At 39.0% G+C, this 118,945-nt stretch overlaps 3 protein-coding genes across 4 annotated transcripts; 2 read left to right on the top strand and 1 right to left on the bottom strand.

Moving 5' to 3' along the window:
* The first annotated feature begins 20,579 nt into the window (after positions 1–20,579).
* Positions 20,580–22,130, top strand: SMIM15 (small integral membrane protein 15). 2 transcript variants are annotated; one of them, XM_065739858.1, is made up of 3 exons: positions 20,580–20,611; positions 20,785–20,847; positions 21,292–22,130. In XM_065739858.1, exon 3 carries the CDS (start codon positions 21,318–21,320, stop codon positions 21,540–21,542), a length of 225 nt encoding a protein of 74 aa, XP_065595930.1. In that variant the 5' UTR covers positions 20,580–20,611; positions 20,785–20,847; positions 21,292–21,317; the 3' UTR covers positions 21,543–22,130. The 2 variants fall into 2 exon arrangements, with proteins under 2 accessions (XP_065595930.1, XP_065595929.1); XM_065739857.1 differs by lacking the exon at positions 20,580–20,611 and having other exon boundaries at positions 20,733–20,847.
* A 1,758-nt stretch (positions 22,131–23,888) lies between these two features.
* On the bottom strand, positions 23,889–67,024 carry NDUFAF2 (NADH:ubiquinone oxidoreductase complex assembly factor 2). Its single transcript, XM_065739856.1, has 4 exons — positions 66,885–67,024; positions 43,299–43,388; positions 36,034–36,074; positions 23,889–24,213 (listed from the first exon to the last, which is right to left on the bottom strand). The coding sequence occupies exons 1-4, from the start codon at positions 67,009–67,011 to the stop codon at positions 23,956–23,958; spliced, it is 516 nt and encodes a 171-aa protein (XP_065595928.1). The 5' UTR covers positions 67,012–67,024; the 3' UTR covers positions 23,889–23,955.
* Positions 67,025–67,173: 149 nt separating this feature from the next.
* Positions 67,174–101,504, top strand: ERCC8 (ERCC excision repair 8, CSA ubiquitin ligase complex subunit). Its single transcript, XM_065739853.1, has 12 exons — positions 67,174–67,311; positions 69,252–69,347; positions 69,478–69,579; positions 74,177–74,300; positions 76,212–76,293; positions 77,522–77,590; positions 79,580–79,646; positions 82,115–82,218; positions 82,992–83,116; positions 95,250–95,447; positions 99,604–99,690; positions 101,237–101,504. The coding sequence occupies exons 1-12, from the start codon at positions 67,235–67,237 to the stop codon at positions 101,303–101,305; spliced, it is 1,200 nt and encodes a 399-aa protein (XP_065595925.1). The 5' UTR covers positions 67,174–67,234; the 3' UTR covers positions 101,306–101,504.
* Positions 101,505–118,945: the final 17,441 nt, after the last annotated feature.

Consider the following 118,945-nt stretch of genomic DNA (forward strand, 5'->3'; position numbering starts at 1 on the left):
ACACAGACAGGAGTGTTCAGGAAGAAGAAGGCAAACAGAAAGCAGCATCACACAGACACAGATTATAGCTAGAACATTCTTATCCTCATGGTTCTTCCACAGCCTTGCCCACTGTATTCTTCCCATGTCATTCTCAACTCTGCATTACTAATATTGTAGATCACATGTATCTGTTGCAGCTCAGTTTCAGTTGAAATATGCCCTCTATACAGTACTTTCCATCAGACCTGTATGCTAAAACCAGGCCTGTCACTTTATTTGCACACCTACCATGCTGCTGCTCCTCTATTGCTGCATTTTATAAGAAAGAGCCTGATAGGACATACTGCTTCCAGCTCAACAGCCAGGAGGAAGGGATTTGCAGCAGATAGCTGCTTTCTGACAGTGCCCCTCCACAACAGTCAGCCTTTGAAAGGCATTTCAGAGACTCATCTGGTGAAATGTCGTCTGAATTGCACAAGGCAGAAGTCAGTGGTATCTCTGCCACTTGTGTGCAGTGAACCAAGATTTCAGACTTGATCTGCACAAAGTCACAGCACACTGATGCTCAGGATTTTCAGGCTCACCCATTTAACTCTGTGCCACACTGTTGCAGTTATAGAACACCCAGTATGTCCCCACAACAGCCCCCTCTGAGACTGATATGTCACGTACCTTGGGTATTAAGCCCAAAACTATATTTATTGATTCAGGTTCTGAAAGGTATGATGGGCTTGTTTTTGCTGTACATTTCAGACTGAAAGACTACCTGGGGAAGAGCAGAGGAAGGACCAAGCCACATCTATCACAGCTAATCAGAAGAAATCTGGGAGTACTTTCAACATGAGTGACAATGGCAATAGTGAGTACAGCTGCATTATTTTGCTTCCTGATATAACACTATAAATAAAGATATTGATTGAAATGCAAATTAGACAAATAATCAAAAGGAACTGTATTGTGGTTATGACTCCATAACCTTCCAATGAGTTGTTAATATGGACAAAATATGGGTCCTTCTCACAAAAATACACTGATATCCCAAAATATCTCATGTTTATTTTATATATAACTGATAACGCATGGTTTGTTATTAAAGATTAATATCTAGATATTATTCTGAAAATTGATAGCATGAAGTGCAATCACATCAGGGCATCATTAAGACAATCCAGCTGCAGTCACAGCGGTGGTCTGTGTTGAGGTGCAGTAGTACACTGAGTAAGAGTGACTTGCATCAGTCACACACGTACAGAATTGTTCCTTCTCCAAAATAAAGCTGAGAATTTAGATGTACATAGTGGCAGGACTACTGGCACAGAAAAGATCAGCTTTCTATAGGCAATGATCCTGCACAGAAAGAGGGCAGAAGTGTACTGTGAGATGTTAGCCTATGAATAGAAGTGCAGTATGTTATAAAATAAACATGTAGGAAAAAAGGAAAAAAAAAACAGGTTGTTTTCTTTGTTAGTTCACTGCTGAGTTTTCAGTTATATTTTTGTGCATGCGAAGTACTATATAAACAGGATAAACAATCTCAGTAAGACATTTTTGTGGAGCTTCTGTTAAATAAGACAAAAAAGCTATATGCAATGCTTCTCTTAAAACCAGTCTGCAACTGAATTGTTACACTTCAGCAACAAAACAGAACTTATTTAGTATGTGAAATATACACCCAGTTCTATAGAAACTGACATCATCCCTTTGGCTAAATTTTGAACAAATAATTTTATAATTTCTCAGCCATTAACTCAGCGCTCAGAAATGTCACTCTGTGGACAAAGCGGTCTGCACTCCACATCAGCTGCTCTCAGCAAACAGCCACTCAGAGCAAATGTTACCAGGACTTCATTCAATGCAGGAGAGAATGTCCACTTAAAATGCTTTCTTTAAAATTCTCAAGTATTACATGTGTAAATGCAGGATAAAAACTATGTATGTCCATTAATACACCCAAGATGACCCCAGAACGTGTCCAGAAACAGACATATACACTCAAAATCACCTTCTTTCAAAGCATGGTCCAGTACCCCCTGAAATGTACAAAATTCCTCTCATTCACCTCTAAGATCAGGTATGTAGTTTATTCTTTTAAAAACATATGCTCATATTTTTATCACTGGAGTTTTCTTTAAAAATCTTCATTAATTCCCAGCCATAAATAGGGTTGTTGTTGGGTTGTTTTTTCTTAGCAAAAAATTAGCACTGTGCATGTCCAAAAATAGGTAAAATAGGAAAGCTTTTGAATGGTAAAGAAAGACAAGAACCACGCTCTCATTTGCTTACCTCTTTTTAATGCCACATTACATGAGGCAACTCAAAGTTTAATGCACACAATGAAGATCTAATTTTATTCTGGTGTAAGACAACTGGAAAAAAAAAAAAAAGGCAGTAGTTTCCTCTTACTCCTGATGACTAAGCAGATTCATGGCAGGACAACCAAAACTGGTCATGGGCTACTGCCAGAGGTGAGAGCAGCCCCACGCAGTCCAAGAAGTGTACCCACCCCAAGAGGAGGTCCACAACATCTCTGACATTTATCCATGTAAGTACCAAAAAGAGTTAAAATGAAAACAGCTATTTTGAATGCCATAGGAAAAGTGTGGTTTTATTATATAAGGACTACACAGAGCAGAAACAAAAACTGCTTATAGCATCATGTCCCTGGGCTGCACCAAGGATATTCTGAAGTAAATCACTGGCCTCCAAGAAGACTTAAGCACTGCAGAAATACTGCACAAGCATTGCACTGTATACAGAAATACATCCTTCACATGGAGTGTAGCAGCTCCTCTACATAGGCCCTGAACCTATGTGCCTCCTTGGTTTTAGGCAAGAGACTGAGAAGGTGTAAGATACGAGACTCTGAGAGAGACTCTTAAAAACACTGCCAGCTTAGCAATTAATTTGTGTCTTTTGACTGCTGTAGCACTCACTGCTAACACAAAGAATTTCACAAATTATGCAAGCACACTTGCTGCACACTAAGTATGCTGAAAATGAGATGAAGCCAAGGCAAGGTTGTGCTGTGCATTCCAGCTGGCAGCTATGGGTCATTCAGCATGTATGCAACTCTCCTGCATAGGTCACAACAGCACAAACACACCACACTGTGCAGGTGGCCTGAGAGGGCCTGCATAATGGCAATGGGACCCATGGAGGAGCTGTGCTGCTGGAGGAAGAATAATAAGAAAAACAAATTGACAGGCACCCTGATGTTCCTTTAGCTGGTAAAGGTCTTTCTATGTGCTTTGCTTCATGAGTATGTATGAGAACACAAAATCCCACCTCCTCATCATACAGCTCCAAGGAGATTCTGTTGCCAGGATGCTGCAACATTCTCTACCTAATTTTATTGTTATGTGGGACAGCACTGACCTGAGAGACCAAGAATATTCTCTTTAAGGTTATCTGCAATAACTCAAATTCATACAGACAATTATACACGGAATGTTGTTAATAGAAGTGTTTTTATTAGAAAATAACTAAGATAATTACTTTTCTATCATAATTTTTTTCTTTCCTTATTGGTATTTTTTTTTCTGTAGGCAAACAGATTAAACAAACATTCATGTTAAAAACTACCTCCCTCCTTTCTGCCATATGATCTCAATACAAATGCTTTTAATTTACAGAGGTAATGAAAAGATCCTCTTGTGTATTTATAAATGCTGGATATTATTTTCTGGATCTCTCCTGGATATTATTTTCAGGTTTATAAATTTCTTTCAAAGCTGCTCAGGCAACACCAAGTGAATCGTGACACAACCCAGTAAGCACAGTGTCGTACTGGAAAGTGTCAGGCAAAAAAAAAAAATCAAAATCCATACTAAAACAGAAAACATAGGAACATACGATTGTGTTTATTTCCAAGGCAATGTTTTTTACTAAATATTTATGTAGTGTGAAAAGCGAGACTAGTCTGAAAATTGTAGAGAGATTTACTTTACACTGAAGGAAAAATGTGTTCTGAATGCCATGCTTTTTACTTTGAAGGTCTGCACAGCAAGAGAAGAAGGAAGGGGCATGTACACTTGGAATTAACTGATCTGTGAGTAGATGTTCATGGATGATCTGCTTAAATCCCCTTACCAATACTGCAGATACAACTAGGCATTCCAGGGTTACAGTTTATCCTGTCAGAAACTGATGGTCTGAGTGCAATCAGAGATCACACACCCTCCACTGGCACTTCTTTACAACTGCTGTAATAACGTATTAGAACCCAGCTGTAGCAGGGAAGCAAGATGAATCTTTTAACAATATATGTCAATGAGACACAGCTTCAATTAGAAGCAGAGAAAAAAAAAAAGTGTATGAAAGAGGGGGAAGAGCCTGTGTAAAGCCATCCAGGAATAGGATCTGGTTTAGGATGGGGTTGGGATGGGATGGGAGAAGGAAGGAGGCAGTGGGCTCCTTAGCTCCTTCTATTCCTTCTTAGCTGAAGGAGTACAGTGCCTGCAGCCCTGTATTCATGCACAGAATGCTTAACACTGTGCTCAGTGTAAAGGAATGGATAGAGTCAATCTCTCAGGGCAAAGCTATTTCCAAGAATAGCACCAAGATGAAAGTGAACCTTCCTCAGCTTATATGCTGTAGAAAAGAAGGAAAAATGTTGTGGTCTCCAGCTTGAGCAGTGTTCTCTGACCTCCACAACTTTGCTGATAACACTTTCTATTTACTTGGAAGCAATGAAAACGAAGTAATGAAAATGGTACCCAGCAAGGTTAGTTCAAATGAGAACTTCCAGAGACTTCACTCTGGGTTAGATGAGAGGCTTGGTCCAACTGCTGGAGTCACATCTTGAGGATGTGCCCCAACTTTGAGCAATAGCTCATGGGCCACCATTTTAAAATCTTTCCTTACGTCACAATGACTCTGTATTGCTCCTTGCCATCTATGAGGGTGGTATTTTATCTTATCTCTAAGAGGCACTGGATAGAAAATACCTGATGTAAAGTCATTGCACAGCAGACAATTATCATGACTGTGTTATTGATTATATACTTTGATAATGCAGACAAACAAAATCAGCAGTCTTTTGATGCCAAAATCAATTATTCTTTCCCCAAATCCCTCTTCCTTTACACTCAGGCAGTTGGAAAGGTGTGTGTTGAAGAAACCTCCCTGAAGTCAGGGAAAGAGATGCAGTGCTGTGTGTCTGGTAGCTCATAGGTTCTGCCGTTTCATCTGGGCTGGCATTTACCTACATAGAAGTGAAATGGGCTGAACCAAAAGAAAAAGTACAGTTCACGTAACTACCATTTTACAGGGCACTGAGTAGCTATGGCAGCTCCAAATTCCTTGGCATTCAAGGCAAAAATGAGCTTTGGTTGAAATAAATGACATAAACAGGAAAACCTCCTACACAACCTCAGTGTCCACAGATTTATTCTGTTGTGCTGATTCCACTTTATTTTACACTGACGGTCACAAGCAGACAGCTGCTTTCTTGGTGAAAAATTGGGGGCAATTTAATCTAGGAAAAAATGTATTTTCTCTTAACGATTTTACAAAGAGAAATACTTTGATATTCTGATAGTAGTGATATGTGAATTCCTATAGAAGAATGTGCACCTAAGGGCAGAAAATAAAATGTGATATACTTGCTTCAACTTGACCTAAGCAAAAACTTTCATAACCATACTCTGCTCAGAAAGTATACAGAATGATACAGAATGTATTTGCTGTGGTTCTATGTAATTGTTTGTAAAGCTTTTAAGACAAACTGGAAATTCTAGGTCATCACATTATCTGTTATGAAAAGGGGAAGCATTTCTACTAAATAACGTGGTCTCTGCACATCTGCATAGTATTGTATCAAAACATAGGGGCAAAAAGTTTACTCTTACCAATGCATTAGGTGTTCTAAAAGGAGTAAATCACAGGGATATAGTAGAAAATGCCACCACCTCCTTGGCTTTTGGGCTCTAAGCAATCTGATCTAGTTGTAGGTATCCCTGTTCATTTCAAGGGTGTTGGATTAGATGATCTTTAATAGTCCCTTCCAACTCTAAGGATTCTATGATTCCATATCATGGAGACTTCCCAATTTTACCTGCCCTCATATTCAACTTCTTTTAGGAACTTTCTCTCTAAACAAATAAACATGGAGTTTGATTCACTTACCTTGTGTGAATAAAGCAGAAAACACTGCCATACCAAATGTTCTCACCAAAGATGCAGTTAAGTTTTCCAGCTTTCACAATTACAGTTGATAATCAATACTTAGGTAAAGGAACTGCCTATTTCCAATTTTCTTCTTTGCACTTCCTGTATGTTTTGCTACATATGTGCTGTATAGCTGTGACCCAGAACCTAAATCTGACACTGAGTTTAGGAGTAAGAGAGTAGTCCCCATGAGGGACCTAGAACTCTGGAATTTGATTCCCTCTGTGGTCTACTAGTTCCTGGATTTATAAACATTCCCGGCATGCTGCACAACCCCTCTTATCTTCTGGGCATTCAAAGAGGACATGGCTGTGAGATGGAGGGTTTGGACAAATAAAGAACAATGTAGGTGGAGTTGCATAAGATGGATCCCTGGACTGTCTTTTTTTTTTTTTTTTTGTGGGAGAATATGTAAATATGATCTTTCATAGCTGTAAATTCTGATGAACCATCCTATTCTGAAGAGCTGGAGACCGTCAGCATGCTAAACGCTGAAAGGTGCTTGGTGCCATGAGTTGTCTTTTGCTTGTTCCACAACAAAAATGGTACGAAGAAACCATGTGGTATAATGGAGTCCCAAATTACCACATTTACTAAGTAATACACAAACATGTAAGATATGGCTGGGGGCATAGTACTGCTGTATATGGCTTCTGGCAGTTTCTGTAAACACTGAAGGTGCTATTAAAAGGTTCACAAGTGATTTAAAGAGACACTAACATGTCCTTGTATACTAAGAAATCAAATTGGTGCTGCAGAAATCAAATCAATAAATAAAAAGAAGTGTAGGGTGCAAAAAGAAAGCATTCCACTGTGATCTCCCTTATTTTGTTACAAGAAAAGGAAAATGCAATATCTGTAGGAATTATGGCCAATACGATAACATTCTTAAACTCTACAAATCACAACTGAGCGAGATTCATGCTAAAACTTCACTTATACTAAAATAATGCTGAAGTGGTCAGAGAACTAAATGGGCCTAAGCTTTAACTAGTTTCAGCAGCCCGTGTGCTTATTTAATGTATAATTAATATTAATTATTAAAAAACAACCAAGAAATAAATAATTATATTAATATATCCATCCAAACTGAAATAGAGAAAATAAAAATAAATCTTAACATAAATGCAACAAAGGAAAACATATCCGTATTATGTTCTCTTATATCACTTGGAATACATGGACACTACAGCAGGCATAAGTGTAGATATAATACGGCCCATTTCAAAGAAGCCTTAGTTTAACTGAGAATTGTGTTTCTGAAATAGAATCCCCTCTTGCATTACTTTCTGCACAGACACTAAATACTTCTAGTGTTTAAAAAGCATAATCCCAATTCCTTTTAAAGATACCTGTGACAGAATTACTGTTGCTTCTTTATACTGTATGACTGTGCAGTACATATCCCCAAATACAGGGTGATAGCACACTATGGTATGTGTGAGTTTATATGTATGCATGTGTACAAAAATATATGGACACATGCGTGCATGACTCGTTACATACGCACTGAGGATCAATTTTGACTGCATAGTATTATATTTTGGTATCTGCTGTTTTGGGATTGTGTAATTCAACATCCTGTCAGGGTGTAAAAGCTAAAAATTATGGAAGAAACTTCTCTGAAAATAGCTCTGAAATTTCCGATCTTGTGTATAATTAAAATCAGTGCTTTAACAATAAATAAACATGTGCTACTGTGTAAGAGCCTTTTTAAAGAGCTTTCCAGTTAGCAAAGAAGTAGACCCACAGAGATGCCCTGCTAAGTTAAAGCCAAAAAAGGCATCAGAAGTGCAACCAAGAACCAAGTGCCACCTATTTACAAGAGAATGATTCACAGGCAGTGAAAAAAGTTATGTGTTCTATCGCAGAAGGTAAATGCATAATCTCATGTTCTTTTCCATATTGACTGACCATATTAGGGACTAGGCAATGTTTCAAAGAACAGAAGGAGACAGAAGAGAAAATTATTTTTCTCTTTTTCATGAAATCACCACATCAGTAAATCGTTATATGTAAATGAATATTTATTGTGTTAAAAACCTTTTTTATGCATTCTCAAGTAACGGTTAAATATGTTAACAGCATCAGAGATAAACATGAAACACAATGGGAAACATGGTGTTTGCAGATTCTTTGTGAGGAACTTTTGCACAGGCCAAGAACTCATAGAAAGTCACAGTCACAGTAAAAGTTGCACAGAGAGAACTGACTGGAATGAGGACTGAAGATTCCTGAGAAAAAAGAGTTGTCCGGGTGTGACTTACCAGCACTTCTCATGAAGGATGTATGCAGTGTAAACGCAGAAGCTATACTTGGAGGGTATCCAAACATCACATTTCTGATTTCTCTCTGAAGGACAACCAGCCAGCAAGGCCCCAGCTTCTAACACTTGGCAGCAAAGTGAAGACATTTAATATACACAATTGTTTCCAGCCATGATTTATGTGAGGTCTGTAAATTAATATAAGCATTTCCTACAAAAGGAGTAACAAACCTACCCCTGACAGCCCAATCCTCTGCTACATAAAAACTGTTTCATACTTCCATGGCAATGCCACAGAGGATAAAGAAAGCAAAGGATAACTAAGAACATCTCCTCCCCAGTCAGCAATCATTAAGGGATCTAGCCTGAATTCCTGACTCAGGGGGCACAGATATAACTATTCTGTGCTTTTGGACAAAAAGACAGTGCAAAAGTGAAATCCTCTCACTTGCTTTATCTTCTTTTGCTAGGTACAGCTGTTTCAGCTTGTTAGCTTATTAGCCAGAGACACATAGTAAAGCAACGTGAAAGTTCAAGTGTAACTCCTGAACAAGTAAGAAAATCCATCCTCCACTACCTTCAATCTTCTCTTCTGCAGATTCTGCAGTGGAGTAAAACCTAGCAGCTGCTTCCAAACAGACAAACAATTCATCAACTGCCTTCACTGAACTGATTTAAGCAATTTATTTTGGGATACAAAGTTGGCATTCTGCAATTCACTGTTGTTTCTATGAGTTTGATTATCCTTCCAGTCACGTCAATGGTAAATTCATTACAAGCATCAACAGGACAGCAGTGGTCAAAGAGCCATGAACAGCCTTCATCTAGTAAAGGTGTCCAATCTCTGTTCTCTCCACTGCTGAAGTGGACAATCCATTTATTGGGGCAGTTTGTGTTTTGCTTTTCTCCATTCTAAAATGGAAAGAGGAGAATTTCCAATGGATGTTTGAGCAATTAAATAAACACAACAAGCACAGTCTAATTAAACTTTGGAGCTGAGTATAAACACATATGAAAGAAAATGAGAATCCCTGTCTCTCCCTGCCTAGAAAAGACCTGTGTTGAATGTGAAAAATACTTCTGAACCGGAGAAAAAAAAAAGTGTGCTCTTTGTTTCTGCAGTACTTCCTTGGTACTGTTGGTGAAGTGAGAGCTTTTCTCAGAGAAAACACATTGCTTCCCACAGCACATGCTTGGCAGGATCAGAGAAGAAAAGGGTTCCCTTTTCGAAGTAAATTGGAGGAAAAACATAAAATTCAAGGAGAGAAATAAAGCAAACCATGGAATGAAAGAAAACAGTCCTAATTATACAGGTTTTGCTTTGTTAATCCATTTTCTGGCAATTCTCAGAATCAAGAAGATTGTATCATAGTATGCTAAAAAAATCACAAAATGTAGTTCAGTGTCCAAGACAGGTTAAAGCTGAACCATGGCCTTCAGCCACATTATGAAACATTTCCACTCAAAAAGGACAGAAAGACACCTCTCCATCAGAGAGGAGGTGGATTCTCCTTCTCTGGAGATGTTCAAGAGCTGCCTGGATACCTAACTGTGCAACCAGGGCTAGGGAGCTGCTTTGGCAGGGGGCTTGGACTCTATGATCTCTAGAGGTCCCTTACAGCCCCTACAGTTCTGTGACAACAAAACCACTGGTTTTCTCCAACACAGATTGTCTACCCCATAAAATGAAAGATGGAACACGCTGGGGAAATGTGACAGAGTGTGAACACCTACTTCATCATCCAAGCTGAATGAAAGGCACTAGTAGCAGAAACATCCTGCTCCTTAACTCAGAGGTTCACTATGCAATATAAAATACTGCTGACTGTACTCTTTACATTATTTATCTACTGTTAATGCTTTATATATGTTTCACATACTGTTTTATATATTTTGATACAACCATTTTCTCTACTTGGAAATAAAACTGAAATCTGGAGGGCAAAAATCTCCTTCAGGTGCCACAGCCAACTGACATCATCGTCACTAGAATCACTGTTCTCAATTCCATATATTTATTAAATATATATTACAAGCAATCCTCTGACACCTCCTACTCCTTGTTCAGTGTTAGCCACAATATTTCTTTGAATCAATCTCTGTAAAGAATTATTCCTTCCCTGGAAAAGTACCCTTTCAAGATATGTAAGCTTGTTCTACTCTTTTATAAGTAATTGCATGGACATATTAGGCCATGAACAAGATTCTTTTCCAGATGTAGATCATAAATATTTACTGAACATTTCAACTGTTCCTGAACAAATTCCCTTCTTAGAATAGAATATAATCAAAACTGCTAGTTATCTGTAACATTGCAGGCCGTAAGTTTGTCCTTCAGCCCATTACCTCCTCACAGATTCTACCTTTTGATTTGCAAATGTGAAATAACATTTAGTCTTTCTTTTCGTTTGTTTCTGAACTAGGTGCTTTAATTTCTCTCAAATAGGCTTTAATACCATACCATCTGTTTGTGAGGTTTTTTTTGATAATGGGATTTTGGGTTTCTGGGACATCAAGTAAGATGTTGCTTGAGAGTGTACAATAATAATCCATACTTTTTCTCCTCTTTTTTGTAAGTTGTTTAGCCTTTAAGAATTTACAGCATTCCAGGAAGATATGAAGCAAGATTAAGGAAAAATATTTTTTTCCTAGCCCATCCTGTCTCATATCCTTACTGATGATCTGCATGAGGGGATTGAAGGCACCCTCAGTAAGTTAGCAGATGACACCAAGCTGGGAGGAAGTGCTGATCTGCCTGAGGGTAGGAAAGCCCTACAGAAAGATCTGGATAGGCTGGATTGATAGGCTGAGGCCAGTTGCATAAACTTCAACATGACCAAGTGCCAGATCCTGCACTTTGGACACAACAATCCCAGGTAACACTACAGGCCTGGGGCAGAGGGACTGGAAGATTCTGTAGAGAAGAAAAACTTGGGGGTGTTGGACAATACTTGGCTGAACATGAGTCAGCAGTGTGCCCAGGTAGCCAAGAAGGCCAGTGGTATCCTGGTTTGTATGAGAAATAGTGCTGACAGCAAGAGTGCAATTTAATAATTATCAGAGAGGTAACTGTCCCCCAGTGCTCAGCCCTGATGAGGTCACACCTCGAGCACTCTATTCAGTTTTGGGCCCCTCACAACAAGAAAGACATTGAGGTCCTGAGAGAAGCGCAACAAAGCTCGTGAGTGGTCTGATTAAACACAGAACAGCCTGCTTGACCATGCACAACATTACAGATGTATATCTTAATTTCTTTTCTAGAAATTAAAGCAAATCCTACTCGGACTAAATTGGCATGCTGTTGGTTTAGGAGGCTTTCTTAGGGCTCTAGATGCATCTTTTCTCTGGGGATTTCTCTGCCTATGGCTTAAGCTCAATACTAGCTTCATGTGTTATGTGTGGCCCTGAATCAGATGGCTCCACAGAAAAAGCAATATGTGAAAAAGCTGTGGGAAGTGAGTTCCTCTTTACCATCACACCAGAGCTGCTCAGGCTCTTGCTCTCCATCTCTACCTGAACTATATGTTGCAAGAATGACATGTGGTCTTCCACCTTCCTAATTCTGACTGATCTTGACTTGCTTACTTGACTTCTGACTGATCTTTGATCTGCCTCATTACTGTGAGCTTGCTTGGTGATCTGAACTGTTGGCTGAACCTCAGTACTATCACCAATCCTCCTCTGCTCTTCTTTCTCAGGTGTTGTGGTTCTGCATCCTTGCTAGTGAGAGTGTAATCCTGCCTGCCACGGTGTGACTCTTGACTTCTGGCTCACCTTCCCTCACTAAGTAGCCTTCTTCCTGACAAGGATTATGAAACTTCAGAGGTTGAAAAATAAATTCCTGAGCTAATTCTGTGGGTAGAACTCTTAAAAAAGTGTGCATACAGGAAGGAACATTTCTACCTTTAAAAATATATCTGATCTCTTCTATAAAGGCTTTCAGCTACTGAGAGAAAAGAAAGTCAGAAAGAGATTGAATCCACTGCTGCTGTATGCCTTAGAATGAAGGAACAGTTAAGGTAGCTCCTTCAAGGAATTTCCTGTAGGGATGAAACATTCTGACCAAAGTTTTCATTTGCATGAGCTCAGCTGTCTGAGCTGTACTAGCTGGACTACCAAGCTGCTCCTCAGACAAATCAGATGCATCCTACTGTATCTGGTGATAATCTAATTTACACAATCTGGTTGTTTTTACTAACTGATGCTGAGAGTTAACCAGACTGACATGCATGTCATCAACAACCTGATTTCAAAAACATACTTTCATATGTTTTGCAAAACTGACTGGTATTGCTGTGACAAAGAAAGGTCTAAAGTAAGTGAGGTAGCATATTTGTGAGTTAGAGAGACCCCTTTTTTACATGATCTCATAGTGATAGGACAAGGGGGAATGGTTTCATACTAAAAGGATAAGGATTTAGGTTAGGCATTAGGAAGCAATTCTTTACTCAGAGAGTGGTGAGGCATTGGCACCAGCAGCCCAGAGAAGCTGTGGGTGCCCCAGCCTTGGAGGTAATCAAGGACAGGTTGGATGGGGCCCTGGGGAGCCTGAGCTTTAAGGTCCCTCCCAACCCAAGCTGGCTGCTTTTTGGAGCTCCTTGTGACAGTAAGAAAATTAGAATAATTGCCTGGTAACACCTCAGTTAAGTTTTAAGGCAAAAGCCATCAAAGACCTACAATACAGTATTTCAAAGGCTTAGACCAGTCCTTCTGTTTCAAAAATGTAATGATTTGGAAAGGCCCAGTAATAAGACTTTGCAGCTGTATGATTCAATGAATCTGTAGAACTATGCATTCCATTAAGGTATCACTTCTACTGACAATAACCTCTTTCCATCAGAAAGATGCTTCCTGTCAGTGCTGGCTGTCTTTCAGATATCAGTGGCTTGTACATACACTACTCCTATAATTTAATACAGAAATGGGCAGTTATTATTTGTACTGGAGATTTATACAGCATCATTAATAAACAGAGAGCTCACAGTGTTTTATGAAGTGTTTCTAAACATAAAAACAAAACAACAACAACAACAACAACAAAAGACACTGCATTGCTCAGATAGAAAACAGAAGCTGAGTAGCACACAAGAAAATATAAATATACCATATATGGGTCTAGTTTCCCAAGGAGGAAGGAGAATATAAATTCTTATGAAAGCAACACGGACTCATTAATGTGTATCCTATAATTACATGAAATTTTACTTTTATACTGGATCAGCTGGAATCCTCATAAAAAAGGAAATCAAAATAATTGGAGCTGTGAATGGGAAATTTTATTTAGGAAAATGTGGTTCACTTGAGCCAGAATTTAACAAGGACACTAGAACAGCTGTGAGAAATTCCTGGGCTATGTGATGACCACTTCAGAGCAATTAAATATTATAGAGTACAATTACTTCTACTGCAAGCGTCAGGACCTCATTTTTATACCACACGCAGAGAAAAGTGACTGAAGTAGAAAGGTTCTTGCAGTCACTGTCTTTGGACATTTCCAGTTCCAACCAGGAACAGAGAGACACTTAGAGAAGCAGTTGCAACACTTACTGAAGATGTATCATTACTTCCTACTGTTTTTGGAATGAAACCATAAAACTAGTAACTACACTCAGCTCTTTTATGAGATCTGACAGATGTGGTGGAAATATGGCTCTGGTTCTCTAGCTCTTCTCAGTACATAAAGAGTATGCTAAATTTCTTACCTTAGTGTGTACACCCATGAAGTTCTAAAAAGAACTTCATTTAAGGCTTACAGGTCAATCAGTTTCCTCATCATTTTCTCTAGCGTGTAAGCCACAAAATGGACATTCTGGAGTGACAATTTCTTATCTACAAGAAACACCAATTTATAGAAAGTTTTTATAATATAATACAGGCTTGCACCACAAATAAAAGAAAAAATATTTAGAACCACATCCATGCTCCATGAATTTGAAGAAGCTGTGTTTGGATCCACTATTTTCATATGGTTTTAGAAGACGCATAACTGAATATTAAACTCCAGCTTCCACAAAACAAACAAACAAACAAACACAAGGAAAATCAGAATTTGAATAGTATAAGTGAAACTAAAAGTTGTAGTGATATCGTTTCTCTTCTTCGAAAACCTCAAAATATTTTAAGAATGTGAATAAATACTATCATCAATTTAAACATAAGGACATGGATTTGATTCTCTGAAAGCCATGTTGTGTAATCTGTATTCCTTGCACTTCACTTCGGCATTTAACTGAGGTACTTAAATCAGGGCCGTTATGCTCAATACTTAGTGCCCTCTACAGTCTGTGAAAGGAAACAAAACCACAGAATCAGAATTTAGGCACTGCAAGCAACCTCTGGTGATCATCTAGACCAACCCCCTGCTGAAGCAGGTTCCCTATAGTAGGTTGCAGAGGAAATTGTCTAGATGGGTTTTGAATATCTCTAGAGGAGACTCCATAACCTCTCTGGGCAGCTCCTCCCAGTGCTCGGTCACCCTCAAAGTGAAGATGTTCCACCATCTGTTCATATGGAACTTATGTTCCAGCTTGTGACTCCTTGTCCTGCTATTGGGCACCACTGAAAAGAGCTTTGTCCCATCCATTTGACTCTTGTACTTTAGAAATCCATAAGCATTGATAAGATCCCCCCTCAGTCTTCTCTTCTCCAGGCTGAACAGTTCCAGGTCTTTCAGCCTTTCCTTAAAAGAGAGATGCTCAGGCCCTCATCATCTTTGCAGCCCTCTGTTGGACTCTTTCTAGGAGATCTTCATCTTTCTTGAACTGTGGACACAGTACTCCAGATGTGGCCTCACCAGGGCAGAGTAGAGAGGGAGGATCACCTCCCTTGACCTGCTGGCCACGCTCTTTTTAATGCACCCCAGGATCCCATTGGCCCTCTTGGCCACCAGCGCACACTGATGGCTTATGGCCAACCTGTCGTCCACCAGGACACCCAAGTCCTACTCTGCACAGCTCCTTTCCAGCAGCTCATCCCCTAACCTGTACTGATGTAGGGTGATATTCCTCTGATGAAGATGTTGAACAAGAGCAGACCCTATACTGATCTCCAGGGAGCTCTGCCAGCTACAGGCCTTCAGCTAGATTCTATGCCACTGACCACAGCCCTCTGAGCTCTGCCAGTCAGCCAATTCTCAATCCATCTCACTGTCCACTCATCTACTCCATGCTTCCTAAGCTTACCTATGAGAATGTTATGAGAGACAGCCAAAAAAGCCCTGATGAATTCAAGGTTCACAACATTCACTGCTCTCCCCCTCATCTACTAGCCAGTCATTCCACCATGGAAGGCTACCAGATCAGACAAGCATGATTTCCCCTTGGTTCACTACTCCTGGTAACCTTCCAATTGCTTGAATATGACATCCAGAATAAGTAGATAAGCAGAATAAGAATAATCCATCACCTTGCTCCATTACCTTCCCAGGACAGAGGTAAGTCTGACCAGCCTGTAGTCTCCCAGTCACTCCTTGCCATTTTTGAGGACTGAAGTAGATGGCTTTCTTCTAGTCTTCAGGCACCTCTCTTGTTCTCCATGACTTTTCAAAGATGACAGAGAGCTGTTCTGGCAATCACTTATGCCAGCTCCCTTAGTGCTCCTGGGTGCATTCTGCTGAGGCCCACAGGCACCCGTGCATCGATCTGCCTAGATGACCTCTGACCAGATCCTCCTTGACCAAGGTTAAGTCTTCCTCAGGCTCTCTCTTTTATCTCTAGGGTCCTATCTCTAGGGTCAAGGAGCAGCCTCAGCAATAAAGACTAAAGCAAAGGGAGCATCTATAATTCTGCCTTTTCAGCAGCCTCCATTACCAGGGCATGCACCACACTCAGCAGCAGGCCCACATTTTCCCTAGTCTTCATTTTGGACCTCACCCTCAAGTGCTTCAGTTTAAAGCCCACCTCCCTAGGTTGAGCAACCTGCTGCCAAAGATTGCCTTTCTTCTCCTAGATGGGTGTATCCCATTCCTCCCTAACAGGTTATAACCAGTGTTATGCACCTGAACTCACAGGGCTTTATTAGCTTCTTTGATTCTGCCCATGTTCCTGCTTCCAGTGCATTGATGCTCACATGAAAGAGCAATAGTGGATTGCAGTCCCTCCCCTTTACAAGCTGTGGAACTCTCTTGGCAGTGTCCCAGATCTTGCCTCCCAGGAAGTTGTAAATCTCTCCAGATTTCCTCCCAGGCTGGCAGATGGTAAAGCCTCAGTGCCTTTTAGCAGGGAATCACTCACTACAAGCGCTTGCTTGTTATTACAATATCCACTGCAGGCTGTTGGAACCATTCCTTCTTGTAGATGCTGATCACGGGCATCATGGGCATCTATAGCTGTAAGAACTTCATACTATTTTTTATAGTGAAGTTGGAAGATGGGGACTGAAGTACAACCCTACTGTTGTGGGTCACTAGAGACTGAGGCGCCTTCTTCACAGGCACTCCACAGGCATCCTGTCTTGGGCGCACATGTCAGCTGGTCAGGCTGTGACCCCCCTAGGCTGGGTTTCTGCCTCGGCCCGGCTGTTGCGGCAGTGCTGACCATGTTAGTTTCAACAGAGTGCGGCCCTCTGTTGCTCCCAGACAGAAGGAAGCCGTCCGCCTCGCATCCTCCGGGCGCAATCTGCCAGTCGTTTGCTGTCGTGCAGCGGCTGCAGCGCCTGTCCTGGTCGCTTGCGCTCCCTAGGGGCTGCCTTCGTATGTGCGCTACGTGCCACCGCTGCTGCTGGCCCAGCCCGGCCGCACTGCCGGCTCGCACCGGGACTGCCTGCTGCGGGCGACCCCACGCGGCTCTCCCCGCGACCCGGCGTCTTCTCGGCTCTTGGAAGCCCCTCTCACGGGGCGACCCCGCGCATCACTGCAGAACGCGCTGCAGAGGTACCGACTGCCTCGTAGAAAATAACACTAGAAAACCCACCATCCAATGACCTACTGAAATCAGCCACGGCAGTAGAAAAAGGCATCATCCACAAGATGCGTATTATTTGTATAACTTCAGTTTGCTTCTCCCTTTTTTAACTATAGGAAGAGTTGAAATAGGAACAAAGAAAGGCTGGAGTAAAGCTTGATGCCCTCTGGATTTTCAATTGTAAAATTCATTGTAAGGATTATAAAAATAAAGCTGTTACCAAAATGAGGCCTCTGAGAGCACAGAAACATCTGATCAATCTTGAATTTAATATTACGTATATTTCTATTTTTTTCTTTTCATGCTTATATTTATTTAAATGCCTCTCTATAGATACAGATATGCTTCAGCACTTTCTTAATATTGAAGTGTGCGCACACTACTTGGCCCATGTGTCATGCACTGCCCTGCACATTTCCTATCCTCAGAAGCATATGTTACCAGAACAGCTCATGATGATGACTGGCAGAGAATTAAGCAGAGCAGTGTTACTCATGGCTTTATCCCTGGGCACTCCGGCCTTGCTGCATTCAATGGAAACCAAACTACAAACATAGTACAATTTACAGAATGAATCTGCACTGCAAGTCCAGTTAAACATAAAAAAAAAACCTGATGTTTTTAGATACTGATTTGTAGCAGAGAAAGAATCCTTAATCCCCAGTGGCACAAAGGATTTTTGTTGGCTCAAGTAAAGCTATGAAAACCAGGCTGCATTTGGATGGCTCATACTGTGGATGTATCATGCATGGTCAAAAAAGTCCCAATAAAGCTTTCACAGATCTGAGATTTTACAAGGTGAGTGGAAAAAAATGTAGCAGGTTTAGTTTTCAAAACACTTCCAAAAACACCATTGTGTCACAGCACAAGTTTTCCACCTGGCTCTTCCAGTAACAGAAACATCCAGCAAGTTGGATACAGCATATCCAGGAAATTAGTAAGTGCACATAAAGTTTACTGGAGAATTCATGCTGTATGTAGGGAAAAAAACAAAAAACAAACAAACAAACAAAAAAAAACAGATTAATTAGCTGTTCATTAGCACAGCAGAAACATTATAAACCCAGAATTTACAAATGATAAAAGGATAGTTAGAAGTTACATTGCGTGAATCACTCAGCACCTTCCTTATATAGAAGGATTCTAGATCACTGATGCATCCAGTGCCAACAAATACTTTACTGAACCCTTGTCTTCACCAAACACACTCAGCATACACAGGCTGCTGGCAGGGAAAATGCTTTGCTTTCATGCAAGTAACTCTCTCATTTCCCATGCCAGTATTACATTCTCAGCACATTTCTCTGCACTGTATCTAACTTTATTATTCTGGAATTTGGGGCAGGATCTTTGGAGCAACAACATTCCCATTCCTCTCCTCACTCCTCCTTTGAATGTGTGACAAAGGACAGTGAAGCTCATCTACTCCAACACTCTGACATGAAATTCCATTTAGACTAACTTCAATGCTGTACAGATATGTATATAAACTTTAACATTTAACTAGTGATTTAACGTTAGCAAAGTTGATGGTTCAGATGTCCTTACTATATTTTGATGCTACATCTGCAGCTACTGGCACTGAGGTCGTGTAGACACTGATGAGATTAATTCCCTCCTGAGGTTCCTCCCTGTTATGGATATCTGGAATGAACCCAAGTGAAACATTGGATTCTTCACTACAAACCACCAAACCATGACAGGCAAAACAGAATGATGTGATCTTACACTGGCATATCCTTTCCTGTTCCTTCCAAGGTTCTCCAGTTTCTCACTTATCTCCTTATAACTATGAGATACAGAATTAAATAGTGCCTGGCTCAATTAGCACACCAGCACACAGACAGAAATTAACAGAAACAGTCATTTAAAGGTAACCTCAAAGAGGTGTTAAAGAAAGTGTAGATTTACAAAGCAAGCAATTAGGTGCTAAAATTACACCAAGCATAAACACACATAATGAGTCTTGTAAAGCATTCCAGTTGTGTGATGGCAGTCATGCTGCTGTACTAGGAATTCTGGTCTCTGTTTGGCTGAAAGGAGCACACACACAGCACAGGAGGAGCACAGGGACGTGCCATGCTCAGCACTGCCCAGCCTAGATTCAGCCCGTGGTGTGTGTTCCCTGCTCTCTGCTCCGGACCTGCATGGCTGCAGCTCTTGGTCAGGGATGCAGTAGGGCTGCCCTCCCTGCCAACCCTTTTGCGTTCACTGATCTTTTAATTAATTAATATCTGCGATATCTCCGCTGATGTGAGTAGCCAGCAGCTCCAGCAGCTGTTGGGGACAGCAGGGTGCACAGAAAATGTAATCATAGAATCACATAATTGTAAAGGCTGGAAGGGACCTCTAGAGATCATCTAGTCCAACACCCAGTGTTATGAGGTCTGTTTTTTTCAAGAAAGCACATTAAAAAAATCCCTCCTTTACCTTTCTCCCCTGACAAATTGAGTCAAAACTTTCCTCTAAGCTTAGTAAAGATAGAAATGGATAAGTGGGAACGTCACTGATACTGCAAATGGAACTATAAGCAAACTGTGCAGGGGTTTTAAGGATGATGATATTAGGAGGCTGTATATAGCTGTTGACTGAATCAGGGCTTATTTTGATTTATGCAACTGAACTGGGCACCAGAAAATCAAAAATATGACCTCTAGTAAGATGTGAATTTACCAGAAATAGGCCGTACTGAAGCCTTCTCTTCTAATTTGGTTACACAGCGCATAAAAGCATCCACTAATCACAGAGACAAGGAATCACGTAACGTTTTGTGTTGGAAGGGACCCCAGTGCTGTGGGCAGGGCTGCCCCCACCTGCTCAGGCTGCCCAGGGACCCAATCAACCTGACCTCGACCACTTCCAGAGATGGGCACCCACAGCTCCTCGGGATGCCAGTGCTTCATCACCCTTTGAGTAAAGCCACTCCCCTTGTCCTCTTGTAATCAGACCATACAAAAAGCTGACTGCACTCACAAGTTCCCTCTAAGTACTGGAAGGATAGCGATACTAACAAATACAGCTCCTCAGCTCCAATAAATTCAGGTGGTCCCACTGCGCCGACACTGTCCAACCCCAGATCAAGCAGGGATAGTTCACTCAGCGACCTACCCGCCTGAGGGACTCTTCACAGGGATCAACTTCTACAGGGCGGGGACTCGGGAGGGGGGGGGGCGGGGACTCGGGGGGGGGGAGGGGACTCCGCCAGCGGCTCTCTGGGCAGTCGTGGCGTTCCTCCTCGCTTCCGGCTTCCGGTTTCCTGCTTCCGCTCGGTAGCGCGGCACGCCACGGTGTAGCGGTACCGCGGGGCGGGGGGAGGAAAGCGAGGGGCGGCGTGGCTCCCCCGCCCGCGATGCCGTCCCGCTGCCACCTGCCGGTCCCCGGGCAGTGCTCCCCGTGCCGGGCGGCACGGGGCCGGGACCGGGCGGCTCCGGGCGCCTCTGTCTCACTGGCTGTATCTTCTCTCCGCAGGGATCTCGGTGCTGCCCGTCGGTCGCTTGCCGCGCCCGCGGCGCCCCCCTCCCGCTGGTGCTGGTGCGTTGTGGTCTTGAGGGCGGGTGGGCGTGCGGGTGGAGGCCGGGGGTGCGTTCTGGTCGGGTCGTGTACCCTGCGAGGTGTCGAGGCGAGGGTCGGCCTCTTCTCCCATGATGGTCATCAGTCGCACCAGGGGAGATTCAGGTTGGATATCAAGAAAAGTTTCTTCTCAGAGTGGTGAGTTATTGAAACAGGCTGCACTGGGAGGTGTGGAGTCACCCGCTGGAGGTGATCAAAAGCCGTGTAAGTTGTGGCAGTGAGGGAGTGCTCAATAGGCATGGTGATGATGGTTTGACTATATAATCTCACTGTTTTTTCCAGCCCTTACAATCTTTCATTTATATTATTAACTCCTAGCAAAAACAAACAAGTAATAAAAAGTGCGTGTGTCTACATGTGCACATCAGTTTTTCTGAATACTCAAACTTCTTTTTTTGTCAATAGTGTTTCCTCCATAAAAAGTGGCTGAGATGATTGACGTGAAGGCCTGGGCTGTGTACATTGTGGAATGGGCTGCCAAGGACCCCTATGGCTTCCTCACTACGGTGATCCTGGTCCTCACTCCCCTGTTCATCATCAGCGCAGCACTGTCGTGGAAGCTTGCAAAAATGATTGAGACCAGGGAGCGAGAGCAGAAGAAGAAACGGAAACGCCAAGAGAACATTGTAAAAGCCAAACGAGCAAAGAAGGATTAAGTGGGCTAGAAAGGCCTTCCTTGGGCAGAGAATTTACTTTATTAATGAAGCACTGCTGTACATTTTGTGTTGTAACCATCCTTTGATACTTGATGCTGTTATTTCTTGAATTATGAAATTTAACTTCTTGAGAATATTTTTTTCTGAAATAACGTGTGTTAGAAGTTGCCCCAATGACACAGTCAGTTCATCTCCTACTTATGATTCTGTGCAGACTGCTTCTCTAAATTTGCATGTTATATATAAAAACAAAATAGTCGGGGGAGCATTAGGGGCATATCTTTTTCCTTAGCTGAGCTATGACTCAACAAGAGTCAAATTATGGGGATAATGTAAATGACTCCTTAATGCTATGAACTTTGGTTTCTTAGAGTAGCACAGCCTTCTTCATTGGAGCAGTAGTTCACATTGTGCTTACATGTATTTGCAGTTCCTGGTTTAACTGGACTACAGGAAGGGAGGTTCTAGTACACCCGCAGCAGAGCTGTGGAGCATTTGGCTTCTGAGTTTCTTGTTTGCTGTTGTGTTTTATTGGCACACTTGAAGGCATGCGGCGTGTATGGCTCTGGTTCATTCACTGCATGCCCATCAGGTTAATGCCCCTTGTCTACACCAAGAACCAAACTGACTTCTCCTGTTTCCCATACCATTCCAACTTACCTTGTCAGCAGTTTTCAAATTCAGCCCAAACTCTGGGAAACTGATTGTCTTCAGTACCTTCATTTGTATGAGGCTACTCATGTTCTACAGAGTACACTACAGTGTTGTGTCATTTTCTTTAATTATCACCTGAACAGTCCACTTCTAACTCGTTTGCCTGCAGAAGCTTTTCTGCTTCAAAGAATAGCCATAAGTGGGATCAGATGAAAGGCCCAGGGGGCCTTGAGTTCTGTCTTTGTGACCTGTAACAGTTGGCTTTGAGAGACTACGCAAGTAGGAGATGCATGCTGGTGACAAGTTCTTCCTACTTGCTAGCACTCCAGCTACCTGTGCTTTAGGACCTTCTGAGTTTACATGCTATCATTCTATTTTTGCAGCCCTTGAAGATCTGCCATACTCCAAGTTACAAAATGCTGGCATAGCAGAAAAAGTCCAAGTGAAGCTTCTGTTGTAAATATGCCAAAATTTTTAACCTCAATTCCAATTCACATTTTTCTAACAAATGATAAATTTTTTCAAAGCCTGACTTCTGTCAGCCTAATTCTTAAGACTCTGTGGAAGTCATTAAGTTTTTAGACTTAGCATATTTCTAAATGGTAGCACAGAGCTGTGCTTTCTAGCAACTAGTCCATTATATAGTTAAAAATAAAATCTTACATCCCATTCAGCAGAAACCTATAGAGCTGGCTGGTAACAGCAGGACAAGGGGGAAGCTTTACTGAAAAGTCTTGAAGTAAGCCTGCAACCAGTATCTGATGACCATCTTTCAGTTCTGATGGTCAGAACAGCAAGTGTAGTGTTATTAGAATTATGTTTTGACACTTCATGGGTACGTGAGATTAAATCACCACTCTTGCAAATCTTGTCAAATGTGTTTGTATTCCACCTTTGATACCTAGATAGTTTAAAATGCGTATCTACGTGGTTTAAAATAAATTTGATACTTTTTTCAAAGGAGAATTTTTTTAAAAAATTGTGTGACTTACTTTGACCTAAAGTTCTCAAACACTTCTAAATAAAATTAATTTTTTGGGTGGTTATCAGGAATAATATCTGAGAACCACTTAGTTATTTTTTCTTTGCCTTACTAGACAGTTCCAACCTCTATTAGAATAGCAATAAACCGTTTAACTCAGACTGAATCTAGCTCATGCTTACTGCTGGTACCAACTCAAACATTGCTGAAATAAGTTAATTCCTTTATTAAAATAAATCATAAGAACGTTTCTAAAATTACTGCACTATCACAGTGATTCCTGTTACTGAAATGAACTTTTCTGTCCAATTATCAGAAGCTTGGAAGTTCAGCATACTGGTACTGCCATGGGAGTTAACAGGAATTAAGAACTACTTTTAACACCTGTGTTTGAGGAGATAACACATGTGCACTACAATTAACTGAAATATACTACATCAAAAACAGTGTTAAGAAAATCCCAAACATCTTCAAGAAAAAAGCAATTCAGATTCATTTCAGAAAGCTACCAAGAAAACTTATCTTCAATGATTTTAATGAATAAGCATAGTAATGCTGAAGAATGAACTTTCTCAGTACCACATCCGATCGATTTTCCACTGAATTAGAATATTTTATAGAGTAGTTTGGCACAATGAAGCCTCTCTGAACAATTATGCAAAAATAAATAAAACTTGGTTTTAATATACTTTATTGCACACTCTCTCTATATAACAGCTGCTTATCTTGCCTATTAGAGCAATTTATCCACTGGCAACATCTGGCCATGAAAACAGGTTATTTTTTTTTACTACTGTCACTGCTTGGTGGCATCCAGGAACCCGGCTGAAAGGTGCTTGCAGTGCTTGTTGGGTCTTGGGATGGCTCTTTCTTTCCATAGTAGGGAGCTGACGCGTGGCCTTTAACCTGAGTATGAACTGGTTCTGCAACAAGTCCCTCCTTGTATTCCTTGGCCTGAAGGAGTTTATCCTTCTCATACACATCTTTGACTTTCTGTTTCATTTCTTGTCTGTAATTCTCATTCTTGAGTATCTCCTAAAGACGAAGTAGAAAGACAATTACATAAAACAGAAGGAAATGCAGTGCATGATACTGGAAAGAAACATTTTAAATAGTGATTGTTTTCTTGATTTTGTTATCCAAATATTCAAGTACATCGGTAAAATGAAATGTAGAAAAACAGTCAGTTTTGTTACAACCAAATTCAGTCCTAGTTTGCAATGCTAATGTGTTGATTTGTTGAAGAAAAGCTGTATAGTGGTGTCCCAATTTCACTATTCTACTGATCAAAAAGGAAAAGTAATTGAACAGTTATCAACAAACGCACAAAGAATAAATTACCCTTAACACTGTTTTCTATTGTAGGACTTAGTAATAAATAGCCATTTATCATTGGTGTTTCTTCTTGTATCTCATTAGGCCTATGACTTTAGGCATCTGTCCTAGGGTGTAGTTTTGGGATATGCAGATGGACAACTTTGTCTCTTGTTGGTATATAAGCCCAAATCAAAGCTAATAAATAGTAAGATAACCTTAAAGAGTTAGGACAGACACAAAATTACTGAGATGGGATTTATAATTCAGGAAAAAACCAAACAAACTCTATGCTAGCATAAAGAAAATAAAGCTGCTAAACTGCCTGAGGTAAGCCCTGCTCCAGAGATCCGTAACACAGCTTTGCATGGCCAACACATCTGTAGCTGATGACTTCTTGGCCAACAAAAACCAACCAGGCATTACAGCAAGGACACCATGTGTGCAAGTAGGCTGGCTGAATGTTGACTCTACGTATCTACCTGGCATACTAGCTAAAATAAACGCAGTGCCTTCATAACACTGTAAAGTCATACCTACTGCCCTTGCACAAGTAAAAGAAATGCAGATTAAAGTTACATAGTGAAGGAGAAGCTTACCTCCTCACTCTGATCAAGTGAAGACACTACCCTATCTGATGGCACATTCCTACCGCAAAGCCAAAAAACTTCCATGGCGTGTTCAGAGAAAGCTTGTACAACTTGCTGATTCAATATTATAGAACTGTACTGAAGCATTACTGGCTACAGGTTAAAGCTGGAAATTCACTAATAAAGCTGACCCTGTGAACTGCAATTTGGCTGCACTGAGGAATGCTGAGGCTGTTAGTTGAAGCAAGTGTAATTATTGGCCTGTCCACAAGAGTAACAGAAAAACAGCTGCTTCAGAGGAGCGTACAAAGAACTCCCAAAGTAAACACAAAGGAAACAGACATGGAAAATACACATTCTGTCTTTTATCTGTTAGTATACGCCTCCAAGCAGAAGGCCATACTCAAATGAAAATGTCACCAAGTATAATGAGATCAGATTTTCAACTATGAGTACAGCAAAATCTCTTTAGTACATCTCCCAATTCTGTCCTTGTTCACTATGTGCCTGTATAAACTGAACATGATTTTACTGATTTCAGTGGGATTACTCCTATGGTGTTGTATTACAATACTACTAAGAAACAGTGGAATAGTACCTCTCTGATATCTGAAGACCACACTGAAATCTCTGCTAGAACAGCATGAAATGATGCACTAAAACAGGAATGTAATTCACTTAATCTGAATGGCTACTTAATAACTTCAAAACTTCTTAAGGGATTCCTTCTACAGAATCATCTGATATAGCTGTAAGTAAATTCCAGTGCTTCAAGTCCATTTTACATGATGATGATGATGTAATTGTTATCTGGTTTTCAGACCCAGCTGAAGCTCTTTTATCAACTTTCAGTGGTCTAAGTATAGTTGCTATCTAAATAAATTCTAAAAACCATCAACTTGCTTCAATGTACACATTTTAAAGAAATTATTACATGCAATTTTATACAAGGAATCACCCTTAATACACACTAGAAAGGATCTTTATAACCTTCCAAATATGACTTCAGACTATCTGCGTGGCTCAAGACACTTAAACACAGTGAAAGTTGGAATGGTGCTGAGGGGCTTCCTATGCACTGTTGAACAGCACTGCAGCAGACATCTGGTGGGCTCTGCTGTCCACAACAAGCAATCCATAAACCTGCATGCTACCAGAGCCCTGGGCTCCTTCTTTCAGCTCACCTGTATGCAATGACATTTTCACTTAAGAGGCTCTACTGGCACCCAGCTCTTTTTTGTTTGTTATGCTCTATTGGGTAACTTGGGGTAGAACTTTTTTTTTTTTTTTAATTTTAGTTTATCTTGACAGATTTAGAGTAGTATACATCTTCTGTAAGATGAAATATTTTAGAAAAATGGGTAACTTCACTATCAACTGCTCCAAAAACATACAAATGAAGCTGCCTGCTGAAACATAAAAGCACAAGAACATCATGTGTTCTGACCTACAGGGGAAGTAAAACTTCACTCAGCCCAATGCAAATAGCTTTTTATCTTCCAGATAGCAATCATTTTCTAAACTAATTCTAGCCAATATACAATACAAACCTTCCGGACCTGCAGCTCTCAGGAGACACACTGCATCTATGGAGTATCGGAATTGTCCTTTCTAATTTTTATTAGGAGAAATCTAAGGATTGGGATTTTGCTGGGGGATAAATCAATGCCTGAAAACAACAAGCCATATTTTATACCAGCTGAGATCTCTACATCTAGATGTTAGTTTTTGAAATGCACCTATTACCAGAATTAGAAACAAAATATAAATGATGTGGCCAGAGCTATGTCTGACTACAAGGTCTACAGCTTATTTTCAAGTGGAATGTAAAAGAAGACATTTTACTAATGGAAGATTAAAAAAATCACCAAAGTTAGATGAGCAGTTATCTAAAAAGTTTTAAGCACTCTATGATTGGAGTTAAAAACATGGATTAAGATATCTCTAATGTTTTCTTGAAGAACTTTATATTATTATTTAGGGAATACCAAAGTGGACCTACATGGAGTTTTAAACAGCTGTTCTTCACGCAGAAACTGATTTCTTCCACATATTCTGACATCTTAGTAGCAGCAAAAGCTACAAGAACAAAGAACAAAAGATGACTGCTCATGTAAGGAGTGCAGTCCAGGACACGTGGCTAGCTCCCAAGTGCACCACTGTAAAGGAGATCATACTATATTTCATGCTGCTGGCATGTAACCTTGCTGCGTCTTTCAGCTGTTATGTCTCAGTGAGCTAATGAGGAATCTTCAGTAATTTCCACTTTTCTTGCAAATACTTGTGAACTGTATTTTTGCATAAAGCTCCCACTTAACTCTAGTAGATGAAATGTAATGCTAAGCATTCTCTGTTTTTTGAAAATTACAATCCCCAGAGTGGAAAAAAATTCAGATATCTGACTCCACTAAGATGATCTTCAGTGGCTACCGTACACAGAAAACCTGCTGTGTAGACTAAACGTTTGAAGTGAACTTTCTTTTCACTCTTACTGGATCTCACACTGCTGCTGCTTTACCCTTTCTGAACAAAGAAGGAGCCTTACAGAACAAATAAGATTAGTTTTTCTTGGTAGGAAAACACTACAAATATAAACGGTGTTTCTTTTTACTTGCTTATTCCCAAACCTAGGGTCTCACTCAGTAGTTATCAGCCCCTGCACAGTAGGTCTTGCAGGCAACTGCCTGCACTCCACCCTTTCTATGTTGCAGCACCCCTGAACTCCACAATCTGAGGAACTCCTCCCCCCCTTCCTCTTCCTGATTGTGTTGCTCTACATCTTCAAGTTATCCATAGATTATAGCACTATTTGCCTCTCATGGACCATTCTGAATCTCCCGAAGGAGAAAGACAATGCAGACTTGGGAGCAGCTGTCTCCAAGGATGCAGGTGGCCAGACACACTGTGATAATGTACAAAGGAATTCTTTTTTTTTTTAAAGCTATTTTAACAGACTGTTACTAGCCTGGTTTCATTCTATTCATATAATTTTCTAAAGACGCAATGCCCAGGCCCACAGATACAAAGGCTTAATGTATTACTAATTTTAAGCAAAGATGTCACAGTTCACTTCAGTTGGGTTTGTGTATCAAGTAAATGGAAAACAGGTTATGCTGTTTTAGGAATTGTTCCAAATTTCTAAGTTATCTTAATGATAATACCCTGATTTCCTTTGATTTGAATAAGGCTAGCTTTCTACTATTTGGTACTAGAACTAAGAAACATCTGAACAGATGAATGTTGTCCAAACTACAGAGACACCTCACAGAACATTTGCATTTTAGTGCCTGGTTTGAATACTTTGTCTAATTATGAGTGAACCTGAATTTAGAACTCCTAAGAATGTTTATCTACAAGCTAGCAGAAATACTTAAAATAAAAACTTAAAGGCTGATTTTGAGAAAATTCAAAGTATCAGAAATTTTCTTTACTGATAAAATAATCAGAAGACTAGAAAAATGCTAGCTGCTATGTCAAATCATCCATTTCACAGTACTGCCAAGCAGGTTCACAAAGCTCCCTTTTCCAGTTTCACAAGATAAATATCGAGATAACAGGCTGCTACATCATATTTCAAGACTAGAAGGCTTGACTTCCCTCATCACCATGAAGCACTGCATGTTCTGACCCAGGGCAAGTCCTGCTAACTCAGCAACTGAGCATTAGCACAGAAGCACAAGGCTGAGAGTGAAAAATGATGTGGTAAATGAAGGGCTGTATCTGTGTATGGCAGAAACAGAAGAGCAGTTTAAACTAGAAAAGCTTATCTGACTTTGTTAAAATACCAATTTAAATCAAACTCTGAACCAGCTGACAGCTAATTTTATACATAATGTACTTGTGAAATATCTCTGTTCAATCAACAGTCAGCATTTGTCAAATTGATCTAGGATTTGGTTTACTTAGTTGTTTTGTGTCCTCAAATCTCTGACCAGTAATGCTGCAACTAAATTCTCTACACTTGATGTTATTTTTTAGAAGGATATACCCCCTATGTAACTAAAAGTAAACTGATCCAAACTTTCTTTGTTGGATACAACACAGTTTATGGCATCTTTCCTTGTCTAGGCTTTGTAGAACAGCTTTTTTGACCTCTGAATGTATATCACAAACTAGCCAAACAAATTACAGAACACCCACAGCTGCTGCTGCAGAACAATTACTTTTGCTTACAGCCTGCAGTAACCCCTTAAACATTATGCAGACACAGAAACAGACTTCTAATGGTACAGCATGTTTCTGGCAGTGGAAACTACTGTAAGAGAAAGGCAATTCCTTAGATTTATTTGGTGCAGATCACTCAAATTGAATGCTGTTCTGTGCAGCGTGAAAACAGCTCTTATTTTGGATTTCTGTCCCTGCAAAGGAACAATACACCAACTCTGGTTTTATTCAGTTAACAGCATAGAAGTTGCACACCACAATCAGTGTGTGTTAGATCAATACATTATTTACTGATAATCATGCTTCATGAAGAGTCCCATATTTAGTTTTAAATGCAGTTCAGTAGGGGCTTGCTCCTGATTTAATTTTATAATACAGCCCAGATTTCTGTACACAGTCAAACATTTGTCCAAGACAGCCAAAACTGTATAGAAGCAGCAAACTAGCCCAAAATAAAGGGCAGCATACAGCCTTGGCGCCTACAAAGCAAAGGAAGAGCTGTAGCTGTGACTCAGTCTCAGTTTGGTCTTTACTTTCCTCTTGATTTATATATGATGTAATCTGTACCAGCCCTTTTCCTGGTACACTTTACTTCTCCCTCCACCCCCATTCAGCTGTGCTGACAGTGAATTAGGAGACCAAGCCAATGCTCTATGTAATCCCACCCACACAGACAGGAGCAAAGAGGCAGCAGCTCCCTCCCTACGCTACAGCCTTTGGATCTGCAGCATAGGGAAAGTAAGGAGACAGTCTTATGTGAAGGCTGGCATTCACCTGTGTTTCAAATTTGAGGACAAAGTTGACAAAGTTAACGACAGGAAAAACTCTAAAAGATAATCGCTTCTTCAGCCTCTTTGGCTTTCTCAAAGTAACTTCTCTGCATGCTCCTTTTCATTTAGACTCCTGTAGCTCAGCTCTGTATTGTCAAGTTTTAATGCTCTTTCAAACCGAGTAATAATCCTTTCTGCAAACAGCCAAAATTTACTATGCAAAATACTACTTACTACAAGTCAGATTATTTGAACATGTCCTAGACTTTCAATCCTACATGTAATCCTGAAGAACAATGGTGGAAAATATTTTGCTCAGAAGAGCAAAACAGCATCTCTTAACATCATTTCCAAAAACTGTAAATCATTCTGCAGTTTTTGTTGTTTCAGGAATATTCATTTGCTAAACCCTATTCTTTGTATAACCTCTTACATCAGAGTTATCACTTTGAAAACTTCTCAACTGAAGTATCTAAAATAAGATAAGAGCAAAACTAAAATGTGCAACCTAAACAGTGTCAATTTTTTCTAGCCTGCATCCCATTCGAGTTAAAGGCAGGTGAATTCTGTGTTGACTAATCTTCATGACTGAAGTTATTTTATTTCATATAATCTCTCAAGTAACAGTTATGACTAAACAAATGGTAAAAGCAGATATGCATTGCGGGAACCATTACAGTGTAATTACTGAGGGGAAGCTATCACTGAAACCTTTGGCTTACTAAAAATCACTCAAGTACAGTTTCCCTCCCTTGACAAGGAGAATGTCAAAATAGATAATTATAGAAATGCTAGACATAGTTTAAAAGAAGACAGGAGCTGTCACAAAAGGCGTATTATTATAACATTTCACCTTCCACCCAACCTCACAATTCAGAAGACAGTGAGTTTTTTTTTTTTTTTTACTGTGTAATAAGTACATAATGCATGAGAAAAGCAACCATTCACTGCGGTATTTCCTATTTAAAATTATTTCCAGGCTCCTTACACCAGTTAAAGGAACACACAACTCCATTTTGCTTCCACAAAATACTCAGTATACAAATATGTATACATACACATACAAAGAAAGAAATGGTGAGGATTTAAACTGCAAATACTTCTAGCTATGCTACCCATATGGACAACAAAAAAAGAGGCATCTAGCATACAGTGAAGTTACTTCTGGATCCATACTCAATGAACACTTTTGGTACATGGTACCTACAGAAACTGTGGACTACTAAACTGGCAAGTTCAGAGAACTGCTTACCTCTCCATAGCAGTTTCCCTAGGCATTACTACATGAAGTTTCTCTAGTTTTAACATTCACGTACTCTTAAGATTGTCTGTAATTTAGCTTCTATCTTCATTCTACCAGAAAGTCAAAAGTACAGCTGAGTTACTCAGGTACCCCAGGATGTTATCAGAAGTAGCGCATAGCTGCAAGGTTTGTTATGTGGGAAAAAAAGTTTTTACAACTTCTACATACATTAAAGTACTTTGTATTCAGTTTAATAGCCCCTACCAATCTGATGTCCACTGAAATAAGAAATAATAAAAGCTTGTAAGTTGTGCATTAAAATAAGCTTATACAGCACTAGATACTGGATATTTTTAAGCTTTGCTACATCCTTACAGATGTGCCTCTTAGTTCCTTAATTCCAGGTTCTGAAGCTGAATGCTCAGTGCATCTTTGATACAAGATATCTAAGCCAATTTTAATGATGTTACTCTCAGTACCTTTATGACTGAAAACTTGGCTAAGTGTTAAATATAACTGAGATGAGTGACAAAGAGAGATACTCTATCAAAATTGGCACAAAAAATGAAGTACTTATACTAAGTATCGTATGCATCCAGCATCTCAGAAGGATCTGCACCAACAGAAACTACCATTTATTTCATTACCTTTTTAATATATAACACAATCTCAAATTTTAAATAAATGGTTCACAGTGAATGCAAGAGATGTAGAATGCTTATGAATGTCATGAGACATCTTTTAAATGTGTTTGTTGAATAGAACAACAACAGGAGACCAAAAAGAGAGTGCTCAGGAGAAGGATTTTCTCCTTGCCCTTCAGGAGCAATTTTTCTTTCCTTTGCAAGTGAAATGTGAAAAATACAAAATCCTAAGATGTCACATTTTAAGTCAGAAGTGAAATCTGCAGTCAGAAGAAAAAATGAAAGATCTGTGTTGGAGAGACAGCACATTTATGTTTACCTTCCAACACAGTGGTTTTGACGAGCTATACGGAAAAAGAAGTTGACTCCAACTTAAATAATGGGAGTAGCTTCTTAAAGAAAAAGAAAATTCCATGGATAAAACATTGCTCCTATTAAAAACTCTGTCCTAAAGTAACTTCTGTTAATAATTTCTGACACAAATACTAAACAGGTATACAAATTTCAGTGCAAAGTGATCAATCACTAAATCTGCTTCAACAAAATAAAATTTCATTACAAATATTTTAGCATTTGTAGCTTTTAAATATTTTATTTCAAACTTTCTATATAGGGTACTAATTTCCTATTGTACACAAAAAGGCTATATGCATCTACTTTCCTATTTTTGTAGAATGGAAACAAAATACTGTAATTATATATTACTCATTAAGTTGGTTTACAACGTAATTTAGAACTGCACAGGAATGAATGTAACAAATTTTTGTCAGCACATCCTATATGATGGCACAACATATGTAAAAAAATAGATGATAAATCAGTAATGTATATATGTATATACACACACGCTTACACATGGTACAGATGTGATCCATAATTCTCTACCAAAAGGGACACTATATGAACAGAATAAATTTAAACACAAGAAACAACTTGATACATATTCATTTCCAAAGTTATCATCCTCATAACAAAGAACAAGACTTGGCATACTTCAAGTTGTAATAAAACCAAAAGGCAATCATGTGTTTCCAGTGTCACATAGGCTGGCTTTCAAATACACTGGCATGTCTTATGTTACTGGTCAGATTAGAAACAACCATGATGATCAACAGCGTTCTTGGGTTGACTAGCCCACAGAACAGGAGTCCTGCTTTAAGTGACGGTTCTCCAAAAACAGGTGGAAAATGGTTATTTGGTAGTGGAGAAGGAAGAAACTATATAGACATGGAACACTGAACAATGTGTCTTGTGAAGTCACTGCAGTACTCTTCCTAATAAGAAATGGAATCTAAAGAGATGCCAAGCCATTTTCTCTGTGAAAAAATGAAAGCTTTACAATGAAAGCTAAAGAGATCAAGTAGGTATTTCTGGAAGATAGAAGAGCCTGATTACAAAATATTACCAAGTCTCAAGAGCAGTGTCTAACAGACCTAGCTGGTGACATGAGCTCGCCATGCTAACCAGCATAAATAAAGACAACTCACGTTCATCCTCACTTCAGTACTGACATAATGATTCTGAACCACATTTCCATGGCCTACAGAATTCACTGGTTCCCTGCTAATATCAGAATTCACTGATTCACTGGTACTATCACAGCACGACATGTTCAGCTGATTTGTGAACCTCTGCAATATTTCCCAAGTTTTATCACAGACCTTATCAAGAGATCTGGTAGTTCAAGAATCTGAACATCTATTTAAACATCTACCACCTAAAGCTGGATAAAAGACAGATACATTAGAAAAATAAACCCACAACAAAATACTACATGGGGATGATAGGCAAAAGATCAAAGAAGTGGAACAGAAATTTTCAAAAAGCTTAACATAAAGCTAAATAGATGATATAAATATAAAAAAGGGGCAGTTAAAAAAATAATCATTAAAAATGCGATATTACAGACCACAAAGGTAGAATAATAGGCACTGTTGCAGGAACCTACACTTCAGGAATTGTAACGTTGTTCTGTGGTATTACAATGTGATGTTGACAGTAAAATGTCATTAAGGCACAAAACAGAAACAGTCTAGTCCCATGAGAAATATGTAAAAGAACAAGGAGATTTGTTATGCAGTTTCAACAAGAAACATGGTCAAAAATATTCCCTGGTTCCTTAGCTGCCAAATAGTAGTTTACTATATCAGCAGTACTGTCAAAACAGGAATATAATATAGAATAGCTGCCTGTAAATTCTGTGCACCTAAAACACCAAAGCCAATCTGTTCTATATATGAGACTAAACAGTATTCTGTACATACTTCACCAGTATCTTTATAATTACATTGTGACATAAGGGTTCCAGATCAAGGAGAAACATGCATCTCACCCCATACTAATACAGGAAAAAAAATAAGCTGTATATCATATTTATAATGTGATTGCAAATTTTTAGCAAGAAATTTTAGCACACATATACTCGAATTAGTTTTCTTTATACAGGACAAAACAAAAAACAAAACGAAACAAAAAAAACCAATCCACACTAGAGATTTTTTTTTTTTTTGAAAGAAAAGATAACTGCTATTCAAATTACCTGTATTATCACTTCTGCTCTGATAAAGTCAATGCACTGCTCCGCAGGTAAAATACCTAACTGATAAATACTTTTTTATAGCTATTAACTCATGAAACTGAAGGTATAAGCAGTCCTGTTAACTCTGAATGCAACACTACTCCCAGTAGTTTTTAAATCTCTGTAAACTGCTTTCTCTGGAAGGTAAAATATTCAGAACACCACTGATCCATAGTTCTCTTACCTGTAGAGAAACCCTTTGGAAAGGGAACCAAGAGCCCCAGTGCCAGAAGGAGCAAATTCTAAAACCAGGGCTGTGCATGTTCTCTGGAGTAGGCTCATCTCAGCATTATTACAAGAGTTTGGCTCTTGAAAACAATAGCAATAAAGGCATGAAACACCTCATGCCTTCAAGTATCACATGATGTGATAGTTTCAAGAACAAAAGTTCTACGTATATAGTTAACATGAGATGTGGCCAGTTAGAAGGGCAGTCCAAGCATAGACAGAATGCTTACAAGTATCTCTTTTGCACAAAAAAATTAGGATGAGAAGGGAGGGAATAAAAGTTGGTGGGTTTTCTTTTTATGTGTATTAAGACTTCTTTTGGGTCCTATCATTTGAGGGTAAACGTAACATTTTCTTCCATTCATGCATGCAGTATAGCCCTTATCTCTGCAACCTCAGAGGCAAAGGGTGAAAAGAGACAAATAGCTGAAAAGCTGTAAGTTGCATGGGAGCTTTGGCTTGAAAAAAACATCACACTGAAAGCTTATTAAGCTTATCCTAATTACAGATAGATAGGAGAACGTCTCACAATTGGTATATTTCAGAAGATTCAAGTGACTGAAGCTTTGGTCAGAGCATGCCAGCACAGCTTCACTGAATTCAAAGCAATTATTCCTACTGATGTAAGTCAAGTTTATGCCCCTCTGGCACTCATTTTGAATCTTCTGTAGTAACCCATACTTTAGCAACTCAATCACTCCTAGATGACACTTAGCAACTTAAAATGCAAGTCCAGAGTAAGAAGTGGAAATGTGTGCCTAACACACATCAGCAGTCAAATGCATTCTACTCTTTACAAACTCATTAGCATTCAAGATTGTAAGATATTTTGCTTCTTTGTTCTACTAGAAACCACTGAGAGAAAAAATCATGGCTGCAACTCCCCCGTCTCATTAGCACTGTACAATGTTAATGCAATCTGTTTTCTTGTACTGATGAAAATGCTGGCAACTGTATTTGAAACCTGCATTTTAATATGAACTACCTTGAAAAAAAAGATTGTATTAATATGCAGAGGACTCGTCCTAAAAATTCACAGAAGTAATTTGAGAATTAATCTAATTTAAAAAAACCTCTTCAATAACCATGATTATCTTAAAGACTCTAATTTCAAATAGATAAATGAACACTGGAGTTTTTATTTCCACGTATTTTTCATTTTCCTAAGTATTAGACATCAAGTCAATGTTATTTCTTCAATTAGGCAAGCAACACACTAAATTGTTTCCCCAGAGTAAGTTACTGAACAGATAAGTCCACTATAAATGAATTACTGTAGTTTTAACTACCACAGCTGAAAATTTAAAGACGATTAATCTCTTACCTCAATGGTAGGTGGATTGTTTCTCTTTTTTCTTATCCAAGCTGCAAAAGAAATAAAAATCAAATGGATTATTTCAATGATAACAGAGAATATTACAACTCAAAATGATTTTGACTTCACAACAGAAAGTAAACATTTATATAAAAATTTGCCACAACATAGCAAGCTGAAATAGTATTTCCTAAAGTATCAAATCTCAATATGCTATGTTCCATGTCAATACTCTTAGCCACCACAAAAGAAAGAAAAAAAAGTACATTCCTGTTACCAGAGCTTGAGCACAGCTTACACACTACCCAGAATGCCAGAACAGGGCTTAAGGCTCAGCCTTTTGTTGAGCTTACTATACAAAAAAAGCAGAGTTTCACCCTGATAAAACAACCACAAGACTGCTGAAAAGCATGAAAAGCTTTAGATTGCTCTGGAGAAAAAGGATCTGTGTGCATGCCTCAGGCATTGTTAAAGCTTTAAAACTTCCTAAGGACTTTAGTGCCGACTAGAGCTCTTTCACAGAGATGCAAGATACAGCCCTACACCTGCATAAGCTGTCTGCATAGTTTCAGATATGCTGCATGGTTTTACCTGCTGCATCAAAGTGAAGGTAGCATAAAAGAGGGAAGGAACACTCCCTCCATCTCAGCAAATTCATGATAGAAAGGACAGCAGCAGAATAACAGCAGTGGCAATGTTGGTTGTCCTGTGATTGATGTCTCCTGTTATGAACTACAATCAGCAGATGTATGTCTACTCCCACCATAAGCTGCCTGACAGTATGGAACTGACTGGAAGCAGCAATACAAGGGGATTCCATTGCAGATAGAGAAGTGGTACCATGTCCAATCTTGCTTCATTCAGCCAATGAATTATTACAGAGAGCTCCAACTCCATTACAGAATTTATTAGACAAACAAATTCCCTGATTATGAACAAGTCAATATGCATCTCTCTTCAAAAGTACCACCACTGAGCTGCAACATTTTCTCAAAATTGTTGAATCCACAGAACTACTAGGTACCAGACAGCGTGTTTTGTAGACACTTTGTTTTTTCTTCCCTCCTGCTTTTATTTTTTTTAGATGAATGAGTAGAAGAATGCAAATAGCAGCGAGCAGAAGGACAAACATAAGGGAAGCAGTTAAAAGGCAAAATGTTCATTTATATTTTTGGATAATTGTTTGTTATCAAGCTTGAAAGTAAGAACAAAAATGTTATTTTCACACAGTCATATTCCTGGTTATTTCTTTCAGAAATGCTTTAAGAAGGGATTATTTCAAATTTTCATCTTCCAGTTCCACTGGACTTTTAGGAAAACTGCAAAAAAGTCAAGCAGCAAGTTCAAAGTACTAGCAGCTGCATGGAGCCATGACTTCACCTGACTATAGAAAATGCAACCACTCATACAATGAACCACTAACAACATTCTGCTTCAGCAACATGATGAAAATGATTTTAGGAGGAACAGCTTAAAATTAATGTAAGAATGGAATAAAAAGAGGCAAAATACCATTACACAGCAAAGCCAATAGGCCTAATTCAAGGTTAATGATTAAAATTTTCAATTACATAAAACAAGGTCTGTTGTTTGTTTCTTGACTATCAGATGACAATTTCTAAAACATTTCTTCTTAAAATTGCATGCATATGCTTATGAATATCAATATCTGTCAACTCTTGTCAGTAGTTTTTAGTCCTAACAAACAGAAGATCCAAATGCGCAACAGGGGGGAAATGTCTAAGTACTGAATAGTGAACAAACTTTCTACAAAAGTTTTATGTTACTAGAAGGCACAACATCCCATTATAATAATCCAAATACAGTAAGATGACTCTCAAGTTCTGCAGAGTTGGAATACACTTTGCATGTACCTGTAGTACTTTCAAGCACTTTAACCTTATGAAAACTTCCAAACACAAAATCTGACAAGACTAGAATCTAAGCAGGTACACTGACAGCTTTGCAGGCATGCTTTAAAAAAGGTTCAATAATGTTATTAGAAAAAATCACAGCACAAAAGCCTTTCCTCCTGAAAAAAACCATCACTGTTCACACTTAACAGCTCTAAACACACAATCAAGTACCAAGAAGTATATTTAAAAGATGCAGTTAGAGGAAAAATGGAAAAGAAGTAGTTTAAAATGTTTGGTGAAAACTGAAGTGTTAGGATTACTTTCCACAAAGTACCATCTTCTTTGTATGCCTCATTTAACTGTCACATGGAGGTGATTTGTCACAATACCACTGGCCTCAATTTCACTGCTCTCAGCACCTAAAAATGATTTCATTTTGTTGAAATTACCATTATTTACCTGCAGTGCAAATATTTTCACATTCTGCATCCTAATTCAACTGGTTACAGCCAAGTGGTGATTCTTAAAAAAATCTTAAACTTTGAAATACTACACAAAATAAGCTGCAGCTACAAACTATTGCTGAAACACAGTCATTACAATAGATTTTCCTTCACTGACCTATGACTTACAGTCAGTTATTTCAATAATGATTTTCAGATGAACAGAATACTTCTGTTAAGAGATTTTATTTTTTAATTATCTGCCTGAGTGTAAACAGTACAGTGAAGGGTAAAAGGATAAAAGGGATAAAACTATCCTCAGTTGATTTCTCATACCATTATCCAAACATACCCTAATCAATATGTATTCATTTGAATTCACAAATAACATACACAGTTATCATGCTATTTTTCTTTCCATCTATAAAAAGCATTTGAATACATGCTATATAGGACCACTCAGGTTTTATTCTTTTAATACATGTCAGAATTATAAACTTTGTTGGTTTAAGTCTAAATAAAATTTGATAACAGAAATATAGGAAACCATTTTCCAACTTACTGCAGGTAACTTCACTTTACTGCTCATGTTACCGTTCACTCTATCTCTAATGAACTGCACTAGAAAATCATTATTTAATGAAACATTAAGTCACTGCTGTATAACTGACAGAAGTATGACAGAAGTCTCCTTATAGCCATAAAGTCAATTCAGCTTTAATATACAATATTCCCTCTATGAAAATCCATTTCAGAAGCATTTTTACATAGAACAACAGTGCATTTTACTACATTTTACTTCAGTCTCAATTAGCTTTGTCAATATTTCAAAAGCAACACATTTTTCTAATTCTAATTCTCTCTTTTTTTTTTTTTTCGATTGCTCACCTGACCATTCTTCAGGAGGAAGAATAGGAGGAATTTAATATACTTAATCCCCAACAGCTTTCAGGTGAAAATATTTTGGAATCACAGATAGGTTGCTCAAAACACCAAATCCAAATACTAACCTCTTACAACTTACGCATAAGAAGTTCATGGTAACAAAGAAAGAAAAAAATGCTTACAAACAAACCATCAGTGATATCTTACTGATTTAGAATCAGTTTTAAATCCAACAAAATATCTTGAAATTAATATATTTACCATCTTGTAAAAATGTTCAGTATATACAATTCAGTGATGAAAATCGTCATTCTTCATGGTCTCTTTATTACAGTTCTCATCAACTGAAGCTTAAGTACTAAACAGATTTATAAGACAGTTAACTATTTGTTGATGGAAATAAGGCAGATGTTACATAGTATTTGACACACCCTTAAAGAGTCCAGTGACAGTTGCAGTTGAAGAGATTTCCATATGAACACTCATCTTCTACATTAACAAAACTAAGTGCTTTCACACGTTGTCATCTAAAATGCTTCAAAAAGGGTAAAAGAACAAAGTTTACAGGTATGTACTGACTGCAACCAAAACATGCTTGCCTGTCATCCAAACCCTCCAAAGCTTTAGGAAAATGAAGTGACTGCCTCAATTTCAAAGTAATTATGGTGGTGCTTTTAATTTATCTGAATGGCACTTCCTGCTTTCTGTATGCATTGTAATGCCACTTTCGCTTAAAAGGAATTTTGCAAGATAGCTGGACCTTCACTACCTTAAGACTCTTGCATTCTTTCACCAGCACTCATTTGCATTCTCATTAGTATGCATGAGATTTTCACTGAACTTTAAGACTCCTACTGGCACATAACACACTGTAATGAATTCAAAAGTGAGCATGCAAATTAAGACTACCATTAATCACTGAATGTTATGAGAAAAAAAACAGAAGACAAGGAGTAGATGAGCTTTATTGCTGGATGAAGCATGCAATCTCAGGAATCAGTGTAGGTATGTAAAATTGCTGCCCCCTCTTGGGAGCACTATCAACATGTCCTGAGGAAGTAAATTACATACTCCTCAGCAGGTCAACATTCAGAATTAACATTACAGAAAGGTTATCCATTGGCTGCATCAGTTTGCCTAGGGAAAAGAAAAGTATGCTTTATTACCTAGTATGAAAATATAACAGCCTTAAACTGAGCAAAAGTAGGTAATCTTCAAACTGTGTGCTGGGATTAGAATCATCAGAACATCTTAGGGTGGAAGAGATCTTAATGATTATTCAGTTCCAACCCCCTGAGTCATGGGCAGGTCTGTGCCTCACCAAAACAGACTGCTCAGAGCCCCATAAACCTGGCCTTGAACACTTCCAGGGATGGGGCACCCACAGCTTCTCTGGGCAGCCAGTGCCAGTGACTCAACACCTTCTAAGTAAAAAAATTCTAACATCTAACCTAAATCTCCCCTCTTTTAGTTTAAAGCCATTCCCTCTTGTCCTATCAGTGTAAAACTATGTATGAAGTTAGTCCACTCCTCCTGCTTGTACTCTTCAAGTATTGGAAGGGTGGTACTGAGGTTCCCGCTGGAGTCTTTTCTTTTCCAACGTGAACAAGCCCAACTACCTCAGACCTTCCTCTAAGAGAGATGCTCCATCCTTCTGATCACTTTTGCCGCCTTCCTCAAGATCACTCCAACAACTCCATATCTTTCACATGCTGTGGGCCCCAGGCCTGGATGCCACACTGCAGATGAAGCCTCATGAGGGCCTAATCAGGGCTAATGCTGAAGAGAACACAAGCAATTACAACTCCATTTTTACAATACTGAGCATGCTTCAATTCAACAAAAGCTCAAATGGTCATTCAAGCCTTTTGTAATACCCATGGGTCTGCTTAACTTCAGAAACTGAATCCTGCAGTCCACTTAAAACTAGCATCTTTAAAACTCCAGGAAAACCTTTCAGCTGTATGTTTGGCTAACTTTCAGGACTAACATTCAAACATCATCTCCCAGGACTGAGAAAGAGCATGCATGGACTGAGCCTGTAATCTAGATGCTTTGTACACCTACTTGCTTTATATCTTCCTACTCAGCCTCACCCTATTAGGTTTTTATAACGTGATAATCACAGTTCAAAAATCACCTCCTCAGTTTAGTAGCTGTACTGTTAGCATACCTTAGCAATATAATGAGACCTATCCTGGACTCCCTTCAAATTACACTTCAGACTCTCTCTCGCACTCCCTAAGCAATCTCATGGCTGATTCCACACAAGTTTTTGGCCCATAAATATTTCCAGGCACAGTACTTTTGTTCATACTGGTTACAAGACTTTTTTCTAGACATAGAGTGTGATGTAAAGAAATTGAGAGAAGTGCCAGGATGAGTGATTTTACATCATGTGGTCACTATGTGTTAGCTACAAGTGAAAAAGCTGAGCCTGGCAGATCTAAGCACAGGTGAAGGCAGTTCTCTAGAAAAAAAAAGGAGAGGAAACAAGGCAGCACAAATTTCAGCACAGTTCTTCACATGGAAAGACTGAGAAGGATGGAAAAGAGAATGCATATGCTGAAAGTACAGGCAAAACTAAAGCAGAGACATTGTAAATGTCAGAGCACTTATATGCTATTTGGAGAGAGGGCTCCTGGAGATCTAAGAATGTGCCTGGCAGAGAGGATTTAGAATAACTATCCCCAAAAAAGATCAAAGAATAAAGAAAGAACAACAGTAAGAAATATTATACAGCCTTCTAATCTTATACTAATCTTTTAGTATTCAGAGGAAACTGCAAGTGTTTCAGAGATCCTCCTGCAAAGCCTCTGACTGTTTGCTGGAATGATAAGTGTATACAATAGCTGAACTATCAAGTGAACACCCACAAGAAGAATGCACTGGGAATTTTTCAACAGTCTGGACAGAAGATAGCAGACAAAGTTAAACACAGATCTTGAGAGCCTAGTTAAGACTCAGATTTTCCCTTTCCAATTAAAAAGGAAAACTACAAGGATAGCATTGTGAAAAGCCTTCAGAAAATCACGTCTAAAAACCCTGCGTTAAACTATCCCCACTCAGTTGACTGACTTCCATAGCATTACTTGAATTCTCTAACCTTTCCATGCTTTCCCATTTCTTACTTGGAATTTTTTTCATTTTACAGGAAGCAGAAAAAAACTAGAGAACATCCCACATCACTCATTCACATCCCAATATGTAGCAAACACACCACAATTTCCTGAACAGCCTCCTCAAAAACAGAAGTAGTACTATTTGACTTTTAAAAACTACTTAAAGATTCCAAAAAGACCTCTTTATACTGTTTAAATTGACACTGAACCAAAACAAAAAAATTGGTTATACTTTCTTTTGGAGGAATTCCCATGTTTCAAGGTTTCTTGCTTATATAGAGTTCATAAATCATACTTAACGCCACTCCTGATTCAAGCTCCTACAGCCTCAAGGAACAACATTCAATCCTGCTCTACTTTCTCTCTTCCAAGGGCTGCTTAATTAATCCTGAGGAATTTCTCTAGCTTTTCTGAATCTGTCTGAAATTTTGGGACATAGAAATAAAATTTTCATTAGAAGTGATGGAAAAACAAAACAAAACAAAAAAACCATATTAATTACTTTACAGGCTCTTCAACTGCCTACAAGACTGCAAGGAAGAGTATAGGAAGCCAGATACTACTGTTAAAATAGTAATTAAAAAAAAGCCCCAACACTGTGCCACCAATAATTTAGCTGACCTACAAACTGACACTGCAGTAAAAGCCTAATCAGCAATTTTAACACAGTTTTGGTTGTTCTACCAGATCCCCCCTCAGGCACAAATATTTCCACATTTAATAAAAGATAGCCATAATCAGGCAGACTTTACTTAGATTTTTATTATGTACAGGTTTCCTAAGCATTATTTATCCTTATCTGTAAAGGAGTCACTTTAAGAATTAATATCTAAGTAATTATAAAAAAAAGTAACTCAAAATGAAAGAGACAACCTATTCACGCAGTAAGGCATTCCATTAAGAAAAACCTGAATCTACATTCAATGACAAAATTATCTTGAAATAAAACCAAAACATTCAAGATTTACCTTCCCATTCTGTTGGAAAGTCACCCATCTCATACTGATATGCTTGCCGATTTACTGCTTCTACAAATCTTCTTTCAGGTTTAATTTGCCCTAAAGCAAAAGAGAGGAAAAAAAAAACAGTTAGTTATATATGTATGTATGTACGCACACACTTACATACAGTAAGTAATCAGCTGATTTTGTTACTATTTTGAAAGAACCTCCATTCACACAAGCATAATGATATCTGGAGAAAAAAACATCAGGATTTAAATAGTGAGAAAATGATTATCACCAAGACTTCTATTTGAGATGCTATTTATTTCAGTAACTTCATCAAAACATGTTCTACTGTTCATTTGGATTATTAATGGTCCAAATGGTTTACTTCATTCTACCTCAAGTCTAGCACTTCCTTTCAGGATGCTTCTTTGAGAACCTGTCAATCAAACCTGCTTTTCCCTTCATTTGGTTATCTTCCACGCACACCTTTGCTGGTATGTGACCAGAAACTTGAAAATGCTGTAAGAGGCAAAAAATAAGCACAGAGTTCACTGATGAGCTCTGCCTAGTGTTCTGGCCGCATCAGCCCCATTGAAGGCAATAGCTCTGGGCATGTGAACCTTCCCATATGCTTAACAAGTATTTACTACATTAGAAAATGAGAAACATGAAGATCACTCTGACAGGAAATATTCAATACATTAAAAGAGGAACCACTGTGGAGAATCCAGATCTACAACCCACTCACAGATTCTCCAACAGGTTCTGTTTAACAAACAATTTCTTTTTGCAAAAAGGTCATCTATCAAGTTGACCATGGGATGCCAACTGACACTATCATTTTGGATTCAGGAAAGCTTTTGTTCTTCTAGACAATATCCAGCACACAACTAGACAAAACCATAATGCAATCTGTGAGCAATTGGCTCATGGGTTGGGTCCAAAGGTTTACTGCAAATGAGGTTATGTGAGGGTGGCAGCCAGTCACTATCAGGGTTTCCCAGGGCTCCCTTTTAGGGCTAGCTCTCTTCAATGCTTACATATACTACTTGGATGTAGGACTACAATGGTTTTGAGCAAGTTTGCTGATCATATAAAATTAGGAGGAGATGCTGACTCCCATCAAGGGTGGAGAAGTTTTGCATAGAGATCTAGACAAATGAAACATCTGGGTAATTACCAGCTGCATCAAGTTTAACAAGAGCAAGTGCTAGATTCTGCACCAGGGAAGAGACAACCCTGACTACATGCAGAGCCTGGGAGGTGAGGCTGGAGAGCAGACTCAGTATAAGAGATCTGGGGGTCTTGGATGACAGCAAGTTGAACACGAGCTAACAGTGTGCACAGACAGCCAGGAAGGCCAACAGTTCATGTCTGGTTTCAGGAAAAGGCTCTTAACCAGAGTGGTATAGGGCTCAGGAACAGGCTCCACAGAGCACAGATGACAGCACCAAGCTGTCAGAGGTCAGTAAGCATCTGGATGACTCTCACAGACATACTGCCTGGTTTTTTAGTAGTGCTCTGTGGAGCCATAAGCTGGACTCAATGATCTTATGGGTTCCTTCTCACTCAGGAAGATTCTGTGATTACACATACTATATCAATACTAGGTCATATATTAATATCTGGGTCAGAGGAAAGGTTGAAACTATATTGCTTTTTATCTTTGATGCTGGTTCTGTTGAAGCAAAAAAATACCCACAGCAGTATTCTTCAAGAAAGGAAGTTGATGAGCAGTAAGAAAGAAACATCTACCTCTGGTAAACAGTATTTTGTCAGAATAAAAATCCAGACCAGTACAGGAATTGACAATATATATTGTAAAGTCAATAGAAACAGAACTAGAGGGTATAATACGAAGTGTGAATATCCACATTAAACATTTGGTGTAATAACTTTATGTTAGTTCCCTTAGGATAAAGAATCAGCAGATGATCAATCGTGGTGCTGATGATTCCTCATTCTTAAATAAATAATAAAGAGGTATAGATAGCACAGTATTTGCTCTAGTAGAAGTGCCAGAACATTAAAATTCATCCAGAAATATCATTTTGTTCACCTGATTGTCAAACAGCTTATGGTGAGGGAGAAGATTCACAGTTTCTACGTATGCTTGTGATCTCTAAAAAGCTTAACGTAATTAAAAAAAAGCTTAAAAAAAAAGTAAAAGCTTAAAGTAATTATTACTACAGCTGCAGAGAAACTATACTTGGAACTTAAGATTGAAAACTCCAGGAAAGAAATCTGCTCATTTCAGATCTTATGTAAGCATATGTGAGCCACCCTCGTCTTTTGGTCACTGTAAGACATTCAAACTGGTCAATGGGGTTACAAGAACTCTGTTCCTCTTTGTATCATCAAATTTTAATAAAATTACAATGCTGTGAACTATTATGAGCTGCTGAGTAGCCAACTTGTTCACCTACTTCTATGTCAAATATGTGAATAAATGCATCCTGTGTTAGATTTTCTTTTCAAGAATAACGAATCTAATACTCTGAAGTGGATGTCCCTGTAGCTAGAGATAAAAGCCCATGGATTTCATATATATCTATGCAAATTTTATGTTTTGAAAGCTTGCTGTACACTTCAGACAGCATCAGTTTAAAAATACCTTTTATTGTAGTTTGACTGAGAAGCAAGTTCTTTCAACAGTCACCGAGTTTTACAAACCTCAGCTAAATGCTCAGGGGTCGAGTAACACAGCAAGATGTAATAAACATGGTCCCCATTCCTAGCTCATTGAAAAGCCTTGCAAATAGTAATCTCCTCAAAGCAGAACAAAGCCCCAGAAAAGATAATACACCTTTACAAAGAACTTGTTTTGTAAATGAATCTACAATAAGCTTACTGGAAACATGCAATATCACAATCCTTTTTCCAACAAAGGTGCAAATAAAGCTAGTACAAACGCCACCTCTTGAATACCTGGTAGGTGTCTGATGCTCTGGCATGTATGCTCTTTCAGTTTATTGTGGTCTACTGACTCAGACTGTTTTCTACCAATTACTGCTAAATCATGAAATAATCCAGGAATGAAGTACCAAATATTTTCTGTAAATGTATGAAAACCTATTTAAAACAGGAATTTAGCATGGATAAAAGGGAATTTATGAAGTATGTAGAAAGGATACAAGAATTTGTATTCTATAAATAAAAACAATGCAAGAAGACAAACAAAAGGGCAGTCACGCAGTTAAGTGAAATGGGCAAATGACAGTAAGGGTATGAACTGTAAATGAAATGAAAAGACAGTAAAAGCTGTAGAGAACATCAATTAAGCAATATGACCCAACACAGCAGTGTTACAGTCTGGTTTGAATGATTAATTATGTTTCAAATGCACATCATACATAAATTCTCATTTGCCATCTCAATTTTTTACAGCATAAATAGAATTATAACAGCTAGCTGCACCTGAAGAGCTAATGCTATTTTTTAAGAAGTTTTAATAAATTTTACAAAAGGATTACATGTTTGAGATTCAACAAGAACATTCAGTCATACACAATGTCTGAACACAATTACAGTAATACTATGCACTGTACTTGAAGAATTAGAGAATACCAGCACACTATTTTGTTTGCTTTCCACTGCAGAGTGTAGAGAAGTAAAAACAAGAACAAAAACAAGGGGATGAAAGTTATTCATTCTATCATGAAAGTTGTGAAACTACGCTTCACAGCTGTGCTTGCTCTGTTTGGTATAGCTCACAACAAAACATTTGAGAGCAGAAGAAAGGCATCAATAAAGTCTGCTGTACACAAGACAGGAAAGCAAAACAAAGACACAGATACATCAATATAAAAAAGTAAACTCCTAGTGTAGTTAAATCGCTCATTCTCACCTGCAAAGCACAACTCTTAGAAGTCTGTGTCTCAGCAAAATGCGAGCAGAGTTCCTAACATTTAAGACACAGGAGACAGGGATTCCATCTAAGAATGCCAATGTTGCTCTTAAGTTGGTGTTGTGGTCTGTAATTGGTTTTAACAGTCTGAGTGGCCCTATCTGCAAACCCTGATATCAACCCGAAACATGCTAAACATGAATATTCTGTTCTTAAAAAAACAAAACAAAAACCTCCCTCCAGCAGGTGAAGATAACATTCTTTGGGTATTGCTGCATGCTTCAAAATAACAAAACAAATGCTTACAGGAGATTAATTATTGTGGTTCAGGTTAGTATATATTTTCATAGTTTTTAATATTTAAAGTCAATAGTTTGCAATGTACTGGATTTATTTGTCAACAGAAATAAAAAAAAAAAATTACCTGGCTAGAGATCTAAGAAAAGTGTTTCCAAGTACCATTTTGGTACATTTTTTCTTTCTTTTTTTTTTTTTCTTTTTTTTTTTTTAACATGACCAAATAATACTTCCTAAAAAGTGCAGTCACTTAGACTGGAGATGACCAAAAACACAGCATCCTTCAAAATCTTTAAAAAATTGCTTGAATTAATTCTTACTTCATACTGCTATCTACTTTTTAACCTCTGCTTCAGAAGTTTGTATCTTTATGCTGACTGGCCTGTGAGCACCCATTATTGAATGTGTTTTCCAAAACTGCTCATGTAGATTGGGAATAAAAACACAACAGATTAGCTGATTTTGGTCAGCTCAAAGTGGTGTAGGCAGTGAAGAAGAAAAGCAATTTTCACAAAAACAAGGTATTGCAACATCTCATTTGCTTTCAAAAGTATTTAGAACACTGAGAGAATGGAGTGGAATAGGGAAGAACTAATTGAAATCCAAAAAACATTTTCAACCCAGGAATTCTTCTCAAATTTTGGAGTTTCCATGGTCATTTGTCATATTAACAAAACAGATGCACACAGAAAAGCACCATGCAATCCTCTCTGGTCACTTTCCCAGTTTGACGCACTAAATTTTAGGCTAACAAGTCAATATAGAGGTCCATGAGCTTTCAAAGTACGTAAATACCTAATCATAGGTTCATAGGTTTATAAGGTTGGAAAGGACCTACAAGATCATCTAGTCCAACCATCCTCCTATCACTATCCCTACCCAACTACTAAATCAAATCCCTTAGCACCTCATCTAAACGCTTCTTGAACAGCGCTAGGGATGGTGCCTCAACCACCTCCCTAGGCAGGCCATTCCAGTGCCTGACCACTCTTTCAGTGATCAAGTACCTACCCAATGTGTGCCTGATTATTTTGGAATATTCTGCTATTATTAAATACCAAAGTACTAATTAGAACAAATGAAGTCATAAAGTATATATAAAAGCTTCTACTTGAGAGCATTTACACTGACACCAGTGAAAGAAGAGCCTGAATACTGAACTTCATACGCACACAGCTTCCAAAAAACTTGACAGAACTGTTTGACAGTTTAGGACCTTTTCAGGTACTTTTCAAAGACTTGTATGTTCCTAAACTGTATTTTAATTTTCACAAATAAGACTGAAAAAAACAGTTGTGTTACTATACTTTCCTAACGTAATCTCTAAAATAGCAAACTCGTAGAAGTAATGATGTTTAAAGTTATTACTGCAAAGTTACTGAATTAATCTCACTAGAATTCCAACACTCCCTTCAGATTTGAAAAGCTAAGATATTCAAACCTCATGTATTTATATCTGCAATGAAAAAGAGAAATCACACAACTCTATATAAAAGCAAGTGAAAAAGCACTTATTCAACATGTTTAAGTGAGACTCTGCACGCAAGAAGTAAGCACTGAATACAACTTGGAGATACTTTAAAATGACTAATATATAAGTCATGCAGGAGCAAAAGACTCTCCTGGTCAATCCTGACTTGCTTTTGTCCTTCGTACTATGGAAATTCTATCAGCTACAAAAAGCTCCCTTATCAGTTTCTGGAACATTTACATGTCTACTGACCTCAGAATTATTTTTGTTGACATTGCTTAGCTTGGAAGACATGATGAAACAACAGCATAGTATGATGCAGATACAGATTGTTAACTAAGAGGACAAGGATTCTGAATGCAATGCAGTCTGTATAGCTGCCCTGCTGTGCACTGGAAGTTACATGTGTTGCACTTGATGCACTGGCAGGAAAGATGAATACTTAAACATTTGACTTTCCTGTAATCCTAAAATACACAAGTATTTCAACACATGGATATTAAGGAAGTTGTAATTATCAACATCTGTGAGAGATTATAATAGTATTTGTAATAAAAAGCAGGTTCTTCAACATTTAAAAAATTTATTTCAGTGAAAACACAAAGGGAAGGCAAGACAAGAATTCATATGCAGAAGATTTCATTATCATATTTGTCTCAACATCATTTCTTACTGATTGTTTTGACAACCTCAACTTGTTTTTGTGAACGCATATCTCTTTTTTAAATGATCAGCGTAACAAGACATGTTACTCAAAAACAAATTCAGGTCTTGCACAGCCTCTTGTATGTCTGTATATGTGTCTATGAATGCAATGAAGCCAACCTAAAAGAGATCTACTTTTGCACATTTTGTTATCATTCATTCTCTATCCTGGGAATTTATTATAAAATCAAACATAAGATCTTCTGTAGTAAGAGTCTTATTTTTAAGCTTAAGGACACTTTGATTAGTAGCAGAATTTTACATACCATACAGAGTAGTAAGTGTACATTGAACTAAAAATGTCTGTATTTGATACTTAAAATCAATTAAACTAAGATATATAATTTCCTTCTGGCTGCATATATCTTTCTTTAATTTTGGTCAGTGTAAGACCTTATTACAAGTAATTTGCCACCATAAGGCTGAGGAAAAAAAATGCTAGACTCACAATTTTTGTCATTTTTCCCTCATTTCCCCTGCAGGCTGCTACTGTTGATGGCCTTTATGGAAATATAAATTCAATCAGCAGCTGCAAATCTCATGAGACGTCCATCTTCATGCTGAATTTCCAGCTGAGTGTCAAAACAATCTGTGGATTTCTTCCTGATGAAACATACTTTGAATTGTAAATTTCTGCAATTTTCTCATGTTAGAATTTGAGCTGCACTAAAATAGAGCTACCAGCACAGTTGCAGAGCCTACGAGCTTGAGACAGGTCATCTTTCTCTTCATTCTTAATGTCACTGAAAGGGTTAAGTAATAATCCAGGGAAAGTGGCTTGTTTAAAGAACTTCTTATATAAGAAAATTAAATAACTTTTCCATTTAGTTACAGCATAAAATAGAAAGGCCTTCAGTATACTCCAAAGGCTTCTCAAGTCAGCTATGTGAACTGCATCCATTTTAGAGTATATTGCATTGATTAAAAAAATAAAAGAAAGAAAGAAAGGAAATTGGCTGCAGTAAAGCTTAAAAGAATTTCCCATAGTGTCAGAATTGTCAAATATCCAAGGAGACAAAACTAACTTTGCAACGACAGATTGCTTCTTCTAAATCTTCACATTAACTGTTGAAGGAAAAAGGAAAATATGTAAGTAAATATCTAAGATTGAAGCTCTTAGTACAGTTTTGAAGAGTTTACTTATCTTTTAATATACTAAAGCAAAATAAAGCGTCTCATTTTGTAGTTTAAAAAGCACACACAGCCTACCCACTGTAAAATAGCGGCGCAGGTATTCTGCTTTAGAAGAATATTTGTTTCTCTCTTCCAAAGACATCACCATGAAACACAAAACAATACTACTTTCCCAATTTGCAAGCAGACTAAATAATCCAGTTATTACATACCCTTCCCATCTCCTTTCCATATTAAGGAATACCATTCCCAATGAGTAATTCACTAACAAAAAGAATGTATACATTTATATGCTAAGGACTAGCTATCTTCTATTCGTATTCTCTTCTCCTGGGAAGAATACACATGCTGAGGCCAGGGGCTGGGAGGAAATACAAAACTGTATATCATAACACTGGAAATCATGATTCTGTTTAAGATGTTCCAATAAAAATACTATCTCCCAAAATACAGGCCTGCTACTTAGTTAACATAAGAATTCAATAGGGCACCTGCTTTTGCATGCACAACATACAGTTAATTTTCAGATTTTCAGAATGAGGAAAACAAGCTAAAAAATTCACAGCTATACAGATTACCTTGCAGAAGACTTTTAGTTAGGTTTTAGCACTTTTTTTTTTCCCCCACTGAAGTATTAATTTGGTGAAGTCTCCCTTGCGTGTGCCAGGTGGCCTACACTATGTTCTCTTACATGAACCAGACTGATCTATGAATCGATCCTGTTTCTGAACTCTGGAAACTAGCTGATCCTTAGAGTATTTGTAAATTTCTTAAGCTTAACTATGACGTGTTCATTGTTTTGAATAAACAACAATAGCAACAAACCAAACACTGAGAGAACTATTCTCTGTCAAACAGAAGGTTCATTTCAACCATTGGTTCAAGCTAAGAAAGCCAGCTTGCAGCTGCTAAGAGGCCATGCACTATTCAGGTGAAATCTTTTGCTGTGCAAAATAAACAGATCAGCAGGGCACCTTGCTCAGAGAAGACTACCTGGGCTTTCTTTTAGATCATACTCATTAAACTGGTCCTTACAAACTTGTTATTAGAATGCAAATTCCAAACTCAGCTTGACAAAAAAAAAAAAAAAAAGAAAAACAACTCTAAATGTTATTGCAATAGATCTCTCTTTTTGCTTCATGGAATCACAACATTCAATACCAAATAATGCTCGGACTTCATTTTACCACCAAGACAAAAAGCACACTCTAATCTCTCTTTAATGGCAGTCATTCAGCACAGTGAAGCAGATGTTCTGTAACACACAGAGTTTCCAGTCAGAAGTTTTAGCACCTGAGCTACAGATTCTGTCTGGTAGGATAGATAGTAAAAATGGCAATTACTGAATGTATTACAATAGCTTTCATTCTAACAGTTTCTTGAATATTTCACTTCATTTATCTGTGGAGGTTGCCAGAAAGGATGAGAGGTATAACAAAAAAAATCTATGTCTATATGTCAAGCTATCCAGAGAAACACCACCAATAATGCTTGCTACAGTATTTACTAAGCACAGGCACCAGCAATCCATTCTAAGTGGATCCACAATAAAAATCCACAATAATTTGCCATTTTTTTGATCCACCAACTTAGATTTAATCTTACATAATTCAGAATGTAGTACACATATCATAAATGCAATCCTGCAATTTCATACAACATTTCTAAAATCAAGACCAACACGGGCTAAATAAAATGCTTCCATACACAGAAGGTTGAAACCAGATGAATCACTAAGGTCCATTCCAACCCTAGGCAATGCATTATTATTTGATTAAAAATTAAATGAGTTAAATAACCAAGTAATATAGGCATATATGCAAATACACAGCTTAAGTGCTTAACATATAGAACCAATTTTTAAATGTAGTCACATTTTCAGTAATGGTACAAATATTAAGCCACCGAAATATGATTGTGTCACTGTCAGAATCAAGAATAAACAACATCTCAGTGTATCTAAGTAGAATCCTCTCCTCTCACTGCTTTTGGGGTAACTGAATCACAGAAACACCAAGTTTAGAAAAGATTTCTAAGACCATCCATCCAGTCCAGCTTCCCACCTACTATCAGTGTTTCCCCACATCTACATGTCTGTCAGGGAAGGTGACTCAACCATCTCTTTGAGCAGCCCATTCCAGCACCTGACCAATCTTTTGGGGACAAATTTTTTTCTAATATCCAACCTGAACCTCTGTGGTGCAACTTCAGACCATTCCATCTCATTACTAGTTACGTGGGAGAAAAGGCAGACCTCCACCTTACAACAACCTCCTTTCAGGTAGTAAATTGCTAGTAAATGCTAATGCTTGAGATAGCATGCCTGAACCATATCCTGGTTGTCTCCACTCAGACATTGCTACCTAATCTATAAGTCATTTTGGATGCCCCCCTTCACTCACTTTTCTGAAGTATACATATTTTTTCTAAATTCTAAAACAGTACCTGAATGTTTCTAAAGCATTAGACACTATCTATCTACAGATCTCTATTTTTCACTTGGGCTACAAGGAGTTTTCAAACTCCTATGCAAAGTATCTTTTCTCTTTTTCTTTAAGACGAGTCAGAGAATTCTTCTCAAAGACTAGTCTGTATCAGACTAGCTATACATGTTTTTTTTTCCCCATTAACATCCATAAACTCATTTCAAAAATTTCAGGTACATTCAGTTAGCTAGGCTAAAAGCTTAAAGTAGGTTATATAATTGCAAATGAGGATGATAATTACCATCCCCTTTATCTTTCTGTCTTTCCTTAGATATCAACTTCTAAATGCTTTGGAATAACACTATCCTTTCTCAATGACCAAGCGAGCCACCATTTGTTGCTCATAAGCATAAAAGACCTACATAAAAAAACCAATACCTGTAAATAAATTCAAATTACATGCATTAAGTAAACAACCTTCATGCTGCTGGCTTGCAATAGCCAGAGATACACACCTCATGCTCCCTGATAAATTCTGAAGCAGTGTTTTCCCACTTAAGACCAGTCATTTCAAGTAACTGCTAATAAGCAGCTTCATTTTGCTCCTAATGTTACTCTTCTATGTCCTTCCAGTTTCATAAAAGAACTTGCATTTAGTGTATGGTAGAACGAGAAACAGAAAAAGCTGAAATCTTTTAACTTAGTTAATACTCGAAGGTAGATATACAGACACAGTCATTGTAAACAGGGCTGACAGAAACAATAAGCAGAAATCTTCACTACAACTGCATTACATGGTGCAATGGCAGTGTAACAGCACAGATGTCTATAATCCAAATGGCAGCCTGTATAAATCTACACCTGATCAATACAGAACATATGACCTGGCAACTATAAATTTAGCATTAAGTAATGCCTAACAATATTTTGTCTAAACACTTCAGAAATTCTACTCTGCCTACCAAGCCAGGAAGCAAGTCTGCAAAGCTCTATCTCGTTTCAGGCCACCCCTTCCCACTGAGGAACAACAAAACCACTCAAAATAAAAGAAAGCAATTATTATTTCCTCTCCTCACTCAACTAGAAAGATAGCTGAATTTGCACTGTATGCATCAAAACAGAACAAAGCATCACACAGATTTTTTTTTTATTTCTACTGTGTTTCAATTATAATAACGAATTTCTTCTAGTTCCCATAATTCAATTAAAATTAATTCTCCAAATACCCTCAGTAAGCTGCATTACTACTTCAAGTTATGTCATTCCATACCACTACAGAAAGACTTCCTTCATCAACTCTTTGTACCAAGGGTAATGCATCTACAGCAATCCAAGAACAAATGAGGAAAGGAACAAAATCCCTTTCAGCTTGAAAGAGGTCAAAACGTGAAAATAGATGTATTTTAATCAACAGCTCCTTTATTTCGAGTACCAGAGGTAATGTGGCTTTATGACAGCATTTCTATAACATTCACGTTTAAAAATAAGCAAGCAAGCTGTAAAAATTTTCTACAAGCCAGAGATTCCTGAATGTATTCCACTTGCATGGCCAGTGCGGACAGGACAGGATGTAAAGAACATCCTCTCCACTGCTGCTGGAAAGGAAGGTCCCACTTGGGAGTTTGTGGCAAAGAGCTCCTGGAGAGACTCGAGGCCGACCCCTTGGATTCTGGAGTCGGGCGTACAGGGGGTCTGAGGAGCGCTACACTCCAACTGAGAAGGAGATCTTAGCCGCGTACGAGGGGGTTCGTATGCAGCTGAGATCCTCCCTTTATCAGTGAGGATGCAATGTGGGAACTAAATTCAGGTAAGTGTAACTGTAGGTTCCTACTGATCTTCTAATGTAGTACACAATTCACTGCACTATGATTTTCATGGCAGCAGCCCTTCAGAAAGAGCCTAGATCATTCTTCAGATGTATCTCTAGGCCAGCATCTTAGATATCTCCATTTTCCCTTAGGTAGTACAACATGCAGTTTTGTTCCTTCCTCATCCCTTCCCCAGAAGTGTACTGGTTGCAATGAGATGTTTTTTCTGGTAATTTACAGCCATGCAACCATGTGACAAAACTCAATCCAGAATTTTTCTAAGATTTTTTTTTTTTTAAGATCGCAAGATATTCATGTTATACATATCTTACCCATTTTAACAATTTTCATAATGCATTACTACAAGACATTTTGATCACTATACTCTAAGCAAAAGCTTATTACATATTTGCACATATACCCAACAAAGCTTAGAGACAGTCACAATTCTTAAAAGCCAGACAGTCAAATGCAATGCCAACGTTCAGGAAAGAGTTCAGAACATGCTGCTGGTGAAGCTTCCCTTCTCTGTACACAGGGAGATGTAACCAACTCCATTGGTGCAGCTGTAATCTCTGTTCCTTATGAGCTGCCTGCTCACCAGCTAGTACAATAATAAAGCAAAATACTAAATATACAACAGCTAGGACGCAGACTAGGTTAAGAGTAATAGATTGCACTGATGCACCTTGGAACAGCAGAAACCAGACAACTACTGGTAACAGAGACTGTCTATATTCCTGCTTTAAAGCATAGTTAATCACACTTCGGAACGCCACGGCTCTTCCAAAAGTCAACAAGTTAGTTTGACCTCAAAACAGACTGAGCCTCCTTCTACAACTCAGAAGAAAACCCTGCCCTAGAACTATCCAAGAGTAGCTGCTCAGAACCATTGCACAGGACGTGCACAGGCCATGCAGACTTACAGTACACTTGAGGGGAACTACAGAATTAGTAGAGGTTCCACTGACATTACAGAACCTCTTCAAATCTTCAGTTGGGCAATCTTCTCTCTTCATGAGATGTTTAAAATTACTTCTTACATATACGTTTAATATATGCCAAAAATCTGTGACCTTAACAAATCATACCATATCATACCAGACCAATCTCATCTATGACCCTAAAAAAACTCAGAGTTAAACTAGCTCAGCAAAGAGATTCACAAGTTTCACAGCCAACTTGAGGGACAAAGGGTAAGGAATTAACAAGATTTCTCCCTTTCAGCAATAGGAATGCAAATAGCTAAGTCCATCTCATTTCATCTTCAGGGTGACTGGAGATCCTGGCTTCAGTTTTCTGGACTTCATTCCCCACTATTACATATCTGGGTCAGACTCAAAACCAGAAGACATCCATTTTCCAGCTCTGGCTCTGAAACTGCTTACAGGATCTCTCTTCTATCTGAGATGACAGCAATTTCACAAAAACAGCTGATATAATAAACTATCACATTCCCAATTAACTACTTCAAGAACAACCAAATCACAGTGCATCACACTGAAGTAATGACTTGCTCATTAAAAATAACTGTTATTGGTCCTGTATTTGTGTTTTCTCAAATCAGGAATGGACTAAGTAGACTCTCTTTTTTTTTTGAATAAGGAAATACCCACTTTACAATTATATTGCATGTACCCTTATATTGCATGTTTTAATAGCATAAGCAAGTATTTCTTATTTCATCTGAAGTTATTCTTACAGAGGTACAGACCTACTGTATTGAATTTTTTAAAAAATTATCTAAGAGAGATGAGATAATAACCACAACTTATTTCTAGAACTACTGCTTTGACGTTTTTGTACTCTTTATACTAGGTTCAACTCAAAATTTTGCTTTGTGCAATAAGATAATGTGACAGAGTTCTCAATGCTTTTACAAATATGAGCAAAGAAGAAAAAATAAAAATAAAGAGTACCTTACAAACCTCCACTTTTACAAATAGGCAAAAATACACAGTGCAGCCCTGATTCTTTAGAATTAGTAGAATTATTCCACTGTAAACGTGGACTAGCAAGCAGTTCAGCTAGCATTTGAGCTAGAACTACTACTCAAAGTTGCAAACCTGTCTTGTTCTCACTATTTAGTGCTTTTTGCTTCCTTACACTGACACACTTGTACAGTCCATCCCACAAACGTGAGCAGGTGACTACTCCACATCATAAAAGGAAGTGTTCTGGTTAGACTAAAGAGAGACCCAGCATGCGGCCTGCACAAGCATTCGTAGCAAGAATGGAAGAGGCTAAGATAAAAAGGGGAACACAAGCAGCCCCATAAAGGACCACTCCAGTTATTTATTTATTTGTTTGTTTTGACACATACTTTTTTCTGCTAACTTTGTTTGGAGATTTGCTGTACCATGGAATTAAACTCGTATTTTTCGTTCTTTTTCATTAGTATAGCCAACTAGTTTCTCACAGAGGCATTACTTTTGGAAATACTAGTATCCAGCATTTCTATCATATGGCTCAAATCAACTCTTTAAAATTTGAGTTTATAACTTAAAACCCAATACATGCCACAAGTATTAAATTAAATAGATATTTATATAGAAAATTCCTCTTCCAATAAGTATTTTACGAGAATAGTAAAGTTCTGAAAGACAGCAGAACCTCTGTCTGGGACTTCTGAAGAATCCATGTATTTGAGAAAAAAGTCCCAAGTCTTTTTTTTTTTTTTTTTTTACTACATCTGATTCAAAAAAGAGACAACACATGGGTCTGATCGTCATCACGTCCTTGTTTATTAACTAATGTTTTCTAATTAATTATAAATTGAGATAAATGTATTACTTTTACATACGAAGGTGTTATTACTGTAAATGAAATACTCATAGTTACAATTTGCGGTTGTTAACATCGAGGCAAACTTTAAAAAAAAATCTATAATATTTGTCCATTTCTAGTTTAAAGTACTCTTTGTTTGTTTCAATACTGAGGCGACTATGCCAATCAGAATTCAATGTGGACTAGATGATGCATAGAGGTCCCTTCCAACTGCTAGTTTTGTGATTTCAGTTACTAGCTAACTCACTAGATAAAGGAACCACTTCCCAGGCATAAGTAAACAATATCTGATGAATAATAAAGACAACACTAGGTGATCCTAAAAGGCTCCTTTCAAGACAAATTGTTCTACGATTCTCTGACTTATTACAGCCACAATACTAGAACAGTGTTTGTAGAACTGGTTGTTAGAAGAAGACTCTTAAGTTTTTCCTCAGAATCTTTCATAACCCTTATATTGCATGAAGCTTCTTCACTCTATTTCCTACATACATTCTATTTACATACCAGAAGCCACAGATTTTGCCACTGTATCCAATTCCTATTCACCAAGTTTCCATTGCAGTAGCTTAAACAGAAGAAAGACTACTAACCAAAGTCTTCTCTGAAGATGAGTTTAATTGTACTTACGGCACTGAATTAAAGATGTTCACTACTACTCTCATGGTACATCCACTGGAAGAAACAATACTAATAGTTCAGCTCATTTAACAGTGCAGCAATAAGTTTCATTATTAATCTACATGATTTAATATGAACGATGCTCTGGAAGGAATTCCTTCTCTGCTTTATGGGGAACCTTACCTTACTGTTATCAGTCTTTGGGATAGTGCATCTTGATCCTGACAGCAAAACATGGTAAATACTATTTCTAACCAAACAGAGGTGCTGTGGAAAACGCATTTTATTTTTCTTACAAGAAAACAGGAAGTCTTGATTAATTTATTTTTATTTGTTTATTACATAGCATCATCCATTGTTAACCTGAACATTCTTGCCTGTAACTGCTATTCACTAATCAAAAATGAAGAAAAAATGAATAATGTTTAGAGATAAAGATAAAAAAAATAAATGAGTGGACAGGACTATAAAACCTGGAAACACTAGTTGTGTTCTCTTATTCCAAGCTAGTACATGCGATCACCTAAATTTAAAGCTCCTTGGTGGGAAAGAAAAAATTATTCCATGGTACCAAAAAATAACCCTCTATTTATGCTTTGGACCTTATCCCCCCCCCCACCCAAATCCTACCTGAAGCTCAATACCCCTTTTACAGATACAAAACACCAGTAAAACCATGTGCTTCATGAGTTTCAAAGCTTGTGACAACTTCTAATTCTGATAGCTTTGACCACCACCTGCAGAAGCCTGCCAGAATTCATTCTCTCTTCAACTTCTCCTATCCAGAAGCAAATTTCATATTGTTTATGACTCTTCCTGATGGTGCTTCCAGATCATCTAGACTGAAGAGGTTAGTCACAGTTAGTGACAGTTAGTCCTTCAGTTCAAAAGGATGAAATGATAATACTTCATGTTTCATATGCACATGGTCATAAATAAAGGGCACCTGGAAATTAATATCTGATCTCCTTATCTCATTGTTTCCATTTCTTCATTTCTTCATTTCCTGTCATGGTCTTCCAGCTTTCTGTACAACACCCGTGCCCAGAGACAGAGCATGAAACTGACTCTTCCCACCCTCAAGTATAGTAGTTTTTGCCTCTGTAAATCTAACCTTAAAGCTACCAAATCTCTCATGGTAGAAACTTTATTGGGTACTTCAGAGATCTATTAAAAACACAAAAAGCTCACCGTACAAAGCAGAAATCAAACCTAACTCCTTACCACCTTTTCCATTCTTCAGATGAAACTGAGAAGGTTGCAGTGGCCCACACAGTAGTATGCCAGCCTCCCTCAGCTCCTTTTATTCCATTTCTCTTTTACTGAAGCTCTCCAACTGCACTCTAGTTCTAGCCTTTGATCTTTTTATTATGTCTACTACTTCTAAAAATACTACTGTAGCCTATTCACTTTTTAAGTGTTAATTTTCCTCCTAGTCTTACTTCACAGAAATAAACTACATCATAAAAAAGAATATACCAAATAAAGTACCATCAAGAGAGAGCATCAAAAATTTTCATGGGCCAATCAAAATTAACAAAGCATTTGGGCAATAATTATAAACTTGATCACTCAAATTCACACAATTTAGTAGAAATCTGTTCAACAGAGATGTTAGTAAAACATTTCCTATAGCAGCTAGATACACTTCAAGTCTCTGCTATACATCAAATTAGTTCTATAGCTTACTAACACAATTTAAAACCCCAGAACTCTACACAGATTAAGTGATTTCTTCTTATTATATAATATTACTTTTTATCTCCTTTGTAACCAGAAGAATAAGTTGAATTCTCTTTGTTTTTCATGAAGCTAGATGTGATAGAACTTAGCCATAAAGCAGATATGATAATACGATGACCATCTTGATTTGCTATGATGATACAAATGTGTTGTAAACACGATCCTTTCAGTGATCAAGTTTCAAAGAGGAAATGTGGGCAAGGCTTTTAATGGTTTCAAAGGAAAGCAACAAAAGCCATCCGACAGATGCTTTTTCCTGCCACTCTGGACTTGCAACAGGCTCACTTGTGCTACCTTACAATGGAATAATGTATTGGCGAGTCATACTGCTTTGAATTATATGGTTAGGAAAAGAAAGCATAAGCAAGTCAGTACAAGTACCCTGTAGTTATTTTAACACTTAGAAAAGATACATCTATATCTAAACACTTTACAACAACCATCAAAATGCTGTACTGAAACATGTTTTTAGCAGCTACCAAAAAAGGCTACTATTTACAATCCTGAATTCAGGCGGTCACTGTTGAAGTCAAAATGACTGACAAAAATCACCTAAGATTGTTCTAGTTATTGAAAACATTTTTACATACATAAAAAGAAACAGAGAAGGCTAGTAAAAATATATTTTAACATTACTTGTTTAATGTCTCATTATTGGCCACCAAAGAAACCTCAGACAAAACAAAGCAACAACAACAAAAACCAAGACAAAACAAAAATAACAACACACACACACATTATGAGCAGATACAGGCTCTCAAACCAAAAGCAGAATAATTAGAAGTAACAAATATACAGCATATAAAAACTAATGCTGGCAGGCAAAATCAGCATGGTCAGTATCTTAGTACAGTATCAGTGTACATACCAAATACATAGCCAGAGATGTCAACAGACAACAAACTAGTTCCTGCTTGTACATATGACTGCTTATTGCTATTTACTTTAAAACTATTGTAGTTTTAAAGTTGGTGAGCTTAACGTACCATGCCTGTTGTCAATTCACTTCTGATAGCTGAATGAAAAAAACATACCATGCACCCAAACACTGTTTTTCAAATATTAATGCTTTTATAATCCACAGTAAGCACTTTGCAGTGTAATTGCTTTGCTATATAACATACCAGACATACTGAAAAGCTATTTTGTCATTCCAGAATTTCTATCCTCAAAGCTGATAGTCTGCAATGCAGGTTTAATTTATGAACAAATACACATGCAATTATTTTAGAGCTAGGCTTCTGTTAGGTAGCTTTAGAGGGAAGCTCAATTTCTTAAGTTCTGATTACAAGTTGTTTATGAAACTATTATGCCACCGTCTGGACAAACCCGAAACTGTCAGCAGGTATTCCATATGAAAAGGTATCCCACAGAAACTCTGCCACTGTGGCTTCACAGTTTGACAGGAATACTGAGAAACATGTCTTACATACCAGCTTCAGTCTTAAAGCTCACATCACATCACAGGCTTAGGCAACACATGTCCCTAAATGCAGAGTTTATGCAGCTTGTAAATACTTAGATACAGAATGTTTCATTGCTTTTTTTCCAGCTACTCCTTGTAAACTGCAACTCCAAGCCAAGTCCAACCTTGGTCTGTTGTTTCACACATGGAAGTGCTTTAAGCATTTAAACTCACCTCCTGCTGTTAAATGACTTTTCTAACTACTACACATCAATATTTTATGTATTGCTTATTATTACAAGTCTTTTTGATAAATGACAGTACAAATTAAGGTAACGTAGAGCTTAAATTTAAGTTGTCCTGAATCAGTCTTTAGAAAAGACGAAAAGTACATACCTGACCTAAAATGTTCAGAATCTCAGCCTCAGTTATTCATGAAAATGTAAGTACTGCTGTAAAGGAGAACAGGAAACCCTTTTACAAATATATTAACAGCAGGAGAAAAACTAAGGAAAATTCCCCTCCTTTACTCAACGAGGCAGGGAATGTAACCACAGATGATAAGGAAAAGGCTGAGGTTCTCAATGCCTTCTTCACATCTGTCTTTAATAGACAGAGAAGTTGTCCACAGGGTACTTGCCCTGACCTGGAAGTCCGGGACGGGGCGCATAATGCACCCCCTGTGATCCAAGCAGAGACGGTCAGAGATCTTCTCCTCCATCTGAACTGCCACAAGTCCATGGGGCCAGATGGGATCCACCCAAGGGTGCTGAGGGAGCTGGCAGAGGTGATTGCTGAGCCACTTTCTGCCATCTATCAGCAATCCTGGTTATCTGGAGAGGTCCCACAAGATTGGAGGCTTGCCGATGTGACTCCCATCTACAAGAAAGGCCGTAAGGAAGACCCGGGGAACTACAGCCTGACCTCGGTATCAGGGAAAGTTATGGAACAAATGATCTTGAAGGAAATCACATGACACGTGCATGGCAATAAAGGGATCAGACCTAGTCAGCACGGGTTCACCAGAGGCAGGTCATTCTTGTCCAACCTCATCTCCTTCTATGACTGGGTGACCAGACAGGTAGATGAGGGAAAGGCTGTTGATGTAGTCTACCTGGACTTCAGCAAGGCCTTCGACATGGTCTCCCACAGTATTCTCCTAAGGAAACTGGCAGCCCGTGGTGTGGACAGGTTCACTCTTCTCTGGGTGGAGAACTGGCTAGAGGGCCGTGCCCAGAGGGTAGTGGTTAATGGAGTTAAGTCCAGCTGGCGTCCTGTTACGAGTGGTGTCCCCCAAGGGTCAGTTTTGGGGCCCATCTTGTTTAATATCTTTATTGATGACCTAGATGAGGGAATTGAGTGTACCCTCAGTAAGTTTGCAGATGACACCAAGTTGGGAGGATGTGAAAACTGCCTGAGGGTAGGGAGGCCCTTCAGAGGGATTTGGATAGGCTGAACAGCTGGGCTGAGCTCAATAGGATGAGGTTCAATAAGACTAAGTGCCGGGTCCTGCACTTTGGCCACAATAACCCCATGCAGTGCTATAGGCTTGGGGCAGAATGGCTTGAAGAATGTAGAGAGGAAAAGGACCTGGGGGTGTTGGTTGATGCTCGGCTTAACATGAGCCGGCAGTGTGCCCAGGTGGCCAAGAAGGCCAACGGCATCCTGGCCTGTATTAGAAATAGTGTAGCCAGCAGGAGCAGGGAGGTGATCATCCCCCTGTACTCAGCTCTGGTACGGCCGCACCTCGAGTACTGTGTTCAGTTTTGGGCCCCTCAATACGAGAAGGACATTGAGGCCCTGGAGCGTGTTCAGAGAAGGGCAACAAAACTGGTGAGGGGTCTGGAGCACAAGTCTTATGAGGAGCGGCTGAGGGAGCTGGGATTGTTCAGTCTGGAGAAGAGGAGGCTCAGAGGAGACCTTATTGCACTCTACCACTTCCTGAAGGGGGGTTGTGGTGAGGAGGGGGTAGGCCTCTTCTCTCTGATAAATAATGACAGGACGAGAGGGAATGGCCACAAGTTGCGCCGGGGAAGATTTAGATTAGACCTGAGGAAACATTTTTTCTCTGAAAGAGTGGTCAGGCACTGGAATGGCCTGCCTAGGGAGGTGGTTGAGGCACCATCCCTAGCGCTGTTCAAGAAGCGTTTAGATGAGGTGCTAAGGGATTTGATTTAGTAGTTGGGTAGGGATAGTGATAGGAGGATGGCTGGACTAGATGATCTTGTAGGTCCTTTCCAACCTTATGAACTTATGAACTTATGAAGTAGAGTCTTTAAAAAACTTCCTCAACAGAAAATGGAATCAGTCATTTCCTGTAAGATACAGATTCTTCTAATAAATGTAAAGATTGAGAAATTCATTTTGTAAGTAAGAAATATGAACATTTTAATAACCACTCAGTGTTCTACAGAATAAACAATTTAAAATGTAACGATTTGTTGGAAATGCCATGATAGCAAATAAAGAATAAGAAAAATAAATGCATTACATTGATAAATCTAGTCTGTTTAGAAAATTGTCTACAGCACTGAAGTGAGCCATTAATCTCCACTACCCAGCTGTCCACTCCCATTCTCTGTCACATCCAACTGAAGACTTGCAACTGAAGAGTTACCTCAGATTTCACGAGTTACGCTGAATGTTTGTCACATGACAAGCAAAAATCAGTTGTTTCATCACTTAAAAGTAATCTCATAGAAAAAAACAAACAAAAAACTTGTGTCTTTTATTCCAAATGACCCTATTTGATTCATGTTGATTCAAGTCTTGAAAGTTCAACTTTTTTCTGAGGACAATCTTCCTCCCTGATAAATATCACAGAATTTACCTTCAGTTCTGCTGCAACTTAAATTCCATACTTTGAGAAGACTAACTACTCTAACTCTTGCTAATTATTTTGTACTTCTTTTGGGCAGAACCATTCCATCTTCAGAGTCTTTCCCCCGTGTATTGAAGCTCAGTTTTTTTCTCAAATTCTTTTCTATTTCAAGCATTCCCTTTTTCTACTGAGTCTACTAACTTCTCATTCTTCCAGTTCAGGGATTTTCAACACTTCCACAGGAATTAACACAACCAGCCTCTAAACTGCTCAGTCTTAATTTTCCTACTTTCAATTCTAAGTTGTCAAGTGCTTCTCTGTTCACTCAGGATAACTAAGATTCCTTCTTCACGCACATTTTTACCATTACTTTCAGACCTTTGTAAAATAATGTAAATTGCTGCTAAAATTTGTGCCTTTGCATGCCACTAAAAGCTGTACCACAAATACATTCATGTTGCTAAAACTAACATAATAACCTAAGTATTCAAAAACGGTCAAAGCTAGGAATGCAAGACACCTGACTGGAAACCAGCTCCAAAATATCTGGCTACATCTTGATTCTGACTGAGACATTGCAGAATTTACGATACTTGTGAAACTACACTAACAGCAATGGTTTGATTCAAAGCAGTTGCCTCTATTTGTCACATGTCGATTTGGATCTCAAAGTGGGTTGTGCACACATATGGTTGCTATTGTTTTGGCTGTTTTTTGCTTTGTTTTGCTGTTAATTTGCTTGTTTTCAAGATGGAATCTTCACTTACGAAACATTTCAAAGCCTAACAAGATACTGGATGCCAAGACAGTATGGTGGCCAAATGCGCACCATTTGTACTTCTCTCCCCCACCCCCTTGCAAATTACATATATTGTAGACATTTAGTTCTGGGAAGCAGATTGAATTTAATATGAAGTAAACTCTCTGAATCATGTTGAAAAACTTGAGGAAAACTCAAAATCAACCACATACATCTAATGATCTGTCTGTCTTGCTCCTTACTAATGTAGACAAGGCTCCAGCATTCAGGGGAGCTGTGGAACCAGGATTGAGTGTATGAGAGAACAATTGAGATACACAGGACATAAACTCTTTGCATCACAGACTACATGCTCTTCTACTGTAACCTCCATAAGAGAACAGCACAGACCAAAAGAAAGCTGGCAGACAGCTTTTGCTTAAAGCACATGAAGATACAGGTACTCTATATTTGCCTCCAGCTGAAGGTAGAATCCCTCTGCCAGTCTGACATAACAACAAGCCCTAGGTCTGGGTCTTAAGAAAAGAGCTTATTTGGTCACAGCAGTACAAAGACAGACGAAAATACAGAAATAGCAATAATAAATCAACAAACCCACACTGTAACACCTGTATGACTAATATAAACTTAATTTGCAAAAGTCTGTAAAAGATGCATAAAATGCTGATTTTACCAGCATCAGCCAGACTTGGAACCACGGAGTTTATAAGAGCCAGCCCCCACTGCTCATTTTAATCTCTGAAGTATTATGCTCATTATTTCTACAGAGTATTAAAAACAAAAGTCAGAAACTCAAAGGATACCATGCATAAGATATTCTTAGAACCACTGCACTTCTTGAGTACATTGAAAAACTTCTCATACTGCACTCTGCCAATATTCAGGAACTATGTCCTATCTTCCTGCACTCTTCCTGGTACTGCAACTACTATGAAGTTCTAAATACAGAGATTAATCTTAAAGCTTCAGAAGAGGGCTTGCATGGTGAAGCACTCACTTGCAAAAGTTACACATCTACAAAAGAGTGCCAGTATTTCTGGTAAAGTAGGTCACCCTAAATGGCAAATAAGGACTGACAGTGAAATAATTAAAGGATCATAAACCAAGAATCTGACAGTAAGCTTTACTCCTTCCTGTAAGTGAGAAGGTATGGCCATACTATGGAGCTACTGAGCTGTGTTTCAAAACACTCATCTCTTTGGGGATATTTGTTCATTACCTGGCACTTTCACTGTCCAAAATATTTCTTCCCCTCATCTTATTAAATCTGAAATTCACTAGTTCTCAGTTACTGTTATTTTTGGATGCAAGGTACCTATGCTTTGATTTATAAGCAAGCACACAGACTATCTCAAGTGTTTCTACTCCTCTGACTCTTTTAACTATCCTTCCACCCAGCCTAACAAATGAAGACTTTCTAAGTATGAAATGTTTCAGTTAGCCCTGGATCTCTGAAGCCTTCTAAACCAGAACACAGAGTCGTGCAGAATGCAAATCCTTTCCTTCTATCCTTTTGTACACCTCTCATTATAAGTCATCATAAGCTGCAACAGCAAGAAGACCAAAAGCTGAAGGAAAAACAGAGAGCCCACTATCACAGTAACCCCAAGGAACCACATACAGCTGACAAAAAGCCACTCGTATCACTTTCCCGGACGCTAGACGTGTTCCACATCACCCCCGCCGCGGGCAGCGCACCACGCGCGTTGCAGCGGGCTGTGCCACGGCGTTCTAGTCCGGGCCCCGGCGGAGCAACTCGAGGGAAGGCCCCGTGCCTACCTGGGCCGGTCTGGTGCTGAGGCACGCGGTAATACTTGTTGCCGAACTGGTCGGTGCCCACCAGCTCCTTCTCGGGCCCGAGCAGCCGCAGCCGCAGGGCGCGCAGCGCCTGCCACGCGCGGCCCATCCGGGTAGCGCACGGACCCACACCACCGCCGTCCCAACCACTCCGGAAGCCCCGCCCCCGCCGCACGATCACATGATCCTACTCCGCCTGCTCTTCCCGAGCGGTGGTTGAACATGCCAGCAACACCGCTCGCGATTGGCGGAAGCCTTCCTACCTCCAGCCAATCCCGGCCAGTACAGGCCCAAGATGGCGGAGCGGTGTCGAGTGGCGGTGCCGTTCCACCATGTTGGGGTTTATTTTGGCCCGTCAGGCCGGGCTCGACGATCCCTTGCGGCTGCGCCGGGCTGAGTCCACCCGCAGGTAGCGGGGTCTGGGGGGAAAAAGGCTGGGGCGGGGCTGCGCAGGGCGGACTCTCTGCGGCTGCCTCACGCTTCGGGGCCGGCCTGAGGCGGGACCTGGGGCCGTCCCCTTTTCCGCGCGAGTTGAGGGCCGGGCTGTGCCCCACAGCATGCCCCGGGAGCGGGGCGAGCTGGGGCGGAGCGGGCGGCAGTTCGCTAGTCTGACCTGGCGCTCTCCCCGGACGAGGCTGCCCGGTGTGCGCCGTTACTCATCTAAGAAGGATTCGGAAGGATTTTTGTTCGCAATCGGGAATTAACAGCCCTGAGGCAAGGGGATGAGTCCTGTTTGTCTGGGTTGAGTGCAGACCGCGATAAGGTGCAGTAGTGTCACTGCGTTCTGCATTATCGGACTCAGAGGTTGTTTCCATTCATGTGTGACTACGCTGTGTTTCATGACAAGGCGAGACCTAGGTGATGCTTGGGCTCATGCATCAGCTCGACTTCGATCTTCTTGAAACCTCACCTGTTGGCTACTGACAAAAGAATTGGAGAAGGGATTATTATTCTGTTTCTAAAAGCTTTTCTGGAAGGTGGTGACTGAAAAGAGGGAGTTATTGGTGCAGTTGACAAAGACAGTAATGTGATAATATTTGGTGATTATTAAGCCATCTGTTTTGCAGCTGTATTTCAAGACAAATGAGGTAAAGGCAGTCTCTGTGCAGTTGCACACAGAACTGCATCCATCAGCTGGAAGGGTTTGCCTTGGGTCCTCATACTGAGGTTGCCATGTGTTTACCTGTGTATTTGCCTTCATTTGAGCTTTTGTGGGTATACACAAAAGAATTGGTAATATAAATTGCTTATTGTATTATTTATTTACAATCTATTTATAATCGTAATTGGTGGAATTGTCCTATGTCAGGAAGCACGTTTCAGTTTAGCATTTTGTCAGAATAGGTACTTTCTGCCCCTCCAGCATCAGTGTAGCACTCAATGTTGAGAAAGAAGCAAAGTGGACACAGTTTATATTACTCAAATAACAATGTACCTAACATTATTCCCTCTTTTGCGTTTTCATTTTCAATAAATAGGTATCATCCATCATCTTCAATAGACTGGAACTACATTTTCAAGTGACATGCCTTAAAATGTATTTTAAGGCAAGTTACTGCTTCCCCAAAGTTCAGTCCTGAGCTTAAATATTTAAAGTATCTTGTGAATATCAAAATTCTCACATAATTCTATTTTCTTCTACATATTTTAAACTAGCTCAATGACTTACATGCTTTTGAAGCATGTCTGAGTGTGTACCGTTGGGCATTCTGTCTCTTCACTGTTCAAGCTTCTCACAGAAAGTATCACAAGATATTAGGATCTTTTCTGATCACAGCATCAGAAAACTGTTGGAAGTTCCACTGCGTGGTTAGTGTAGTTTTTTCTTAACATTGCAGAAAATGTAACACACAAAGTAGTGAACATAAAAAGAAATAAGAAAATACTGCTATTTATTAAACTAAATAAATTTGTCCACTAGGTGTCCATAGTTGCAAGTAGGAGTGATGGTACATAATGAAGCTTGCAAGTAACTAATATTTGTCACAAGTATGACAAATACCTCTTACTGTTTACTTTGCCTGTGTTTTTTCAAAATACTATCTTGTTTTGATTCTTCGTGTGTTGACTTCAAATGCAGCTTTGATATTCCTTTGAGTCTGTCTTACATATATTCTTGTTTCTTACCTTGCAACAATACAAAATACACTTGGTCAAATTTTTAATCTTATTTTGTGTCTCCATAAGTTTACTCTGCAAGAATAAATAGTTGGGTGTTAGGTGGACTGAGGGAGGATAAAACCATGCTTTGTGCTGTATAGAGTTACATAGCGGTACCTTAAAAAATCTGTTATTCATTTTTTTCATCTCATTTTTCTGTTCATTTTTATTCTTTTTTTTTTTTTCTAGGGTTCTAAGTTTAGAATTAAATAAAGATAGAGATGTGGAAAGAATACATGGCAGTGGTATTAACACCCTTGATATTGAGCCCATTGAGGGAAGATAGTAAGTATAAACTTTAGTCTGGCAAACATCACTATGTCTTGGCCATTTTTATTATTGCCAAATCCTTATTTATATTTAGCAGGTTGAGGTCTTACCTTTTGTAACCTCTGTGTTTTATTTATACTTTCAGCATGTTATCAGGTGGTTCAGATGGTGTTATTGTTCTTTATGACCTTGAAAACTTCAGCAGAAAACCAAATTACACATGTAAAGCACTTTGTTCTGTGGGAAGGTAAGTACTCAAAGAAAAACTGTTGTAGTTAAGAGTGAAATCCATTCTAAGACTGGCGCTAAATTAACAGATTAATGTGCATGCTTATCTAGGATAAACAGACTTGTAAACAGTGCCAGAAATATTTGATGATAGCTAGCATTGCAGATCATGTTTTTGGCATGAAGAGAAAAACTAGAAACTTTGCGAAGATACATAATTTGCTACGTAGCAGAAGTTACTTGTTGTCTGTGCAGTGAGTACTAATTAATATTGTTTGAGCAGACTTCCATCAGTTTGAAAGTTCAGATGATGAGTATTGAAGGTGTTTCTGTAGAAATTAAAGTAGGAAGCTTTGTCTGCCTGTGGACTGCGTAAGAAAGTCAGAGTTAGGATCTCTAATCTCATATTTTAACATTAGGAAAAAAAGAAAAATACAACTCTTCTATGTCAGAATTCTTCTCCCTCGATATAATCATTTGTGACTGTTGTGGAAAAAATCCTCACATTCCAAAAAGTATATATAGTTTTATGTATCTTGGAGTAATTATGCTCTGAAGCAGAAGAATGGTTTTGCATAATGTTTCAGCAGATTGGAAAAAAAATATCTAAGATTTGTAGTTTTTATTTTCATTCTCTCTGTTACTGGCTTTACAATTGCTTATTTTAAGCTCACCAAGTTAACAACACATTGTCTAGTTGCAGTACTAATCAATACAGAACATTTTAAGAACTTTTGAATGAGGGCAGTTGTGTTACTGACAAAAATGGGACGTGTTTTTCTGAAGACCTAAGGTCCTACTCTACTAGATAATAGTTGAAAAATCAATATTAGAGCCTCAGACTGGTATGCTGGGCCATAAGAAGAATAAGAGAACATGAATAAAAACAAATGAGGAACATAGTCGGCTGCAGTTGCTAAGTGTTGTGTCTGGGACTACTCGAACAAAAAAACTATAGCTAAGAGCTAGTAACAAATGTATACCCCTGAACCTAAAAATAAAAGTGAATTTTGGAACAGACAGGGAAAGCTGTGGAAACACACGCTGCTAACATACAGTATAAAAAAAGTGATAAATCTGTGCTATAATCAAGGTGTTGGTTCCTTATCAGTCTAGTCAGTTGAAGCATTCCGTTCTTGAAAATTCTATTCGAGTATGGCTACTTGGCAGTCTGTTCCTTGAGTTGATTTATATAGATCCATCTTTTATTTCTCATTACTTGTACTGAAGATTAAGTTATACTAGTAGAATCTTATTTTCTGTAGAACAATGTTCTAAATGGTGTTGCTATTGTTGTTGCTTAGAGTATCTGTAGTAAGGTTCATGCCTTAAATTGTTATTATACTTTATTCTAAGTATTTGTCTGGTTTCCAAGTAGGTTTTAATCATTTACCGTAGCTAATTAGGTACATAGATAGCTTCATATATTACAATACTATTTGTGCCAGCTTCCTGACATTATAAATGATTTTCTAATTACCAGTGAGAAATGCTTTCAATCTGATTGTCTCTTATCTTTAAAACATGTGATAATGACATGTTATAAGAATTTCTCTGTCATCCAAGTTTGCAGGGCACAAAACAACTCTGGTCTGGAAGTTGCTTTAAGAAAAAGTTCTCATTACGTGTTCTTTGAGAATATTTCTGAGTAGATTCTGACATGGTACAGGTAAGGGTCCAATAGTTTAGACCATTAGGGAAGTTGATTCATAACAGTAGGTTGCAATATATACCTCAGTGGTTCTTACGTAGATTTGGAGTCACCATTGGAATAGAAGTTTTCTAAATCTTCCTTTCCTTGTTCCACTGTGAGTCAGCATGCCAACCACGTGGTTTCATATGATTCATGCTGTCTTTTGTCAAAAATTGACATTCAAGAGTAAACACACTTTAGCAACTTCAAGATAACATAGCTGTATGCTTCAGTCACTGAGGTCTCTTCTCTATTTGAAATCTATCCAAGATGAGTGAATGTCAGTGATTTCACTGTCCACATAAGTCATTCTGTATTTTTCATTAAAAGGGCTGAGAATTCCTCACTAATGGGGAAAAACATGTATAAAATGAGCTAGAAAAAGTATACAGCCTTGCCTGGCTAGACCAGAGGTGATTCCTGCAGAGCTGCTCAAGAGAGAATGCAGGATAACTGATGATTTTGGTACAGTGCTGAACACAGTCCAGTGTTGTACTCTTGTGTTTACTGTACAAGGATAGTTAATTCAATCAATTTAGTTTTTACTAGGCAGTGAATTGGGATATTTCTGCATGAATTTGTACAAATGACTCTACGGGAATTAAGTTCACACCAAGTTGGGCTTTATTTTTGTCATTAGAGTTACTGAAGATTTTTAGCTTGTCCCCCTGTAGAATGGGTGCCCAAAATCAGGGGATGCTAAACGCTGTGGTAAAGTAATAAGCTGTTACAAGGTAGTCACTTAGGATCACAGAATTGAAGGGGTTGGAAGAGACCTCCAGAGATCATGGAGTCCAGCCCCCTACCAAAGCAGCTCCCTAGCCCAGGTTGCACAGGTAGGCGTCCAGGCGGGTCTGGAACGTCTCCAGAGAAGGAGACTCCACCACCTCTGTGTGCAGCTGTACCACTGCTCCGTCACTGCACTGGGAAGAAGTTCCCACACACATTTGTGCAGAACTTCCTATGCTTCAGTTTGTGGCCATTTCCCCTCGTCCTGTCGCCACACACTGCTGGAAAGTGTCCAGCCTTGTCCCTTGGCTTCCTGCTCCTTAGATATTTATAGTCATGGATCAGATTGGTCTTTCAGAGTTTCCTCATAAGAGAGGTGTTACATGCCCTTTATCATCTTTGTAGCCCTCCACTGGACTATTTCCAGAAATCGCTGTCTTTTTTGTAGCTGGGAGCCCAGAACTAGAAATAACCAATGAGAAGTTATTAAACTCAATTCAGTAGTTGCTCAATAGTTATTAGTATCGTCAGTGTTGGCGTCAGGCTCACTCTGTTTAAAGACATAGGTTGCTAGAAAGCACAGAAGATAAGTAAACAGGAAGCTTTATAAGCTGAGGTGCCGTGCCAAATCTATATAGAAGATCTGGATCAGTATTTGCACAATGATTCCCTTGCAGTAGTTGTCACTTTGGAGGCCAGGAGACTTGAAAGAACACTGAAAAGATAAGAGCTGTAGTGAAGAAATCCTGTGAGCTCTTCACTGGCTCAAGATAGAGCCAGTTGGTCTGCTTTAACATATATGCTGGGTCTGGCTGGGGTGGAGTTATTTGTGGTAGCTTGTGTGGTGCTGTGTTTTGTATTTGTGGCCTAAAGAGTGTTGATAATACACCAGTATCTTAGCTATTTTTGAAAAGTACTGAGGGTCATCAAGTTTTTCACTGTTTTTAACTCTGCCCTCTCAGTGAATAGGTTAGAGATGGACAAGAGGCTGGGAGGGAACACAGCCCAAATGCGTGATTTGAATTAACCAAGGAGATACTCCATACTGTTCAATGTCATCTGAACGTGAGATGGCAAGGGGAAGACCATCTTCTACTCCACCTTAGGAGGAGTACGGGAAAAATAAGCTTTCAGGGGCTTGCTATTGCTTTGGGGCTGGCTGGAGTTCAGTCACCTGGTGATGAGCAGTTGCTTTTGTATCACTTCACTCTGTTCGTTTGTTTTTAACGTTGTTTGTTCTTTTTAGTTGGTTTTGACTTAGTTAACTGTCTGTTGCATCCAATGGGTTTTCTCAGTTCTGTGTTTACAGTTCTCACTCCCATCCCACATGGGGAGAGTGAATGATTGAGCAAGCAGCTCTGGTGGTGCTTTTCTACTTACCAGGGTTAACTGGCAGCGTGATGCTTCTGAATCTGGGAGAGTGGTACTTGGCCCTCAAGCTGAATCCATGTGGATCCAGCTCAGATATGTGTGGTGTAGCAGATATACAGATCTGCCTGTAGCATTTAGAGTCTGGTTGAATCATATCCTGGAGCTGTAAAGATTGGCTCTTCATTCTTCCATGTAGTTCTATTATATTATTATTTATATTACATTTTGTTACTGTACGCAGTTGAGTGGAGTGTTTGATCTGTAAATGCAAAAAACAAACAAAAAAACCTCTCATTAACTCAGTCTGCTGCTATCTGGTAGCTTCAGTATACTTGAAATTCCAGTAATTCTGTAACTGTAATTGTTAGCTAATCATGGTTTTCTTGAACTGTTTACGTGATGGTATATTTTAGTGGATCTGGTACTGAGGCAGCGACATTCCACAAATGCGAATGGTTTGAAGTGTTTGGCCTCTCCTTAAATAATATAACTTTAAGCAAAAGAATTGAAAAATATCAAAAGACACTGCTGTCTTTTGTGTCCCAGATTCAGTCTTAACTTGTGACATGCTATAAATACTGTATTTTTAAGGGATAAATGATTCACGCTTTCCTGAAATAAGGGCTCTGTGAAGTAATTTGCATTGGTTGTTTGGAAATTGAGGGGCAAAAATAACTAGTTCATCTTGAAAACTTAGTATACTTATATTAAAAGAAAAAAAATAAATAAACCAACCTATTACTTTTTCAAGTTATCATTGAGTATCAAGGCAATTACAAGACAATTATCAAGGCTCTAACCAACTGAAACCCTTTGATTTTAGGAGCCATCCTGATGCACATAAATTCAGTGTGGAGACAGTCCAGTGGTATCCTCATGATACTGGCATGTTTACATCAAGCTCATTTGATAAAACCTTGAAAATATGGGATACTAATACCTTACAAGTAAGAGAATTTCTTTCTTTTCATCAATTTCACATCTGCAGTTCACCCTGATTCTGGGAGAACTGAGCATTTAGAAGGACAAAAACCAGTGAGAGCAGCAGTAGTGTGTAATTGTATATTGGTGTGCACCTGTCTGTTTTGGGAGACTGGATTGCCTAAACTGTATGGGAGCTTAGAGCTCTTAGGACAGTTCCTTTCTGTTTCTGCTGTGAGCAGGAATGTAGCTGGTTTATTTTGTGCTACATAAGTTATTTATTTGACCACCAAGAACTGTCTTGTTCATTCTTAGGAATTATGTTTCTCTCTCTCAGTAAATGTTGAGTTTTGTTTGTTGAGTTGAGGTATGTAGCAACAGTACTATACAGCAGAGCTTATTGATTTTTAGTAACTAAGATCTAAATAGTGCTTTAGAAGGACTGATATTTTTGACGTTTGAAATTAAAGAGGACAAAGTGTTTTATATGCAGAGCAGTAGTCAAATGAGTTTGGAAAGGATGTACTGGGTCAGTAAATGCAAAATTCTACTCTATTGACCATTATAGACATTCTTTATCAAGGCGAATTGCTGGAGAATGAGGGAAACCAGTAAGAAAATGCTAACCAACGTAACTGATATAATTAACGGACTTCGTAGGCTTTTAGGTTTCTCAGACTCATTAATCTTAATACCTGATTGTTGAGTGATGCATTTATTTTTTCCAGTATGCATGTATATTAATGGATTTACGTGTTGGTGTTTGAATGTTGTTTCAATACATGGTGAAAGAGTTAAAAAAGCAATCTGTCATTCTAGAAACATGATAGAGCATAATTTTTTACTGTGTTTTATGAGTTGCGAAGCTATGTTTGCAATCAACATATCTCTTAAATTGGAAGTTCTGTTCATATTTCAGGTGTCTCTGTGAGCATCCCTTATTTAAAAAAAAAACAGTGTTTGTGTAAAGGTTACTGATTGACTTATTTTTCCACAAAATTAGTGTGAAGTTGTTTTTGTTTTTTTTTCCTAAAGATTATTTTAGACTGAGATGACAAAGCAATTGTTCCACGAAATCATACTGATCATTAAAGCCAGTTTTATATTTCTTTATTTTCAACACTGATAAAGAAGCTCATCACTGTGCGTGACCTTTTTTTTTTTCTGTGTTTTTGTTATTGCTTGTTTGATATATCAGTATAAATCTATGTAGATACATAGGTTACTTTTCAAAATGAAAATGTCAGGTTTGTGAGCTGACAATGCACTTCTAGATTTAGGCTAAGTATCTCTTTCTCACTGACTTTTGTCTTCATGCTTGTAATGCTGTAACACAGTGGAAAACAGTAGTGATAGTGGGGGTATCAGAGTCCCAGACTGCAGCAAGTGAATGTAAGCTTAAATACAGCAGCCACGGATACAGAAAGATAGGGAAAAAGCTGCTTACCCTTGAAAGGCCTCAGGTAGGCAGGGATCTACAGCAAGATACCTTTCCCTCTACTGCCAACCCAACTTCCAGTCAGTCAGGTGCATTGTTTGCACCTGAGCTCCCCTGGGTTGGCCCTGCCTTCCCAGCAGATACTCAATCACTCTTTCAGGCTGTGACTTCGCATTTCTGCTACAGTGCTGCAACTTCCTTGTTTGCTTTCTTTTAGTCTTTTATAATCCTTACATCTTTACCATTGATGCATCTGATGAGCTTCCTTTGAGTTTCTTTTGGATCACCTCTCGGCACTGGCATAATTGTCTAGTGTTGAAAGCAGACTTAATTTGCAGTGTTTGTATGATCAGATTTTTAAGCAGGCAAGTTATTGTTAGTGCGCAAATAGTAATATTTGTGTGTCTTATTTCTAGCCATCACTTGAAAAAATAATAATAAAGATGTACATTCTGATAATGTATATGTACTCTGGTTAATTTGGTCTTTTTATTGTTAGCCTGCAGATGTATTTCAATTTGAAGGAACAGTCTATAGTCATCACATGTCTCCAGTTGCTACAAAGCATTGTTTAATAGCAGGTATGTGGGTGTTATAAGAATTTCATTATGTATTTAGGGGGTTGTGCCAAAAAGCAAGTAATATTCAGATTTCTTTTTTCCTTTTCTGCCTTTCTCACATAATTTCAGCCTTCATAAAAAAGACATTACTAAAATATTTTCAGTTGTTTGGATGATATTCATGAGAATATCACATTTAATCTTCTGAAATAATACATCATTCCATTCAACTTCTAGATGAAAATTCCCAGCTGGATTATCTTTATGTACTTAAGTAACATCTAAGGATCATTATATCACAGAATCACAGAATTGTAGGGGTTCAAAGGAACCTCTGGAGATAATCTAGTCTAACCCCCTTGCTAAAGCAGGTTCCTTAGAATAGAATACACAGGAAGGCATCTATAGAACTGTAGAATCACCAGGCTTGGAAAAGACCCCCAAGTTCTAGCTGTCCACCCACCACTGACTTTTTTTCCCCCTCTGCCTTCATGCGTCTCCCCACTAAACCATATTCATTAGTACCTCATCTGCAAGTTAAAAACCTGGAGATTTTTAAAGAATAAGTACATTACATTTTCTCATTGTTTTTATTTCATATTTCAATATAACAAAATCTCTACCTTGCTACCACCTCTCTGGGCAGTGTGTTCCAGCACTTGGCCACACTTTTGGTGAAGTTTTTCCTAATGTCCAATCTGAACTTTCTCTGGTGCAACTTGAGGCCCTTCCCTCTAGTCTTGTAGCTAGTTACACAGGAGAAGAGGCTGGCCATAACCTCCTTTCAACTTACAGCCTGTCCAGATCCTTCTGAAGGGCCTTCCTACCTTTGGACAGGTTGACACTTTCTCCCATCTTGGTGTCACCTGCAAACTTAGTGAGGGTGCACTCAATCCCATTGCCCAGGTTGGTAGTTTAAGTGGTGATGTGTGTATGTATTGCTCACAGTTGCAGGATATTACTATGATTAGCCAAAAAATATTTAAGGAAAAGATCGTACTTTTAATTCTTGAGATACTAAGTCTTATTGCCCCCAGTTCCTACGTTTTGTTTGTTATAGGGTAAATTTACTTGGCCTGAAAATGTAATTCTGTTGCAGAGTTTGTTGCTTCCACTAAATGAGCAGTTATGCATCTAATGTTTTTTTTTCTGTTTCTTTGTCATTGCTAAAATTGGATTGTTGTTCTTTCAAATGATGGTTGTGTTGATTTTTTTTTTTTTAAGCTGTCTTTGTTTCTCTTGTTTACAGTTGGTACCAAAAGCCCCAAAGTACAGCTTTGTGACTTGAAGTCTGGATCCTGTTCTCACATTCTGCAGGGTACTCTTTAGTCTGAAACATAAATGCTAAACAATAATTACTTTGAGTAAACAGGCCCTATAAAGAAATGCTATATACAATGTATTCTTTGTAAGTAACATGACTAATGTATTTAGTGTCAGTTGTGAAAGTTACACAGTGTAAAAGATTCTTGTGGGTGTTAGTCGCGTTCCTGATGAATTGGAGAACACAAATGCTAATGAGCAGTTATTACAGATGTTGGGACGATTTCATGATCTAATCAATAGTAATTACTGTTTAAGTCCTGGTTAGGTATTGATCTGGTTTTTGTGTGCATGCATATTCAATACAGGAGGTGGGTGTTTTTGAATTCATTTACTTTCAATAACAAAAATCTTCTGTTTTTAACAAAATAACCTGTGGACATTCTTGCATGGAATTTTTATTTTTATTTTTTTAGAAGTTTCTCTGTGAAATGCAAGATACTACTATCTGTAGGATAATTGTATCTAATTCTTTGCGTAGACTTAGTTCAGTAAGCAGTAGGGTTTTGTTGTTCTGTACTCCATTAGTTTGTGCACTTAGTGAGAATTTGCCTTTAATGTGTTTTTCCTAATGTTTACTGTTTGGAAATGAATAAGACAGACATATGACCAAGTAATGGAAAAGCAACTAATATGTAAGAAACAAAGTGATTCGTTTAAACTGCATAACAAGAATGTATTTACATGACTTAGTCTGTTTTACATCAATGTGTTTCTGTTGTTATATGAAGCATGGTTATAGTCCTTGCATTTGTTTCCACATACTTTCTACTGTCTAAATGTAATATTTTTTATATACACACATATGTACATGTACATAAATGTATGTTGCTTCAAAAGTAATGCTTCATATGTATTTTTTTGGAAAGCACAATAGATACCAAGAACACAGTAACAGTGTTTAATAGAGCAAATTCTCAGCTACAAAATGCTGTTCTTCAGCTTAGTTACCACCATTAGCTTTACATTTCTGCCAGTGATAAAAAAAGCCTGCATGTCGTGCACATAAAAATGTTTGGAACATGGCCTGTCTTTACTGTTCCTGTCATCACTGCTGAAATGCACCATCCACTGCCTCATTTTGTTCACATCCACTATTTGGTCTCCGTAAATATTCAGCAAGTGTCGATGAATATCAGCAGGTGCCACATTTTCCACATGGAGGAACTCGGTCCCACAACTTTTGCTTCATATGCTCTTCTATGTCAGATACCACTTTGTCAGACTGCCTTTCTGCTGCCATGTGTCACACAGCAGCAGTGTAGTGGGATGCTGTTGGTAAGGTTCAGCCTCTACTGCCACACCACCATCTGCCTCTGATATGTGGGCCAATGTCATAAAATAGGAGGCATTGCTTTTGGAGCAGCCCTTTTATATACATACTTCTGTGTGCATGTATAAATGTTTATATTAATGTTACTGCTAACCTGCACTGGGTATATCACTGCTAAGATTATTTTTATTTATAATATTCAGTGCACTAAGATTATAAAGGGGAATTTATCTGAAATCTGGGATCTGAGTATTTGAGAGTAAACTGAATAGAAGTTTACTCTTAAGTAATTCGGATAAACATTTTTTTAACATTTTTAAAAAGACTTGCTGAAGAACTGATATAGATTTTTTCTGCATTTGAGAACATCACTGTTAATACAGAATTTAGTAATAGTTTTTAGAATTGTTGCAGTAACTGTGACTATTCTGTATTGTGTCTTACACAGAAAAAAACGTTTTTATTAGATATATAATACTCCATGTATCACATAGACCTATTGCAGTTCCCCATGAGGAAGAGGAAGAAAGGGAAATAACTTCTATCTCAAAATAATTTGTTTTCACAATATCCAAATTTATATTAAATTTAGTAAATTTGAAGTACTGTTCTGGATTAATGTATCCTGCAGAATTAACTATTTGCATTATTTTTATTTGTGTATAAATATTTTCCTAGAATATTATGTAAGCTTTCTCCTGCTGTTTCTAGGTCACAGGCAAGAAGTACTGGCAGTATCTTGGTCCCCACGCCATGAATATGTTTTGGCAACAGCAAGGTAGAGATGTTATTATATTGAAATATGAAATAGAAACAATGAGAAAGTGTTACATATTTATTGTACCTGTTTTTTACATTTCAACATGTGCTTTGGAAGTTAATATTTATTGTACACTTCAGATTGTTTTCATTTTTGTAGCTCTCCAGGCTGCTTTTTTTAGGGCAAGTGCTATTCAAATGATGCTTGTTTTATAGGATAGATTATACAAACTTTTGGAAATACTAATAGCGTTTAAAATTACAGGCAAATTATAGAGGTGCTTGCTTCTTACTGTTCATTACTGTATATATATTGCTAATCTGTTTTATAACCAAGTCAGATACGTTTAACTCAAAGTAACATCGTTGTAAATCTTACTCAATTATGTCAGAAAGCACTATTAGCTTAGCTGACATAATTCACAGCAATAATTCAGTCAGTATGAATTATATGTTCATATTCTTGAGCCTTTTTTCTTTTTTCATTCCAATCATTTGCAATGTAAAAGATATTCTTGGTTTTCCCTGTAGCTTCTGCTGTTGTTAGCTTTTGATTATAATATGACGATTCTTGATTTCTTGAGTGGCAAGCTTGTTGGGAAATTTTCCAAAAGTGTGACTTTGTTTCAGCAAATGAAAGATCTTTGTCTTTCACAGAAAGAGTAGCAAATTGATCTTAACTAACTACTGGTTTGTTGTTTGTTGAAGTCTCTTGAAACAGTTTGCCTCAAAGTCAGATGCAGTTGACAATTATATACCTGTGTTACTATTTTGCTTTACAGTAATTGCATGTTTAACATGTTTCTCATGGCTCTATTTCCATTTCATGACTTGGTACTATAGGTGAACCGCTATTTCCTGGTAACATAATGTAGTCTCTGTCTGACAAGACAAATATCAGTAAAAAATGAGGTAAAGAAAAGGTAGGGTGGGAAAACTGACTAGAACTGCAAAAAGAAGAAATCTAGACTGATATTATTTTATCAGGTGAGACTGCTTTCCAAGGCAATTGTATATTTGCTTGTGATCACATCAAGGAGGGGAAATAGATATTTGATTTTTATGTGGTTTGCAGATGAAACGTTACATTTCTCTATATGATGATAAGCACTTTCCATAGTTATAGCAGGAGACTGGAACAGTCAGGGGAGAGATGTTTTCTCGATATTGTCTATTATCTTCAATGCTAGGCATTTTAGAAGAAGATGATAAATGAAAATATTAACCAGTAGAAGCTGCGTTACCTAAGATTGTGATAGTAGGCTTTTATAATAAGGAAGCTCTGTGTAAGCTCTTGTCAGGAACATTTCAGTGAACTACTTGCATTTCGTTGCTCACTTTATGAAAAGCACAAACCTCAGAGATATCTCTATTTATGGTCTCATCTGTTTGCAGCAAAGTGTCAGCATATTCAGTTGAGATTCCAATTGGAAGTAAACAGAATCAGTAGCAGTAGTAACGGTGAGCACAAAAAAACAAACCAGTAGTTAGCTTTGTCAGATGCCGAACAGGTATGGAATAATTTTACTTGTGGCTTTTTTTCTTTTGGTCAGTCAGTACATTTATAGTATACACTGTTTTTTATATTGATCTAACATGAGAATGCACAGGAAAAAGCATGTTGTATTTCAATTAGAAGACTGTTAATCTACGGAGATATATGAATGTGCTGTCCAGCTGGGGATCAAAGAGATGAAGATGTCTCTGGGGTGAAAAATAACCTGTGATTCTGCTTGGGCGGTTGTTTGTTTTAGTCCTACAGTGCTGTTACTTTGCTGAGAAATATCTAAATCATTTGGTAAGTGTGTTTACTTGGGTGACAGTGCATGTGAAATGGCCTTTTATATGAATCTACTTCATATCTATACTTGAGAGTCTTGTAGTACACATGAAGTGCTCAAATTAAGGTGCTGTTCAAAGTGCACTGCCTGCAGTGTTCCTTTTTAAATGCAGGCAGCTTGAATCAAATATCAACAACTAGCGTAGATTTTGTGGCTGGTGAAGATGCAAGAAGAGTGTGTGCTTTGGGAACCAGAATGAGCCACAGCAGCCTGTGCATTGGTCTTTCCCTACTTACTCCACCAGTAATGTAGACAAACACAGTTCTGACAGAAGCCAGCTCATCCCAAGCAACCATTACAGATAACTCTAAAACCTGTAGCTACAATTTAATCAATAGAAGTATTAGCAAATTTATTCCTAGTCTGTATTTAGAAGTGATATGTTGTAGACAAAGACAACTGTATTGTAGACAAGGATTCACTCTTCACATAGATGCCTTGAGCATACCAGATGTAATTATTAATTCATATAAGCAAAAATCTGAAGTCCTATCTTTTCACAAAGTTGACTGTGACTGCATGATGAGTAGTTCAGAACAGTCATTGGACTAGCATAAGTGCCATGTGGATTGGCTAAAGACTGTTATTGACTTGAGTGGAAGTAATTTTCCTAATGTATACATTAGTGCAAATTTGTTTTTCTTAGTGCTGACAGTAAAGTAAAATTATGGGATGTGAGGAGAGCATCTGGATGTCTGACTACCCTCGATCAACACAATGGAGAGAAGTCAAAAGCATCTTCTGAGGCAGGTAATATAGAATATAACTGATTATAATCCATGTCTAACTAGGAACTTTCTTATATTTCATAAACGTGTTGAATACCAAGGCCAATAAGGACAGTTGTGATAACCCATCGGTTACCTACTGTACAGGCTGTTGAATTTTTTTCAGATACTTCTCTGAAAGAGATCACGCATGTGGTTGGGAGTCTTGTGTAGAGAAATTTCTTTGACAACAGTATTATGTCTATTCTAAATGTGTGAGCCAAAAATTTACTTCATCCACTGCTTTGAGAAATATATAGGATCTGGAATTAAATCACAAAGTGTAAGTTTTATATATTGTGGTTCTGAACGAAGTGACTAAATTGTTGGAAAGCAGGTTGATTCTTTTTTTTTCTAACCCTAAATAAAGGTGCATCTGAATTGTGTACTGCTATGTAGTGCAGAAATGCCTTATCTCAGTGAGTTGATTTGTGAGTACAATAGTCAGGTGTGCCGCAGTATAATGGAGCTGGATTTTATCTCTCTATCCTTCTTTAGAATGTATAATTTTATCAGGTGAAATCAGTGGAATTTGTTTCTATTAAGCTACATGCAATATGTGCAGTGAACTGTTGTATATGCCAGGTTTCTGTGATTGTTTTTCTTTTAAATTAAGTAATCCAAGGAGAGTCGTGCTTTCATTAATGAAGAGTTATTAGTTTATTAATACATTACTGATTAAACAGTTTCTTTCAGTACTGTACGTCTAAATAAAAATGTGTATTCAAGATCTGAACAAACTGTTTGTCCTTACAGTAAACACCGCTCACAATGGGAGAGTCAATGGTTTATGCTATATGAGTGATGGTCTTCATCTGTTGACTGTTGGTACAGATGATCGGATGAGACTCTGGAACAGCTCCACTGGAGAAAATACATTGGTAAGTTATCAAGAATCTTCAGTTAGGTTTTGCTTTGATTTAGGAGATTACTCATAACTTTTTTAGTTGTCATTGCTGCTACTTCAGCTGTTTGCTGTCACATGAGAAGTAACAGATTAATCCTATTTAATACTTCCTGAGCATCTTTATTTTATAGATTTCTTATTTTTTTTAATCATTTAAAAAAATAACATGAAGAAACCTGGCTCTATTTAAAGATTAATTATGCGTACTGTACGTTCAGTATCTGTAAGGATAGATGAGAATGCTTTAAAAAATAAAGAAAATCATAATATGTACTGTAGGTATAGATTTCTTTAAACTTTTAGTCATCATTGTACTATTTAGAGGACAGATGTCCATACCTCATTGTTTCACTGATTGACTGCCTGGATTTGTTTAAACTCATATTTTTAGGGAGTCTGTCTTGTGGAGTTCTTCATCAGTGTCAGAATTTTCACTCTCTTTATGTGTGCACTGCGACCAAACAGGAAAAAAAAACATCTTTGTTCCACTGATCCTTCCTATGGCCTGTTTTGTTTAGTTTAGTTTTTGATTAATTTTTTAATGGACAACAGAGAATTATTAAAACTGGAAAGAAAACTGTCTCTTATGTTTATTCTGAAAGAAGGAAAGTGTACATAGGTCAATTTTAGATTTTAGCTAGTCATGTTAATGTGGTCAGTCATTGCTATTAGGAATTTTATCTCTGCCTTAAAATTTTTTTACTTCTGCTGCGTAGTTACTGAACATGGCAAAAAGTATTCCCTAAAGACATTTATATGAACACAGTTATCCGTCTATCTCCGTGTTCCCCATTTTTGCCAGCTTGTTCTCGGTGCTTAATATACAAACATCTTTCTGTCTTCAAATCATCATCACCAAAGAGGGTGATACAGTTTGTTCACTCTACGTCCACCAGCTGGATCACTGTTTTTTGTTTTTCTGTGCCTGTTAGTACATTGACTTGTTTCATAGGCTATTCTGCTTCTTTTTTTTTTGACACCGAGTAGCATGAGCTTGCTATTTAAGTCCAAACTTGATTCCATTATCCTGTTATTTATATTGTTCATAAGTTCATAAGTTCATAAGGTTGGAAAGGACCTATAAGATCATCTAGTCCAACCATCCTCCTATCACTATCTCTACCCAACTACTAAATTAAGTCCTTTAGCACCTCATCTAAACGCTTCTTGAACAGCGCTAGGGATGGTGCCTCACCCACCTCCCTAGGCAGGCCATTCCAGTGCCTGACCACTCTTTCAGAAAAGAAATGCTTCCTCAGGTCTAATCTAAATCTTCCCCGGCGCAACTTGTGGCCATTCCCTCTCGTCCTGTCATTACTTATCAGGGAGAAGAGGCCTACCCCCTCCTCACCACAACCCCCCTTCAGGAAGTGGTAGAGTGCAATAAGGTCTCCTCTGAGCCTCCTCTTCTCCAGACTGAACAATCCCAGCTCCCTCAGCCGCTCCTCAGAAGACTTGTGCTCCAGACCCCTCACCAGTTTTGTTGCCCTTCTCTGAACACGCTCCAGGGCCTCAATGTCCTTCTTGTAGTGAGGGGCCCAAAACTGAACACAGTACTCGAGGTGCGGCCGTACCAGAGCTGAGTACAGGGGGATGATCACCTCCCTGCTCCTGCTGGCTACACTATTTCTAATACAGGCCAGGATGCTGTTGGCCTTCTTGGCCACCTGGGCACACTGCCGGCTCATGTTGAGCCGAGCATCAACCAACACCCCCAGGTCCTTTTCCTCTCTACATTCTTCAAGCCATTCTGCCCCAAGCCTATAGCATTGCATGGGGTTATTGTGGCCAAAGTGCAGGACCCGGCACTTGGTCTTATTGAACCTCATCCCATTTTGCTCAGCCCAGCTGTTCAGCCTATCCAAATCCCTCTGAAGGGCCTCCCTACCCTCAGGCAGTTTGACACATCCTCCCAGCTTTGTGTCATCTGCAAACTTACTGAGCTTACACTCAATTCCCCTTACACTCAATTCCCTCGTCTAGGTCATCAATAAAGATATTAAACAAGATGGGCCCCAAAACTGACCCTTGGGGGACACCACTCGTTACAGGACGCCAGCTGGACTTAACTCCATTAACCACTACCCTCTGGGCACGGCCCTCCAGCCAGTTCTCCACCCAGAGAAGAGTGAACCTGTCCACACCACGGGCTGCCAGTTTCCTTAGGAGAATACTGTGGGAGACCGTGTCAAAGGCCTTGCTGAAGTCCAGGTAGACTACATCAACAGCCTTTCCCTCATCTACCTGTCTGGTCACCCAGTCATAGAAGGAGATGAGGTTGGACAAGCACGACCTGCCCCTGGTGAACCCGTGCTGGCTGGGTCTGATCCCTTTATTGCCATGCACGTGTCGTGTGATCTCCCTCAAGATTGTGTAGATTACTGTGTTTTTGTACAACACCCATAGGTGTTCTTGAAATTATTTTAAGGCACAAGTAAACAAATGTGAATCATAAAATGGCATGGATTGGAAAGGACCTTAAAAACCAGTTCCAACCATCCTGCCATTGGCAAGAGTTGTCATTTACTAGATCAGGCTACCCAGGTTCCCATGCAGCCTGGCCTTGGACATCTCCAGGAATTAGATGTCTGCAGCTTAGCCTTTTCCAGTACCTCTTCACTCTCAGTGTGAAGAAATCTCCCCTAATACCTCATCTGAATCTGCTTTCTTCTAGTTAAAAGCCATTTCTGCTTATGTGATCACTGTCAGACCACATAAAGTGCAAGTCTCTATTTTTTTCTAGAAGTTCCCTATAAATACTGAAAGGCTTTATCTTCTTCAGGCTGAACAAGCCCAGCTCACTTTGCGTTCTTCATAGGTGAGGTGATCCAGCCCTTTGATCATATTCTTGGCTTTCCTCAGGACTCACTCCAACAGTTCCACTGAGATGCAGAACCTAGCAATTGTTGAACTTACATTAAGTTCACATGGACCCACTTTTAAGCTTGTCTAGGTTCCTTTGGATGGCATACCTTCCATTTTATCAACTGCATCACTCAATTGTCTTCGCTGAACTTGCTGAGGGTGCACTCAATCCTACTGTTTATGTCATTGATGAAGATGTTGAAAAGCAGTAGTCCCAAGACAGACCTCTGAGACGAAACACCACTCATGACCAGCTTCTACCTGGATATAGATCCATTGACTGCAACCCTCTGCCTTCAGCCATCCAACAAATTGTTTATCAACCAAATAATCCAGCCTTTAAGTCTTTATCTCTGTGGTGAAGGACCACGTCAAAGGCCTTAGGAAAGTCCAGGAGGATGGTATTAGTCAGTTTCCCATTGTCCCTGAATGCTGTCACTCTGCTGTAGAAGGTGACTATATTGGTCAGACAGGATATGCCCTTTGTGAAGCTGTGCTGGCTGTCTCAGATTACCTCTGTTTCTTGTACGTGCCTTAACATAGCTTCCAGGAGGATCTACTTGATAATCTTTCAGAGGTGAGCCTCCCTGGTCTTTGGTATGCAGGTAACACAAGCACAGACCAGAGTCCTGTTATTTCTTCTTCTAGTCCATTTGATATCTTTTTTTTGTTTTTTTTTCTTTTTTTTCCCCCATTTTTGTTAATACTGCCCTTCCTCTTCTGTTTGACTGTCCTAAGAATCACATAAAGAAGCCTGCTCTAAAAGTTGATGACTACATTGAGGCTGCAGCCACGTACAGAAACAAACTAAACAAGATAACAACAACAAAAAAAATATCTTATTTCCTTGCCTTCACCACTTTTTTCTGCCATTAATTTCCTCTTCCAATTGATTTCCTACATCTGCTTCCTCTCTCAACAACTGACTAGTTTTATTCCTGGTTGTATAGTGGGAATTTTTACCAAGAAATAGAGACCTTTGTGGATACTTAACTTACCTTTTATTGAGGAAAAAGAACAACAACAGCAGATGTGAAATGACTGAGTACTGTTCTGCAGACTAGCTTTAAATACTTGATAACCGTTTGTGGTTTGGCTTCTTTCCTGGTGGGTGGAATATATAAGGTCAATTAAGTTATAAGTGCTTGAAACAAATACAGATAAGTTTCATCTGCCTTCTTGAATTTCTCAAAACATTGATTTAGCTTTAGAATTCTTTTCCATAGCTATGAAAGTTGGCTGTTTTGTTCTGTTATAATGGGAAGAGTTGTTTTTATATCTGAAATGCTTAATCTAGAAAATTCTGACTTCAGGGCAGATGTGCTCTTCCTTGGTTGAATCTGTTGAGAGTTACTGATTTTCCCCTACTGAGTTGTAAAATTATTTTGTTTTAGTGGAATGCAGATTGATTTTATGTCTGATAAACTTTTCTGTCTAAAATCTCAGAAGATTTTTGCGTGGGTAGTCTACAAAAATATGAACAACTGTAATGTAAACTTGAACATGGAAAGAAAGGGCTTTAGCTCTAATATTTAAGTATGAACAATAAAAAGCTATTGTACATGTTATCTTTGTTCCTTTTTGCAAATTATTTTTTTGTGAAAGTTGGAGCTTATTTTCCTTCCTTCTCTGAGTAAGTTGGAAGAAGAAACTAAGATGTAAATATTAAAGAAAAGAAAAATAGATGTTACAGGGAATACATTTTAAGATTTGATTTGATTTTTGACTAGTCTTGTGTGGAACCAAGAGTTGGTTTCCAGATGAGTCCCATACAACTCAGGATATTCTGTAATTCATTCTGTCTTCTTAGCACATCTTTTCATATGAGGTTAATCATGAGCTTTAGGAAATTGAAATAACTATAACCAAGGTAGCAGATGTGTTTCAGGTGTAATTTAATTGTAACTAAACTGATCAAATTCTTCTTTCCTGTCCCAAGGAAGAATTCTGCTATTCTCCTGTATTGCTCACCCATATAACTCTTCTGACTTAGTGAGTTCTTTAGAAACAACTGATGAAACATTCATAGTTTTAGCTGTTTGGTCAAGTTTCTGATGAAGTTGGTGAAATGCCAGCCCTGGTACAAGGTGACACTGCATCTTCAATATGAAGCCTGTATTTTGTCTGTGATTAAGGTTTTTGTTTGTTAGTTTTTGTTTTTTAATGACTGACCACTCTTAATACACTTTGCAGTTGGTTTAATAGGAAGCATTTGGAGAATTGTTCATGAAGAGCAAGCTGCCAGGTCCACAGTAAGATGCTTGATGTTCACATCTTTGTATCTTTGTCCACTTGACTGCACCATTCTACAGAGTCTATAAAATATTTTCACCAACTGCAGTCATTCCACAGTTGTGACAACACAGAATTTTGAAAAAAAAGGCCTGAGTAAGGTCAAAATTAAACTGTGATGATTAAGGCAAATATGCTCCACCAATTGATTTTAATCAAGTACTGTATTTATTTTTGCAGCAGAAGTTAGAACAGGTGTTCTGAACTGCCTGATGTGTAGTAACATCAGTGAGATTACAATTATTTTTAACAGTTATTTGAGAACAGTGACCATTTTGCATGGCATTTTTTCAGTACTCATGATAACCAACAGACTTCACAACCTGCTCATAAAATATTCCTGGTGAAATACATGAGTAGATTATGAACTTTTTGAGCAGGTGGTCACGTTGTGTGAGAAATCAGTAGGCTGAGAAGCATCTGACAGTCAGAGAGAGGTTGATGTATGATGATATATAGTTATACAAGCACTACAGCACTCCTGTCTTAAGTCCCTGGGAGGGAAAAACTTAACAAGCTTCCAACTCTGAGGAGACAAATGGCAAAAAAGATGAAAGATGAGAGAGACTGGACCCTCTTCTCTGCTCAAAGCATAAGGAAGGAGCCTTCCTCTTACTCCTGAAGTCTCCTTAACCAACAGATATGAAGCTCTGGGGGTGGAAAGAGAAGAGAATGTGTATGGTGGTTCAGAACAAGAAAGGAACAGTCATGTTAAGATGGTTTGAACAAGGATCTGAGTCAGAGCTGATGTTACTAAAGTAAGATGGAAGGTCTTTGTAACATGGGAATCTGTACTGAGGGGCACTGAGGCACCCATTTCCCACCCCAGTAATCTCTCTAGGGAGGAATACTGGCTGCTAGGCACCTGCATTGAGGGCATGAGGAAGAGGCTACTTAGTACTCCTCTGGCTTTATCATGCAGTCTCATCCTGCTTGGTCAAGCTGGGTCACAGGAAGCTACAGATAGATTATAAAACAGCACAAGGACTGTATGTCCCCTAGGAAGATGCTGAAAGGATCTGGAATGCAAACAGTGTTCTCCCAGTTGGAGACTGGGACCCCAGCAGATGCAGTAGAATGTTGAACGAATGGTTGCAGAGCTGGTGTCATGCTCGGGATTTTGGGTACTATTATCTTGGGTACACCTTTGAGAGACTAGGCTTACTGACTAGGAGAAGCAAGAATATACTGGGAAACAAGTTGGCTGGGTTTATCACCAGAGTTTTAAACTAGATTTGACTGGGAAAGGAGATATGCTTATCAGTGATAGGGAAGGGCTGAGGAATGCTGTAACTTTAGAATGCAGCAGGAGAAGACCCCAGATTTCATAGAATCTTTTAAGTTGGAGGGACCCTTAAAAGTTATCAAGTCCAACTCTCCTGTTGTTAACAGAGACATCTACAGCTAGATCAGGTTGTGCAGAGCCTGATCCAGTGTTACCTTGAATGTCTTCAGGGACAGGACTTACACTACCTCTATGGGCATCCTGTTCCAGTGTCCTTATTGTGGAAAAAAAACTTTTCCTTACATGGAGTTTGAATTTCCCCTCTTTCAGTTTCAAACTATTTCCTGAAGAAGCTGGCAGATGTGGTTGCCAAGCTATTCTCCATCATACTTGAAAAGTCATAGTTGTCAGAAAAAGTTCCCTATGACTCAAGAGAGAAAAAAGAAAAAAAAAAAGAAAAGGAAACATCACTTCCATTTTCAAGAAAGAGAGAGAAGAAGACCCAAGAAACTACAAGGTTAGTGAGCCTTGCATCTGTGCTTGGGAAGATAATGGAGAAGATCCTTCTATAAGATGTGTTAAGGCACGTGCAACACAAGGAGGTGATCCAGGACAGCCAGGATGACTTCACCAAGAGCAGCTTGTGTCTAACCAATCTGGTGGCCTTCTACCATGGAGTGATGATGTTGGTGGTACAAAAAAAGAAAAAGTGGCAACTTAAATTGTCTACCTGGACTTATGTAGTGCCTTTGGAGAGAGGTGGACTTGGAGGCTAGACTATACGGTGATATGGTCACACACACAGGGTTGTGTTTGACGGATCTGTATCCAGGTGGAAGCCAGTACCCTAGGACTCTGTCCTGGGACTGTTGCTCTTCAACATCTTTATCAGTGACATAGACAGTGATCATCAGTGGCTGACACCAAGCTGAGTGATGAAGCTGATACAACAAAAAGAAGGAGTGCCATTCAGGGTGACCAGACATACTTGAAAAGTGGGCCCAGGATAACCTAATCATGTGCAACCAAGTGCAAGGTGTTGCACTGCAGTTGGGGCAGTCTCAGATATACACAGAGACCTGGAGAGGAACTAATTGAGAGCAACCCTGCAGTAAAGGACTTGGAGATCCTGGCGGACACAAAGCTAGACATGAGCCAGCAGTGTGTGCTTTGGAAGGCCAACTGCGTCCTGGGCTGCATCAACAGAGAGATGGCCAGCAGGGAGAGTGAGGTGATTGTCCCCATCTGTGGTATTATGTCTAGACCTTGGGCCCTCAACATAAGGAAGATGGGGAGCTGCTGAAGTGGGTTCAGAGGAGTTCCATGAAGTTGACCCAGATGGCTGTAACACCTCTCCTACAAAGAAAAATTGATGGAGTTAGGCTTATTTAGCTTGAGGAAGATTCCAGGGATACCTCATTGCAGCCTTCCAGTACTGGAACAGAACAGGAGGAAGACTGACTTTTTGCAGAGTCTGGTAAGAGCTTAATTGCTTAAACCAAAAGAGGGGAGATTAATGTTAGATTTTAAGTGGAAATTCTTTGCTCAGAGGGTGCTGAGCACAGACACAGGCTGCCCAGAGAAGTTGTGGATGCCCCATCCCTGAGGGCAGTTAAGGCTAGGTTGAATGGGGCCCTGAGCAGTGTGATCTAGAACTTGGCAACCCTGCCCATGGAGGGGGGTTGGAACTAGATGATCTTTAAGGTCCCTTCCACCTAAGCCACTCTGCAATGGTTCTGTGATAATTAAAGTGTAACTGGAGAGAGAAATGTGGTTTGAACTTATGAATGATAACAAACAATGTGTAGATGTTAGGGAATTTATTTACTGAGAGAGTGGCGAGGTGCTGGAACAGCTTGTCCAAAGAGATTGTGGATGCCCCATTTCTGGAGGTGTTTAAGGCCAGGTTGGATGGGGCCCTGGGCAACCTGCTCTAGTACTTGATCTAGTGACTGGCAACCATGCCTATGGCCAGGGGTTTGGAAGATACCAAGGGATATTAGATGGGGTGCTAAGGGATTTGATTTAGTACTTCAGTGGGTAGGGATGGTGATAGGAGGATGGTTGGACTAGATGATCTTGTAGGTCCTAAGTTCATAAGTTCATAAGGTTGGAAAGAACCTATGGAATGGTTTTAAACTAAGACTGGAGATGTAGGTTAGATGTTAAAAGGAACTTTTTCACTCAGAGGGTGGTGACACACTGGAACAGGTTGCCCAGGGAGGTTGTGGATGCCCCATCCCTGGAGATGTTCAAGGCAAGGCTGGATGTGGCTCTGGGCAGCCTGCTCTAGTGGTTGATGACCCTGCCCACAGCAGGGCAGTTGAATCTAGATGATCTTTGAGGTCCTTTTCAATTTAGGCCATTCTATGATTCTGTCATTTACATGGTATATAGACAGACTTTTTTTTCCCCAACCTTTACTCTTCCTTTTTATAGTATGTGCCTTTGATAGAGGAATGATGTGGCTTGGGAATTGTTACAACTGACATGCTGTGAAAAGGGCTTTAATTATTCTTCATCAGCAAAGTAATGTGTTTACAGACAGTATCTTTACAAAATGAGCAATAGCATCCACAAAGGACATACTCTAAGCCCCACACCTCGTTCAAATATTCTCTCAGTATAAAAAGAAAATCAGCCTACTTGTATGCTAATAAAACTGCCTTTTTATACATGTTTTTATGATCACTGAGATTTTTTCTAGGCTTGTTCGTTTTTTTCTTATGTAGACGCTATTAGCTATAAACATACTGTAACCATAGCATGAGCACTCTCTTGTTGCCTGGTTCATCCTGAATGAGCCTTTTTTTTTGCTTCAGACTTTTTGATGAAAAGCAGTCAATGTAGCCTGACATCGAGGAAATATTTATGCTTTAGAATATTTGTATAGTTTTTCAGATATATGTATTGCCATATTGTCAGAATATTTCACACTGAGGAATTTTTTTAACTGTATGCGGAGCAGATGAGATGGAGAGCTTTGTGAAAACCCAGAGATCCTTACTAATGTACATACAAGCAGATCTTTGCCTTTTAGCAGAAATTAAGGTCATAGATTATAGGATGATATTAAAAAACAAAATGCTTTCAAGTACTATTTATATAATATCTTGAAAATACTGGTACTTCTATTTGACTACTTTTTAATAATGAAAAATTGTGAATTCCAAGGATTCGTAGCTGACTTTCCTCTACATTAAAACTGTGTGTATATATATACATATACAAGTATGTGTGTGTGTATATATATATATGTATGTATGTTATGTCAGAATTAAAATACTTAAAGAAGTGTGTTCAGATCTAAGTTAAGGTGGCTTCACGCTGGTGGTTAGCTGAACTCCAGACAGCTTTTTCACTCATCAGAAGACCACTGGGGAGAAAATACAATGAGAAAAATCTCATGGGTTGTGATAAGGACAAGGACATCACTCACCAATTGCCACCATGGGTACAACTCAGAACAGGGAGATCACTGTAACTTATTGCTGTTGCTAATAATAGAACAGAACAGTGAGAACTAAAAGCAAATTGAGCATACCTTCTTCCCATCTCCTGCCTTCTTCCTCCTTCCTGAGCAGTGCAGTCAGCCCATAATGCTTCATCTCTGTACTTCTTTGTGGCCACTTTCTGCCCATGCTTCCATTGGGATTCCTCCCATGAGCTGCAGCTCTCCAAGCAATTCTCCAGTATTTCTCCATACCACAGGGCCTACCCTTCAGGAACTGCTCCAATATGGGCCCTGAGGGCAGCAGCTTCCATGGCTATTCCCTGCAGACTGCAGCTCTGGCCCAGGGCTTCTCCAAGGGGAGCTGTCTGTGGGCTCCAGCCTCCTTTTGGCCACATCCACTGCTGCACCGTGGGCTTCTTCATGGCTATATGTGGAGATCTGCTCCGTACAGCACACATGAGCCTGCTCCTCCATGGGCCTCTCCTGGGCTGCAGAGAACTTTTGCTTTGCACTTGGAGAGCCTGCTACTCTGACTTTAGGGGCTGCAGGGCTATTTCTCACCCATTTTCTCACTCTTTCCCAGCTGCTCCTGTAAAGTATTTTGCCTTTTAGCCATACTCTCCCAAAGCACAACAAGCATCACTCATGGCTCAGCTCTGGCAGCAATGGAGCTTTTGGAGCAGGTGGAGCTGGCTCTGATCTGCCATTGGGCAGCTGCTGGGCTCTGCTCACAGGGACCAAATCTGTAGCCTCTCACTACCTAAAACTTAGCACATGCTAACAGCACAACTGTTCAAATGAATAGAGTTGTATTTTTGTCATAAATCTATTTTTTATGTATCACAGAGTACCTACTTAGATTGATAGGTCCAACTAGATTATTATCTTGTTTGGAAAACAAACCCTTTTATCAAGTTTTTCAACTGTATAAAACTTAAGAAGTGCTGAAATGTACAAATGCTAATCATAGAATGGTAGAATGGTTTGTGTTGGAAGGGACCTTTAAGACCATCTAGTTCCAACACCTCTACTGTAGGCAGGGACGCCTCCCTGTAGACCAGGTTACTCAGAGCCTCATTCAGCCTCGTGTAACAACCTGTTCTAGTGTCCCACCACTCTCACAGTAAATAATTTCTTCCTGAGATCTAGTCTGAATCTACCCTCTTCCGGTCTAAAACCATTTCCCATCATCTCAGTACTCCCTTTTAGAAAGTTCCTCTCCAGCTTTTCTGTAGGCCCCCTTTAGGTACTGGAAGGCCACTGTAGGGTTTCCTTAGAGCCTTCTCTCCTCGAGGAAGAACCCCGGTTCTCTCAGCTTGTCCTCGTAGGAGTGGTTTTCCAGCTCTTCGTTCATCTTCATGGCCTTCCTCTGGACCTGCTCCAAAAGCTCCGTATCTTTCTTGTGTAGAGGGCTCCAAACTTGAACACAGTACTCCAGCTGAGGCCTCCTAAGGGCAGAATAAAGAGTACTTACAGTGTGAAGAGGTAGTGGTAGATCAGTTTTTGTTCAGTAAGTGGACTACAGTCTTGTAGTGAACTCGATGGCTTTTAAGTATGATTCTGATATGAATGCACCACCAATTCTCTTTATCCTACCTCCTAAAATTGTTAATGAAATGCCATCTAAGCCTACACTTACTGTGGTCTACAAGAAACATTATTACCTCTTCTTTCTGTTCCTATTTGAAAACTAGTATTTAGAAATGTTGTATTGACTTTTTTTTTCCTGTGTATGGCACAGCTTAAGTAAAACTCAGTAGGAAAATTTAATTGCCATGTCTTAAAGTGGGTTCCTAAAAGGTTTAAATGCTAAAGTTACACTTGATGAAACCTAAGAAAACATAATGTATGTTATTTATAATTGTATACCATTAGGTATAAGTTTAATAGTTTGCATATATGAGAGAAAATGGCTGTGCTGTATCACCTAGGAATACATTTAAGGAGGTAATTCCAGAACCAATTCTCGTTTTGGTAATAGTTTGGTTACTGAGTGTAAATCTGGCATATAACCTTTACATATTCTGCCTCCAAGAGCTAAATTTCTGATTTATAGTTATTATTAAAGGGACTGTGAAATTTAATGAACAGGAAAAAGTGATTCTCTTGATGCATACCAGTAACTGTAAATCTCAAAGAGTTGTGTAAGCATTGTGAAGCTTACTTTATGAATTTTACCAGGCTAATGAAGAAATAAAATTGACCTTTTTATATAAAGTTATTTCCTTTATTTTTAGTTAAGAACTAACTACATGAACTTTTATTTTACAGGTGAACTACGGCAAAGTCAGTAATGAAAGTAGAAAAGGACTCAAATTCACCATCTCCTGTGGCTGTAGTCCAGAGTTTGCCTTTGTACCACACAAAAATACCATTGCTGTTTATACAATTTTCTCAGGAGAATTGATAACTATGCTTCGAGGTCATTATAATACTGTTGACTGCTGTGTATTTCAACCTAACTTTCAGGTAAGTAAAGTGTTGATGACAACTCTGAACTATTTAAGCAGGAGAAGGTACTGAGGCACTGGCAAAGGCTGCCCAGAGAACCCCCATCCTTGGAGGTGTTAAAGGCCAGGTTGATGTGGCCCTGGGCAACCTGAGTTGGAACTCAGTGATCTTTAAGGTACCTTCCAACCAAGTCCATTCTAGGATTGCCAAGCCTTGTGCTCAAAAGAAAGAGATTTTCAGGGAATTACTTTAATCAAAAAGCTTGACAGAACATACAGTTCTGTGAAAAAAGTTTGGTGAAATTCTTCTGGTGGCAGTTCGTATGTTGGGTTCCTTCAGCTACTCGTTTCTTTTTACACAGGTAACTTTTCAGTATACCTAGAATAATTTTTGTCACTGTATTGTCATAAATAAACGATTTGCATTAAGGCTTTTTCCTGTTTTCTCTGCGTGAAGACGAGGTGCTTGCCTTTCTTTGAAACAACTAGGATTAATCACAGCAAGAAAGAATACACCATCTTGTAGCAGTTTGAAATGAAGTGCGTTAGTATTGCTTGTAATACTGAGCAGGTCTCAAACCTAGGATGATCTTGCTCAACCTATTGTTATACCCATCACTGAATCTATAAACAGTTTAGATAAACTTGATGAGAACATGATGAGCTTATTAAATTAATCAGAGTACATTTCACCTAAGAAAAGCATAGCATTACAAGGACTTGTGGCTTCAGCAGACCTTTTTCCTTGCACTCTTTTCCTTTCCTGCTATGGTGTATTATTCCTTCATCATTAAAGACTTAGGTATCAAAAAGCTTAATTTGTCATATGATATTTTACAACAAATTGTCTGTGTGGTTTATGCTGGTGAGGCATGACCAGTGTAGAGATAGTGTGGATTTTAAATCTGTTATATACTTGTCTTCAGGTGTTGAGCACAGCATCTTATGTTCCAGCTTCTCCTCTCTAGTCTAATGTTTCTGAAATATCTGGCAGAAAGGGCAATTATTATATTTTTGTGACTCAAATTACTCATCTACAGGTGAAAAGCATAGCTGACGGCCAACATTTTTCTTACTTTTTAGCACATCTGAAACTGGTGTGCGCTGTCCGTATGAAACATGTTCTACATCCTTTCTGTGTAGTTTCCATTATTCTCGCATAGTACTGGGTAGACATAGGCATCTCTGTCTTTGTTATGGTTTTTTCTATATTAATATTCTTTTAAGTTTTGTTGCAGTCTTTAAACTTTTCAGATGATTTTTCATACTCACCACTAAGTCTGATCTTCTGTTTTTTCTTAATTTTTTTTTTGTTTTAAACTTCTCATTGATTTTAATAGTTGTCAGTCCTTAACTTTCTTCCTATTTATTGGCTGTATTTTAAACACTATCCTTGTTGCAACTCATAACTGACATAGTCACTAAAAGGAACTTGAACTTTACAACTGTTCTGTTTTTGAGGTGATGTGACTTCTGTTTGTTCAGATCCATGTAAAAAAATATGATCTCAGATAACCATGTAGCTAGCTGTTTGGAATCCAGTGGTGTTACTCTTTGTCTGATCTTATTAGGTCCAAATTAATTAGCAGGTTTGTATTTGTGATACCATGGGAAGCTGTCTCCACAGGGTGGTATGAGATTTAGTTAATGTATGTATATATCCCTTTGGAGATCTCGGGAATAGAGCCATAAAATCCATATTATTGTTGCCCTAGATTTTTCTTACGTAAATCTCTCCATGAAGTTAATAAGATGTTAGTCTGCTTGAGTAATAAGAACTGTAGAATTTGGCTTATTAATAAGAGCCATTAATCTTATAAGAGGTAGGTAATTTTAAGGGTGGTGTGGAAGAGGAAATACTCATTGTGAAATCTTTAAGATGATGTTTACTGTTGAATTGAATATGCTGGATATCATTGTGTGATGTTAACTGCTTGAAATAATCTACGTAAACAAACAAGACCTACGTTTTCCTCTCAGAAAAAGAAATGAAATTAAGCCCCACACACAAATAACATGTCATAAAATAGTAGCCACACCTCAGGAGCCAGTGTTGTTTGAAATTAGAGCTACTTTTATTTTTTCAGGAAATGCTAATGACACCAGCAAAGGAATTTGGCAAATACAGTTGTAGGACAACACATAAAGATAACTAAAATTTAGATTAGGTCGTATCTACAATCTTTCCTCAGAGTTTGAAAGAATAACATAGAAAGATTATACTATACTGTATCATAAACAGTGCAGGAGCTTTACCCATTGTCTCATCTTTTGACTGACTTTACGTGTGAGTCACCATTTCAGGTTGTAATAATTAATTGTAAATGTTAGTCCAGTGCAGTGTATAAACTGAAGATCTTGTGATCTCAGGATTAAAAAAGAAAAAAAGGAACAGATATTAATAAAGATTATGTGCAAGTATGCTGATGTCCCATTATGTTCCTTACAAGGAAGAATTTGGAGTTGTGAGGTGCTTCTTGTTTTAAAGTTGAAATGATGTTCTGCATCCTGCCAAAGACAGGATGTAGTAGAATACTGCTGACAGGATGAAGTGAGATTTGACCTATACGTTGGTGTAACTTAGATCTGTCATCTTCTTTTAAGCAAGATAATTAGAATGTTTATCAAAAAACTATAAACTCTGCTCTTGCATGCCTTTTATGCATGAGTAACTTTATTAATGGGAGCAGTATTACAGAAGCTTATAAAAAAAGGTGGACTGGCTTTTTACATAGATAGGATGAGAAGAAATGGCTTTGGACTGAAAGAGTGGAGATGTAGGTTAGATATTTGGAGGTATTTCTTTACTCAGAGGGTAGTGAGCCACTGGCACAGCTGCCCTGAGAAGCTGTGGGTGCCCCATCCCTGGAGCTGCTCAAGGCCAGGTTGGATGGGGCCCTGGGCAGCCTGCACTGGTGAGGGGCAACCATTGCAAGAGCAGTTGGAATTGGATGAACTTTAAGGTCCCTTCCAGCCCAAGTCATTCAATGATACTGTAAGAAGTATGTCACTTCATTTGGAGAAGATTACCACCCTAAGTGGGTATCTATTCCTTTAACTGTCTATTAAGTATTAAGTTTTTGCACTATCAGTGTATTTCATGTGGCTCTAGAATTAAATATACATAGTTCAGGAGACTTGCTGCAAAGGTGCATCTGTAATAATTTATTGAACTTACCATTGAATCAGTTCATCATAATTTTGCACACATGCACAGTTACCAGTTTAAGTCAGCGCATTTAAAGTCTTTTATACTGTCAGCTTGAATACAGAAGCATTACTTTGTTTGTCTCACTTGTGCAGTTTAAATATGGCAATATTCAAGTGCTGGCATATATTTTCAATAAGAATCGGGAGATTGAAGGCATATGAGAGTATCTTCATATTTGTTCACTTGGAAAAGAGAAGTAGTATTATTGCAAAATTTACTGTGAAGTTGGTGCATTATTTTTCGTGAACAAAACATCCTCAGTTTAAAATGGCAGAAAAGTCTATATTTCCTTAATGACTAATTATGAAAATGAAGCTGTACTTGACTGTTCAGTGTTCAGTGCAGAGGCTGTTTGCTTCCATGTGTTTGCAGGATGCCTTGCACAATGGAATCTCAGTTTTTAGTCATTACCATAATAAGTAAGGCTATTTATATTAAAAATAATAAATTAGTCTTTCTGATCTCTGCCTTCCCAGCAGGATGCAGGTTTCAAATAGTTCTTTATTTGTTCTTTTCCTTTACCCTAGGCATACTAAAACTATGTTTACTTAGTATTTCTTTACTTCATACTTAGGCTTTCTTTTGACATGTGACTGCATGGTGATTGTAGCTTGATTCGTATTTTTTTTTTCCTTTTTCTTATTGCATCTCCATTGACAATCTTTTAAGCTTTCTGACTTTTAAAATACATTTCTCCTCAGGACACATGAAAGAGGGAAGATGGAAATTGCTTTTAAGCAATGAAGTTCATTTAAATATGAATAGCAGTATTTTGGTGAGGAGTGTGGGGAAAATACATCAACATTCTTCTTGTTTGGCATTTTTTTTAAAAATACTACTTATTGAGGTTATATTATAAAGAACAAATGGTGCATTTGTCTGTATTTAAAAATAAATATTTTGTGCACTTTTTTCCCCAATTTCATTCACTATTCAGTATATTTGTATATTTGCTTTCTTAAAGGAACTTTATAGTGGTGGCAAAGATTGCAATATCCTTGCGTGGATACCAGCTCTTCGAGAGCCAGTTCCTGATGATGTTTCAGAGAAGGTGATTAATACTTTATCAGTTTTAACTGTGCTTTTTATGGCTGTTATACTTGGGGGAGGGGGGGAAATAGTTACATATGAAGTAATTGTTTCATTATTAGAATTTTTACCAGCTGCTGATTTGGAGGAGAATCACTTATTGTTTCTGTGCAGTCTTCTAATTGATGTGAGGTTTTGAGAGGCCTTTTTCTTTCATAGTCTTGTATAATCATTTTGTAGACTTCTAGCTTCGCATTTCATTAAAAGTAGCACTTGTCAATTGGCTCGGTCTTTCAGTTTCCATTTCAGATTCTTTACTTTCATACCAAGTATTTTTGATGCAGAAATATTAAAAAAAGAAAAAAAGAAAAAGAAAGATTCTAAACAACCTTACTTTAATAACTGGAGGAAGACATTTGGGCTGTTCCAGGGAAGATTCATAGATAACAGCATTTTCCAAGAAAGTGTGTTTTCCCTTTTACTATTACAGTGAACAGTTTGTGGTGGGGAGAAAACTCCAGATTTATAGGAACTGAAACAGAATCAGAGTCTGGCAAACTGTACGTGTGTTAAAGAAATCAAGACATCTTTGCTCACAGCATACAAAATTCCAGTTTTAAAATTTCTGATCTGTTTCATTTTATTCTGGGGAATGATCAGAGTTGAAACAGTTTTGTAATGTTTGCTTCACATAGAAGCACAGCTTATTTCAATTTCAGCTTATTTTCTTGATAACCTGAAGCAAAAATATGCTCAACTGGCCTGAGGTGAAAATTTTTGCTTTAGCTAATAATTTTGCTGTGCATATGTTATTTTTTTCTGTGTGAAAAACAAAAAACAACAGTGACAACAAGAAAACATTGCTTGCCCAGCTGTGGCTGTAACTGCTGTTTGAAGCTTGACATTATAGAGGTATGCTGTTAAACTGCAGCTGCTGTTTGCAAAGTTTGTAAATTAGCACTGTCTCTGAAAGAAGCAGTTCTGTTCCCTGCCTTTCTGACAGTAGTTACTACTCTTTCTCATGTGCTAGAGCAGACACTGAATTTCCTCTATGGCCAAAATGAGAACCCAGGATGGAAATAAACAAGGAAAGCTGTTTTACCCAGTCAGAACTGTGATTCAGTGCAATGCATGGCTGCACAAACCCTCAAGCTGAAGTGAGAGCTAGTTATTAGATGTAAATAGAGGCCAAAACTACTTGAGACAGTACTGATAGGTTATGCTAGGTCAGTGAAATTCTGTCTTAAAAACTAGTGACACAAAACAAACACAGTAATATCTCGTATGTCATAATTTAAATTCAGACATATGTTAATTTTCCAAGCAGTGCTCCAGATCTTTTGGCTGAAGTGGAAATCAGAGTACTGTTTCTTCTTGTAGTTTGTCTTGTCTCCATTGTCTTGTCTCTAATCAGCAGAATGGCCAAGGAAGTGTTTAACAAAATCCATTACCCATGAGGAAGACAGGAGAGTCTACAGATAGTAATTTAAGACATGCCTTTAGCACTGCACTTATATGATTTGATTTTTAATTAAGACAACCACTGAGAGAATTTCTATTTTCTTTAGCCTCTGCGTCGGCAGCACTTAATTCCAGTATATGAAGATGCATGGAGCAGCAGTGGTGACGAAGACTGAATTTCAAATATATGCTGATATAAAATAGACATTCAGATGCTGCATTCAAGGACTTTATATGGAGAAGTGGATATTGGTAGATTTATTGTGACTGGATGCCTGGTACTATTCTGTTAAAGTAGAGTCAGAAACAAGTTTCTACTTCTGTGTTGTCTTCTTTGCTGTTACTGTTATGTCTAAATATTTACTTTTCATACTTTTTTTTAATACTTTATTCATTGAGCACTGAACAACTGATAAAGGAAAATTAAGATCCCTTGGGACCAGTTAGCATGGCATTGTTTGTGGTATCACTGATACATAGAGAAGTAATCCCTTTGTTTTAGAAAGGTGATACAGAGGATTTTGCCTTAAGAAGGACTAGCTCAGGGATACTTTTTTACAATATCTGGATGGAAGAGATGGGGTCCATTTTCAACCGTTTATGCACTTAGGGAGCTAACAGAATTTTGTGCTGTTCTTTCAAATTTTATCAGTTTTGTGAAGGATTATAAATGCAGTATTCAGTTCAGAAAGAGGCATAGCTGAGATCATTAATTCAAGTATTTGTATGGTGCCCCCATCAACTACTATCTTAATCTGTAGTATAAAGTTAAGAATAGAGGCTAAGATTTCACTAGGCTTTTTATTGCTGCTGTTAAGAGGTTAAGATCAGCCTTCTACAAATAACTGTCGCGTCTCCAGCCAACATGGAGAATTCCTGGACAGAAACAGACATGTGCAGTGCAAGGCGAAGAAAGGATTGCATTTTGAGGTACATAGGAAACTTAGTCCTTCAGAACTGCTTTCTTCTCAATTGGTAGTCCTAAAGCTGGTTTCTTTTGGAAGAGAGTTTATCTTGCCCTATTAAATAGATAGATGTAAAGTGGAAGACTTCCTCAAGTTTCAGATGAAGTTTACAGACCATGCCATCGCTTTCTGGGACTAGATAATGAATTTTCTACTTAAAAAAAATATTACATAGTTTTCATTGTGGTGGCTGTTCTAAAAGGAGAAAACTTAGGGAACAAATTTGAAGCAAAATTACACGTTGTGATTTTTCTTTCAAAAAACATGTGCCATTAAAGTGACCTTTTTGTGTGTTGCAATTGTGCTTATAATTTGTATATGCAAACTCCATGTATTTGGTATTTGGATTTCTGAAATGTTGCTCAATACATCATAGCAGAGCTAGTTAGTAAAGAATAAATTCATTATTTTTTCAATCAGTTTTCAGTTGTCTGTAACATGACCACAGCTTATGTTGAATTACAAAAAGAAATAACCCACTAAAATGCATACTCAGTCAAACAAGCAAGAAGACAGGCCCGTGGTGATCTTTAATGGTGTATAGAATGGGGGAGTAAAGAAATCTGAATTTCTTTAAGAAGGTAAACTGTAATGCAAAACCTCTAATTGAGTGTTGTATTATATTTTGTTGTTTGGTCTTTGTTTTTGAATGGTGTTCCTCTCTCAGAGTTCCCTTTTGTACATTTGCAAGTTTCTTCAGGTTTGTTTTTTTCTCATCAAGTGCTCAGATGCAAAGTTGACAAGCCTGGTAAGGAAGCTAGCGTATCCTTTTATAGGAGTGTTGTGCTGTTGATGCAGCAAGAAAGTATAGAAGTGCTCCAGTGTTCCCCAGTGTCCCACCGACTATAGCCAGCAACAGGCTTAGTGAGTGAAGCTGCTTTACATTAGCATCACTTGAGACAACTCTCTTCAACTCACAATTAAACAATTCTGTTAGAAGATGAGAACAATCAGAAATCTTCTAGCCATCCTTTTTGGACCAATAGCCCTGCTTATCAGAGCCAAAATACAATTCTTGGGCTTAATACAGTATGATACGGTTGTTCTGCTTTGAACAACTTACTGTTTTTCCAATCCAGATGCTTTATGGGGCCTTGTCCCTTTGACTACGGTCTGAAAAACATACCTGTTTAATTTTTTTCTGCTTCCTACTCCTCACTTTCCTGTGCTTTGAATTCACCAGTGTTGATAGGGAAAGGTTTCTGATGCTGTCCTGTATCGCTGCTTATAATCCTCCAACTGGACTTATAACCACTAAATAGCAAGCCTCTGGGCATGGCATTTTACCTCACAGCCCTCTTACTTAGTCTGTACTTTGTCAGCTTGTGTTTTGAAAGACCATGTCAAAAGCCCTACTGAAGTCAAGGTAAATGTAACTAGCTGCTCATACTTAGCAGATAAGTTAGATTAACGATGACTAAGTTAGTCATCATAGCAGACTGGAAGGCTGCTCATGATTTCTCCATCATATACCCATTCTGACTGCTCCCAAACACCTTCTTGTGTTTCACGTGTCTGGCAATGGCTTCCAGGGCTATTTGAATTACATTGACAAGAATGGAGCTGAGATTGACTGGCTTGTATTATCTTTGCCCTTCCTGAGGACAGGGGTGACCTTTGAGTTCTCAGAAACCTCTCTAGCTTCTCATGACCTTTCCAAGATAACTGGGGTACTGGGATTGTCTTTGCAACAATATCAGCCAGCTCCTTCAGCAGCAGTGCATGCATCCAGTCAACCACCATGTTCTTTGTGGAAGTATTCCCTAACTAATTCCTCTTTTTTTTTTTTTTGAGGACTTTTGATTCATCTCACAGACTTGTGATTGCTAAAAGGCCAGTCTAACCAGTAAAGACAGTGCCAAAGGAGTACTTTGTACCACTTTACCATGTCCTTTGCCTCCATTTCACCTGCCCACATTTTCAAGGGTCCACACTCTCCCTAATCTCCCTTTTGCTGCTAACGTATCTGTAAAAAGATTCTTTTTTGCATTCATGTTCATTACCAGATTTGATTCCAGATGAGATTTGATTTCTTAAAGCCATCCATGCATGCTTGGACTGATTTTTTTTTTGTCTTACTTTTTTTAAATAATATTTTATGCTTCCACTTCTTGCATGCTTCCTTTTTGCATTTTGAGTTTTGTCAGGTTCTTGTTTTTCAGCTATGCAGGTATCCTTCCAACTTTGATTATTTTCTACAAGATGGAATGAACAGTGTTTGAACTTTGAGGTGATCCTTGAAAACAAACCAGCTCTCCTGCATTCTTCTTCGCTCCAAGGCCAAATCCCATGAGATTATTCCTAATAAAATCTTGAGTAGATACCTATTTGAAAATGTGCAATTCTTTCATACAAAAGAGGTGATTCTCCCCCAGTGTTTAGTATTGGTGCAGCCTCACCTTGAATACTGCACGCAGTTTTGGGCTCCACAGTGTAAAAAGGATGTTATGGTCCTTGAATGCATCTAGAGAGGGAAGACAAAGCTGGTGACAAAGCATGAAGGCATGTACAAAGAGCACTCAGGTGGTCCGATCTGGAGAAGAGGATGCTGAGAGGTGACTTCACTGCTCACTGCAGCTCCTTGAGGAGGGGACACAGAGGAAGGCTGCTGAGAGCTGAGGGATGGACAGGAATGGGGTCAAAAGCTGCCAGGAAAGGGGCAGGCGAGGCACTAGGAAACATCTCTGTGCTGTGAGATGTCAGATCTGGACACAGGCTGCACAGAGAGGTGGCTAAAAGCCCAGTGCTGTCAGTGCTCAAGAGGCATTGGGTGTTGCCCTCAGAAATGTGCTGTCAATTCTGCTCCATGCTGAGGTGGTAATCTCTGCATGTCCCTCTCAACTGTTGTGTTCTATCCCATTCTATTCGCCTGTGCTCTTACAGGGCTCATTTTCATACTGTTGCAGTGTAACTTTTTGCATCATACCCGTTTTGCATAAGCTGTGCCATGAATGCAACGTGGGATTCAGCTCAGGAAGAGGTGGGCTGGGGATTATCTGCCCAAGTATTTCTCTACTCACATTCCTGTCAGGCTCGTGTTTGAAGGTGTCCCAGACAGCTAAAAATAGGAATTTTGTTTTGCCTCGGGGCTTTATTACTCCTGTTTAGAGCTATTATCTTCTGCATAGGAATCTTCCCAGATTATCAGCAATCAGTTGATCATATTCTCACTCTTAACTGTTGTCCTCTGGTAGAAGGAGAGGTGTTTCTGGTGAAGGAAATCAAAAGCATCTCTGTCTCATCTGGGCAAGAATCCAGGTCCCCTCTGCAATCAAGTAGCTACAAATGTTCCATGCAATGACAGTAGCTGATAGGTGATAGTAGTTGCCACGTTTTTAAACTGCTTGACACCACGCAGCATCTCAAACATCAGTTTCTGTGAATATTCTGCTGGAACTTCAGAATAAAGAATAAACTTTAGAATAGAAAGATTCTAGATGTAGTGAATTTGTTTTCCAGATTTTTTAAAATGTGATGACTAAATCTGAATTTACCCCTTTTTAATAAAATTTTTGTTTCTATGTTACTATATTTTTATGCTATTTGAGATCTTTCAGAATCAGAAATGCGGGAAGTGGTGTAGTATGCACTTAATTGTACTTTCCTATCTAATTGTACTTTCTTCAGTCAGACACCAAACATCTTAAGATCCAGTTGGTTATTAGAAGGAGCACTGTTTTCATGTTGAAATTAAGTCATGCACTTGAGAGGCTGATAGCTGAATGTTAAGTTCCTGTTAAAAGCAGTAAGAAATTTTAGAGTTTGAAGAGAGTTTGAGCTGAGCTGGGTGGCACTCGGACACAGCAGTGGGTCCTGGGACCAAGCAGTAGTGCTTTGCTAGAACACATACAGACGTGTTTGCATCCTTTAAGGCCATTCCAGGAATTCACTACTGCTTCAAAAACTGGCTTTGCCTGCCAAGGAAGTTGAGAAGAGTTTTATTTCAGTTTGATACAGAAGGTACAGAAGAGGGAAAAAAATATTTTTTCTCACGGAAGATCAAAGAACTTAGTTTCCCTTTTAGCCTAGGGAAACAATGGAGGTGGGAGCCAGTTGGAGCCGGCTCAGCCTAAGAATAGGCTCCTTCAGCCTGAGTGAAAGCTGAGCTCTGCAGAGGCAGTCAGGTAAGGCTCCTTGATTATTCATGTCTAGATTATGATGCTTGCAGAGTCAGGCATCAAGAGAAAGATGGTTAACTCTCAAATACACGGGGGAAAAAAACAAATAAGTAAACACTACTGCCTTTCCCCCTTTCTCTGTGCCCGTTGTATATACACTTCTATACATGTGTTCACAATAAAAAGTGTAGGGATTTTGCTGTTTGGATTTACAATCAAGCCAAGCTTCTACTGCATAAGACACCCATTTTAGTAACAAGTAAGTTCCTCACATACTCAGTCAGCTAATTCTGGCCCGTAAGACCCCTGACATTGCAAAGCTGAAAAAAATTACTAAATCTGGGGACATCAACACAACTGTCTTTTTCCCCCTTTTGTTTAACTTTATGTCAAAGTCCTTATCCTACCTCATAGGGATATATATGCATTATATATATAATATAAATGTCACTGTCTTGGCACTATGGGTGAAAAGTTCTTGCTTCTTACCAGTTTTTTAACACAGGTAAATAGTGCATACAGATGGGAATTGTAAGCTTTTCTCTGAATACTGAGTTCAGTTTTGTCATAATGAATCACAGAACTGTCAGGGTTGGAAGGGATCTCTGTTGATCACCAAACCCAACCTCCTGCTGAAGCAGGTTCACTACAGCAGGTTGTACAGGAAAGTACCCGGACAGGTTTTGAGTATCTGCAGAGAAGTACACTCCAAACCCTCTCCTGGCAGCTTCTTCTGGCGCTGTCACCCTCAAAATAAAAAGCTTTATCTTATGCTATGATGGAACTTTATATGTTCCAGTTTGTGCTCATTGCCCCTTGTCCTGTTACTGTGCACCACTGAGAAGAGCCTGGCCCCATTCACCTGACTCCTGCCTTTTAGATACTTGTGTGGGCTGGTAAGAGCTCTCCTCAGACTTCCCCAGACTGAACAGTTTTGGGTCTCAGCCTTTCTTTACGTGGGAGATGCTCCAGACCCCTCATCATCTTTATGGCCCTCTGCTGAATTCTCACCACAAGTTGCCTGTTTGCCTTGTACTTGGGAGTCCAGAACAATGAATATATAAACTGAGCATTTGTACCAATAAAGTTCTATGGTCAAGCTAAAGGATTATCAGTTAAGACATGAAAGATGTCCCGCTATATGCTTTTAACATGTAACACATCGGAACTGACATGGTTATGGTAGTCCATGAAGAAAGTGAGCCTGTGTATTTGCTGTGTTCATGGCCACTTAGGTGTGCACTGAGGTTTTGACACTTAAGAGACATTCTTCAAGGGAGTGTGTTGGTTTCAGTGGAGAGCAGTAAAATGCTTGTAACACCCAACTAATCAAAAACATGTAAAACATATCATTGAAAGTCCTTTGGTGTGGTCAAAGATGAGTTATTTAATGGACGTGACTCCTTCCCTCCTCTTGTTTTTGTTTTCTTTTAGTCTGTTTTATGAAGATAATGGGAACGGAGCATAAGTAGGCATGACTGAGTGGCCAGGAATTCAGGCAGGTGCATAAGTGCTGCCTGCAGCTTCATCCCTTCAAACCATACTCCCGTGCCATATGGTCAGCCATACCTGTCAGCCCACATGCCTGTCCAGATGACAGCTGGCCAATGCCATCTACAACGCTGGCAGTGCACAGACACCCTCAGCTCAGCCAAATTCTGCCAAGCCTAAGAGATTAGAATAAATATTTGAGACTATAAAAGAAGAGCTTTACATATGAAACATCCTTTTAATTGCATAGGCATACAGAGTTGTTCCTAATTTTCATTTTGTTGCCATATGATTTAAAGTTAAGGGAGAAGAAAAAGTGGGACATTTTTGGGTTATCTTTGTGCTAAGTGGATATTTTCAGAATTCCAGAAGAGCTGAGGCTGACAAGGCACTTCAGATCCAGCTGACCCAACTCCTGCTACAGTCAGAACAGATCAGGGTGCCCAGGCCCTTATCCAGCTGGCTTCTGGAGATCTCCAAGGAGGACAAACACTACAAATCTGCCCTTTTCTCTGAGGGACTGAGCAGCATCGGTGATCCCAGAGAGGTTTTATAGTAAATTTCCTCATGCCAAATTGGAGATTAACATCAGCAGTTTAAATCAGTCCAACCAGTTATTTTTACAGCCGCGTATTTGTAATCTACAGTAACATGTTTGAGCATGAATAGGGTAATGAGCTCTGCAACAAAAATAATATGCCTTTCTTACATGCAGAATAGAGAAATTGAGAAAGAAGGGGGACTATTAAGGTGTTTTGGCTGTTTCAGTGGCTGTTTGAAAGATACTAAGCATTTTCTACTGATTGCAAAGTATTTATTTGACAAGATATTTGTGTCATATCAGTTACAGGTCTTAGCATCCTTGTTTTGCATGAGTTGTAATAAGACTTCTAAGGCAAACCTCTCAGCTTCCAATGGGATCGACAAAATATTCCAAGACAATTTGTAATCACATATTTAGAAAAGTTAGATCCCAGAAGTAAAATCATAGTAGATGAAGATGTTATGTTCTTGCTGGAAAACACTGGGAAGAACAGACTCACACTGGTAGCCAGCCTGTTCCATTTGTATTTAAAATTTGAAGTTGCTCAGGGTTCCTCTGACGGAGCCGTAGCTATTATTGCTTGCCCACAGTGTGTAACTTCCATCCACAAAAATGTATCTCAGTCTGAATGGCGAAACTTTTATCTGTTGCTGCTATTTTAAGAAAGAGGAGAAAAAAAAATAGATAAAAGGGAATCCTTCCTTCCAGCACGGAGTATGTGTTTTCTGCTGGCAGCAGTGTTACCTAGACATGTTAACTCTGCCTCTCATGAGCAGCCCAGCTCATGTACACCACATGGTGCTGCATAGCTCACCTCTGTGGAGCTCCATGCTGCAGGGCTGGGCTGCCTGCTTTGCTACTGTGTGAGCATGCTTCTTTCCTGCTCTCTACCAAAACAGCACAATGAGCAGCACAGCTGTGGGGGGCCATGTTTGTTGTAATTAAGGATACACCGAAGAGGAGGTGTAGGGTAAGAATCCTCAGTTCCCATGGTTTTTGGCAGTCAGCAGGGAGTGTCTCGCATTGCTCAACAGTTAATTACTGTTGCTATCACCTCCTACACTGTGCTGTAACTCCTAAGGAAATCAGCTGGTTGAGATTCTCATGCTAGCAAACATGAAAAAAATGACTCCACAAAACAGACGTGAACGAAGCTCTTTTGCCTGTCACTAGTGCTTCTGTGTGGACTATGTGGCCCGGAGAGCACATCTTTCTACCTGGAGCATGCTTTATTGCCCTCTGAATTTAAGCAAACCTTCTTAAGTACCCCTGCAGCCTGTGGTTTGGCAGTGTGGCTGTGCACAGGGATACTCCACAACATAGAACTTTCCCCCAGGTGGGAAGTGGTCCCACCTGGCACACACTCACAGTGTGTTGCACATTCTCAGAGTGCACAAATTATTCCCCGGGAAAAAAAAACAAAAAACAAAAAAAAACCTGCATCTCTGAAGTTGCACAGAGCTCTGCCATCTGAGTGCTATTCATCATTGTTTATAAAGAAAGCTTCCAGAAAGTTAATTGTTTTGCACATAGCTACTATACCTGAGGGCCCTAGTGAATGTGTGAGACAGCTGCTTCATCCTGTTCTGCCACTGCAGATACCTATTAAAGTTCAGGTTGACTAATGAAGTATATCAAAGCAATTTAAATAACACTCCATGATGGGCTGCTCTGTAAAATGCAGATAGCTGTGAGACATGCAAGCCTCTTGGATATAGGAGCTGTACTGCTGTGTACCAGAGCTGCCTGTCCCAGATTATAGGTTTCATAGGCTTGCTCTGCATACCCTAAATACATGTCAGGTGATCCTGATGGCATGTCTCTTATCATCGGGAAGATTTATATGTTCCAGTAACCTTGAGGACTGTGCCAGCAGTTTCTTGTCCTGCCAGAGAGAGGGAAATCTGGGCAAGTTGAAGGATGGAAAAGTGGTGCGGTATCCCACCAGGGAGCTCAAGAACTGAGTTTGACAGCCACGAGAAAAATGGAGAGGAGACAAAGGAGCTGCGCCAGCTTGCAGGAGGGAAGGCAAAGCCCCAGAGGACGTGGGGCAAGCACACCCAGAGGCCCTGAGCATCTGCAGGGCTGGGTCTGCTGCTAGCCCCTGCCCCCTGGCCTCAGTGGGGTGAGGGTCCAGCTTGGGGCAGCCCACCTGTGTGGGTCTGCACAGCTCCATCATCATCCCTCCATTTCCTCCGCCTCCCTGTAGGAGCTCAACTCAGGCCTTTCCTGCTCTCCATCTCTGGCCTCCTCTTATCACTGCCTTTAATTTGCATCTCCTTTCTGCTGCACCCACACAGCTTCATGAGTCGGGCTCAGTCCTGGCTGGTCTGCACACTGGAACCCTCAGCCTTCCACTCACTGGATATTATTCACCAAGTTTTTTAGCTTAGAGCTGGTGGCTCTCTGCTTTGCAGACATCGCCCACCTTTCCAGCCAGCTCTGTGCCATCCTTTCCCTCTCTGAGTGCTCAGGCCACGTTTGGGGCAGCAGAACACACAGGCTCAGCTCTGACGGCCATTTGGTCATGTTAGAGCTGAACTGCACCCACGGGATGAGGCAGATGGGAGGAGAGTTCATCAGCTTTTTCGTAACCTTGCATTAACATATACAAGCAGTTTCCAGAATAACATTAACTGCTTTTTAACTCATTTGGATTCAGTGCAATACTCTTCAGTGAAGAAATAGATCATTAGTTCCCACACCTGCAGTTTTGTATGCTAAGTCACTAGAAAATAGCTGTCCTGAAAACCTGACATTTACATATTATTTTTGCTTTATAATCATCCCATTTTCATTATTATATTTCCCAGCCACCTACAGCTTCTTAAAATCTTACTCTCATTGAGAAAAGTTATCACGCAAATGCTCTAAGCCTAGTTTATCTAAAAGAGGCTTAGTTAAACAGAAGCATGATTGAAGTATTGTAGATAATCAGGAGCATTACTCACTGCCATAATAATGTATTTCCCAATTCTGTAACTTCACGCAACATAGAACTGTTGTCACCTTTGTTCTTCATCCTGGTTGGTAGATGCTCAAATTCACATTTCTGTCTTTTCTCCCATCATTTTCTAAATGCCATTTCACTTTAAGCTTAGGCCACTCTGATTGGAGTTAGGTAATTTCTTTTAACATGCTCTCCACTGCTTTGTCCTCCCTTCACACTGAAGACCAGCAGCCTCCATTGCACAGAGATGTAAGCTCTTCTTTAACCAGCATCGATTTCATTTCACCTCTTTTTCCTCCGTAACAATTCATAAAATCTGGCCTAATCTTTATTTATTTATTTTGAGCACGCTCAGAGTTGATTAACTTTCATTCCCTAATCGCCCTTCTGGCTGACTTCCTTCTCACTTACTCCCATGTCTGTCAACTATTTAATGAAAGGCATCACAAATTTTAAGATAGTTCATATGCTGAGCTCTAGCTAACTGCCATTTACTTCAGTTTTTGAGCCCCTTTTTCACCTTTGTTTCTATTCTATCACCATGTCACTTCCCCTTTAAATCACTTTTCTCTTGCTTCAGCTTAATTCACGATTCTGACCTAGCCTCTGTAAGTAATCTTTGTTCACTTGCTCTTTCAGCAAATATCTCCACCCTTTTTATGACCTTAAACCAAGCAGATCTACCCAGGTTATTACTTCTCATCCTTATCAGATTTTAAGACCCACTTCTGTCATTAGGTCCTTAAAAAAATGAGTCAGACATTTGTTTTTGGTTACCTCTTGAATATTCATGAGACATTTCTGTACTGTGCTCTCTGCTACATCACATGCTCTCACACCATCCTGTATGTCCAAAACCCTCATTAACCTAGAAAATGGGGAACTGGTTGCAGCTGACAAGCATCAAACCTTGCTTCTCCTGTGTGACCATGTCATCCACTCTCTTGTCCTGTCTGAAAGTTTTTACCTAATCTTTATATCAAGACTCATATCTTCTCAGCTCCAGAGTGCAGGTAGAGTAAATATAGTAGTGATTTAATATAGTGGGTAAACTGTAACATCAGCAGTAAAACTAAGAAGAAATTGATCCCATCCACAGATGTATTATTAGTTCAACAGTGAGGAAGCAGAGAGGATATCTACAGAGCTTGCACACAGTTCCTCGACAGAGATACTTGATGTTGTTAAAAGCCGTTTGAAGAAAATGATAGCTGTTGCAGATCTGATAAAATCTGAGCACATGGTGCACAAAGCAGCTGAGAAGATGTTTCTGAATGGGACTCTGTAGAAATCTGTGGATACATAGATGTTCCCTGGCAGCCTTATCTGGTGTGTGACAACTGTGCCTGTGGCAGGAGTTTGGGGCTCAGTGGTCTTCAGTGTCGCTTCCAATTAAGCCATTCTATTCCATTATTCCATATCCAACCAATATTGTACCACTCTGAGCTGCTGCCAGAGTGGGCAAGGCTGGGCAGAACCAGCAGGAGCCCAACTCCACCACCTCCATTAGCCACTGGAGTCAGCTGCACTTGGACTCCTTGAGGGTGCGCAGCTCAGAGCAGGCCAAGCAGGCAAAGGAATGTCCTGGCAGCCTGGGTGAGGGAGTTCAAAGCAGTTCAAATTATCCTTACTCCACCTCTGGTGGCAAGGAGGAAAGCTTTTGTGCAGGGCTGCATTGCTTCCTTAGTTTCCACACTCAGAAATTCTTCCATGTCTTGTCAGAGCCTTTAAAAGAAGCCCGGTATAAAGGAAAGAATTTGTAAGGCGACTATCCTGCTTTGTCTGCTTGTTTGTTTTTTGCCTCTGTCTAATCCATCATGCTTTGAAATTTGCAGCCCATACTCAGCCTCACCACCTTTGCAGCCTGTTGGGGCTAGCAGGAAAATAAGGTGTTTCCTTAGGACCTCTAATCTAAAAGCCTTTTAACTGTTAAAGGTTAACCATTAAATCATCTATGGAAAAGCACACATTTTCCTTACTCTTGACTCTTGCCTGCCTCAGTCTGTAACTCGGCTATTGGTAATGCTTCAGTAGCCCACTCAAGAGGCACTCAACAGGGTGATGAGATCTAATCTTATGTAGAAAATACACGAATGCAGGGTAAAATGGTTTTCCTGGCTGGAGAGACACAAAGCCTCTGACCACCAGCAAACCTGTGAGCAATTCTGTTTTTACAGTGGTGCAATTTGTTGGAGAGCTGGACTTCAGTGATGCTTTTTGGTGAGCTTCCTGAGTGTGGCCTGGTGCTGCAGAGTGGAGAAGGGCAGCACGTGTGCTTTTACATGAAAGCAAATAGATGAACACATAGATGAACCAGGACCAAGTGAGGAAGTTCAAGCCAAACAGTAGCTTTTTGTAAGAAGAATAAGGGACATATCTGGCTGGAAAAGTAATGCTCTGAAATGATCATTTTAGAAATAACAATCTTCAGATAAGAAAACCCAGTGCTGAGGCACTGGGAGCAGCTAGAACCATAAAATAATTTAAGTTGTAACAGACATTCAAGATCCCAAAGTCAAGGCACCATCCTGACTTACTGTGTTCCACCACGAAACCATGTCCGTCATTGCCACATCCTCATGCCTCTTGAATACCTCGAGGAATGGAGATTCCACCTCTTCTCTGGGTACCTTGTTCCAATACTTGGCCACTCTTGAGCATTTGAATCTTTCCTAACATCCAATCTACATCTCCACTGATTCAGCTTGAGATCATGAAACAGGTGTCAGTGTCCATATTGAATAAGAAGGGCCAAATCAGATCTAGATGCTAAAACTTTACACATTAACTGGATTCTCTTGTAAAATTAACAGATATTTGGACCTTTCCTTTATACTTACTGGTCTGAGATCAGCAAAAATTTTCCTGCACAGCATTTTGCTCAGTGCATCTTTAGTGCTACTAAGATATTTGCTTCTGTCTCCATAAAATCACAGCAGAAACCATTTCTTTTGAAATATCTGAACTCCTAAAGAAAGAACATGAGACAGGCTGGACTGTGAGATCACTTTGCTTTCAGAAGTGACATTTCAAATGGCCCTTCCATTTCTGCCTTAGAAAGAAAGGTAATTATTTCTGTAACACACTCTGCTGTCAAATCACCTGGATCTTCTAGCAGAATCAAAGAGCTTAGACAAGAACTAACCAAACTGAGAACCAGACAGTGTTGGGAAGGGAGCAATGTTTTTTTCTTAATTATCTATTTCTAATCATTATTGTTTACTAATTGGTGGTATGCAAGATGGTTTACTTCAGTATTCTCTGCTACTATCAAGATCTTAGAGGGATTAGGAAGCATGTCCTAACAAAGAGACCTAACTCCTGTATGAGTTCATGTGTGAAAAAGCTGATACCAGAAGTAGCAAAGGTGCTTGGGGGTAACCACTTTTTGCTTATCTAAAGTACTCGTCAAAGACACAAGCTGCCTTAAAAATGGCGAGGGAGAATAGTAAACACAGTAATTTAGAACTTCCTCTGTGTCACAGTGACATTGCATCTGCAGGGACAGATTTCAGCTGCATTCATATGCATGAGCTTGTGCAGCTTTTGAAACTTTTTATATAAGTAGGACTCATTATAAGCTGTAAAGTGTGAGATCAAACTGAGGGCAGCTTAGAAGCCTGAGATGTCTCTGAAAACCTTGTTGTCAATTCAGATTTTCTGTTCTTTCAACTGTCTCAGTTAGCAACATGGGCATAATAAATACAATAACAGTTTTCTTCATCCATAGTAAAACCTCTGGATACTAGGACTGTCAGGAAGGAAAAAGTGTGGGGAGAGGGCTTCAGTTTATCCTCTAGAAATACCTTAAAAGCCACATTAGAATGACAGAGGGCTTTATTTAAATGTTCTCTGCTATCCAGTAGCTAAACCTTGAAGAGAAACTATCACATCACTTGTCACATCACAGAACTTGTCCAAAATTCCCTGCCCCTAAAAGTCACCTCTGTATGTGTGTGTGTGTATCACATGCACAGAGAAAACAGAACCTCAGCTACAAAACTGGGCTGAGAGTGTGCGTCTTGTGGACTTCCCTGAAAATCTAAAAATCTGAATTTATCCAGCTGAAGAACATTGTCCTATGTATTACTCCACAGTAGTATGCTGTTGACTAATGCAGGAGTAACACATTCCCTGAACCATAAAAAATAAAAACTGAAAAGTATGAGCTTTTTGAAACTTTCAGGTTGTTTTCTTTTGGTGAGTTTTTTGTTTGTTGTTTGTGTGTGTGTGTGTGTGTGTGTGTGTTTTTTTCATAAGACGCAACATGTTGTGAAGAGTTGCATTAATTCAAGCAGTTCTTGTAACTCATTATTTTGCCTGTGGCTGCACTAGAGTGAGTGTTAAGGCATGTCAAAATGGGTGGAGATTTGAAAACAAGTCCTCTTAAAAGGATTTTTTTTCTCAGCTTCTACCTACACATAAGAGTTAGATAATGCTCTGCCATCTGATAAGAAGCCACATTCCCACTTCCACTTGTTATTCTTGACCTATTTTAGTTCTTGCCCCAATACTAAAGAAATTGCAGGAGAATATCACCTCCTTCTATGAGGTGATAGCTGTTGTCCAATGTGTCCCCATATGGAATTGTTGAGGGTGACAGGTCATTAGTCTCCTTGGGAGAGTGATTCCAGTGTCAACTGAGCCCCAGCAGTCCCAGTCTCAACAGCAATCCACACTGCACTTCAGGTCTCACTGACACAACTAGTTTATCAGCTAAAATTGGAAGAACAGGGATGATTTTTTTTTTAATATTTTTTAAAGAAGAAACCATTCGGATCACTCAGTTCAGACAACAAGTTTAACTTCTTTCTCGCACCTTCCTTCCACACTGGCCTCAGACTCCTCTGCAGAACATTCTAGGTTTCAGGGCAGATACTCCAAGGCAGAATGAGTTTCTCAAATCACATTTCTATTCCTATCTTTAAGCTTGGCCTTGAGCCCTGCTGTTTGATATCTCTACTGCTCCTCTATACACATGTGAAGGAGGCAGTTTTATCTCAAAAAAAGTCTTTGCTCTGAACTGTTGGAAGCGATATTTTTGCAGGATATTAATATAGGAAATTTGAGCACTTTGGGAAAAGAGCTCTAGTCTGTCTCTGTAAGCACACCCCACCTGATAAGCTGTGGTGCCTTCTAGCAGTGGTTGCCTAAAAGACCACTCTATGGAAGAAGTTGCCTTGAAGATCCATGACAGTATGAGAATAGAAACACATCTGTGTTGGGCTGTTAATTTTGAATTATGTACTTGCATGTCATGTGGTCCACCAGATTTTTTCCATGAGGCACTAATAAAGTCAGGCCAGTAAAATCCCCGAAAGGAGGTGGTACTCAGTCCAGCAACAGCCCAAGCAGTTGCTTTATTAGCTAGGAACGTTAGCTCTTCTCTCCTCCACTTCTGCCATGATGCCAAACAAGCACAGCCAGCTTTGTCAGCCTCCACCATCTGAATTGTGCTTGCTGAGCCCTCGAAGAAACTTCAGTCACTTGCTCTGCACTTGCTGTTGCTGTGGTTTCACACTGTAGACATTTGAGTTGGCATGAATATAAGGAGTTCTGGAATGCACAGTCCTTCAGAAGGAGACAAGGAGAAGGCATTTGCTGTCTTGGTGTGTAGTGGTGGTTGTCATGGTTCTGGGTGGGATAGAGTTAATTTTCTTTGTAGAAGCTTGTGTGATGCTTTGTTTCAGATTGAGGATGAAAATAATGGTGACAATACATCTGACATAGATTGACCGAAGAGATATCCCATACTGCATGGCATTGTGCTCAGCAATAAAAGCTGGTGAAAAGAGGAAGGGGGACGTTCAGAGTGATAGTGTTTGTCTTCACAAGAAAGAGTGGTGAGCCCTGCTTTACTGGGAGTGGCTGAACACCTGCCTGCTGATGGGAAGTAGCTTTGCTTTGCTTGTGCAAGCGGCTTTTGTTTTGCCTAGTAAGCTGTCATTATCCCAACCCACGAGTTCTTGCACTTTTACCTTTCTGATTCTCTCCCATATTACACCTAGGAAGAATAAGTGAGCGGCTGAGGGATGCTGAACTGAAGCAGGTTTAAAGCACAGCAGCAGTCCAGGCACTACTTGTAAAAATCTCATATTTGACTGTAAAGGCTGGAGAAGAAAGCCACACAACGAGTAATTATTTGAATAAAAGTCTGTTACAATCCAAGGTTTTCTGCCTTTCTCATGGAGGAAATGATGATGACGTGTCCATTAGAATTGTGTATAAAGGATCTGACTTATTTGTAGAGCACAAAGAATAGACTTCTGTGAGTGAATGGGAGCTACTGAATGCAGCCTATCAATCTGCACATGAAATTTTATTTTTAATCTGTTTTGTTATGGTATTATAACTCATACTATAGGCTATTTAGTTGGGCCAGGGAGGTTTAGATCAGACATCAGGACAAATTTCCTCATGGTGAATGTGGCCAATTGTTGGAATAGGCTGCCCAGCAAAGTGGTGCTGTTCCCATCCCTGGAGATGTTTAAGAGGCATGTGGACACAGTACTATGAGACATGGCTTAGCAGTGGGACTCAGTAGGTCAGGCTGTTGGTCGAACTTGATGGACTTTTCCAACCTAGATGATTCTGTGAATCTTTCTACTACCTTCTGGAGGAGGTATAAAAGGTACAAAAGTGGGGAGTTGGAAGAAAGAAGCACAGTACATCCTTTCATAAAAGAAAGTGTCCACCATCCTGCATGTAGCAGCACAATCATGAAGGATGTCCTCAATATTTGCAAATATTTCTAGAAAAAATGAATGTATAAGTGAAGATTGTTTTATTTTTGTCTGTTTGGGTGGTGTTTTTTCAATTGTTCTTTTGTCTTAATTTCAGTAGCTTAATTAATAATAGTAAAGATATGAGAGACCATAGAAGAGGTGTAATTACATTTGTAAGATAATACAGATTTCTATTTATTGACTCCTGTTACCTGACCAGATTCAGCAGTTGAAGAGATCTATGCAGTATAATCGACAGCAACACGATGGGATCAGATGCAAGAGTCACACAAAGAAAATACTGATTGCTAACTAGGTTTTGAGATTTAATTTTTGGGAATTATTGTCTCACAGGTGTTACATTGCCAATGAAAGCTCCATTTCAAAAACAACTTGTTTATTTGTGTAACCTAGCTAAGACAATATCACAGAAACAATGAAGGCTCCTCTACTGCGCAGCAAGATCAGACATTGACATCCTCAATATTTGTTCCTTCTGAATTTATTGGAGACTTCCTTCCTTTATTTAGGAAATCGGTGGTACTCGTTTTAACAATTTTCAAATGTATCTTGCCTATGGCTCCCTTTCTGCATGTATTGGAAAGCATGAAAGCCATTTTTCCATGGCTTACATTCCTACTAGGAGTGAATGAATATCTTCAGCTTCAAAATAACTCAGTGATCTGTGGCCTGTGTACCCAGCACAGGTGACAATACTGTGGTGAGGAGAACAGGGACAGGGACAGCCTTTGTCTGGAATCAACAGGAGCTTCAGCCAGGGGAAGTACAATGTGTTCACAGAATTGGTGTTGAATTTTTTTTTAATTTCTTATCTGTTCTCTGATTTTATTTTCTTGTTCTTCCTTCCAACCCTCCGCAAAAATTTTTATCAAAAAAGGGGAAAAAAGCCATTTTCCATAATACATTTCTAATGACATTACTCTAACCAAGCCTTAGTTTTGGAGAATAATTTCTTGGTGTGATTTTCTATAGTTTTGCATCCTGCTAGTACTAGCATACTTG

This window comes from Cyrtonyx montezumae, unplaced genomic scaffold (genome assembly GCF_038088225.1).
Source record: "Cyrtonyx montezumae isolate F1298 unplaced genomic scaffold, pur_monq_1.0 scaffold_25, whole genome shotgun sequence".
Classification (NCBI taxonomy): Eukaryota; Metazoa; Chordata; class Aves; order Galliformes; family Odontophoridae; genus Cyrtonyx; species Cyrtonyx montezumae.

Coding starts and splice junctions, on each gene's coding strand:
- SMIM15 (XM_065739858.1), top strand. CDS start 21,318: ATGATTGACGTGAAGGCCTGGGCTGTGTACATTGTGGAATGGGCTGCC.
- NDUFAF2 (XM_065739856.1), bottom strand. CDS start 67,011: ATGGGCCGCGCGTGGCAGGCGCTGCGCGCCCTGCGGCTGCGGCTGCTC. Junction 43,389..66,884: donor TCAGCACCAGACCGGCCCAG/GTAGGCACGGGG, acceptor CTTTTGCTTTAG/GGCAAATTAAACCTGAAAGA. Junction 36,075..43,298: donor CTTTCCAACAGAATGGGAAG/GTAAATCTTGAA, acceptor TTTCTTTTGCAG/CTTGGATAAGAAAAAAGAGA.
- ERCC8 (XM_065739853.1), top strand. CDS start 67,235: ATGTTGGGGTTTATTTTGGCCCGTCAGGCCGGGCTCGACGATCCCTTG. Junction 69,580..74,176: donor GCACTTTGTTCTGTGGGAAG/GTAAGTACTCAA, acceptor CTTTGATTTTAG/GAGCCATCCTGATGCACATA. Junction 76,294..77,521: donor AAAGCATTGTTTAATAGCAG/GTATGTGGGTGT, acceptor TCTTGTTTACAG/TTGGTACCAAAAGCCCCAAA.